The sequence below is a fragment of the Ovis aries genome, chromosome 7 (genome assembly GCF_016772045.2).
Source record: "Ovis aries strain OAR_USU_Benz2616 breed Rambouillet chromosome 7, ARS-UI_Ramb_v3.0, whole genome shotgun sequence".
In the NCBI taxonomy this organism is placed as follows: Eukaryota; Metazoa; Chordata; class Mammalia; order Artiodactyla; family Bovidae; genus Ovis; species Ovis aries.
Window position 1 is genome coordinate 48,409,574 of NC_056060.1, and position 144,179 is coordinate 48,553,752.

A 144,179-nucleotide genomic window follows, 5' to 3' on the forward strand; every position below is an offset into this window, starting at 1 on the left:
AGGCGCGCTGTTTCCCAAAGGCTTGAGCAAAATGCACTTTGTGAGGTCAACACCCTCGCCGCCCCCTACAGGCCTGCTGAGCACAACATCCACACCCATGGCTGCCTGAGGCCGCTGCCTGAGGCCTCTTGCTGAGCACCCTGCCCTTTCAACCCGGGCCACCCCTCAGGCTAGGCGTCATCTGGGTTCGCACCCACGTGCCGCTTATGCTCACCTGCACCTCCCCACCCATCTTGCCCGCAAAGGTTAGAAAGACAAATATTAAAATTACTTGCACAAAGGGAACTGCTAAAGAGATCTCAAATTAATATGCATGTAAAATTAATTAGTTGCATTTTATGACATCAAAATAAGTACCTGGGAAACAGAACACCTTCTGGGCATTGGGAACATATGCTAGAATTAGAGTTAATTGACTAATTACATAAATTAGGTATTAATTTTGCAATACATCAAGTATAAAAGATATCTCAATTAATTGTGCATAAATTACCAGGTGAAACCGGGCGGGGGTCCGGCCAGGATCCCGGTTCCCAACCTCTCTACCATTTAGGGCCGCAAAGCTGGGCGGCGTGGCAGGGGCCCAGGTCGAGACTGGCTGGCCGTGGAGGAAAGACCGAGTCTGCGCCGGGAGTCGCAGCCCGCGCAGGCTGATGACTCGGGGCAATCGTTAATGTGAAGGAAAATCCCCCACTCATTAAAATCAATTACATGCAGTTAGATTGATCAGCTTTTGTCAGAAAGGAGCGAGGCAAACCCTTTTACTACTAACTTCCCCTCCCCAGCAAGTCCCTATCCTGCCGCCTGTTTCTCCCCCATCTACCTTAGCTGGTTCTGTAGCAATCTCAGGCCCTCGCCGAGTGTGTCCCGCCATCCTGGTCCTGTTTCCCTCGCTGAGGAGGTCAATTTTTGGACTTTGGCTCTCCGCCACTTTCTATCGATCTGTTCTCTGGCTGGGCTGAACTGGACGCCAGGTTTCTCTTGGTGGTCCACATTCTCACAGGCTTACCACCACTCCTCACCCAGGAATACAACTTCAAGGAAAGATGCTAAGTGATTTGAATCTCTTCCATTTGGATGTGAGTGCAAATTAATCTCCCAGTTGTAAAATGTAGGTAAATAACCCACTCATTCTCCCAGAGGACCGGTCTGTCTGAGTGCCTAGCTTCCTCCCTCTCCCTGCAGGCCCCCCACTCCAGTGGTACATGTGACTTCTCTCCTCTTTCATGGTTGAAAGAACAGAATGGATACAGTATGTATGTTGAGTTTAATTTTCCTGGGGCTCCTTTCTCCAAGGGATGCTCCAAGGGACACACTATTAATTATCCCACAAAACCCACCAAATAGAATATTTGCCTTTAAAACAGGTTATTGTTGGGAAAATACTAATGATCTTGGCAGCAACTTTCCCCTATGTTCCCTACACATTTTAAGTAAACAAAAAAAAGGTGTCCTAAGGTAAAAGGGTTATTTGCAAAGTGGATAAAGTCATGCCCCTTCCTAACCTCAGTGAAATTGCAGCAAAACTCATATGCCTTCTTTACATAAATTACCCCTAATTATAACACAGTTTGATTCTGTTGATCTAATGGAATATTACTAATGGAGGGACAGATTTTTCAGCAACTTCTGAGCTGTCGTCTTGTGCCTGGTGGTTTAGGACAGTATCCAAAGTCATAGACCCAGCTCTATGCCCGCCCACCAAGATTCCCAAGTTGTAATCATTTTCTTCTTTTTGCCAAAGCAAACACAGTGAATGAAAGGAAATCCTGAGAAACCTTTTATTGCCTGATTATATATATCTTCATCAAGCTGCCTGTGTGACATTTGTTAGAATATAATCCTGACTGCTGACGGGCTAAAGAAACCAATGAATTCCTGAGTTTACAGAGACAAACATTCATCTTAATGTAGAGGTTTCCTGCGGTAGCCAGATGCTGAAGGTACTTGAGGGAGATGTTGACAAGTGGATAATTGTCAGCAGAACTAAAACAGACACTTTGTTTACAGTTGAGCATGATTAATTGAGAGTAAATAAAACAGCACTCTATAAAATCACTATCCAAGTTCAAAAAAAGCTGTATGTCTCTAGGAATAAAAGAAGTAGACTTATTGTACAAGAGCTAGTTTTGCCAGACCCTTGAAGCAGCAGCTGGCAGTGGTGTGGATCAGACATAGATTTATGCTTTATTGCCTTCCAGCTGGTCTGTTTGCTTTTTTAAAAAATCTTTTTTTGCCGAATTTATAGTGCTGGATTAGAAACATTTTCTCCCTGATTAGCTGAGTTTTAATTTTCTCTTATTAGAAGATTATTCTTCCCCTCTCCATTCTCTCTTTAAAAGGTAGGTAATAATTTAATGTGAAATAATTTTCAAAATGAGCCAGACGTGATAAACTCTGATGCTGTCAAACAAGGCTGTTAAATGCCATTTTGATACTTCAGTTTGCAAGAGAGCATTTCTATTCCCCATGGCTCTAATAAATTGCAGAGGCCAGACTCTAGTAAACATCTTAGGACTGTCCAACATAATAAATTTTAATGAAACAGGAAATAGGTCCTTTTTTCAAGGCACAATGTGACTTGTGTACACAAAGTATTTTGTTGGCCTCTATCCTGCTATACCACAGGGTGACCAGGTCAACACCCTTCTAACAGACTTTGCTAATCATGTTTGTGCAGATTAGTGCTGCATACATACCTGTCATTGACCTTGGATAGATACCTTGGATGGGTTGATTTATAATAATCTATAAGCAGACATTCTATACATTGTAATAAAATGCCCAGTGAAGTTCAAAACAATAAGCCTAAGGCAGTTAGAAATTGTTTTGGATTACTGACACGTCAATTAAATTCAGTGCCCTTGTCCTACTGTAAGGATGGATATAGAAACACAAGGCAGGTAAATAAGGTGCAAACCGGGACTCTGGACTGCTGGGAGAGAACTTTCTCTTGGGACTTCTTGCAGTTAAGAACTGTAGGAACTTCTGAGACAAAAACAGAAGCAGGATTTGTGGCATGAAAGGATAGACAAGAGAGAGAGAAAGCGGGAGGGGAGAGGGAAAGAGAAGACAAGAAGGAGGAGGGGCTAGAGGAAGAGGAAAAGAAAAAGAAAAGAGATGGAATCCTCTGTCTTCAAGTGAGCCTTCAACTTTTTGTGAATCAATACTTTCTCTTTTGTCTTAGGCCTGTCTGAGCTAAGTTCTGAAGGGGTCATGACCAATGTGTGCGTGTATGTATTAGTCGCTCATTTGTGTTGGGCTCTTTGGGACCCCATAGACTATAGCCTGCCAGGCTCCTCTGTTCGTGGAATTTGCCAGGCAAGAATACTGGGATTCTCCAGGTAAGATCCCTTTCTCCAGAGATTCTCCCAACCCAGGGATAGAACCCAGGTCTCTTGCATTGCAGGCAGACTGACCAATATACTTTTTTTTAAAAGTCATATTAATTTGATTTTTAAAATTGAAGTATGTTCAATATCTTATAATAACCTATAATGGAAAAGAATCTGAATATACATTTCCTCTTATCATGAGACCCACAGTAGCTTCCATGGTGAAAATCTTGCTTATTCCTTCTATTTCTTCTAAGAGGAGCAACTCACATTGGTCCTTTACTCATGAAGGGCCACTTGGATAGCTCTTGGGCCTTGGGTCCCTAGGAATTTCAATTCTTTCCTTGGTGGACACTATAGCTTTGGTAGTTGCACACTTAGAATACTTTTCAGGGCTTCTAGAGCCTACCAGTCTTAGGATGAGTACCTAAAGTAATGTTTCTATCAGCATATCCCTAAGCCTTTAAGAAATATTAGAGGTCCTTCCTTCCTCCTTTCCATCTTTCCATCTATTCATTCTTCTTTCCATAAGCATTTCTGAGGACTAATTCCATTGTAGGTCAGCTCTGATAAATTTACTTCACTATAAATATTTCTTTCTTTTTAAAAATTTTATTTATTTGGCTGTACTGGGTCTTAGCTGTGGCGCATGAGATCTTCAGCCTTCATCAGGGCCATGGAGGGTCTTCAGTTGCGGCATGTGGGATCTAGTTCCCTGACCAGGGGTCAAACATGGGCCCCCTGCATTGGGAGTGTGGAGTCTTAGCCACTGAACCACCAGGGGGGTCCCTTCACTGTAAAAACTTCAATTGATGAAAGAAGATACATACTTAAGATTAGGCACCAACTTCTGAGATTGGAATATTTTTCATGTTGTAAATTCTTCATGATTTTGAAGTCTTTTAAAAAATACATCCTTTCATTTGTCCCTCACAGTAACTTGTAGAGGAATGAAAACTATAAGTGAAAGTGGCTGATAGCCACTGAGTGCTTTGTATTAGGCCAGCAGTTCTGAAAGTGTAGTTCTGGGGCCCTAGAGTTCTCTGAGAGCCGTACGTGGGTTTCATGAGCTTCGGACAACCTTCACAGTAAAGCGAGATGTTACTTACCTTTCCTACTCTTGTCTTTTCACTAATGTACAGTGGAGTTTTTCAGAAGCACCATAACATGATTTTTGAAATGGATTGAATATAGAAACAGACATGAGAATACTCTTGTCTTCTTTTAAGCTAGACATTAAGCAGATTTGCAAAACATGTAAAACACTAGCAATCTTTTCATTTTGGGGGGGCGGGTTTAGAAAGAATGGCTATTTCAAAAATAAAATGCATTATTTATGCTATCATGTGATGACTTTATTATTATTAAGTGAATTAATAAATAAAGTAAAATTATTCCCAGTTTTTTTAGTTTTTGCTAACATTTTAAAAACTTAGGATAAATGCTTTACAATATTGCGTTGGCTCCCCAGATTTTAATTCTGTGTGTTTTCTTTAAAGATAATTTTATTTTTTATTTTTTTTAGTTTTTGGCTCTGCTGGATCTTCACTGCTGTGCGGGCTTTTCTCTAGTTGTGGAGAGCAGGGGCTACTCTATTGCAATGTGAGGGCTTCTCACTGCAGTGACTTCTCTTATGGAGCATGGACTCCAGGCACATGGGCTTAAGTAGCTGTGGCATGTGGGCTCACCCAGTTGTGGCTCGCAGGCTCTAGAGCACAGGCTCAGTAGTTATGCCACAGGGGCTTAGTTGCTTTGTGGCATGTGGGATCTTGCCTGATAAGGGGTTGAACCCGTGTCCAGGAAAGCCCCTTTAATTTTGAATGAAGTCAATGTTGTTGTTGTTCAACTGCTAAGTCATGTCTGACTCTTTGCAACCCCATGGACTGCTGCACTCCAGGGTTCCCTATCCCTCACTATCTCCTGGACTTTGCTCAAACTCAGGTCCATTGAGTCAGTGATGCTATTTAACCATTCATCCCCCACTGCCCTCTTCTTCTCCTGTGCTTAATCTCTCCTAGCATCAGGATCTTTTCCAGTGAGTCGGCTGTTTGTATTAAATGGCCGAAGTATTGGAATTTCAGCTTCAGCATCAGTCCTTCTGATGAATATTTAGGGTTGATTTCCTATAAAATTGACTGGTTTGATCTCCTTGCTGTCCAAGGGACTCAAGAGTCTTATCCAACACCATACTTCAAAAGCATCAATTCTTCAGTGCTCAGTCTTCTTTATGGTCCAACTCTCACATCCGTACATGATTACCAGAAAACCCATAACTGTGACTAGATGGACCCTTGTTCGCAAAGTGATATCTCTGCTTTTTAATGTGCTGCATAGGTTTGTCACAGCTTTTCTTCCAAGGAGCAAGCGTCTTTTAATTTTATAAAGTGAATATCTGTAGATGAGCTCTGACAGACAAATGCCTCAGGGGTGGGTTCTGCTTTCACCTTTTTGCAGAAATAAGGAAACAAAGGTTGGGAGAATGCTTAGGAAACCAAGAGGTTTCCCAGTGGTAGGTGTGATGGGAACTCAAGGCTCTCTGCTTCCAGAGTTTGAGATCTGACTTCTACTTTATAACTGAAATTGGAGTGTTCCTGTTCATTGTTGAAAATGCTAGGACCCAGAGAAGTTATACGATTTGCCTAAGCTCACCAGTCAGAGACAGAGCTAGAGCTTTAACAGATTCTTGCCACTGTAGCCATTCAGTATACCTTTTATGGTCTATTCAGTGATGTGCTAAGAAGCTGACTCTTGGTGGGGAAAAAATCTTCATTTGTAGTATTTGCCAATATCTATAGTACAAAGGCTCCCACCATGACTGATACAAGCCATGACTTGGTAATAGTTGGGATGAGATGAGCATACCCAGCTTTGGTGAACTGATAAAAGCTGGCTCAGGTATAACACCACCTTTGTCCTGTCTCCCATATCATTTTGCCCTTTTTCTTTGAAAGTATTTCCAGGTTACCTGGTGGCAACCATGAGGTGGTAATTCCCTGATCTTGAGTTCAAAAGACTTGGCTTAAAATCCCAATTCTGATACTTACCAGCAGAGTAAGCTTCAGCAAGTGACTTCATCTCTCAGACTCAGTTTCTGCTTGTAAAACAGGCCTACCTATTTCACTGTGTGTGTCTGTGTGAGTGAGCGAGCGCACGTGCATGCATCCATGTGTCTTGTACAAGAAATGCATTCATTTATATGAACTCACTTTGTGAAATGTAAAATGTTATCTAAGTGTAAGACATGGTGACTGAATTGACCTGTCCCTTGTTATCTGTGCCCAGTTTGTATTCCTCCTCTGGGACTTCATCACCAGGTTCTTTATCCCTGATCACAAATTGATGGTTTTCATCTTGTACTCCTATAATACTTTGTCCACACCTCCGTTTTGTCACTCATATATCAGCTTATAATTACTTTTAAGTCTGCCTGTCACCGAAAGAGTAGAATAGTTACATTTTCAGAATCTAGAGTAGTACTGGTCAATAGAAATATAATGTAAACCACATATGTAAGTTTGAATGTTCTAGTAGCCACATTTTAAAAAGCAAAAGGAAACAAGTAAACTTAATTCACTAATGTATTTTATTTTAACCTACTATAGCAAATATAAATTCTGTGTGAAATTAATATTATGTAAAAATTATTAACATAATATTCTACTTTTTTTACACTAAGTCTTTGGAATCCAGGTTGTATTTTACACTTAACAATGTATCTCAGTTTGACTAACCACATTCCTAGTGCTCAGGGACCACATGTGGCTAGTGGCTACTGTATTGGACAGCACACCTTAGTGTTAATCTCTTTGGGTTCAAATTCCAGTTTTGCGTTTACTAGCTGAGCAATTTACTTGACCTCTCTGTTCCTCAGTTTCTTTTTTTGTGAAAAGGAATTAACAATGCAACCTACATCATAGGGTTGTTGAAAGAATTAAATAAGTTAATACGTACAAGTAGCATTTAGTGTAAAATATGGACACTATAAATGTTAAAAATGATAGTTTTATTTTTAGACTGTAAGAGTTCTAAAGATAAAATTGCATTTTATTCATATCCTCATTTTCCCAAACCTAAAATTGTGGCTGACATATGGTTGACTGTCTGTTCTGGGCAGGTGAATGATAACTAGCTTCTCCATATGACATCAAAACTTCAAATGAAATTCTGGACATTGTAAGCAATGGCAACAGAGCATTATCTGTTGATGGTGGTGGTATTTGGGGGGAATATCATTTGCAGAAGTATGTAATAATAATCAACTTCTATATGATGTAATTATCATAAAATTCACCCATTTAAAAGTGTATAGTTCAGTGAACTTTGACAAATATGAGTCAATCAACAGATAGAATATCTCCAACACCTCCAGAATTTCCTTGTGCTTCTTTGCAGCCAGTTCTCTCTCCCAAGCCTTGGCAACCATTGATTTGCTTTCTGTTACTATAGCTTTGCCTTTTAAATTTTTTAATTTATTTTTGGCTGTGCTGGGTCTTCACTGCTGCACACAGTCTTTCTCTAGTTATGGAGAGCAGGGGCTACTCTTGTATTTGTGGTTCCCAGGCTCTAGAGCATGGTCTCAGTAGTTGTGGTGCCAGGCTTAGTTGCCCCAAGGCATGAGAGATCTTCCAGGACCAGGGATCCAACCCATGTCTTCTGAATTAACAGGTGGATTCTTTACCACTGAGCCATCAGGGGAGCCACCCTGCTTTGCCTTTTTAGAATTTCATATAAATAAAATCAGAAAATGTGGGGTCTTTGTATCTGGCTTCATTTGCTTCATTTAGTGGTTAAGGATCATCTGTGTTATTTCATGTATATGTAGTTCATTCATTTTTATTTCTGGGTCATATTTCATTGTACAGATATACTACAATTTTGCTTTCCATTCTTCTGTTAGTGAATATTTGAGTTGGTTCCAGTTTTTTGCCTTTATTTTAACAGGATCTTTCACAGAGTAGAAGTTTTTAATTTTAAAATCCACCTTACCAATTTTTCTTTCATGGATCATACTTTTGGTGTTGTGTCTTAAAAAGTCATCTGCTAAACCTAAGGTCACCTAGATTTTCTCCTGGGTTATCTTCTATAAGTTTTATAGCTTTTCATTTTACATAGGTTCATGAGCCATTTTGAATTAATTTTTGTGGAAGATGTAGTGTCTGTATCTAGACTGTTTTTTTTTTTTTTTTTTGGCACGTGGATGTCCAGTTGTTCTGGCATCATGTGTTGAAAAGACTATCCTGTCTGCATTCAATTGCCTTTGGAGAAGGCTCCATTGTCAGTGTTTATTTCTGGGCTTCCTTTTCCATTCCACATGTCTAGGTCACAGAACTCCCACATTGTTTTGATTACTATAGTTTTACAATAATCTTGAGGTTCAAGCCTTCAAATATCATTTTTCTTTTTCAAAATTGTTTTGGCTTATGTTTCCAAATAAATTTTTAGAATCAGTCTGTCAAAATCTACAATAATCTGCTAGGATTTTGAATGAGATTTTATTGAAATATCAGTTTCAGGGAGACTTAACATCCTAACAGTATTAAATTTTCCAATCTAGAAACATGGTATCTTGCTGTATTTTTTACATCTTCCTTAATTTTACTCAACAATATTTGGTAGCTTTCAGTGAACAGTGTCTTGCATATTTTAATAAATTTATTGCTAAGAAATTTTTGTTTTTTATTCTAAGTGATATTTAAATTTCCAATTATTTGTTGATAGTATATAAATAGACAATAATAGATCTATATTTACCATGTAATCTGCAATCTTGCTAAACTCATACATTATTTCTGGTTGCTTTTATATAGATTTCTTAGATTTTTCTATGTATACCATCATGTCATCTATGAATTAAGGCAGTTTTATTTCCTCCTTTCCAATCACTATGACTTTTATTTCATTTTCTTTCCTTATTGCACTGTCTAGGACCTCCAGTAAAATGTTGAAATGTGCGAGTGAACATCCTCATTTTGTTCTTAATCTTATGGGGAAAAGACTCAGTTTTTCATCATTAGGTATGGTACTTGTAGGTTTTTCATAGATGCTTTTTATGAAATTAAAGAAGTTCCCTTCTATTTCTAGTCTTCTGAGACTTTAAAAAAAATCATGAGTGGAGGGCTTCCCTGGTGGCTCAGTGGTAAAGAATCAGCCTGCCAATGAAGGCAACATGGGTTTGATCCCTTATCCGGGAGGATTCCATGTGCCTCAGAGCAAGTAAGCCTGTGTGGCACAACTATCGAGCCTGTGCTCTGGAACCTGGGAGCTGCAACTGCTGAGCCCACGTGCCCTGGAGCTGGTGCTCTGCAACAAGAGAAGCCACTACAATGAGCAGACTGCGCACTGCAGCTAGAGAGTAGCCTCCACTTGCTGTATGTAAATAAAGCCCGTGTGCTGTAACAGAGACCCATTGCAGCAAAATTAAATAAATAAATAAAAATTATTAAAAAAAAATCATGAATGGATAGCAAACTGTATCGAATTCTTTACCTCTATGATATGATCATGCAGTTTTCCTGTCAATAATATACTCACTAGATTCAATTGATGAAGGAATTTGTAGCTTTCTTATCTTTTTTTTTTTTGGCTTGAGGATCAGAGTAATGATGGTCTCATAAGATGATCTGGAATACAGTCCTTTCTCTTATATTTTAGGGAAGAGTCTGCATAGGATTAATATTATTTCTTCCTTAAATGCTTGATAGAATTCATCAGTGAAGCCATCTGGGTCTGGAGGTTTTGTGTGTGTGTGTGTGTGTGTGTGTGGACCAGTTGCTATCTAAAACTGAAGTGTCTTTATTGGATACCATACTATTGAGGTTAATCTATAAGGGGGCTTTGGTAGTTTGTGACTATAAAGCTAGTCATAATATTTCTCTGAGCAAACTCCAGGAGATGGTGAAGGACAGGGAAGCCTGGCATGCTGCAGTCTATGGGGTCTCAAAGAATTGGACACAACTGAGTGACTGAATAACAGCAAAAATATTTCCATATTATTTTAGTTTTCTCTCTATTTTTTCTTGATCAGTCTGGTTGATAGTTTCAAAGAATCAGCTTCTGGTTTCATTGATCTCTCTTGTCTCTCTGTTTTCTATTTCACTGATTTCTGCTCTGATTTCATTATTTCCTTCCTCCAGCTTCTAGTATATTTAATTCATTTAAAAATATTTTCTTTTTTTAATTGAAGATGAAAACATATTATTGAATTAAGACCCTCCCCCCGCCAATATAGGTGTTTAATGCTATCAGTATACTTTGAAGATGCTTTAGCTTCATCTGTAACCTTGATATATTTTCATTTTCATTCACTTCAAAATATTTTCACTTCCCTTGTGATTTCTTCTTTGATTCATGTGTTATTTAGAAGGGTGTTATTTAATTTTTAATTATTTGGGTATTTCCAGATTTAAAAACTGATTTCTAGTTTAGTTGTCAGAAACTATACTTTATGTGCTTTTAATCCTATTATATGTCTGATACTTTTTTTTTTTTTTTTTGGTCCATGCCGCACTGCTTATGAGATCTTAGCTCCCTAATTAGAGATTGAATCCCAGCTCTCAGCAGAGGAAGCACCAAGTCCTAACCACTGCACTGCGCCTGGAATTCCCTATATTTACTGAGACTTTTTAATAGCATGGTATATAATTTATTCTGGTGAATGTTCCAAGTACACTTGAAAAAAATGTTTATTCTGTTATTGAATGGAGTGTTCCATTAGTGTCCATTAGGTCAAGCTGACAGTGTGCTTCAAGTCTTCTGTATTCTTACTGTGGTTTTCTGTTTATTCATTCTATAAGCTATTGAGAGAGGAGTATTGGAGTCTCTAACTAAAATTGTGTATTTGTCTTTTTTTTCTTTGAGCATTTTTGTCTTTGGTTTCATGTATTTTGAATTTCTGTTTTACTTGCATGTATTGATATATTAGTAGTATTGTACATTCTTGATCAGTTAATCCTTTCATATATAAAACGTCCATTTTTATCCCTTGTTTGAAATCTATGTTATTTGATGTTAATATAGCCACATTAGCTTTATTCTGATTAGAATTTGTGTGGTATCTTTTTCCAACCTTTTGCTTTTTAAGCTCTTTGTGTCATTATACTTAAAGTAGATTTCTTGTAGACAGTATATAACTGTCTTACATTTTAATCTAATTTTACAATTGCTGCCTTTTAATTGGAGTATTTAGACCATTTATATTTATATTTATATGGCTGGGCAGAAAGTTACTGTCTTGCTCTTTGCTTTTTTGTTTGTGTTGTGTTTTTCTTTGTTCTATGTGTTCATTATTCCCTTTCTCCTTCTTTATTGTCTGCTTTTTGAATGTTTTTTTATGCTGTTCCCTTCTCCAGGGGATCTTCCCAAAGCAGGGCTTGAACCCAGGTCTCCTACATTGCAGGCGGATTCTTTACCAGTTGAGCCACAAGGGAAGCCCAAGAATACTGGAGTGGGTAGCCTATTCCTTTGCCAGCAGATCTTCCCAACCCAGGAACTGAACTGGGGTCTCCTGCATTGCAGGCAGATTCTTTACCAACTGAGCTATCAGGGAAGCCCTTTTATTGTCTTCTTTTTGAATGTTTTTATGATTCCATCTTATCTCTACTATTAGCTTACTGTCTATACTATTTCTTTATTTACATCTTTTTTGTGTATGCTTGCTTTTGAAATATAGGATTTCAATTTATCCAAGTATACTGGCAAGTATATTATTTCACATGTAAAATGAACGATATACTTCTATTTTCCTCCTCTTGTATTTTGTACTAATGTTATAATACATTTTATTTCTATATGTGCCCTGAATCCTGCAATGCATTGTTATTGTTTTTGCTTAAAACAGGCGATTATTGTCAAGGAGATTTAAAAATGAGAACAAACATCTTATGCTTACCTGAATATATACCTCATTACTCTTCACTACTTTGTGTCTATCTGGAATAATTTTCCTTCTTCTTGAAGAACTTCCTTTAACATTTGTTATATATAGTGCAGCTCTGATGGTGACAGATTCTCTCAATTCATTTTTGCCCAAGAAAATACTTATTTTAACTTAAATTTTAAGTGATGTTTTCAGTAGGTATAGAATTCTAGAGTATCAAGTTTTTTTTTCTTTAGTCTATTAAAATGTTTGTTCCATTGTCTTCTAATTTGCATGATTTCTTATTAAAAATCTATGATAGTTCTCATTTTTGTTCCTCTATGGATTCTTTTGTTTTCTTTCTGGTTGCTTTTAAGATTTCATCACTTGTTTCAGTAATTGGATGTTTGTGTGCTATGTTATGCTTTTATATGTGAGTGTTTATTCTGATTGGACTTCACTGAGCTCTTTGGATTTATGAGTTTATATTTTAGTCACATTTAGAAAAGTTTTCACCCTTATTCAGTGAATGCTTTTTTTTATTCCTGCCCCTGCTTCCTTCTGGAACTCTAGTTTTATATTTGTTAGGTTGTTTGATACTGTCTCACAGATCACTGATTTTTAGCAGTCATTTTTCCCCCCTTAGCCTCATTTTGGATTAATATATTTAAGTTCCTCATTATTTTTTCTGTAGTGTCTTGTGTACCATTAGTAATATATTAGTACCTTTTCATTTCTGATGTTATGTTTTTCATGTTTAGAAGTTTCATTTGAGGTGTTGTTTTTAGCTTTTATATTGTAATTAATCATTTCTATCCTCCCTGGATCTGTTTTTATTGAGGAATTTTTATTCTAATTATAGTTATTTTTTTAACGTAAGGTAATTTTTGTTAGGATGCCAGTCATTGCAAATTTTAAGTTGTTGAGTGCTGAAAGACATTTGAAAGACTATTAGACAGAATGAAGTTATTTGAATCAGTTTGGTCCTCCTTAGTCTTGATTTTAAGCCTTACCCCACTCCAGTACTCTTGCCTGGAAAATCCTATGGATGGAGGAGCCTGGTAGGCTCCAGTCCATGTGGTCGCTAAGAGTTGGGCACGACTGAGCGACTTCACTTTCACTTTTCACTTTCATGCATTGGAGAAGGAAATGGCAGCCCACTCCAGTGTTCTTGCCTGGAGAATCCCAGGGACGGGGGAGCCTGGTGGGCTGCCTTCTATGGGGTCACACAGAGTTGAACACGACTGAAGTGACTTAGCAGCAGCAGCAGCAACCATGTTTTGAGCTGTTGAACTACCTATGACTTCCTGGCCTGATTTTTGCTTCTAAACTGTCAAAATAATATAATTAAATATCTATACCAAGGGCTGAACTTTGAAAATTTTATTTCTAGTTTCATTTTATTTACAGTGTATTTAGTTTATGCCATGTTATAAGTGCATATCAGGGTTGTACATTACTTACAGGAATAACAGCAGAGTTGCCCCTTTTATGTAACAGTATATTTAACAATAAAAAGAAAATCATAATGTCATAATGCCTGTGATTCCTTTGGTGTTCTCCATTATCAATTAGAAAATAAACTAGAGTTTCTAATCCCCCAGTTCCTTGAGGACTTATTTAAAAAGCGACCTGAATTTTTACCTTCATGCAAAAACATTGCATTGTTTACAAGATGAATATTAAAATAATACAATTAGAATGAAAAGTGTTTTCCTTTGGGGTTCTCCTGAGAAAGAAAGTGAGACAGACAGACACCTTGGGATATAGCAGGGAACATTAATATCTGCAAAGCTGATTGATATTAATGCATTCTGCTAATCAAGTTTATTTTCTTTACTGACTGAAGTTAACACTGGTCCTTTAATTTGCAAATACTACAGTTCTGAAAATTATATTTCTGAGTTGATTGCTGGTGGTTATGCTACATGGTGTCATTGTAAACTCACTGCAAAATAGATTATTTACACTCACTCTAGAAGAGGAAATTATCCCCAGCATATCTTTCTTGCAAAATTAGTAGAAATGCTGGTTGTTATTAAACCTGATCAGCTGGTATCACAGCAGGGGTACTTGTGAAAAAAATTACTTAATATCTCTTTGTTTACAGTCTTCACTGAGGTGAATATATTTAATGTAATTATTCAACTGCTAACCATCTCCTGATGTTAACTATTGCTGTTTAAAGAAGTTGCATTCTTAACAAAACCTGTACCACACCAAAGGTTTTATTTTCCTTTTCCTAAGAATTATATGTTGTGTATATATCTAGAAAAGAAGTCTTAATGAAGAGGTTTTGTACTGATTAAGCCCGAAGGTGTTATTACACAGAGGAAGTTTGATTTTTCTTGCATCTTCAGAAAGGGTAGCATTGTGTAGAACTAAAAGAGGGGATTTCTTAATCAGCCATTGGTTTATAAGACAATATGGGAACAGTTCACTTTATGAGTGCCTCAATATCCCTTTTGAAGAAGCAATTAAACCTTAATGGGACCACTGTGGATTTAGTAAATAGATTGAAACAAACAGATAAAAATAGTAACTAATCTACAGAATTCTATTCTATTCTTCTTGGAGAAAAAAATTACTCCAAATCAGAAATGGGCAAAATATGTAAATATAATGTGCTTAGATATTCACATGATGCCTGTTGATTTCAAGGGGGGTCATGCAAATGTATATGAGTGGACTTTCATTTTGAGTCTCTTCAGTTGGCTCAACAATTTAGTTTTTTAGTTATATTTATGTTTCACTGTATCCTTCAAACAGCTCCCAGAATGAATGTATTTCATGTCTTGAATCATTAGACCAGCCTTAAAACTGCATTCTCTTTCTCTACATAAATATTCCTATGTAACTGGTTGGCTAAAAAGATCACTTGATCATCCAGGATACCTCTCATCCAAGGTGTGCTAATTTTTCTTAGCTCTGATATATGACTTCAAACTGGAAATGAATCTTTTAAAAAAATACATTGCTCCCCAAGCATCACTATAAGGAACAGAAAGTAGCTGGGTTGGCTATATTTTAGGGGTTTGGAAAAGCAGCTTAATGATATTCGTATTAGAAATGATAAACCTGTAGAGTTATAACTTCTTTCTCCAATATGTTATTAGGTTTAAGCTTCTTCAGCTCAACACTTTTTTTTTTTTAATTTATTTAGCTGTGCTGGACCTTCACTGAAGCATGTGAGCTTCTTAGTTTCAGCACGTGGGATCTAATTCCCTGACCAGGGATCAAATCTGGGCCCCCCTGCATTGGGAGCATGGAATCTTACCCACTGGACCACCAGGTAAGTCCCTCAACTCTTATTTTGATGGGAGAACGTGTGCTGTTTTCAGTTGCCAGAATTCTTCAATTAAACAAAATAATAATTAGAACAACTCACTATTATGTAATAATTTTTTAGTTACTCATATTATTATTCTTTGGGGATTGGAAGTGGTATATGTTTTTGTTCACACCCAATTCCTATACCCAGCACAATTTCCGACACATTGTGGGTGCTGAACAAGTATTTGTTGGGCAGGTAAACGTCAGCTTCCTCTGCCTCCTGTTGTTGCCATGCCCTTGTTATACCTGTGTAATCACATGAGCTCCAGGAGTCACACTATTGTGCCCAACAGTCTACCCTGAAAATATCATTTAAAGTCCAACCAGGAAAGAGGAAGCACTCTATTTAAATCAGAGGGAATTTACTGCAGGAACCTTTTTCACAGGTGCCAGAAGAAGCTTAAAAGGGGGATGGGGAAGGTAACCGAAAAGTTAGCAGCAGCAGGAATCCACACACCTAGACTGGAGGGATGAAAGGAGGAAGTGGTAATGTCTCAGCTCAGGGTCTGGGAATGCCTGATGGAACCAGAAACCACAAAAGATACTGACTTTAAGAGGGCAGAGCAACCATTGTTGGGGAGGCACCCGAGGCAGAGAAGGGAGAAATACTCTTGCTTCTCACTTCTTTGGGGCCTCTCATTCCTTAGTGGAAAACCCTGCAGAACACCAGCTGACCTGGGAGCCTAGGCTGCCCATACTCGCATCACCCCCATGACTCCAAAGCTTAGCAGGGAAGGGTGAGGAAAGAGTCTGAGAACAAAAAGGCCATGATGTGATCCTCTCCCAAGGGGAGTTGCTTTAGGGATAATGCCAGTTTTGTGCCTTCTATCTCCCATTTACATGTCCCTCTATGCTAAGTACTCTTTCTAGTTAACTTCTACCCCAGAGTAACTTCACAACACCTTTTCATCCTAAGAGACCCCTTTCTGGAGACACTGACAACTCAAGATTGAGCAGCTAGCCTATGTTTTATACTCTGCTTGCCCAGCCCAGTAGAGATGAATCCAGTCCAGTTGACCTTGCCTCAGAGCACATCCACCCGCCTCCCAGATCATATCAAGAGCCAGAGAGAAATCCACCCAGGTTGAGGGTGGAGAGAGCAATGTGACCTTGATGACGCAGGCCAATGTCCAAGACTTTAGTGATGTGATTAGGGCAGCCTCTGCATCACCACAATTCTAGGCTTATACTTTTCAATGAATTTTTCCTTTGGTCCCTCACAGTTATTTTATGATTCATAAGTGAGAATTTAAATTGTGTTGTAAAATAAGGACAAGATAAAATTAATTTATATTATTATTATCATCATTTATAACATCTTTTACTGAGCATCTGCTTTGATCTCTATAACTCCGTGACACTAAAGCAGAATGTCTTACCTTCAGCATTATTGACATTTTCCTTTCAGTATTCTTGCCTTGAGAACCCCATGAACAGTATGAAAAGTCAAAAAGATATGATACTGAAAGATGAACTCCCCAGGTTGGTAGGTGCCCAACAGGCTACTGGAGAAGACTGGAGATGGTAATGATGACCCTGTATGCGAGACAGCAAAAAAGACACAGATGTGTAGAGCAGACTTTTGGACTCTGAGGGAGAGGGAGAGGGTGAGATGATTTGGGAGAATGGCATTGAAACATGTATACTATCAGGTAAGAAACAAATCGCCAGTCTATGTTCAATGCAGGATACAGGATGCTTGGGGCTGGTGCATGGGGATGATCTAGAGAGATGATATGGGGTGGGAGGTGGGAGGGGGGTTCATGTTTGGGAACTCACGCACACTCGTGGCGGATTCATGTCAATGTATGGCAAAACCAATACAGTATTGTAAAGTAAAATAAAGTAAAAATAAAAATTTTTAAAAAAAAAGAAAAGAAATCACTCCAGAAAGATTAAAGAGACAGAGCCAAAGCGAAAACAAAACCCAGTGTGGATGTGACTAGAGATGGAAGTGAGGTCCGATGCTGTGAAGAACAATATTGCATAGGAAACTGGAATGTTAGGTCCTTGAATCAAGGTAAATAAGAAGTGGTCAAACAGGAGATGGCAAGAGTGAATGAACATCGACATTTTAGGAATTAGTGAACTAAAATGGACTGAAATGGGCGTATTTAATTCAGATGACCATTATATCTACTACTGTGGGGAAGAATCCCTTAAAAGAAATGGAGTAGCCCTCATAGTCAACAAAAGAGTCCGAAATGCAGTATTTGGATGCCATCTCAGAAACGACACAATGATCTCTGTTTGTTTCCAAGGCAAGCTATTCAATACCACAGTAATCCAAGTCTATGCCCCAACCAGTAATGCTGAAGAAGCTGAAGCTGAATGGTTCTATGAAGACCTACAAAACCTTCTAAAGTGAAGTGAGTGAAGTCGCTCAGTCGTGTCCGATTTTTTGCAACCCCATGGACAGTAGCCAACCAGACTCCTCCATCCATGGAATTTTCCAGGCAAGAATACTGGAGTGGGTTGCCATTTCCTTCTCCAAGGGATCTTCCCAACCCAGGGATCAAACCTGGGTCTCCCACATTGTAAGCAGACGCTTTACTGTCTGAACCACTAGGGAAGTTCAAACCTTCTAAAACTAACACCCAAAAAGATGTCTTTTTCATCATAGGGGACTGGAATGCAAAAGTAGGAAGTCAAGAGATACCTGGAGTAACAGGCAAGTTTCACCTTGGAGTACAAAATGAAGCAGGGCAAAGATTAACAGAGTTTTGCCAAGTGAACACACGGGTCATAGCAAACACCCTCCTCCAACAACACAAGAGACAACTCTATACATGGACAACACCAGATGGTCAATACCAAAATAGACTGATTATATTCTTTGCAGCCAAAGATGGAGAAGCTCTATACAGTCAGCAAAAACAAGACTGTTAGCTGACTGTGCTTGGATCATGAACTCCTTATTGCCAAATTCAGACTTCAATTAAAGAAAGTAGGGGAAACTACTAGACCATTCAGGTATGACCTGTATCAAATCCCTTACGATTACACAGTGGAAGTGACAAATAGATTCAAGAGATTAGATCTGACAGAGTGCCTGAAGAACTATGGACAGAGGTTCATGACATTGTACAGGAGGCAGTGATCAAGACCACCCCTGAGAGAAAGAATGCAAAAAGGCAAAATGGTTATCTGAGGAGGCCTTACAAATATCTGAGAAAAGAAGATAAGTTAAAGGCAAAGGAGAAAAAGAAAAATATACCAATCTTTCCTTAAAAGAAATGGAGTAGCCCTCATAGTCAACAAAGGAGTCTGAAATGCAGTATTTGGGTGCAATCTCAGAAACGACATAGTGATCTCTGTTCGTTTCCAAGGCAAGCTATTCAGTACCACAGTAGTCCAAGTCTGTTTTCATTCCAATCCCAAAGAAAGGCAATGCCAAAGAATGTTCAAACTACCACACAATTGTGCTCATTTCATATGCTAGCAAAGTAATGCTCAAAATTCTCCAAGACAGGCTTCAACAGTGCATGAACTATGAACTTCCAAAAGTTCAAGAAAAGGATTTAGAAAAGGCAGAGGAACCAGAGATTAAATTGCCGACATCTGTTGGATCATTGAAAAAGCAAGAGAATACCATAAAAACATCTACTTCTGCTTTATTGATTACACCAAAGCCTTTGACTGTGTACATGACAAGAAGCTGTGGAAAATTCTTAAACAGATGGGAATACTAGACCACCTTACCTGCCTTTTCAGAAATCTATGTGCAGGTCAGGAAGCAACAGTTACAACTGGACATGGAACAACAGACTTGTTCCAAATTGGGAAAGGAGTACATCAAGGCTGTATATTGTCACCCTGCTTGTTTAACTTATATGTAGAGGACATCATGTGAAATGCTGGGCTGGATGAAGCACAAGCTGGAATCAAGATTGCTGGGAGAAATATCAATAACCTCAGATATGCAGATGACACCACCCTTATGGCAGAAAGTGAAGAAGAACTAAAGAGCCTCTTGATGAAGTTGAAAGAGGAGAGTGAAAAAGCTGGCTTAAAACTCAGCATTCAAAAAGCAAAGATGGTGGCATCTAGTCCCATCACTTCATGGCAAATAGATAGGGAAACAAAGGAAACAGTGACAGACTTTATTTTTCAGAGCTCCAAAATCACTGCAGATGGTGACTGCAGCCATGAAATTAAAAGATACTTGCTTCTAGGAAAAAAAGTTATTACCAACCTAGACAGCATATTAAAAAGCAGAGACATTACTTTGCCAACAAACGTCTATCTAGTCAAAGCTATGGTTTTTCCAGTCATCACTTATGGATGTAAGAGTTGGACTATAAAGGAAGCTGTGTGCTGAAGAATTGATGCTTTTGAACTGTGGTGTTGGAGAAGACTCTTGAGAGTCCCTTGGACTGCAAGGAGATCAAACCCATCCATCCTAAAGGAGATCAGTCCTGAATGTTCATTGGAAGGACTGATGTTGAAGCTGAAACTCCAATACTTTGGCCACCTGATGCAACAGACTGACTCATTTGAAAAGACCTTGATGCTGGGAAAGATTGAAGGTAGGAGGAGAAGGGGACGACAAAGAATGAGATGGTTGGATGGCATCACCAGCTCAGTGGACAAGAGTTTGAGCAGGCTCTGGGAGCTGGACAAATGGACAGGAAAGCCTGGCGTGCTGCAGTCCATGGGGTTGCAAAGAGTGCGACACAAGTGAGCAACTGAACCGACTGATTTTTCCCATCGTTTATAACATCTTTCACTGAGCATCTGCTTTGAGCTCTGTGATAACTCCATGACACTAAAGCAGAATGTCTTACCCTCAGCTTTATGACATTTTGGGCTGGACTGTTCTTTGCTGTGGGGGTTGTCTTGTACTTCATAAAATTCTTAACATCCCTGCCTCTATCCACTAGAAACCATTAGCACTCCTTTCTCTCAAGTTGTGACAACTAAAAACATCTCCTGATATTGCCACATGTCCCCTGGGATGTGGAAATCATTCCTGATTAAAAATCTCTGTGTCAGGGGTGTACAATTGTTGTGATCCCATTTTACAGGTAAAGAAAATAAAAGAGATGTTAAGGGAACATTCCAGGTTTTCCATAATCTTATATTTTAAATTAAAAAATATGGTTTTTTTTTAAAAAATTTACTTATTTGCCTTACAAGGGATCTTTAGTTGTGGCATGCAAACTCTTAGTTGTAGCACATTGGATCTTGTTCCCTGCCCAGGGATGGAACCCAGGTGCCCAGCATTGGGAGTGTGGAGTCTTAGCCACTGGACCCCTGTAGAAGTTCCTTAAATTTTTATATAAACTTTAAGTCAAATATTAGTGGGAACTCTGAGTGAGTGAGTGAGTGAGTGAGTGAGTGAGTGAGTGAAGTCGCTTAGTTGTGTCCGAGTCTTTGCAACCCCATGGACTGTAGCCCACCAGGCTCCTCTGTCCATGGGATTTTCCAGGCAAGAATACTGGAGTGAGTTGCCATTTCCTTCTCCAGGAGATCTTCCCGACCCAGAGATTGAGCTTGTGTCTCCCACATTGTAGGCAGACACTTTACCGTCTGAGCCACCAGGGAAGTTGCTGATCTGGGACAAAGTTAAACTGGGATTCAAAAAGAAAAGGCACTAAGTATACAATTGTGAAATTCACATTCAGGCCCTAGAAACTGAAGAGAGAATCTTGAGTTTTGATAACTGAAAGGTTGTGGGATATTATCATAATAGTTATATGTTGTAACAAATTTAGAGTCAGGACTATTGGGGATAACCCTGGAATTTGCTTAGCAGGAAAAATAGCATGAGTGACTTTCCATCTGGCTTTAACTTAATGATTAAATTATTTAAATTTTTTCCTGCATTTAAAATCTTTGGTTTCTTCAAAATAAGGGCACCTTAATTTCCTTCGCCACATCTGTCTGCTCATTAATATACATGTTTTCCTCTTAATCAGCAGTTGGCTACCAGATGAAGTTTAGATAAATGGTTGTCAGCTTACCTTACAGTTCTTTTATGATAGATTTTGGATGGAAGAGTTACAGCAGATACTCCCAATAAGAAGAGGCTGCATTCCCTCTCTGTGGTTCATTGAATCCATATGGATCAGAACAGCTGGAAGGATGGATTTGCTACCTGAGGCCACCAGTTATGTTGCCAACCGTGACTCTCACTTGCTGACCCTTGTATAATGCATTGCAGTTGAAGGAATGTTGATCACTCCTTTCTAGTCTGTGATGAATGTGTTATTTAAAACTGATGTTCTTGTAAACCACTGGTGAGTTTCCATGTCTCACAGGTGTGAACAAGCCAGATAGTCAATAAATTGACTAAACTGTCCTGCGAACAAGCAGGTGGGAAGGTAACTTAGACCTGGTTTGGAAAGACTTCTAGAATAAAAATAGTTTCTGACTGTTATTGTTATAAACAGCATGCGTCCTTAGGGTCTGTGTTTTAAGATTACTTTATCTGAGTTGCTTGATCCCTAGGTCAGCTCCTGAGAGCACCTGCATTACCTAGAATGCTCATCTATGGCAAGCTGAGTTTGAGAGGACAAAGCTTTACTGATTTAGATGTACCTACTCAGTCTGGGGTGGTGGGTCCAGCTTCTTAAGAGGTGAATTTCTTTGATTGTGTAACACCCTGTGAGCCATCCATAGAGAGTTGTCTAGAAGCACTGTCATGGTTGATACCATTAAACTTTTATACATCATCTGCATAATTCTTCTGCCACTGAGTTTCTACTTCCCTAGCATCCTTCCTATTACAGCTTGACTTTCCAAGTAGCCCTGTCTCCAAGTAGGGTATAGGGCACACAAACCAATGGGAGTGCCTTAGTCATGTCCTAGTCAGTATATATGTCAGGCATATTTTTCATTATACAAATTCATAAATTGGCATCAAGCTGGAAAACTAATAAAATCAGTTAAGGAGCTTCCATATCCAGAAAGAGGTTGGATTTAGTCCTTGTATTCTAGCTATATTTATCTATGAAGTAAAATGAAGCACCAGAGTGGTTTTAGCATTTCACCAGACATTCTTTATTTAAAATATTTATTTATTTACGTGGCTGTGTCGAGTCTTGGGTGCAGGATCCCGGTTGCTTCACGCAGGATCTTTCATTGCGCTGCGTGAACTTTCTAGCTGTGGTGCGTGGGCTCCAGTGTAGTTTTAGTGCCCGGGCTTTAGTTGTTCCATGGCATGTGGGAACTTGGTTCTCTGACCTGCGTTAGAAGGTGAATTCCTAAGCACCGAACCACTAGGGAAGTTCCATCAGACATCCTTTAACATATTTTTCTCATAGTTGTATGGAGTTTTTTTCTCTCCAAGCAGCTGCTAAATTTCCTCTGGGCAGTAACCTTTTTTTTTTTTAACTATTTTTATATATACTGTAGTACATAGTACAGTGGTGGAAACATGCTTAACCTTCCCTTAAAACTTACTGCTTGTTTTCTGGCTCCCCTAACACTATTAATTCACCAAAGTAGAGAGATATTTGGTAAAGATGGGGAATAGTCTGCTACAAGTACACTGAAGTGCTACGGAATGATGAGTTAGTTGATTGCCAGAATTATACAGTGGTGTCACCTGTGGTAAATCAATAACTATGTAAGCCATGATGCCTTTTTCTAAAGGAGCATTTATTGTGTGTTCTATCTAGGTGTGTGCCTTAAAGAGCAAGGTAGAGGCTACTAATATATTGGACTTATATAAAGAAAGGAAAATTCTAAATGTATCAGGAGGGAGGGTAATTGAATAGACTGGAAATACATTTATGATCTGCACTTCTTTTGTGACATGTGACTACTACACTTCTTCACTAAACACAAAAGCTAAAACAGTGAAGAGCTCTGCAAAAAGGATTTTTTGGAATAATTCTGACCTAGATGCTAGAGTGGATATCACATGGCTTTAAAATATGGGGGTGGAGAAGGTTGTTTTAAATAGGATATTCCCAATTAAAAAAGAAATTACTGTTGGTTAAAATCTATATCTATCCCGTTTTTCTGGTTATTAATATAAGTTGATGATATTGAACTTGCTTTAAGTTGCTTTGAATCTGGGGGTGTTTATGTCCTTGCTTGACTTTGAAACACTGTTTTAGTCTTTCTGGCACCTCTGAGCTGTCTTAGACAAGGTGCTCACTGGTCTGCACTGCTGAAATTTCCAGGGTACTTCTTAGGTACACTCACTGTATCTTGCGGCTGTCTCTTAGGGCTGCTCCAACAAGTTTTCACAAACTCTGTGGCTTAAAGCAACAGAAATTGATTTCCTCACAGTTATGGAGGCCTGAAGTCTGCAGTCTGGGCTGAAGTCACTGTCTCAGTGGGGTAGCACTCCCTCCAGAGGCTCTAGAGGGGAATCTTTCCTTTGCCTGTCCCAGCTTCCTGTGGCTGCTGATTTTTTGGCTCATGAAACGTCTCCCTATTCTGCCTCCTTGGTCAAAGAGGCTCAAATCTCCCTCTGCTTCCCTCTTATAAGGATACATATAACTGCATTTAGAGCCCACCTGTATCATCCAGGATAATCTCCTTGTGCCAAGATCTTTAATCACATCAACAAAGGTTTTGTTTTGTTTTTAATTTTTATTTTTGCCATATAAGGAAACCCATAGGTTCCAGGGATTAGGATGTGGATATTGAGGATGGGGGCATTATTCAGCCTACTTGAGTTATTTAATTGATTAGTATATAGCACTTTAGTTTAATAGTCATTTTCCCTTAGTATTTATAAGATGTTTTCCCCATTGTTGTCAAACATCCCATGTTACGTATAAGAAGTCCAATGCCAGTTTAATTACCATTCTTTAGTAAGTAATCTTGCCCCAAACTCACTTGTATGTACTAGAAGCTTTAAGTGTTCTCATTCTATTGTCAAATGTCACAAATTTCTCCAGAAGTTATTTATACTATGAGTTCTTCCCATATTTCTAGAAAATATTTAGCATGTCCTTTCTATCTAACCACTTAAATCTTTCTTCACTTCAGGAAAATATTCTCTTTATTATTTGTTTCCCTCCATCTTTTCTGTTATCTCTATTTAGGACTCTTATTAGATAGATTTTGGGTCGCTCAAACTATTATCTGAGACTCTTAATTTTTCTTTAAACTTTTTATCCCTTTATTTTTGCTTTGCATTTTGCAAAAAAAAAAATCCTCAACTCAAGCTTCTAGCTTTATATATGGAACTTTAGTCATGTCATTTCTGATATTCATTACTTCTATTTGGATTACTTTCTATTTTGGTTCTTGTTTCAATTTCTAGGAACTCTGAATACTTTAAAAAAAAATAGTAGCCTGTTATAGTTTTATGGCTCTCTTTTCTTGAATCTAGCTGAAGATTTTAATTATGCTTTTTTAAAAAGTTCTCTACTTTTTACTGCATGAGTCTGTTTCCTCTCACTGAAATATTATCATAACGATAGGTTCAGTTCATTCTGTACTATTGTAAATTCATATGATGAGAACCTCTCTGTGTCTCCCATACTTAACTACATCAAGCTCAGGCCTTTTGGGAGGTGTGTTCAGCTTCAGGTGAATACAGTTGTTCAACTTCTGCAAAATACCATGAGCCTAAGATTACTCACAGAAAGAGTGTATTGAAATGGACAATTGCCAACTTACTGAGAGCTAATCTTTCCTGTTAGGTTGTTAGCCTTATGAAAAGTGATTGCATTTTATCCAGTGCTGTATCTGCAGCACTTAGCCCAGTTCTGGCCATAACTGTTGCTTAATCAATATTTATTAAATAAAAGAATGAACAGATATATGATATTTCAAGTTTGGCATAGATTATCACTTGACTTGTATTGAAGGTAGACTCTAAAGAAAACAAGGTCTTTGGGGAAGAACATCTTATTCCATACATCATCGTTTATTGCCTCATATATAGTTGGGTTGAAGTAAAAATATAGCCAGAACCCATCTTTTCTATTTTTTAATTTATTTAAAAAATGTTTAAAAGTTCATGTATAGTTGATTTATAATACTATGTTAATTTCTGCTGTCCAGCAAAGTGATTCAGTTATACATTTTCATACTTGTCCATTATGATTTACCATAGGATATTGAATATAGTTTCCTGTTAAAAAGTAGAACCTTGTTGTTTATCCACTCTATATATAATATTTCACAGAACCTATCTATGAGACAGAACCCATCTTACAGAGGGTTTCCTGAACACTTGAGAATGGCCACAATCAATAAAGAGTACTTTCCCTGACTATCCATTCTCCTCGCTGTAAGAAGGACAGGTTACTTGAATGCCCCTCATGCTCCCATGACTTTGTTGGAGCTGTTCCTTCTTCCACCAGGATCCTTTTCCTGCCCCATCCAGCCTTCCCTGACTACTTCAAACCCCATTGCTCTCTCCATTTTGCGCTTCTATAGGACTTGTATGTGTATCACACTATTTAGTACTTCAGTTTTATTGAATAAGTATTTATTGTCTCTGAACTTGGCTTTGAGCTAGGTTCCAAAGAGTATACAAAGATGAAAAAACTCACAGTCCTGTTTTCAAAGAACCTTCAGTCTGGTAGGGAATGTGGTATATAATAAGAAGCTGTACGAAAACTCAGTAGGACCAGAAGCATGGGAGTAGTAAAACAATATACATAGGAAGTTCAGGGTGAGGAGAAATGGTGCCTTCCTGGTGTGTGGCTTTGGCATTGGCCTTGGAAGTAGAATGGGTTTTTGTCAGAAGGTAATGGGGGAGGAAACGAGAAGATAGAAGAGATATGTATAAAATGCTCAATTAAACTGTAAAAGACAGAAAAAGAGTGGAATACAAAAGTAAGAACCAGGTGAAAGTGTTAGTTGCTCAATCACGTCCGACTGTTCTGTAACCCCATGGACTGTAGCCCACCAGGCTCCTCTGTCCATGGGATTTTTCAGGCAAGAATACTGGAGTGGGTTGCATTCCCTTCTCCAGGGGATCTTCCCAACCCAGGGATCAAACCTGGGTCTTCTGCATTGCAGGCTAATTCTTTACCAGCTAATCCACCAGGGAAGCCAAGAGTGAGGATAACAAATATGATAGCTATTAATCCAAGCATACCAGTAATCACTTGGAATATCAGATGTGTAAATGCACCAATTAAAACATAGGAATCATCAGAGTGAATCAAAAAGCAAGACCCAACTATATGTCATCTGTAAGAAACCCGCTTTCATCTAAGATTCTTAAAGACTTAAAAGTAAGTGGATAGGGAAATATACATGCATAGGGGGACTCTACTGTCAATATGTCAGCTCTTCTGAGCTTGATCTATAGACTCAGTACAATCCAGATCAAAATCCCAAGTGGTTTTGTGTATATTGACAAAGAGTTTATAAAACTTATATGGACAGGCAAAAATACCGAGAACAGTTGACACTGTATTTAAGGATAAGAGCAGTTAGAGGACCAATACACTTGACTTGTAGACTTAATATAAAGTTATAGTTGTTAAGGCAGTGTGGTACTAGTGAAAGAAGGGACAAGGAGATCAACGGAATGGAATCGACAGCCCGCAGAGAGACTCAGATGAATATAGTCAACTGTTCATTGACAAAGGAGCAAAGCCGACATAATGAAGAAACGGTAGGTTTTACAACAAATGGTGCTGAAACAATTAGACATCAAAGCAAAATTTAAAAAATCTGGACACAGACCTTACACCATTCAAGAAATTATATCAAAATTGATTATAGATCTAAATGTAAAATTATAAAACACCTATAGGATAACAGGGGAGAAAATTTCGATGACCTTGAGGTTGGTAATGACTTTTTAGATTAAACACCAAAGGCATTATCCGTGAAAGAAAAAAAATTATTAATAATCCTGAGACTTCCCATCCAGGAACATACTTTATCTCTCCTATTATTTAGTTCTTTTAAAATTTCTGTCAGCAGTGTTTTGTGGTTTTTGACAAACGGATCTCACGCATATTCATTAAATTTATCTCTTAGGTATTTAATGAATGTTTTGGTACCAGAGTAAATGGCATATTTTTTAAAATGTCAATTATCAATTGTTTATAGCTATTATATAGAAAGCAAGTAGTTTTTTTATATTGACCATAGATTCTGTGATCTTGATAAACTCAATTGTTAGTTCTCCTAACATTTTGTACTTCTAGTATTATGTGTGTAATGTTGCAAAACAAACTATCCCTAAACTTAAATGGCTTGAAATAACATTTATCATCTTAAAAGTTTTTTGAGCCAGGAGACTGGAGGTGGCTTAGCTGTATCCTCTGGCTCTGGGTCTCTCACAAGACTAAAATCAAGGTGTTGGCCAAGGCTGCCATCTTCTCAAGGCTCGGATGGAGTAGAATCTGCCTGTATAATGTTGAGCAGAAATGGTAAGAATAGACATCCTTGAGTTTTCACTGATCTTAAGGGTTAAGAATTCAGCTCATCACCATTAAGTGTAACATTAGCAGTAGAATTTTTTGAAGATCCCCTTTATCAGCTTAAGGTTTGATTAAACATGTCAGAAAGCTAAATACTAAGAGTAAGTTTTTTAAAAGTCATCTTTTATATGAAACTAAATAAAAGCTCAATCTTTTCTTCCTAAAGCCTATGAGGTCTGTTATGTTTAGGAACTGAAAAATTTCAGAGTTTAGAATGATAATTTAGTTCATGTACTATTTATTACTTAAAAACTCCTTGGGGACTGAGCAATACCTCGTAATCAAAGGCATAATTATTTCCATAGAAAATCATGAATGCTCACTCTGTGTGGGATAAATAGAATCTTTAATAGTCTCCTATTAGTTCAAGTCAGGTTTTCTCATTAAATGAGCTCCAATCACATCAAGTTTTGCTACCAAAGGAATACTGATAGTACTGTTCATAGTTCTTTTTCTTGGATTTTAGAATTTCAGAAAAGAGATTGAGGACATATAATAGATGGCAATAATAAATAGACTTCCCTGGTGGCTCAGCGGCAAAAGAATATGCCTGCCAGTGCAGGAGATGCAGGTTCAATTCATGAGTCGAGAAGATCCCCCAGAGAAGGAAATGGCAACCCACTCTAGTATTCTTACCTGGGAATCCCACGCACAGAGGGGCCTGGCGGGCTACAGTCCACAGTGTTGCAAAGAGTTGGACATGACTTAACAACAATAATAAATAGAGATAAGAGGGAAAGTTTAAATGGAAGTCAAAGCATGCTAAAAGCCTTGCCTTAGGAGAAGACATTGGTAGAAAAGTAATTCTAAAGCACCCAACATGAGAGGCAGAGTGACAGAGAAGTCTCAATTGAAATAGACATTTGTCTTAATTGACTGAAGTTGCGTTACTCTAACTTTCTAAATTTTCAAAAGCATATGACTCTGTGAACACATTGCTAAGGCCCCTCCCTAAACCTTGGGAAAAGGTTTGTACAAGAGAGAGGCCCTGAAGCTTAGACTTCATGAACTCATGGTAAATTTGAGAAGGAAACAACATTGCTAAAGTGACACTTCAGAGTCTGATTCTGTCTCCTCCATCAACAATTACCTATATCTTTCAGTAAAAACTCCCCATGTGAACTTTAGTTATTTATATAAAAATAAGACCACACTGTACATATGATTGTGCACCTGCTTTTCTCCATTCAAACTGTATTGAGCACAGTTTTCCCTCTATTTTATTTATAAGCTACCCAGAATTTCATCCTATGAAATATATTTATAATTTAAACTAACTTGTTTATAATAGTTTATTCTTACTGCAGTGAACATTTTTATAAATATGTCTGCACACATTATGTATTTCTGTAAGAGAAATACCTAGAAGAGATTGCTGTGTCAAAAAGAGCATCTGGTTAAAATTTTGATAGATTCCTCTAAATTGTCCTAAAGGTTTATATTCATACACTTTCTAATGAGAGTATGTGAATATGCCATTCTCCTTACTCCAAGCCCACACTGGGTACGATCATTCTACATCATCTTCAAATTTGATATGATATCAGCTATCAGATACAATATCTATAAGGAAGTATCATTGTTTTGATTTGGATTTATCATTTTCTAAAAGTAATTTTTATTGGACCATAGTTGCTTTATAATATTGTATTGGTTTTTGCTGTACAGCAAAGAGAATCAGTTGTATGTTTACATATATCCCCGTTTTTGGATTTCTGCTCCCATTTAGGTCACCACAAAGCATTTAGTAGAGTTCCCTGTGCTTTATAGTAGATTCTCACTGGTTATGTTTTATACATAGTGCCAATAGTATAGACACATCATTCCCAATCTCCCGATTCATCCCACCCACTTCCCTTCCCCCTTTGTATCCATACGTTTGTTCTCTATATCTGTGTCTGTTTCTGCTTTGCAAATAAGATCATCTGTACCATTTTTCTAGATTCCACATATAAGCATTAATACATGATATTTGCTTTTCTCTTTCTGACTTACTTCACTCTGTATGGCCGTCTCCAGGTCCAGCCACATCTCTGCAAATGGCACAATTCCATTAGTTTTTATAGTTGAATAATATTCTGTTATATATATGTACCACATCTTCTTTATTCACTCCTCTGTTGATGGCCATTTAGGTCCTGGCGATCTTAAATAGTGCTACAGTGAACATTGGGGTACGTGTATCTTTTTTAATTGAATTGTGGTTTTTCTCAGGGGTGGCATTGCTGGGTCGTATAGTGCATTTATCATTAATGAGACTGATCATATCTATTTGTATTAATAGTCTTTTCCTCTGCCATTGTCTGTTTTTTCTATATGTTTCATTTTGTTTGCCAAGCCTGATGTATTATTAATTGATTTGTAAAATTAATTATTGTTAACTTGTAAAAGACCTAGACCTTGTTACTGCTCTTAGTGTTTTTCCTTTGTCTTATATTTTGCAGCATTCCCCTCGGTTTGTCAGTTCCCTTTTGGTTTCAGATAGAGATGGTTAACATGTGTGTTTCAGGTGAAACAATTTAAGCCTTCATTTCCTCATGTGCTAAAAAGGAACATTATAGGTGTGATGTTAGTTTTGTGTGTCAACTTGACTGGTCATGGAGTCCAGGCATTTGGTCAAATATTATTCTGGGTGTATTTGTGAGAGTGTTCTTTTAGGAGAGATTAACATTTGTATGGGTGAACCAAGTCAAGCAGATTGCCCTTCCTAATGTAGGTGAAAGTGAAAGTGGCTCAGTCCTGTCGGACCCTTTGTGACCCCATGGACTATACAGTATATGGAATTCTCCAGGCCAGAATACTGGAGTGGGTTAGCAGTTCCTTTTCCAGAGGATCTTCCCAACCAAGGGATTGAACCCAGGTCTCCTTCCCTCATAGCTCAGTTGGTAAAGAATCTGCCTGCAATGCAGGAGACACTGGTTTGACTCCTGGGTTGAAAAGGGACAGGCTACCCACTCCAGTGTTCTTGAGCTTCCCTTGTGGCTCAGCTGGTAATGAATCTGCCTGCAATGAGGGAGACCTGGGTTCGATCCCTGGGTTGGGAAGATCCCCTGGAGAAAGGAAAGGCTACCCACTCCAGTATTCTGGCCTGGAGAATTCCATGGACTAAGTTTCTGGGGTTGCAGAGTCGACACGACTGAGCAACTTTCACCTTTTCTTTCACTTCACCTTCCTCACTGCAGGCAGATTATTTACCTGCTGAGCCACCAGGGAGGCCCAATGTATCTGGGCCTCATCCAATTCATTGAAGACTTGTTTAGAACAAAAAGGCTGACAAAGAGGGAATCCTCCTACCTGACTGATGGGCTGAAACATTGTTTTTTTTTCCCCTGACCTTTAGACTTTGACTGAAGCATCAGCTTTTCTTGGTTCTTAAACCTGCTGGCCTTTGGACTAGAACTCCCACCATTGGTGGTCTTGGTTCTCAGGCCTCTGGACTAGGACTAGAACTCCCCATCAATCTCCTGGGTCTGCAGCTTGCCTTCTGCAGATCTTGGAACTTCTTAGCCTCCATAGTTACTTGAACCAATTCCTTACAATAAATCCTTTTATTGTACACACATATGTTCCTCCCCTCCAACCCCATTGGCTTAGTTTCTCTGGAGAACCCTAATACGATCATCTACCTTACAGTACTATGGGGGAAGAGAGAAGGCAATATGCGTGAAGAGTTAGCTTAATTTCCTTTACATAGTAAGTACTGAATAAATATTATGTGTAGTTAACTTTATTTGAATTATTTTTGCCATTTGGAAGTTTCACAAAGTCACATATATCAATCCTTTCCTTTATGACTTTATGAAATTAAAAAAAAATTTTTTTCCTCTGATATGTGTCAATTGCCTCTACTTTTTGTGTTTAAGAAATAATCCATCTGGAAATTTATTTTTATGTATGTTTAATTTGGAATTTAATATTTTCCTTCAAGTGGATAGCACACTATTTACTTATTATGATCTATTCCTTCAGTGTTCTCTAAAAGCACCAATGTCAAAAAGTCCTTTAGGTTTTCAAGGGGAAAACATTTCTTTTCTCAAGATTAGAGATTGTATATTTTTAAATAAACAAAAGCATACTCCAAATAAGCTCTTTCATGTTTCTTGTCCTGACGACCCATAGGGAAAGAAAACATATTTTTCTTGTTCACACAATTGCCTATGTAAAATGCAAGAAGTTAAATCTGATTGGTGTCTTAAAAGCCATTTAGTAGTTAAACATAATCCAAGCAAACAAAGGCAGGAAAAGATATTGATTTTGTGTCACACAAATGTAGGTGAAACATCTAAGCCTTGAATAATGCTCCCAGGGCACTTTTCGATGTGATCAGGCAAAGCTGGAGAACACGTCGTATTTAATGATGTGAGAACTCGTTTCTCTACAAGGTCAATGGTATGTGCTTAACCTTTAGGCGCTTGGATGGCCAGCTGCCCCACTGGTTTATGGAGTGGAGGCCGACACGAGTGCGGATTTAGGGCAGTGATGACTTGATCTTGCCAGTGCTCCATACTCTTACCCAGACCCGGTGAACAAATCCATCTCAGTGGCTGTAGCCTGTACTTTTCTGAGCTGTCCATGCCTATCTCTCGTTTCTGACTTACCTCCTGAGATGAAAGGAACACAGCTGCCTTTGGAAAATAGGACTTCTCTCATCATTGTGAGGAAAAAAAAAAAGCTTTGTTTTGATTCAGCCTCTAAGGTCTTAAACAGCCTCCAAAAGGCAAAAACAATATCCACATGACTCTAGATCAACACTGCTTTTTATTTCTCATTTTGGCATAAGTTTTCACTTTCTGCATTTTCTGTTTTCCTAAGTTGTTCTTAAGAATGCCAATCCTTTGAGACTCTGCTAGGAAGGAAGGAGGGAAGGACATAAGGCGGGGAGATGTTAAGCTGGCTGAGGTTAGTCATGTTTAGGGCATAGGATACTGTCTTTTGGAGACTCACAGTACACATCAGCAATTAAAGTTCAGCCCCATCAGTTAAGAAATGTGCTTGATTTAAAATCTAGGATTTTTCGATTCATGTTTGAACCCACAACCTATGGTTTAAAAACATGTGACATCTATTCTCTTATTTGGTAAACGCTCGTATTTGGTATATTGCTTTGAAATTGTTTGTAAAACAGAACTTTATCAATGAGTATTCTTTTTAAAAATATTTATTTGTTTAGCTGCACTGGGTCTTGGCTGTGGCACTTGGGACCTTCAATCTTTGTTGTGGCAGGTGGGGTACCTAGTTGTGGCATGTGAACTCCTAGTTACAGTGGATGGGATCTAGTTCCCTGACCATGAGTTAGACCCAGGCCCCCTTGTGTTGCCAGCACAGAGTCTTAGCCACTGCACCATCAGAGAAGTCCCTGTTGAATATTATCATTAATTTCTATTATAAGCCAAGAGGTGACTTCTAATGGAAGGAACAAACCAACCATAAAACATCATCAAAATAGCAGGGAAGATTTCTAGTCTTCATATTAAAGCTCGATGTCCCACCTGTATCCTTATGCATCTAATGCTGTCCTGTGTATCTTTTGAAGAAGTTAGTCAGGCTAATGAAACATTCAACTCTGGAGCAGATGGGAACCTAGCCAAGGCATCTGAACAGCTCCTTCTTTCCCAGACAAGATCTAGAAAAGCTCAGAAGATAGGCAAAAAAGAGATGTGTAAGGACATCTGGACACTAAATCTACTTCCTTCAGTTCTCTCTGTTTTGTCCTTTTCTTTATGACAGCTTAATCCTCAAACTAGACTCCTCACAGTTAGGGGCCATCCCCATTCACAACAATGTTGGAGACACTTCTGAAAAGTGTGGAAAAACCACTTCCCCACCTCCTGAGTGGTCTAGTCTGTCTGAGATGAGACCTTTACATTTTCCCAGGCTGGTGTCCCCAGAAGAGTGACTGATGCCCAGAGGAGAAATTCATGAGCCCAAATCATCCACCTTCAAGAAGTGCAACTGTTTCAGAGAACAAAAGTCTTTTTAGTATCTACTGATATGATCATACTACTTTTCTTCTTTAATTTGTTGATGTCATGACTTACATTGAAAGACTTCCTGCTTCTAAATTATCCTTACATTTCCAGAGTAAACCCCATTTGGTCATAGAGCATTGTTTTCATATACTGCCAATTTCCCTTTGCCAGTACTTGATTTGTCTTTGAATTTAAATTCCTGAGTGAGATCAGGCTAGAGTTTCCTATTTTTATAACATTTTGTAACATTTCTGTCAGCTTTGGGAATTAAAGTTGTGTTGGAATCAATATGAATTAGGACACTTTCCAACTTTTTATTATGGTCTGAGTTATTTTGAATTATAAAGGAATTATCTGTGTTCCTTCAAAATGAGATAGAACTCAGCTGTGAAACTCTTTAGTTCTGGTTCTTTTAAAATAGATTCACAGTCATTTTTACATCTTCTATAACTGGTGGCTTTCCAGGTTGCTCAAACAGTAAAAAAAAATCTGCCTGCCATGTAGAAGATCTGGGCTCAATCCCTGGTTGGGAAGAGCCCCTGGAGAAGGAAATGGCAACCCACTCTAGTATTCTTGCCTAGAGAATCCCATGGATGGAGGAGCCTAGTGGGCTACATACAGTCCATGGGGTTGCAAAGAGTTGGATACCACTGAGCAACTAACATGCACACACATGATGACTAGTCTATTCAAGTTTTGTCCTGTTTTGTAATTTCTTTTACAAAGTTTAAAAAATAACTTTATTGAGGTATAATTTACACATCACAAAATTCAACTGCTTTTAGTAATGTATAGTTTCAGAGTGTACAATTCTGTAATGTTTAGTAATATAGATCAATTTAAATCACGTGTATTTTTCTGAAAGATATCCATCTCCTCCAGGTTTTTACTTCCAGAGAATTGCTCATAATATTTTCTTATAATTACACACCTCTGGAAATGTTGGCTTTCAAATGAACATGCCACTAGGAGAGAAAAGAGAAGGAAATGGTGATGATACCTGAGGCAGTCAATAAACGAGGGGGGCCATATTTACTGAAAGAGCTGAGCAATTTTTAAGCCAGGACCTGTAAAGTGCAATTTTTTTACATTCCTGATTGGAAGTGTTTTCTGGCTGGTAAGAGAGCTTAAGCACTCAGGTTCCTTGGATCAGAGCTGAGACTGAGAAGTTTCAGACCAGGAAGCCAAAGCCACAATATCTGGCACTTTCTGTTTCTTAGTGGTTTTTTAATTGGCCACTTCCTTCAGTTTAAAATTTTTATAATAATACCAGTGTGTTTTACTACTTTATAGGGGGAAATTTCACTGTAGGTGTAACCATTTATCAAACACTCTTTAACACCAAGAATCCACTAAATTGAAACTTCCACCTTAAAATCAAACTTGTATATAAAATGTGTAATATCACTAAATTGTAGAATAATTATTCACGTGGGTATGTTGCATACAATGTAGGATGAACCAAAGCAAATATGAATTTATGCCTTATTTTGAAAATCAATTTTATTGACATAAATTTACAGAGTAAAATTCATCCTTTCCAGTTATAGAGTTTAATGAGTTTTTGTAAATATGTTTAGTTTTGTTACCACCATCATAATCAAAATATAGAATATTTTTATCATCTCCAAATTTTTCCTCATACCTCTTTCTAGTCATTCCTTTTCCCAACTCACAGTCCCTGGCAATCACTAATATGATTTCTGTCTCTTGAGTTTGGCCTTTTCAAGATTACTATATAAATAGAATCATATATTATTAAAATACAGATTTAAATACTTAATTTAGGTTTTCATTTGGAATTTGAAAACTTTATGTGCACCTTAAACTTTAAGAGTTTAAAACTGGAGGCACTGAATCATATATTTAGTTTTTAAGAACATAAAAGTACCTTCTAAATTATTGGTTATTAAAAGTATATATTTTCTAAATTATTGGTTTTCAAAAATTTATTCTTAGAGTTGTCTCATCTGAGATTCAGCCACATTATCTGAATTTAGAGAGATTGAATTTAGAGAGAATAATCTCAGAAAATCAGTATGGTTGATATCCTCAAGAAAAAAAACAAAACCTTGGAGGTCAATCCTAAAGAAAATCTTGATGGATTGCTTTTATCTGATTTAGAAAAACAATTTTGGAAAGAAAATAAAAGATTCTGATGAAAAAACAAATAGAAACATATAGTATCTTTTGTGCCCTGCATCAGCAGTATTCCTGAGATTCGTTTATGTCATTGCGTGCATCAGTTCTTTCCTTTTCATCACTGAATACTATGCTGTGGTTTGGAGATACCACATTTCCTTATCCATTCACCTTTTAAAAGATATTTAAGGTGTTTCCAGCCTGTGGCAACTATGTATAAAGCTGCTTTAAACAGGGTTTTGTGTGCATATGTGTTTGCGTTTCTCTTGGGCAGATACCAAGGAGTGGGATGGCTGGGTTGTGTGCTAAATGTGTGTTTAACTTTATGAAAAACAACCAACCAATATTCTAAGTGACTGACTTAGCATTTTGCATTTCCACCAGTTCTGTAAGAGAGTTGGAATTTCTCCATGTCCTCACCAACCCCTTATAGTTTCAGGCTTGTTAATGCTTGTCCACTCTGGCATGTATGTAGTAGTATCTCATTGTGTCTTAATTTGCATTTTCTAATGATTCATGTCTTTGTCATCACATCTTGTCTTTTGTGAAGTAACTGTTCAGATTTTTGCCTATTAAAAAACTGACTTGTTTTCTTATTATTGAGTTCTAAGTGTTCTTTATATATTCTGGCTAAAATCTCTTATCAGATATTTGTCTTGCAAATATTTTTCCCAGTCTGTAACTTGTCATTTTATCTTCATAACTGAGTCTTTAGAAGAACAAAGTTTTTAATTTTGATAAAGCATAATTTATCAATCTTTTACCCTATCTTTGGTTTGTCCTTCTTGTGTTCTAACTAAGAAATCTTTACCTAAACTAAGGTCATACTGTTCTTCTAGAAGTTTTATAGTTTTAGATTTTACATGCATGTGTATGAGTCATCTCAGGTTTATTTTATATACAATAAGAAGAAAAGATCAAGGTTCAATTTATGTTATTCAGTTGCATTGTTCTAGCACTGTTGTCAGAAAAACTTGCACCATTGAATTACTGTGGCTTCTTTGTTGATTATCAATTACCATATTTCTTTTGGTCTATTTCTAGAGTTTCTATTCTATTCCATTCATCTACATGTCTATGCATGCTAAGTCGCTTCACTTGTGTCCAGATTCATTGTGACCTTGTGGGCTGTAGACCACCAGGCTCCGCTGTCCATGGGATTCTGTGGGCCAGAATACCAGGATGGGTTGCCATTTCCTCCTCTCTGGGATCTTCTCCACCCAGGGATCGAACCTGCATCTTATGTCTCTTGCATTGGCGGGAGGGTTCTTTAACCACTAGCGCCACCTGGTAAGCCCTGCTTCGTGTCTATACCTATGTCAATACTACATCACCTTCATCATTGTAGTTTTAGGGTGAGTTCTGAGATCAATTAATGCAAGTATTCCAATTTTGTTCTTTTCAAATTGTTTTGAGTATTCCAAATCCTCTATTTTTCCATATAAATTTTAGAATCAGCTTGTCAGTTTCTACCAAGAAGCCTGCTGATACTTTGACTTGGATTTCGTGGATTATAAGGATCAATTTGGAGAGAATTAAGAGCTTAGCAATATTGAGTCATCCAATTTATGAACACACTACAGCTCTATTTAGGCATTTCTTCATTTCTCTTATTGCTATTTAGTAGTTCCAACATGCAGCTCTTGCACTTATATTGTGAGATTTATCCCTGTTTATTTTTAATGCTACTATAAATAGTATTAAAATTTTTTAAAATTTCTAATTGTTCATTGTTAGTGTATAGAAATAGTTGATATTTGAATATTGACTTGTCTCCTGTGATCTTACTAAGCTTACTTATTCTAGTAGTTTTTTTAGTAGTATCCCAATGCTTTTTTGAATGAGCTTATATCAAAATGCAGTTGTGATCTTGGAAGTGAGGGCTATTTATTTTTTGTCTGATACATGTGGGCAACTGATTATAGAGTGACAGAAGATTTTTGTAAGCCCTACAATGTGTGTATGGATTTTAAAGCTGACTATAAAATTCCTGGAGATCAAGAAGGGAGTGGACTTCAGTCAGTAGCCTGCAGAGAGGGATGGTGGGGGGAAGAATTTGGGGAACTTCCAGGAAAGATTTAAGACCCACTGATATGTCCTGATTGTCGGTTTGGGACCATATGCCTTATACCAGTGTTTTATAAACTGAGTTCTGGGATGGTCACGTTCTTCTCCTTCTCAGTAAAAATTCCATGATCAAATAAGTTCAGGGAAAACATCATACTGTATCCTCCTCTTGGAATTTTACAGTGTCTGTTAGCATATTAAAGGCCATGAGAAAACCTAGAATAAAGATCCATGTTTACACAGCTTTGTTTAATCCAACATTTCCCAAACTCATTTGACCACGGTACCCTTGTTTAGTATAAACCTTCCTAATAATCCAAAAGCTCTTTAGCTCATGCTCTGCAAAATACACTCAGGAAAATGCTGCCATGAATAATTCTATGATCTCTTTCTCACCTTCAGTATGAGAACAATATTCACATAAGGCTATTAAGTGAGAAGTAGCTGATTGCTACAAAATGCTCTGAGCAATAGAATGTACTTAGAATTCTGTAATAGAGAGAGGTTTATGTTTTTGATGTGTTCATTTCCTTCTGTTTTGACTTAGAAATGATGGGCAAATATTCTCCCAACATTTGGTATGGAATTAAGCCAAGAGAATGATTCTCCCCCACACTACAGTATTGTTTGGTCTTTTCTCATGTTCTCCTTTGCTTGTACTTCTGTCTTTCTTATTTTGCTCTGATTTGTTGTAACACTGAGCCATCAAACTGTAAAAAAGGTTTTCTTCATGAGGCATTCTGCCACCTGCTTATGTGCTTTGTGTAGTGATCAGAGCAATAGGAGAAAAATAGATACTGTACATCTTTCAGAGAAAATTATTTTCTAATGATTGACAGCCTGCAATTAAACCAGCAATAAAATAAACAACATTTGAAGTTTTTAATGTGAAGCAGCTTGTATTATAATTCATCATATTTGAGACAACAAATCCTGATATCAGGATTTACCTAGATCCTTGATGTGAAGTTGTAGTTTTTAAGGAAAGTGCAGCTGGAAACCTGCTCCAAATTGCCTGCCTTTGTAATTAAAAGTATAAATGTTTCAAGTCGAATTCATCCTATTAGTAAGATTTTAGGAAACAAAAAGTTAATTTATTCACATTCGATATGGTCTGTAAATGCCACCATTATATGCCTTCCACTGGCCTTTGATTAGCTATGGATTAATAAAACTTTTATACCTTCTTTGTCAGCCTCATTTTGAACTCTGTTTTTGCATACTGTTACTATTAAATAAATGAATTAGTGTCCAGAAATGTGTCATGCATATTACCTAGCAGCAGGAAGCATAATACAGTGGTCAGCTCCCCAGGAGTGTTATAAATCCTAATGCGCTCGGTAACCTGCTCACGAGGACCTATTAAAAGCATGGTGATTTAGTGGAGCTGTATTTGTGCTTAACAATGGAATTTTAGTTAATTCAAAACAATGTAAATCATCTCCAATTACAGTATTTGAATATTCACACTTGCTTTACAAGTACACCTACGGTTGCTAAGTTTAAAAAAAAAAAAAACACACAAAATCCAGTTTTTTAAAAAAAGCATTGTTACTCCACTCTTGCCTGGAGTAACATTCAGGCAGGTTTTAGTAGCTTATGTTAAAAGTAGCCAACCCTGGAGAACAGTGTTTATCCGGCACAGCTTACTATCTCGCAGCCACAGCAGTTTAGGGCTTCCAAAAACATGGCAAGCAAGGGAAGCAGCGGGAGCAGGGGGCGATGCTGTTGTACCTGAAAAGCTCAGGTGAGCGCTATAATTGTGCTGGTGAGATGCTGTCGCTGCCTGTGTTCCCGGAGGCAGCTGAGGGCTTTTGTGTTGCTGCTGTTATCAAAGTCATTTCAGAGCCGTGTCAGTAGATTCTTGATACTAGAAGTGCTGCTGCGTCCCTGTGGGTACAGCACAGACCAGAGAGGATCCTCAGGTTTGAAACAGGCTCTTTTATGCTCAAGGTCTCAGAGAGCCTTTCTGGGAAATGATGATTAGTTGTCCAGCTGGCAGCAACCGTTTTCAGCGTTACAGGCCCTTGGCGCTCTGTCAGAATCAGCTTGGACTTCTGCATCAGAGAGAGGACCAGCCCACTCGCCCTCCTTTCCACGGTCTTTCCCAAGAGGTGACAGGAGGGGAATTAATGAGGAACAGGGTGAACTTTATTGAAGGAGTTTATTCTGTGTCTTGTGGATCTAGCCATTTAGGGACAAAGCACAACTTTTCTGGACTTCCAAAGAAATTCGGGATGAATTTAGTGCTTCCGTTTGGTGGACAACAAAACCTGAAATGAATTCTGTTAGAGACATTTTTTCATAGTTTGCCAGTGGGCACAGTCCATTTTGTAAACTATTGTCATTATTTGCAATTTCACCATCAGTTTTAGTCAGTGATAGGGAGGATTAGTTTTGCCATCAGCAAGCCTGGATTCAAAACTTGGTTCTGTCTCTTATAAGCTGGATGCCCTTGGGTGAGTTGCATCCCCTCCCTGAACCTCAATTTATCCATCCCAGGATATAGATTCTGTGCAGATGTGTTGCTTCAGGTGTAGAGTGTAGATTAAAAGAAGAGATGTACATAAAATACTCACAGGATAGTTACTGCTGTTTTTATTGCGGATTCATAAGGTATGTGATTGTGTTGTGGAAACATGGGCTGCATTAGAGGTATATGTCTGAGCAAGGTGTCTCTTGCCTTGATTTCATGTAACAATCATAATTTTCTCTTGACTTTGTTTATTTCCTCCCTTCATCCATTCATCTGTCCATCTAGCCATCCAAATGTCCATCTCCCACCCATCCAACCAGCAATACATATGTTAAGGTTAAAAAAAAAAAAAAAAAACAACTTGAAAGACTACCAAACAGGAAGTCTCTTCTCACCTCTGTTTCTCAGATCCTCTTCTTTTATCTGCAGAAATGACTACAGTTACTAACTTCCTCTTTGTCCTTCCAAAGGTATTGCCCATACAGGCACATAGAGCATACTCCAGAAGCTGCAACATCCAGAGAGTTAGCAATATATCTTGTGAGCTTTCCATATTAGTACATCTCATCTGCCCCCATTTTCCGTAATATTGGATGGTGTTTTGTACTGTGGGTGTATCTTTTCTAAGCTTTTTAAAAATATATACTTTATTTATTTACTCATGGCTGCACTGGGTCTTTGTTGCTGTGCCCAGCTTTCTCTAGTTGCTCCTCAGCATGTGAGATCTTCCTAGACCGTGGATTGAACCCATGTCCCCTGCATTGGCAGGCGGATTCTTAACCACTGGACCACCAGGGAAGTCCTTTTAGATGTATCTTAATTTATTTAGACAGTCCTCTGTGATGGGCTCATCGGCTGCTTTTAATCCTTAGCATTTACATACAGTGCTGCAGAGAATTTCCTTCTGTGCACATGTCTGCAAACACAAGTGAATATGGCTGCATATTCTTACAGCAATAGGATCAGTTCCTGGAGGTGGATTTTCTGAGTCTGATTTTTGTAGAAGTTGCAAAATTGCCCTAAAAAACTGTACAAATCTACCCACCCTCCAATAATATGAGAATGCTAGTTTCCCCACACCCTTGCTGTTTGTGTTGACTTTTAATGTAATTTAAAACCTCAATAGTATTTTAAAGCTTTGTGCAATAGTCTGACTGTGTTAATTTGCATCTTTATGAATTATTGGCTCTGTCCAGAACCTATACATCTACACAATAAAGTGCAGGAATCAAATGTTAAATAAGTAGTAACAAACAGAACCATATACTTTTAAAAATAAAGGAAGCTTTGGAGTGGTTTGATCCAGCAGAAGAAAACCAGGACTTTTGGTGCTCAAGTGACTTCTTTAAAGTCACACATTTAATGGCATTTATGGCAGGTGGAGGGGGGGCTTGGTTCCCCTAATTCAGGCCCATTCCTCTTTTTTATCATGTCACACTGTTCCCAATGTGTGAATATCCTTATGCAGCATGGACCAGACTGCTCCCCGACATGTGTAATACTAATCCTGGTCTCATTCAGAAGCAGCTGTGATGAAATGGGAAGAATGCTGAATTCAAAGTCCATGACCAATATTTTATGGCTGAGTAATATTCCCTTATATATATAGGTACCACATCTTCTTTATCCATTCATCTGTTGATAGACATTTCCTTGCTTCCAAGTCCTGGCTATTGTAAATAGCCAATGAACATGTACTGCAATGAACATTGGGTACGTGTGTCTTTTAGAATTGTGGTTTTCTCAGGGTATGTGCCCAGTAGTGGGGTTGCTGGGTCATATAGTAGATGACCTCCTCATATAGAAGAGGAGAAGGAGGCTCAAGAGGGAGGGGATTTATGTATAGTTATGCCTGATTTGGTCAAAGCTATGGTTTTTCCAGTAGTCATGTATGGATGTGAAGAAGGCTGAGTGCCAAAGAATTGATGCTTTCAAACTGTGGTGCTGGAGAAGACTCTTGAGAGTCCCTTGGACAGCAAGGAGATCAAACCAGTCAATCCTAAAGGAAATTAACCCTGAATATTCATTGGAAGGACTAATGCTGAAGCTGAAGTTCCATTACTTAGGCTACCTGATGCAAAGAGCTGACTCACTGGGAAAAGAACCTTATGCTAGGAAAGATTGAGGGCAAGGGGAGAAGGGGGTGACAGAGGATGGGATGGTTGGATGGCATCACTAACTCAATGACATTAGTTGGAGCAAACTCAGGGAGATAGTGAAGGACAGAAGCCTGGCAAAGAGTCGGACTTGACTAAGTGACTGACCAACAGCTATAACCATGGCTGATCTGTGTTTCTGTACAGCAGAAACCAACACAGCATTGTAAAAATTAAGAAACAAAACAAAAAAAGTCCATGACCTAGGTTCAGATCCAGCTTTGTCATGTACTGATTGTGTCTTTGGACAAGTTTCCTAACCTTTCAGGGTATCAGGATTCTCATCCATAGAACAGTGGTGGTGCTGTCTATTCCATGATACCTGTAGAGAGTGCTTTGCTGAGTGTCCTGGCAAAAATAGATGTTCACTTTTTATTTTCTAACTGTTAATTTGCATAAGTAATTAGTAACATTTTCATATTCCATTAGAATGATTGCCAAACCATTGCTTATACTTTTGGGTTTTTTCATTCTAAAACGATATTTCATCAGTTCAGTTCAGTTGCTCAGTTGTGTCCGACTGTTTGTGACCCCATGAACCACAGCACTCTAGGCCTCCCTGTCCATCACAAACTCCCGGAGTCCACCCAAACCCATGTCCATTGAGTCAGTGTTGCCATCCAATTATCTCACGCTCTGTCGTCCCCTTCTCCTCCTGCCCTCTATCTTTCCCAACATCAGGATCTTTTCAAATGAGTCAGCTCTTCACATCAGGTAGCCAAAGTATTGGAGTTTCAGCTTCAACATCAGTTCTTCCAATGAACACCCAGGACTGATCTCCCTTAGGATGGAGTGGTTGGATCTCCTTGCAGTCCAAGGAACTCTGAAGAGTCTTCTCCAACACCACAGTTCAAAAGCATCAATTCTTCAGTGCTCAGCTTTCTTTATAGTCCAACTCTCACATCCATACATGACCATTGGAAAAACTGTAGCCTTGACTAGACACACCTTTGTTGGCAAAGTAATGTCTCTGCTTTTTAATATGCTGTCTAGGTGGGTAATACTTTCCTTCCAAGGAGTAAGCAAGCGTCTTTTAATTTCACTGATGCAGTCACCATCTGCAGTGATTTTGGAGCCCCCCAAAATAAAGTCTGACACCTGTTTCCACTGTTTCCCCATCTATTTGCCATGAAGTGATGAGACCGGATGCCATGATCTTAGTTTTCTGAATGGTGAGCTTTAAGCCAACTTTTTCACTCTCTTTCACTTTCATCAAGAGGCTCTTTAGTTCTTCTTCACTTTCTGCCATAAGGGTGGTGTCATCTGCATGTCTGAGGTTATAGATATTTTTCCCGGCAATCTTGATTCCAGCTTGTGCTTCCTCCAGCCCAGCGTTTCTCATGATGTACTCTGCATAGAAGTTAAATAAGCAGGGTGACAATATACAGCCTTGACATACTCCTTTTCCTGTTTGGAACCAGTTTGTTGGTCCATGTCCAGTTCTAACTGTTGCTTCCTGACCTGCATATAGGTTTCTCAAGAGGCAGGTCAGGTGGTCTGATATTTCCATCTCTTGAAGAATTTTCCAGTTTATTGTGATTCGCACAGTCAACGGCTTTGGCCTAGTCAACAAAGCAGAAATAGATGTTTTTCTGGAACTCTCTTGCTTTTTCGATGATCCAGAGGATGTTGGCAATTTGATCTCTGGTTCCTCTGCCTTTTCTAAAACCAGCTTGAACATCTGGAAGTTCATGGTTCACATACTGCCAAAGCCTGGCTTGGAGAATTTTGAGCACTACTTTACTAGCATGTGAGATGAGTGCAATTGTGCGGTAGTTTGAGCATTCTTTAGCGTTGCCTTTCTTTGGGACTGGAATGAAAACTGACCTTTTCCAGTCCTGTGGCCACTGCTGGGTTTTCCAAACTTGCTGGCATATTGAGTGCAGCACTTTGACAGCATCATCTTTCAGGATTTGAAATAGTTCAACTGGAATTCAAGGCTATATCATGTATTTAAAGCATATATTTTTAAAAATTTTATTTTATTTTTAATTGGAGGATAATTACTGCACAATATTGCAGTGCTTTCTGCCACACATCAACATGCATCAGCCTCCTGTACCCATATGTCACCTCCCTTCCACCTCCCTCTCCATCCCACCCCTTAGGTTGTCACAGAGGACTGGGTTTGGTTCCCTGTGTCATACAGGAATCTATTTTACATATGGTAGTGTATAAGCCCCAGAGTGGGATTGCTGAATCCTGTGGTAACTCTATTTTTAGTGTCTTTAAAAATTTTTTTATTGAAATATATTTGATTTATAATATTGTGTTAATTTCTGCTGTATAGTACAATGACTCAGTTATACATGTACTTTTTCACATTCTTTTCCATTATGGTTTATCACAGTATGTTGAATATAGTTCCCCATGATAGATGAGGAAACAGTGGAAACAGTGTCAGACTTTATTTTGGGGGCTCCAAAATCACTGCAGATGGTGATTGCAGCCATGAAATTAAAAGACGCTTACTCCTTGGAAGAAAAGTTATGACCAACCAAGATAGCATATTCAAAAGCAGAGACATTACCTTGCCGTCTAAGGTCCGTCTAGTCAAGGCTATGGTTTTTCCAGTGGTCATGTATGGATGTGAGAGTTGGACTGTGAAGAAGGCTGAGTGCCAACGAACTGATGCTTTTGAACTGTGGTGTTGGAGAAGACTCTTGAGAGTCCCTTGGACTGCAAGGAGATCCAACCAATCCATTCTGAAGGAGATCAGCCCTGGGATTTCTTTGGAAGGAATGATGCTAAAGCTGAAACTCCAATACTTTGGCCACCTCATGCGACGAGTTGATTCATTGGAAAAGACTCTGATGCTGGGAGGGATTGGGGGCAGGAGGAGAAGGGGACAACAGGATGAGATGGCTAGATGCCATCACTGACTCGATGAACGTGAATCTGAGTGAACTCCGGGAATTGGTGATGGACAGGGAGGCCTGGCATGCTGCGATTCATGGGGTCACAAAGAGTCGGACACGACTGAGCGACTGAACTGATATACAGTAGGACTTTATTGTTTATCCATCCATAAATACTAGTTTGTATCTCCTGATCCCAAATCCTAAATCCTTCCCTACCCTCCCCACTTCCCCCTTGGCAACAAGAATTCTGTTCTTTATGTCTGTGAGTCTGTTTCTGTTTCATAGTTATGTTAATTTGTGTCCTAGTTTAGATTCCACATATAAGTGATATCATATGGTATTTATCTTTCTCTGTCTAACGCAGTTCTCTTAGTATGATAATCTCTAGGTCCATCCATGTTGCTGCAAATGGCATTATTTCATTCTGTTTTATGGCTGAGTAATATTCCTCTGTGTGTGTGTGTGTGTGTGTGTGTGTCTACTACATCTTCTTTATCCACTCATCTGTTGATGGATACTAAGGTTGTTTCCTATATCTTGGCTTTTGTAAATAGTGCTGCTATGAACATTAGGGTACATGTATCTTTTTGAATTCTCATCTTTTCTGGATACATTCCCTGGAGTGAGATTGCTGGATCACATGGTAACTCTATTTTTAGCTTTTGAAATAACTTCCATAATGTTTTCCATAGTGGCTCTACCTATTTACTTTACCGGTAACAGTGTAAGAGGGTTTGTTCCCTTTTCTCTTGATGCTCTCCATTTATTTGTAGAATTTTTGATGATGGCCATTCTGACAGGGGACTTCCCAAGTGGCGCCACTGGTAAAGAACCTGTCTGCTGATACAGGAGATGTAAGAAATGCAGGTTTGATCCCTGTGTTGGGAAGATCCCCTGGAGGAGAGCGTAGCAGCTCTCTCCAGTATTCTTGCCTGGAGAATCTCATGGACAGAGGATCCTGGTGGGCTATAGTCCATAGGGTTCCAAAGAGTCAGACCTAACTGAAGCAACTTAGTATGCACATATTCTGATTGGTGTAAGGTGATACCTCATTGTAGTTTTGACTTTCATTTCTCTAGTAATTAGCAGTGTTGAGCATCTTTTCATGTGCCTATTGGTCATCTGTATGTCTTTTTTGGAGAAATGTTTATTTATGTCTTCTGCTCATGTTTTGATGGGATGTTTGCTTTTATGATATTGAGCTGTGTGAGCTGCCTATATATTTTGGAAATTAGTCCCTTGTTTGTTGCATTGTTTGCAATAATTTCTCCCATTCTGTAGGCTGTTTTTTCATTTTGTTTATGGTTTCCTTTGCTGTGCAAAAGCTTTTAAGTTTAATTAGGTCCCATTTGTATATTTTTATTTTTTTCCCATTACTCTGCTGCTGCTGCTGCTAAGTCGCTTCAGTTGTGTCCAACTCCGTGTGACCCCATAGACAGCAGCCCACCAGGCTCCCCCGTCCCTGGGATTCTCCAGGCAAGAACACTAGAGTGGGTTGCCATTTCCTTCTCCAGTGCATGAAAGTGAAAAGTGAAAGTGAAGTCGCTCAGTCGTGTCTGACTCTTGGTGACCCCATGGACTGCAGCCTACCAGGCTCCTCCATCCATGGGATTTTCCAGGCAAGAGTACTGGAGTGGGGTACCATTGCCTTCTCCGCCCATTACTCTAGATGTATCCATAAACATATTGCTGTGATTTATGTCAGAATGTTCTGCCTATGTTTTCCTTTGGGCATTTTATAGTATTCTGTCTTACATTTAGGTCTTTAATGAATTTTGAGTTTATTTTTGTATATGATGTTATTAGAGAATGTTCTAATTTTTTCTCCATGTCTAGTTCCCTCGGCACCCCTTACTGAATAAACTGTCTGTTGTCCATTGTGTATTCCTGCCTCCTACTCTGTAGGTTAATTAACCAAATGTATGGGTTCATTTCTGGGCTTTCTATCCTGTTGCAGTGATCTATGTGTCTGCTTTTGTGTCAGTACCATACTCTTCTGATTATTGTAGCTTTGTAGGATAGTCTGAAGTCAGATAGTGTGATTCCTCTGGTTCCGTTCTTCTTTCTCAATATTGTTTTGACTCTTTGGGGGTCTTTTGGGTTTCCATACAAATTTTAAAATTATTTGTTTTGATTTTGTGAAAATGCCACTGGTAATTTGATAGAGATTGCATTGAATCTGTAGAATGCCTTGGGTATATAATCATTTTAACAATATCAATTCTTCCAATCCAAGAACATGGTATATCTTTCCCTCTGTGTCATTGTTTATTTCTTCCATCAGTGCCTAAGAGTTTCCCAAGTAGGTCTTTAGCCTCCTTAGGTAGATCTATTCCTAGGTATTTTATTCTTTTTGATGTAATGGTAAATGGTATTGTTTCCTTAATTTCTGTTTCTTATATTTTGTTGTTTGTATATAGGAATGCAATAGGTTTCTGTATATTTGTATCCTGAAGCTTTACCAAATTCAGTGATGAGCTCTAGTAATTTTCTGGTGACATCTTTAAGATTGTCTATTTATAGTGTGTACATAGAAAACAGTCAGTAAACAATGACAGCTTTATATCTTCCTTTCCATTGTAAATAAACTTTACTTCAATTTAAAAAAAAAAACGAAACGCAGTCCATGACAGAAAAACAATCTGGATTCTTCAGGGTGGGCTCCAAGGCCACTCACTCACTCTCCTGGCCTCCATCCCTTCTTTGATTTTATCTTCCTTACTCTTTCATTCACTTGGTTCCAGACTCACTTGCCTTTCTTTAGTTCATTGAACTTGGCAAGTCCTTCTCTCCTCACGGTCTTTGCAGATGCTGCTTCTTAATATTGAATCTCCTGCCCTGTGGCCCAGCTCATTCCTATTGATGTTTTGGATGTCACTGAATATGTCTCTTGTTCAGAGACCTTCCCTGAACCTCCATTTAAAATGAAGATTCCCCTTATACCTTTTTTATAGACTCCTATAATAGCCTTTACAGTTGCCATGATAATTTATTATTATATACTTTTTACACAATCTTTGTACCAGGTTGTAAGTCCCCTGAGGACAGGGATTGTGTCTATCTTACTCATTGCTTCATCCCCAGAAGCACACTGCCTAGTATATAGTAGAACTCAAGTATTCATTGATCAGATAAATGAATGAATATTTTATTTCTTTGTTGCTTCTCTCTGGGATTAAAAAGAATTTTCACAAATATGGAAAGTAGAGGAAAGATGTTTCCAGCAATTTTTCTCCCAAATTTTCTTCTCAGTGGGCTCCACTTATCTTAAAGAGAGACTTGCCACTGTGTGTTATCTCTGATTGACAAATTTCCTTTGAAAACTCCCACGTTCCCATCTACTTGTCTACACCAGTGCTTTTTTCAAGGCCCACCCAATCCTACTTTCCTGCTGCCTAGTAACTTACTATATTCTTTTTTTGAACTCTGTGGCACTTATGACCTAACTCAAATGGTGAATAATGTTTATAAAGCTCACCCCAAGACAATGATGTAGCATAAAGGACCAGCTAACCCAAAGTCTTTTAGAGGTAATATATGATCCCTAAGCAATACTCCTTTAAAAGATTTTATTATTGTTTAATATACTGAGCAATATTTATTCAACATGTGGTATATACTAGGAACCATGCTCTACAAAGAGATACACCAGTGAGCCAAAACTGACAGAGCTCCTGCCTTCATGATGTTCATGGTCCAGCATTACTTGAACAATTGAAAAAAGGCAGTTTTCATTTTGCCATGGCCCACTGACACCTCCCAAGACTTACTGTGGAACCTGTACCAGACCAGGAAGACATTACATATGACCTTTATAAGGCCATGAAATATTCTAACAAGTTCTTCCAAGAATATCAGCAGTTATGCCATGTAGCTTTCTAGGCTTCTGTGCTCCAAATGCTGTTAGGAATATTAACCACTGGCAGCTGTTGCTTGTTCACCATCCCATGTCCCTTGGTTTGTCTGGTTTCAGCACAACTGTGACAGACTGTTTCATACACCACTGAAGGCTCTGTAGAGTTTCTGCTCAGTGTTCTTGAATGAGCAGAAGGCCACTCAGTCACACCCAAGTGCAATCCAAAGTGTGTGCACGTGTGTGTTGGGGGATCAGAGGTTAGTACTCTGGAAGGTACCTCTCTGTTAGTGTGGGTCACCTGTCAGGGGGTAAATGTCTCAGCCTCCCATTTCAGATGGTACATCTCTGACGTGTTCTTGTATGTACCTCTGAGCCTCTCCAGGGGCATGGAGCCCAGTTGCCTCACCAGTTCAGGACATGGACACACCCACTCTCTTCTCTATTCCCTGCCTCTCCTCTCAGACTCCCTGCACTCAAGTCCTTTTCCCAGGGTTTTCTTTAAAGGACACATCCCAAAACTTTGGATTGCCCTCACATAGAGAAAACTCAGCAAAAATAAATAAATTTATGATAGTTAATTGCTTCATTATTATTTCTTCTGTTAGAAGTGAGGTAATATTTCTTCTGTTAGAAATGAAAAAATCAACTCAGCCAGATTTTTTGCACATCTTTTCGGTTCTGGGGAAACTAAGATATATAAGATAAATGTGATAATTATGATACTAAGTGAAGTGAGTCAGACCGACATATATGATATCACTTATATGCAGAATCTAAAAAAAATGATACAGATGAACTCATTTAGAAAATAGACTCACAGAGTTAGAGAAGAACTTGTGGTTACCAGGACGGAAGGGTGGGGAGGAGGGATAGATTGGGATCTTGGGGCTGACATGTACACACTGCTCTATATAGAATAAAGCTACAGGGAATTCTCCTCAATATTCTGTAATAATACTAACAGGGGAAAGAACTTGAAAAAGAATAGATACATGTAGAACTGAATCACTCTGCTGTACACCAGAAATTAACAAAACATTTGTTAGTCAACTATGTTCCAATATTAAGTAAAAATCAAGAAATAAGGTAAATGTAGTGCCTGCTCTGAAGGAACATACCATCTATCAGAAGAATCATTTTACAGAACAAAAAGTTTGGTTAAGGACCTTCATTATTCCCCTTCTCCAACCTACATGCACCTCTAAAGGAATACGTGACCTTATATGTTGTTCAGTCACTCAGTCGTGTCCAGCTCTTTGTGACCCCATGAACTGCAGCATGCCAGGCTTCCTTGTCCTTCACTATCTCCCAGAGCTTGCTCAAATTCATGTCCATTTAGTCAGTGATACCATCCAACTATCTCATCTTCTGTCATCCCCTGTCTCCTCCTGCCCTCAGTCTTTCCCAGCATCAGGGGCTTTTCCAATGATTCTGCTCTTCAAATCAGGTGGCCAAAGTATTGGAGCTTCAGGTTCAGCATCAGTCCTTCAAATGAATATTCAAGGTTGATTTCCTTTAGGATTTGATCTTGCAGTTCACGGGACTCTCAGGAGACTTCTCCAACACCAAGTTCAAAAGCATCAATTCTTCAGCACTCAGCCTTCTTTATGGTCCAACTCTCACATCCATATATGACCACTGGAAAAACCATAGTTTTGACTATATAGGCCTTTATAGGCAAAGTAATGTCTCTGCTTTTTAATATGCTATCTAGGTTTGTCAGAGCTTTTCTTCCAAGGAGTAAGCATCTTTTAATTTCATGACAATAGTCACTGTCCACAGTGATTTTGGAGCCCAAGAAGATAAAGTCAGTCACTGTTTCCATTGTTTTCCCATCTATTTGCCATGAAGTGATGGGACTGGATGCCATGATCTTAGTTTTTTCAATGTTTAGTTTTAAGCTAGCTTTTTTGCTCATCTTTCACCTTCATCAAGAGGTTCTTTAGTTCCTCTTTGCTTTCTGCCATAAGGGTGGTATCATTTGCAAATCTGAGATTATTGATATTTCTCCTGGCAATCTTGATTCCAGCTTGAGCTTCATCCAGTCTGGCATTTTCCATGATGTACTCTGCAAGTAATTTAAATAAGCAGGGTGAAAATATATAGCCCTTGACATACTCCTTTCCCAATTTGGAACCAGTTCATTGTTCCATGTCCGGTTCTAACTGTTGCTTCTTGACCTGCATACAGGTTTCTGAGGAGGCAGGTATATATGACTCCATATATAACTGTACAAATTGTACCTGATACAAAATTTGGCGTGGCTCCCTTTGCTGTAGCCTAGATTCTCGATGATACAAGTGACAGAAACTCAACCCAAGGTAGCTTGAGGCAAAAGGCAACGTATTGGCTGGAGTAGCTGGGAAGTAAAGAGGTATACTGGCTTCAGGCCTGGCTGTGTCTTGAATCTCAATGATGCTGTCAGGGTTTTGTCTCTCTTTTGATTCTTCTGGGTTGGCTTTACTATCAGGTCCCTTGGAATGAGATAAAAAAATGACTCCCTACAGGTCTTAGCTTGTGTGTGTGTGCGCAATTGCTAAGTTGTGTCCAACTCCTTGTGACCTCATGGAGGATAGCCTGCCAGGCTCCTCCGTCCATGGGATCTTTCAGACAAGAATACTGGAGCAGATTGCCATGCCCTCCTCCAAGAGATCTTCCCAGCCTCAGATTGAACCCACATCTCTAACCTTTCCTGCATTGGCAGACAGATTCTTTACCACTGAGCCCCTGGGAAGTCCTAGGTCTTGGCTTACCCAGTGCTTTTATCTCATAACCCAACAAAGAAGACCCCTTCTCTTTCCCAAGGTCCATATTAAAAAGTCTCTTGGAGAATATCATTATTGCTTGGATTATGTACATAGCCCTGAAACAGTCATGGTGGCTGAGGGGATGGGGAACCCTGGCAGGACTGAGTCACATGCTCATCACTGTCTGGGAACAGGTGGTAAACCTCCCCCCAGAGAAACAGCAGCTCTAGTACTAGGAGCAAAATAGCCACAGCAGGCTGGGACACTAAAGCTGAGCATAGTTCTTTAGAGATCCCCAGACTAGGATGAATATTTTCTTCTAGGAGTAGGGTAGTGGATATCCCTGAGCAAGGTGAGATTCTTGGCTGGAGAGCAGATGTTCATTTGGATTTACCAAAATCAAGAAGGAGACTGCCTCAATGACATAGTTTCTGGAGCTCTGGTTGTTGTTTCTATGGATGCCCAGCTTAGCTGGGTCTTGCACCCCCATCTGACTGGTGGGCACTTCAAGGGTGAATGGGATGTCCAAGTTTTTCTTAATAAGGTCATCAATGGCTGTAACCACTGGAGAAACTCTCCAGCTGAGGAGGGCAGAAGAGGGAGCAGTAAGATCTTTATTCTTGGGCTTGTTTTGGAGAACAGGAAATGCTCTCTCCTATCTTCTATTGAGTCAGGGGCAAGAGCAGCTTTCCAAACCCTATAAAATGTTGAGACATAGAGGGAAGAACTGGGAGTTTGTGCCTTGTATCAGCTGCTAGAAGAGCAGCTGCCAGAAGCTTGTGCCAAGGCTGTCTGCATATAGTCTGTGCATCTTCATTCTGGATGCTGCTGGTTGGGGAACTTCAGAGCTTTGACAGCCTAGCAGTGGGTTGGCTGCTGCAGGAGGCTGATTTCCCCACTGGCCCATCTCATAGCAATACACGTGCATTCTCAACTCCAGATGGGACAAGCTGACGTCTCTCTTTGATCCTTGCCATGTCCATATTTGGATTGGTGGCACCCATAACACCTGGTCCATATTCATTTTCGGACCAGAGCCTATTCCATGATCGGTAAGCAGTGATGTGTATTCTGTCAGTCTTGCACTGGCCTTTTTCCCTCATGCCGATTCTGTTGGTAGCTCTCCCAGCTGTATGTGATTACACATCCTCCTGGTGATCCCAGATTTCAAGGCATCACTAGTTGAATCCTATAGTTTGAACCTTTCTTTCTCCACCTTCCTCTCTCCCTTAGCTTATAATTAGCCATTTTTCTTTTTAATTTTGAAGTCCATTTATTTGAAATTCATCAGTGAGTTAGTCCTATGGGAGTTACTCTCAATTACAAACTGAAGACTAATTGTCCCATGATCATTGTTGCTCTAAGATGCTCCCATCACAATTGCTTCCTAAATTAACTCTCACCTCTTATGTAACACTAAGTTAAGGATTTAACATGAGCGGTGATTTATAGTAGGAAACGCAGCAGTTGGTTAACTATAGTCACTATATATTTTTTAAGTTATTTTTTCTTTGCATTTGAATTCTGGGTTACTTTTAAAATCTAGAAGTAAAACTTGTTCAACAGAGACAGCATAGATTTTGCTTTTATTGTGAACAGTTTCATACAAAATTAAAAATTTTCATTATTATTGCCAGTCTTATTCCAAAAAAGTTTCTGAAAAATTTAAATCACCCATCTCACCCCCTGCCAACACCATGTTTAATATTGTCTTAATGTGTTTTCTTATTCAGTCAGTCTCTTTATTTGAGTAGAGGGTTGAGAAGGACAGATTTGACTATTGATCAGAGTGGGTTGATGATCTCTTGTATTTTGAGCTTGTGTCCAGCCTCTGTAACTGACAATAAGGTGACAAGCAGTAAGACGGAGAGAGCTAATTGTGCCACAAGAGGCTGTGAGGCGGTGGCTGGAATGAAGAGGCCATGGTTAAACAAAGAGGAGCTGTTAAAGCAAATGACATAGCGAATGGTGGGCCAAGGATTGGTCCCCTTCCACACGTTATCTTCAGGATGCTTCCAACAAGGAGCTATAGAGGTGCTTCTACAAGTCTGACCCAAACTTGAGTTGAAATTTGAACTTTGAGTGAAGAATATACTTTCTTTCTTCTAGCAAAATATGGCCATATGAATTTTAAGTGTAAATTAATAACCTAAAGCCTTTAGAATCCTGTGGACAGGGGAGCCTGGTGGGCTGCTGTCCATAGGGTCACTCAGAGTCGGACACGACTGAAGCGACTTAGCAGTAGCAGCAGCAAAGCCTTTTTAAAAAAGGTTTTTTGGGTCCTTAGCCACATGATGTAAGAAGCATCCAGTTGGCATCCCCCAAAGGATGGCTGGGACCAAGCTCACTTGGCTGCTGCAGGCACATACCCTCTGGTTACAGCACAGGCACCATCTCAAGACAGACTGGCCTTAAAAACAGTTATCAGATGCCAAGGGAAAACCAAAAGCAAATGGACTAAAGAAATGCAAGAGACGTCAATGCATCTGACTTCTCAGGTACAGGTTTTAGGTCTGACAAAAGCTGCATCTTAGCCAAACCCCCACCCCAGGCTCCCTCCCTTGGGGCCTCACTGGCACCGGGACAAGATGGGCATCATCTTGTCCTGTCATTGCAGGACCTCCTGGGGATTCTGGCCTCTTCTTTGCTGAACTCCAAAGACTTCACTTCAACATTTCAGCTCACTTGGTCCCAAATATTCCTCTGAAGGACTCTTCTCATCCACAGGCAATTGGAGCTCTGTAATGACAGGCAAATAAAGGTCTTATGTTCCCAGCTCAGATGCGTACCTGTGGGTACCTCCCTGAGAATTTTGACTCAAGTTGGATTCCTTCCTTGGAGAAAATTAATTCAGAGGTAGAAATGGAAGCATTATTTTCCTGGGCTGCCAGCACACCCAGAGCCAATCCTAGCCCTGAAACAGATATGACTATTATAACAAATAATAAACAGAACTTCTCCTATCTGTCTGCTGACCGCCTTCGGCATTACTGGAAAATGTGCTTGCCCATTTAATTGCAAAACAAAATTTTATTTCTCTATTGTAATCACCACTCTTTGGGTATAGATTATTTGGAAAATATAGAAAAGTAGAAAGAAGTGGGGAAATTTTCACTTAGAGAAATTTGACACCTAGAGCGAAATACTGTTAACATTTTGGTACACTGATTTGCAGTGTTTTTCCTCTAATATAGTAGCCATTGCATATCTTATGTAATTTTAACATTGTAGTATATATATTTCCTCTTATTAATATAAATTTGTGAATATATTTAATATAACTATGTTATATTTATATAATATAATAATTAGCACACACTAATGATTGATACTATATATAGCACTACTTATATAAATCTATACATATATTTACAAATAGAAGTGTATAAATGTGTTTAATATATTTACAAATATATTTAGTGACTGAATAATTCACTGGATAGACAATATTTACTTAACCAGAAAGAGTCAAAATAAAGAAATTCATTTTCAGTTTTCCCTGTTATTACAAATGCTGTAAGTAACACCTCTGTGCATAGACATTTTTAGGTATTATGTTTCTTTATGCTGTGTTCCCAGCAGGAGAATAATTGGGTCAAAGGTTATAAACCTTTTCAGAGCTTTTGTTGATCATTGTCAAAGTTTCCTTCCCTTTTTCAAGGGACATTGTTTTGTGACAGTCTCAAGGACTCTTATTGACTCAAGGGAAAGGATATACCCCTCAGCTGATTTTTCAAAAAAAAAAATAGAATTAAAGTTTTTTTACATAATAGACAACCCTCATGCAAAAGTACAGCCTGCTTCATTCATTCCTGAAGGTAAATTAACATCCAACCAGTCTACCAACGACATGCTTGTGTGATTTCAAGATTCCCCCAGTTATCTTCCAAATGTTAGAAACAGTGATTTAAAAAATTTCTCAGTATACGTTAATAATACTTGTTTTGTTAACTCTCCGACATAATTGGAGAATAGGCCTTTTCTTAAGCAATCTTTTGATATGCATATAAAATATATACACAACAGATTCAAACTCAGTGAAAAGGCTTACCATTTGTCTTATTGGAATATCATTGCTTTACAATGTTGCATCAGTTTCTGGTTATACAACATTATGAATTACATATCTTGGATGAAGCAGTTTAATTTCTCCCTTTTCAACACACACACAATTTTAATTTACATTTCCTTTAGACAGGATGGGTGATGTCACCTGCTGTTACTAAAGACACAAAGGTTCTCCCCTTTGTAATGTTATACACTGATGAATGGAGGCATGGGAATTTGCTAACAAACGACTATACCTGGGCATGGCACTCTTTCCCCCTCCTTCCGCCTCCCAGATGGACATTTCTTGCCTATCCAAAGCCATCTGAATTCCCAGTTCAAGAATCTTTGTTAGACGGCCAGTTTGTTCCCAAGAGTACTGAAACAGTTATACAAAGAGACATATTCCATGTGTGGCGGCATCCTGCCAGTCTGATACTGCAAACATTGCTTTTGAGAATGCTTGCCAGTGGGCCAGCCAAGGCACAGCAGGCTGCAGGAGCAGGGGACTGTGGTTTAATACATATTCACAATGTGTCCTAATCTCCTGTGAGGAATTCTGAGTGCCCACTGGATAGTATGTGTCCCTGTTAATAGCAGGGTGGGCAACTCCAAGGGAAACAAACATACTAAAATACTGTAATCAAATTCCTAGGGCATGGTTTCCCTAGCTCAGCAATTAGAGATTTCCCTTTGGAAATGTTATCCACACGAAAGTCCTCAAATCAAAAATACTGTGCTAGATGAGGAAGTGGTTACAGATAGATCTCTAGTCATTCCAGAAGTGTATTTATGTAGTGTGTGTGTGTGTCCATATTTTTGTGCACACTCACATGCACCACACATTAAATGTAAAACCCCAGCATATGAATGAGACAGGAAGATAGAGCAATGCTGTGCCCGCCTGTCTGTGCATGAAGAAATGGTCCATTCCAAGGTTAGACTTCTCTGAAGGCTCTTTTAGCTTGGGTCCTGATCATATGCGTAAATAGGCTTTTCACCAAGTGGATGACTAATTCATTCATCTTGATTGATAATTAGAACCGACAAAGAACAGATCAACACAAATCACAAGGGCAAAAACATCTGGGACTCAGTTTAATGAGAATTCCCCCAAACCTCTTTAGTGATAATTGCATTGCAAGCACCAAATAGCTTTCACAGTTGTTTTTGCAAATGATACAAATTAGCACCCAAAATCTGAAAAGTGTACTGACTGGAAAAACGTTGGGGAATTTAGCAGGGCCCTCAGTAACTTGGCCAAATATATGTATTAACCTGGATACACTCTGGCAAATAAATTTGGGGCTTCTTGCTGCAAAATGTTAAGACTCCCAAATCCTACTGCTGTTTGCACTTGGAACTCCCAGGTGGGCAAGTTCATCTATGAGGCAGTTTTCTCCTTTCCTCACAGAAGCCTTTACCAATCTCACACAAATACCTTGAGAATTTTAAAATTTCTGAGATGCTCAAAATCTGCCGTTTAAATCTTTTTCCTTGTTAGAAAATGTAGATACTACACAAACAATTTGAAGGTTTTATGGGTACTTCGTTACCTTATAAGTCAAGGAAATCTGTAGTAAGTTGTAACAATTACATATCTTATTGGGGCTAAACAATGAGAAGAGATTTTTCAAATCTCTTGTTTTGGTTTATTTTCTTCTTTCACCTCTTGTTTTGGTTTACTTTCTTCTTCCAGCACTTCTATGTGAACCCAGCAAAAATCCAAGAGTAGGTGCTCATTGTGCAAATTCTGCCAGGGGAAGTTTCAGACAAATTCATTATGCCAAGCTGGAGTAGGAAGGTTTCTTTAAACAACAACAACAAAAAGTTGTCATCAAATGTGGAGTGATGAAAGAACGATGCCTTTCTCACTGCATAGACTGTTCCATCTCTCTTTTTGCTTAGCCCTGTCTCCTTTTTCAAGACTTTACTGGCAGCCACATACCAGGAAGGCTGGGTGTTCCAACATGAACCACATTTGCTTATACTACTCTTTAGCACTCAGCCCCAGAGAAGGCAATGGCATCCCACTCCAGTACTCTTGCCTGGAAAATCCCATGGATGGAGTAGCCTGGTGGGCTGCAGTCCATGGGGTCGCTAAGAGTTGGACATGACTGAGCGACTTCACTTTCACTTTTCAGTTTCATGCATTGGAGAAGGAAATGGCAACCCACTCTAGTGTTCTTGCCTGGAGAATCCCAGGGACGGGGGAGCCTGGTGGGCTGCCGTCTATGGGGTCACACAGAGTCAGACATGACTGAAGCGACTTAGCAGCAGCAGCAGCACTCAGCCCATTTTAACTCTACTTTTTCCTTTGTGCCTCCTATGCTTAAGAGATGCTCAATAACGTGTGTGTTAACGCAGCAGTCCCCAAGCTTTTTGGCACCAAGGACTGATTCTGTGAAAGACAATTTTTCCATGGAAGGAGAGGGGATGGTTTCGGGATGATTCGCATAAGGTGCACACAGCCTAGATTCGTCATAGGCGCAATTCACCACAGTAGGGTTTCCACTCCTGTGAGAATCTATTGCTGCCCCTGATGTGACAGGAGGTGGAGCTGAGTGGCAATGCCAGGGATAGGGAGCTGGGGAGTGGCTGTTTATACAGATGAAGCTCTGCTCACTTGCCTGCCGCTCACCTCCTGCTGTGCAGCCCGGTTCCTAACAAGCCATGACTGGTACTAGTCCATAGCCTGGGGGTTAGGGACCCCTATGTTAACAGAACCCCACCTTTTTGAGTCTCTATCCTTTGTACAAAGCATTTCCACATGCATTTTTCCCATGTAGAAAAGCTCCCAGGTCATCAAGGTGGGAGGATTTGATGAAGCAATGGGAACATTCACTTGCTGTGAATCCACTGAACAGAAAAAATGTTGCAGCTCAGAGAGATTGAATGACCTCCCCCAAAGTCATGCACCCACTAAGATGCAGTTAGAACTTCCAAGGAAGCTTCGATGGCTACTGGAATGATAGAGATTAAATCAGAATCATTTAAAAACAAAAACAAGGCTCTTCCTGTCTCTTGGAAGTTTCCAGCTGTATTAATGGAAGGATTTGAGATGAATGCATTTTAGGCTCCTCATCTTTTACCTCTGGGGAATTTGTAGAAAATTAAGCTCCTATTGAAACATAGTAATCAAGCCCCACTGGTGATGGTTCCAACCGCCTTGTCAGGAATAGTGAGAAATGAGTACTAAATACCCACAGTGTATATCTGCAAAACCTTCCAAGAGACTTAGGGACTCAGAGTCATTTTACAGAAGAATAGGAGCAGACAAATTACGTTGTAATTTTCAATCAATCCCCTTTCCCACAATCATAGTAATTTGCTTCAAGTGAAACCGAGTTAAAGTAAAAATAATTTAGAACAATATTCAACAGGGAAAATGTCATTTAAAGGGAGTATGAATATTAAAGATAGCTGGAATGGGAGGGAGAGTTTCCCTGGTGGCTCAGATGGTAAAGAATCCGCCTGCAATGCGGGAGACCTGAGCTCAATCCCTGGGTTGGGAAGATCTCCTGGAGGAGGGCGTGGCAACCCACTTCAGTATTCTTGCCTGGAGAATTTCCACGGACAGAGGACCTGGCCAGCTGCAGTCCATGGGGTCACAAACTGAGCAACTAAGCACAGTCCTGATTCTGCCCTAAAGACTCTTGAGAAGGCAGTTAGGACCTCACATTTGTAGCGAAGTCTCTGGCTCTTTTTCTTCTTCTTCAATACCTACTGAACCCCATATCTAATTCCTTGTTGGTCTAATGTCTTTGGATCTAGTATATGAAGTGACTTCTATAAGCAGGGAACAGCCATTTTGAAATTGATATGAAATTGTAAATGACAGGTTATGAAATGGACTTTAAAGTGGCTTTGTTGGAAATAATATCTGTACTAACTGTCCCATAATAACAGAATAGGGATGGGAAGACTCTGGCCACATCCAGCTGCCACTTGATTGTGTGCAGCCTGTGAATTAAGCATTGTCAGAACCTTAAGTGATTGAAAAAAATCAAGAGTATTTCATGAAATCCAAATGTTAGCAGCCATAAAGAGTTTTAGAATACAATAAAAATCCCAAACTAGATGAAAGCATTCCTTGGGCAGTATGAAGCCCTATAGACCTGATAAATGGATACTTTACAGATAAATTCAACATTTTGTTTGGGACAACAAAGGACCACACCCTTTTTCTAAGCTGGTAGACTTTTTTTTTTTTAATGTTAATTCAGTTATTCACAGGCTACTTCCTTGCTCCTACTCCTAGCCCCTGTCTCAGCATTCATTGCACTGTAAAAAATTGTGACTAGCTGGCCCAGTTTGGGTATTTAACCATATTGTTGTCTTTTCCCTTCACAATTTGATAACTTATTTGTAGCACCACTTTCCTAACACAGTTTTTAATCCAAGTGAAACATTCCGACTAATGGAATCCCAAAATACTCAAATAATAATTACATTAAAATATATATATCAAGCAAAGGTGTGGAAAATTCCGAAGAGATGCCATTAATAGTGGCTCAGTAGTGAGAAGCAATCTGGGTAAATACAGTCTACAAAAAATTACCTTCCCACCTAGTTTCTCTCTCATTTAAAATATAACAGGGGGATTTTTTTTTCTTTTTTTTTTTTGGCTTTGAAAATTTTTTTGGCCATGCTGTGCAGCACATTGTGGGATCTTAGTTCCCTGACCAGAGATGGAGCCCATAACCCCCTGCACTGGGAGCATGGAGTCTTAACCACTGAATTGCCAGAAAAATCCCCAAGGAGAAATCTTAAATAGAAAGACTGTCTTATTCAACTGGGAATCTACTGAATTTAGCACTTAGAATGAATTTATTTGGGGGCTTTTAAAGGGAATTTTTATCTTGTCAAATTCAGTGTGTTAAAAAACTAGTAAAAAGTGAAGAAATAATTTGCATCACACAGTGTGTGCTACATCTTCAGAATTCCATGTTGTGAATATAAGTAGACATGTTTGCTTTAAAGAGTCAATTACTGTATTCAAATTTGTTTCAAGAAAGGTTTAAAATATCCCTTAATGGGCAAGGCTTGAAATATTAAAAATAACATGAAACTAAAATATGGGCAACTGTCAATATTAGGGTTATTTGAGCCAGCTCATTTAAAAAGGGAAATGACAAATAATTCCTTTTATAATCATCTTCAAAACATAACCACTGTATGGTGTTAGAATTGGTTGAGAAGAAGCAGGGAAGGGGGGGCGGGGTGTCTCTTAGTTTGGTCAATTTTGTGATTACAACAGCACATTTCCAAAACATTCCCTAGAACCTTCACAGGCCTTTCTCTTGAAAACTTAAAACTGCTGTATTTCATGACAAAATCCTATATGTATGGGTTTTTATTATTAACTCTAGGTTTGAATTAGAATTCCCTATCTTACAGCTTGGAGCTAAACTCTGTTTACAAAACAGTATTTACACTTGACTAATTTTGCAGATCAAACTAATTAAATCAATTAAACTGGTGATTAACCAAATGAAGGCTGATTGCAAAAATTAGTGGGTTTATTTTGGAGGACTGGAAGTAAGCTAATTACTGCAGTGATTACTTGAACCTGGAGTACTCTAAATGTGGTATAAATTGAAACCTCATAGTGAATTAGACTGGGAATTCATTACAGTTTAAAGCACTGTTAATACTATTCAGTCTGTTCCTCCTTGGGGAAAATTTCCTCTTTCTGTGTTTCGTATATGATAAACAATCACTTGGGTTATGTGCTTTTTGTGGTGGAATCCAGTAAAATGGGGGACACTGAAGAAAAGGTATTTACTTTAGAATGATATTCAGCAGTGCCTTTCAAACGTGAACGGCCATTCGAATCACTTGAGGATATTCTGCAAGGAGGATTATGATTCAATATATTGGGGGTGCAGGTGGGGGTTGAAAAAGTAACATGGGGGCATGAAGTGGGAGATGTGAGTTTATGTGCCTGTATGTAGATGGGTAGATGAATATACATAACATCTAAGGATTTGCCTATCAAGTTCCCAGGTGATGTTGATGCTGCAGCTTCTTGGACCACACTTTGAAACAATAAGTGCATACATTGAAATGGACATATGAACTGTCAGGCTTAGATTTGATGCTTCAGGATGCTATATGGACCAAGCTATCATTGTCTTCCTTGTTGATGACAACTGTCCCAGTCTTTCTGGACATGCCTGAGCATCATCTGACTTCAGGAATGGCCACTCCTGATGGGCCCTCATCGAGTGGTCTTTCTCATGGTCTTCTCATGCCAGCTTGCTGGTAACAGTGTTTATGCGCATGCATAACACACTCTACTAATTGGTTTTTAAAGCATAGCATTTTAACAAAATGTGAACACAGCTGAGTGTGTGGTCTACATCTTGCTGATTTAAGTATCACTGAGCTTTCAGTTCTCTGTTTTACCTTAGTTTTAGGTTTATGAGATGATATTTACAATAATAAAAGAAAGACTTGAGTTCTTTTAAAGAAGCAGTTAAATCTAAGAGAGAGATGTTGGTTTTATACAAAATTTAAAAGGAAGCAAGCAGCTTCCTTTTGCAGCCCAACTGGAGGATAGGCATATCTTTGTTTTCAGTGTTGCATCTACTTTTGATATTGAGGGGAAAAGTTAATTTTCTCAGTTAATCAATGAACCTGTCTTGACATTTGGTTTCCTGCACGTTGTAGTTCATAGCAAGAAACACCTTATCTCTATAGGAAACCGCACAACCTTTAGCGATGACTGTTATTCATTGCCACTTGATAAGGAGTGTCCCCTGTGTGCCAGGAGCTAGAGAGTGCAAACTTGAATAAATTAAGACCACAAATGGTGTTTTAATAAGGACAGAGCTCTCTGAAAGGGAAGGCACTTCTGAAGAGTTTCCATCTGGTGAAAGAACAACAGTTAAATGACTATAAGAAACAGTTCTATGTTAGGAATAGATTGTTCAGGGCTTTGATAAATTGCCCCAGTGTTAATCAGAAACACTTTTGGTTGCAGCTCTTGTTGAAATGCCTCTTAGATTTTTTTTTGTATTACAGTCTTGTGGAAATACTTGATATTTTTCCTGATGCTTGAGATATGTGCAACCTGCCTACTTCTTACTCCCATTGTGAACTAGCATCTCATCTTGGAACCTGTGGGTGGAGATGAAGAAGGTGTAGGAGATTGAACTGAATCTTTATAGATCCCAGGGAAAAAAGGAAAATGAAAGTGTTAGTCACTCAGTTGTGTCCAATTCTTTACAACCCCATGGTCTGTAGGCCTCCAATCTCCTCTGTCCGTGGGATTCTCCAGGCAGGAATACTGGAGTGGGTAGCCGTTCCCTTCTCCAGGGGATCTTCCTGACCCAGGGATCGAAGCAAGATCTTATGCATTGCAGGTAAAGATGGCTCTTTACCATCTGAGTCACTAGGGAAGCCTGTAGATCTCAGGGACATGGCTTTAAACTCTAAACACTCACTTGATATAAGCTTATCTGAGTGGCTTCTTTCTTGTAAAACTTAAGTGTAGTAAACAAAAATTATAGGCCAAAATTTTTCATTGAGTAAGGTTTTTATGATGGCAAACTTTGTAGATTTTGTCAAGTTGAATTAAATGTTAATTGAATTAATTGAAGATGTTTGGTATAAAAATAGAAGGGTTTTCTTGTCTTATTAAACAAAGATGATCAGAATATTTCCATTAGTTACCAATTGATAGTCTAAAGAAATACTAATTATGGGAGATGGTAAAAGCAAATAATCAGCAGAGAGACTGTGAAGGTGACACTTGCCTCAGTGAACTTCGTGCATGTTTGGATGTTATCTGCTGACCTGGAGTGGATCTAGCTCTGGGTAAAAGATGACAGTAACTGAAACAATTCAATACACGCTGGTATCTAGGTGTGTCTGTACATAGTCTGCTACATATGCATGGGAATTCTGATATCTGTTACAGGACTGGGAAGTAAGCTCATTATTTTACAATAAATGTCAGTCTGTTTAGGCTGTTATAACAAAATGTCAGAGACCGAGTGATTTTACAAAAACTATGCCTTAGTTTCTCACAATTCTGAAAGCTGGAAAACCCAGATTTAGGCACCAGCAGACCCTATGTGTGGTGAGAGCCCCCTTGCTCCTTGATGGCTGCCTTGTTTTGTTGTAACTTCACATATTGGAAGGGGCAAGGGCTTTCTCATCCCACTTTGCTTGGGATGAGAAGCAAGGCAAGGGCTTTCTCATCCCACTAATCCCATTTGTGAGGGCTCTGCTTTCCTGACATAATCTCCTCCCAAAGGCCCCACCTCCTAATACCGTCACCTTGAGGGTTTGGATTTCAACACATGAGATTGGAGGTGAGGACACAGCAAAAAAGTCTAATTAGTTGCCTAGAGGTCAGACTACACACACATCTGTCCGGAGCATCCATTCCCTGTAGGAAAAGCTAAGAGAGTCTTGCTTATGAGGAGCTGCTGATGTCAAAGAGAACTTCTCAGTGCTCTGAGTGCTGAGTAGGAGGTACTCTTACCTCACCAAGGAGGGCTTCCCTCTGCCTTCCATGGATGGGCACTGTCCCTCCAGGAGTCTTCTTTTTAAAATGTCCTATGGTTTTCCTAATCCCCTCTCTATATCCTTCTTCCTCCTAACAGAATGCTATGATATTGATTTGGTATGACTTATGGAATTATATGGAGTTGGAAATGGCAACCCATTCCAGTGTTCTTGCCTGGAGAATCCCGTGGACAGAGGAGCGCAGACCATGGGGTTGTAAAGAATTGGATACAACTGAGTGACTAACACTTTCACTTTCCTTTTTTTCCCACTTTCCTATAGTCCACAGGGTCATGAAGAGTCAGATGGGACTGAGCGACCGAGTGTATAGAATTATGACCCCATCTCTGGTCCAGCTTTAAGAAATGCATCCCAGATACCTTGACTGAATTTTGGAACTTCCTAAACCCAGGCTCCTTGTTAGCTGCCACAGCTAGTCACACATTATGTATAGACAAGCCCTTGGAGAAGCAGTTTCCTATTTGTCATCTCTGTGTGTGATCCCACAAGTAAAAGTACTTTTAATGATTCACGTGTGAAGTCAGGGGGTGGAGAACTTTTCCCAGTGCAGTTTACTTATTTAAGTATTTTTGGCTACGCTGGGTCTTCGTTGCTGCTCGGCTTTTCTCTGGATGCGGTGCGCCAGCTTCTCACTGCGGTGGCTTCTCTTGCTGCAGAGCAAAGGCTCTAGGTGTGCAGGCTTCTGCAGTTGCAGCATGTGGGCTCAATGGTTGTGGCTCTCCAATTCTAGAGCGCAGGCTCGGTAGTTTTGATACTCAGTCCTAGTCACTTTGTGGCATGTGGAATCTTCCTGGGCCAGGGATCTAACTCACGTCCCCTGCATTAGCAGGTGGATTCTTAACCGCTGGACCACCAGGGAAGTCCTTCCTAGTGTAATTTCATCTCCCCTTTTCTATCGCTTATTAAAAGGGCATCCCTTCAGGTATTGGAATTACAGATTTCTCTGCATACGTCTAACAGACGTTGTGGCATGAGAAGCGTCCAGTTGTGGAGATGTGATTCCCATGTCATTTTACAGAGTGTGTCTTTGCTTTGTGGAGTTACTCACCAATGTCCATTTGTCTCGTCTTTCTTGCAGACATAAACTCAAGTTTATTTAGGTGTCTGCTTCTCAGGGAATGTGACTACAGTTCAAGGATAAACCCTGTTTAAGCTAACCCAAGATTTGTAATGTCATTTCCATTCCCAGTGATTAGTTGAAAGGAAGGCATGTGGCTGAGTTCTAGCCACTACAAACCTAGTGGAAATCTGCTTTGGGCTTTCAGAAATGATGCCTTGTCTTACAAAGAGACATGAGGAAGAACTGGCCCACTTCTTCCTGCAGAAATGATCCTGTATCTGCTGGCCCACGAAGGGAGCCAATATGAGGGCAAAGCTGACATGTTGCTATTAGCAGAGGGAAAAGATGGAGAGGAGCCATTTCTTCATTACAACCCCGAGCTGCTGGTGGAGCTACTCCACTCAGAACTTCCTCATCAGTAAAGCATTTCCTCTTTTATTAAGCCATTTGAGGTAAGATCTCTGTTGCTACTGCTGTTGCTAAGTCGCTTCAGTCTTATCCGACTCTGTGCAACCCCATAGATGACAGCCCACTAGGCTCCTCTGTCCCTGGGATTCTCCAGGCAAGAATACTGGAGAAGGATCTCTGTTAGGTTTAGCTAAAAGCAACACAAAATTTTGTCTCTTTCTGTGTTTGTACTGGATGAGCATTGGAACTTTTATCTTTCCTACTGATTCCATTTCTCTTTCTCAGACAACTAAATGACTTCAGTAAATGAATCCAAGACTTTGTAGATACACAGAACCATACCAGAATTCTCTTAGAGTCAGCCAAGATGATCCTTCGCCAAGATGCATGTGGGCATGCTCAGTCATGTCCTACTCTTTGAGACCCTAGGGACTGTAGCCCACTGGGCTCCTCTGTCCATGGGATTTTCCAGACAAGAATATTGGAGTGTTGAAAAATCTTTCCCCCAAAGCTTCTTATTGACTCAATTCCTGGGAAAACTTTTCCCATGAAAGCTGAGTGGACTGAGCCACAGATACCATGTCAGTCCTCTGCTGCAAAAATTTCAGGTGAAGGATAAATTTATCTCAGCTAGTTACAGACTGTCACCTTTACTGCCCCAGTTTGGAGTTATTTAATAACAAGCCTACTTAAGATTTCAATCAAGTTACTTTTCCATATCTGTGAATTTTTGCTGGGGGCGGCATTCAAAATGTTAAGCCAACTTGCATCTGATTATATGATTATTTCAAAAAGTAAACACTCAGGTATTGAGTCATTAGTATAGGATATTAACGCAAAACAGGTAAATAACACAATGTAAATTGGAGAGAAATGGGTATATCCATAGATTAAAATACAAGGAGACTTGTAATTTATTAATGAACTGTATAGTAACCTACAGTGGAAGTATTTAACATTAAAGAATGAAGTCTCCTTTAACCTGGCAGTTGGAGGGATGCTCTTCTGAATATTCTTTGGGGATCTGATTTACATAGGATAATCAATGCATTGGCCCAACTTGTAGTGAAAGGGATTAATTTACATTTTAATATTGTATGGTGTCAAGTGTGAAAAGAAGTAAAGAGAAATCCTCTTTCTTTGGGACCTTGAGGAATTCTGACATGAGCTTTTGAAAGATTTCACGTAACAGCTTTCCCATAGACACGTTTGTCAAACAGTCTTGAACACCTGATAAGAGAGAGGCATCAGGCATCCTGTAAGATGCTGGGGAGTTTGTGAAAATGAGTCAGACTTAGATTCTGTTCCCAAGAGGAGCTTTGGTAAGACATTAACTTAAGACAGTGACAGAGAAAAAGAAAAGTGACTCTAAGATTTGGTATCTGGAGAACAATGAGGAGAGTGATGCTGCAAGGAAAATGGAAAAACAAGGAGGGGATTCTGTTAAATGAACTTAGATTTCAGGATGTCTCAGCCGTGGTAGAAAAGGTGTGTAGAGATGTTTCACATAACTGGATATTATCACTCCACTGGAATTCCCAATTCTATGCAGTACTTTGATTCCATTTACTTTAACACATTTTCTCTGCATTAATAACTGGGCCATCCTTAACAGGCGATGCCACCTCGACTCGATGGACATGAGTTTGAGTAAGTTCCAGGAGTTGGTGATGGACAGGGAAGCCTGGCATACTGCAGCCCATGGAATCACAAGAGAGTCAGACACGACTGAGCGACTGAACTGAGCTGAACTGAACTGATCCTTAACAGGCAAGCCTTTTAGTTTGGAAAGTCCTTGTGATTACATGCTAATAACATCTTATAAGTGTGGAGGGGGAACTTTTCAAATCAAAACTGGAAAGGAAACACTCAGCAGATCATTTTGCTTGACGTTTGTCAGGGCCAGTCCTGAACACGACATTGGGAAGTGCAGCCCAGAAGGAAGAGCACAGTCTGGGGAAGCAGAAGGGGTGAGTTCCGTTTCCGACAGTGACCCCTGAACGGGTCATTTTCTTCACTCCATGTTTCTCCTCTGTAAAGGTAGATTTAGCGAGTTAACGCCAAAGACTCTTTCCATGATTTCTGTAATATCTTAGGGTATTGTTCACACCATAGTTCTATATTGCCCTTCCCACTCACCTCCTCATATGTATTTAGGCACTCAGTCGTGTCCAACTCTTTGCAGTCCCATGGTCTGTGGACCACCAGGCTCCTCTGTACATGAGGATTCTCCAGGCAAGAATACTGGAGTGGGTTGCCATGCCCTCCTCCAGGGGATCTTCCCAACCCAGGGATAAAACCCAAGTATCCCACATTGTATTGGACTCTTTACTATCTGAGCCACCTGGGAAGCCTCCTCAGAGGCGTTCAATAAAAATCTGTACAACTGTTTAGTGTCCTAAAGCATAGTCATTATTTCCACATTTATTCCTTTCTGAACCCCAGCTGGTTGCACTATTGAGGAAATTTGGGTACATAAAGATTTAGTGGCTGGTACCCCAATTTCCTCATCGATAATGAGGTGTATATCAAAGCCAGGACATGTGCCAGCAGAACCCAGGGCCCCTCTGTCCCCCGTTACCTCGCTCCCTCACACACATGCCAGCAGAACCCAGGGCCCCTCTGTCTCCCGTTACCTAGCTCCCTCACACACATGCACAAACTCCGCACCACAGCCACCCCACAGGCTTTAGGCTCATGTTGGCCCACTTGAGTGGCCCTTTTGTGGAGGAGGGGAGGGGAGGTTGCTCAGTGAGCAGCTTGCAGGATCTTAGTCCCCAGTCAGGGATTGAACCCAGGCCCACAACACTGACAGCACTGAGTCCAAGCCACTGGACCTCCAGGAAACTCCCTTGAGTGGACTTTAATAGGGGGCACTTATAAAGATATTACTAGACTTTTAGATTACAAATAGAAAGCTTTTTAAAAAACTATTTATTTTGAAGTAATTTTCTGTCTACAGAAAAGTTGCAAAGATATACCCAGCTTTCCCTAATGTTAACATCTTACATAACCATGGTTCATTTGTCAAAACTAAGAAAGTAACATTAGCACAGTGTTATGAACTAGTCTACAGACTTGGTTTGGATTTTACTGGTTTGAAATCTTAATGAGCAAATTATTCTCATAGTGAAGCAGCCACAGGCTTGACAAGAGAGGGAGGTCTGATGAGAAAATCAGTGGCCAATTCCAAATAGTGAGGTGTGTAAACTACACACCAAATAGCAGACCTAAGACACTTTTTGGATCCTGTCTTTTATGGACAAGATACAATCACCAGCCATCATTTTTTTAAGCGCAACCCTTTCCTGGAAGATATTGCAGTATTATTCAAAATGTGCCAAAGTGGGCAGGAGATCCCAAGAGTAATTGTGAGTTATGAGGTCATGGGGACCTCATTGCAAACTATTTGCAAAACTTAATTGGGGTAATAAATAAACTAAGCATGTAAATTAGATTGAAGCCTACAGTGTGAATTAGATGGCGGCCATTAGCTTGTATAGTCAAAATGCCTTCTTCCTGTTCGGAATATTTGCTGAGTTGAACTATTAATCGAGGAAGCATTAAATTCAAATATCTTAAAATTTCACAATGAAAATAACTTGGAAATAAAACCATTTAATGAGGTCCTTTCTGGACAAGATATGAACTCTATTTTTTTATAAGTAGATATTTTGGCCCTTTTCAAATAGAAGATGGTCTGGCATTCATATTTGAGTCCACTTGCCTCTCTCCCGCATCCCAGGGTGTGGATTCATCTTAATCAGGGTTCTTCAAAGCGAATGCAGAAGAAGAAAAAGAAAGCTCAAAAGGAAAGAAATAGGAAGCCACTTGAAATTGTTGGAAACAAACAGATCTGTAGGCTGAAATGGGACTGTCCCTCTCTTTTTTAAGCCAGGTGGTTAAAAATAACTTCACATCTGATATTCCTTTCTCACATATCTGAAGAATGAATAAAGGGGCCTTTTGCAGGTAAATATAAATATAAAAAAGAAGAGACACCAAAGCGCCCAAACACTGCATATAATCATCCAGCCCAAGTCAAGCCTTGCAGCAGCTTTTTTTTTCCTTCAAGCAGTTGATTGAATGAATACAAATGCCTCTCTGTTGTCACTTGGGATGCCACTTGATATATCCCATTTTCTAGACTCTAATTATTCCATTTGTAGACATGAATGCCATTTAGATGTGAGCTAATTCAGCATGGTAACTCAATTAGATTTGTACCGACTTGGATTTATGAAACATCAATGGGTTCTTGGTGAGACCAATGGGACTGCAGGCGATTCATCCCGAAGTCTCACCGACACAGCCTCTCAGGAGCTCAATTAAACACGCCAGCCACAAGGATGTTTTTTAGCTGGAATGTCTCACAATTAAAATAAAAGAGATTTCTGTGTTCCTTGGCACGCATGGCCCAGCAGAACAGAAAGACCTGTGATAACGCAGGCTGAAATTTTCCTTTAGGTTGTATATTATCCACATGAAAGGAGGCTGTTTTGCTCTGCTGGGCTTCAGAGCACCTGCATGGCTGCACTCTGCATGTATGGCCTCAGTGGTTGACCCATGTGGCAAAGATCGTAGAGTTTCATCACGCCTCACATTCAAGGGCACTCGATAAATGTTGGTTGAACTAAATTGCTAAGTTCGTCATAGAGCCTGTATGTGCATCTTGGTTCTGAGAGGCAGACACCAAATACCAAACTAGATTTGAAAAAAACATGTAAAATTGCAAAGTAATAAAAAATGATGCTGTCTATAGTTTTAACATGAGATGTGGCCCATGGTCAGAAGATGGGGGTGAAGGTTGGAAACCAGGACTATCCCCTTGTAAAAAATATTCTTTTTAGTGAAATGATTGTACTGTATGATTCAGGTTTAGGAATTCAGGCAAGCCCCTGCGTGTCACCTGCCTGTGCCTGGCAGAGATTTGCCATGCAGTGTCCTCTTCACCAAGAAATGTTTCATGATTAAAGGCTTTTACCAGTTCTAAACGCAGGGCCCGGCACAGAGGGCGACCTTGGAAATATTGTGTGAATTAATGAAATAATGTAATAGATGTGAACTCATTTCGTCAATGATGTAGAACTTCAGTAATGTCTGTTGTCATTTTCCTAAATCAAATCATGGACAAGAGAGACAATTTCATTTGTTTTTCCAAGACCTGGATGAAGGAAACATCATGGGGAAAGAATTTCCATTTTGTTGTGTCTTCCCCTCTCAATTTAATACCCTGATGTTTATTTCCACTGTGAGATTATTAGAATAGTAGTAGTAGTAACAGTAGTAGTAGTACTTAGTTAAGTAGTGTAAATCACATTTGCTCGCATGTCATAAATTTCAAAATGCATATCCTATGACGTTTCATCCTGATAACACTCATGCAGAATAGGCATTATTACCCATTTTATAGCTGACAAAACTGGTCAAAAGAGGTTGTTTGAATTACCTAAGGCCACATAGCTCAATCCCAGTGAAACTGGTATTGCAACCTATCTCTTCCTATTAAATCTTTCTCCTGTGGGATCGCAGAAAGAGCATGGGTTACATGAGAAAAATGTTACTGTTTTACTTTCTTGTTCTGTCATTTTGAATCTTCTAAGCAGTGATAGAAAGATACATTTTGCCTCATCACATGATGAATCTGAGTGGCATTCTTGAATTTGATTTGGGTAAAGTTTCCAAAATGTGATCCTGAAAACTAATCCTTGAGCGTGTCTGATGGTACTGGCATAGCAAGGCATGTGGGATTGTAGCTCCTCGACCAGAGATCGAACCTGCACCGCCTGCGTCGGAAGGTGAAGTCTTAACCACTCTACCTCTAGGCAAGTCCCGGGGAAATTTATTGAAAATACTGATTTCAGGGCCTTTCCCTACCTGAAAGATTCTGATTCCACATTCTCAGGTATTACTCAGAAATCTGTCCTTGTTGCAAGTACCAGGTACCTGTGGTCCTAATACCATATTTTGAAAAACAAGAGCAATGGGACAAAGACATTGCTAGCAGTTCTCGACCTTTGCTGGTATCAAAATTGTCTACCAAATCAGCATTTTCAGGGATGTGGCTGGCAAAGTACATGTTGACATTGGGTGTTTCTGATGTCCCCTTAAGCAGTGTTTCTCAGTCTTTACTGTATAGATGAATCAGGGATTTTCTTAAGCCCCAGGTTCTGATTTGGCAGGGTTAAGGTAGGGCCTGAAATTCTGCAAGTCCAGCACAGTCTCCGGTGCCACTGCTGCTTCTGGTCACTTTCAGCAGCGAGACACTGAAGGCTGAGAACCACCTGGGTATTCAGTTTGCATATTTTAAGACTGTGCCCTTCCGCATGCACAGCAAGCATGAAAGGACCTTCTGTTTCTAATAGGATTTGTGTGTGCTAATATTTCTCATTTTGTCCTGGGCTATGCAGAGTTCATCTTCAAAAGGCTCAGAGAGAACACAGTCTAGTTCCTAAAGATTGGCACACACATCTTCACATTTTCCACCTAACTAAACTTCCAGGCTTTGGGTCTTATTTAGACTCTGAAAAAACAAAGGAAAGTGATCAGGATCCTTTAGAGAGCTCACCCTTAGGGTGACCAACTGTCCTGATTTGCCCAGAACTGTCCTGGTTCAAGCACTGGAAGTATGACCCTAGCAGCCATACTTTCTGGAGGAAAAAAGACTTGTAACACCAATAGCTTTAACAAAAGTTCACAAGTACAGGTAGGAAACCAGCTAATTCAGCCTGAGGGCTCAGGAAAAGACAGGTTAGAGGAGGCCTCTTGGAGGCTTCACCGGGTTGGGGGCTGAAGATGAAAGCGGAGGGGGCATTGAAAGGCCAGGGAAAAAGGATGTGCGGAAGTACAGAGAAATGCAGGGAGGCGAAAGACCCTAGCTTCTCAGAGCCCTCATCTGTTCTGAATGCAATCCTGTTTTAATTCAATATGGTGATGAAAAATTCTTCCTCCTGCGTAAAGCTCTTTGGGGAGAGAAGAAAGCCCCATCCTGCAGCTATAAGAACATTCTTCTTTTCTCATAGCCAATTCTTTTGTTATTTTAGAAATGAATAATTTTCATGATTCGTTCATGGATGTTTTTCTCTGGCCATATTTCTTGGCCTGGTTTTGGTTTATTCACGCATTCAGCAAGTATTTCTCCTATACTTTCTATGTACCAGAACAGTTCTAAGCACATCCAGTGTATCAGCAAGCAAACACCCCTGCCCTCAGGGAATATACATTCTAGAACAGAAAATAGACAATAAGCAGTAAGAATTTTAAAAGTAAATTATGTCTGCTGGCAGGTCAAAAAGATACCAGCAGGTAGAAATAATTAAGAGTATAACTTTGTACAAGCGGTCAGGAAAAACCTTTCTGATTCAATGATGTTGAGCAGAGGGCTGAAGGAAGTGAATGACCATCCAGGTGTCTGGGGGAGGATGTTTTATGCTGAAGAAATTGCAGTGCAAAGGTCCTGCAGGCACTTGACATTTGCAAGGACCAATAAGGAGACGAATGGATTCAGAGTAGAGTAAACGAGGCAGCTGAGTGCAGGAGGAAGAGAGGTTGAGAGGTGGATACATGGGGACTAGATAAGGAGTGACACTGAGTGAGATGGGAGCCCTTTTGGAGGTGATCTGGGCAGAGGAGGAACATGAACTAAAATATTTTTAAAGCATCACTTTGCTTCTAGTGAGAAGTGACTGTAGGGTAAGTGTACAAGTAGGCAGATTGGGGATGAAGCTACCCTAGGCAAGAGATGATGATGAGTCTGTCAAAAGTGGACTCAGGGCAGTGGTAAGGTGGGGCTCTCTGTGTCTACTGATTCCCCTCACAGTCACTCCCTTCAGTGGTCCAGGGAACTTTTCCAACTACCTGTGTGGTCTAGGCGGATCTCTCCACCCACTTGGCTCCTCCCTTGCATCATTTATAAAATGATGCCAGACAGTAATATCTGCCCAACCACACTCATAAGGTACTTTTGAGAATTAAATGCTATCACAGCATAGAACAGGGCAGAAACACAGACAAGTCAGAACCCACCAGTGAGATGGCTTATCTGCCAGGGCAGAAAAGATGGGCTTCTGTCTTATCACTGCTCCAGATAATTCATGAAGGGGGGATGCTGAATGAAAAGGTAAAACCTCAAATCACAGATCGAGAGGAGACTGGTCAAACCCCATTTCTCTTAGATCAGGTCATAAGATGCAGCGATAAAGGTGGCTTTCCCAGACAACTCAGTAAGGTCAGAATACTAGTTCTGAGTCTTCTTCTCCCAAGCTGCCCATTCAAATGTGGTGACAAATGTCCCTATCTTGAAAGTGAATCAATGCACAATGACTCTCAAAGGAGAAGGAAGAGCAGGGCCTCAGCTACGAGGCTACAGCAGCTTTCAAGAACATCATCCCATTAGATCCTCCCAAACTTTCCATGAGGTTTTGAATTCCCCTCTTTTACAAGTAAGGAAACAGAGACTCAGAAAGATAAGCCCAGTTACCCTAAGTCACATGGCCAGCAAGTGCCAGGAAAGAATTCCAGCTCTTCTAGGTCCTAAACCGGTACTCGTTCCCCTGCATTTAATGAAAACCTCTGGAGAAGGCAGGATTGGTTTAATTTAGGGAGGTGTTATCTCAATTTTTCCAATTACTCTTCCCGAATCCCTGCAGCAAGGGATTCAAAGGAACGCTTTTGATTTGTGAGTGTTGTCTAGTGCTTATTAAAATTTCTGAGCTTTTACATTGGAAGTTTCAACAGGCTTACTGGCAGACTTTTGAAGTGTTGAGTGTAAATTTTAAATCTAAAAAACACTGTCAAGCCAACTGTGCTGACATATTTTGAGAAAGTGGTTGGAAGAGTTACGTAAGTGGGTGCTTTACAGAGAGACACACGCTGAGGCTCACACACTACAGTTTTCTGAGCTTTAAGAGGAAAGAGCCCGCGAGCATGAGATCAGGAAGGTGCTGAAACTGGTGCAGGATCATAGGCAGAGCTGCAGTTGATGAGCACCTAGGAGTCTAGTATTGCTGTTCACATGGGATATGTGACATGTTGCTTGGTGTTAACTTTTAATTGATGTATTTTTTTTAATGTATTCTTTTGAATCAAGAGCTAGAGGGAGGTTTTAAGAGGCAAAAGCTTCTATCTGAACACAAAACACAGGGTAAAGTCTCCAAAGCTTGGGATATCAGCGTATTCTCTGGAGCTAATTAAGCATGGCTGAGTTTGATGGAGACTGAATGGGCCAGGTGAGCAAAGGTTCCTTCCACTCCTGATTTCCCCTGAAGCACAGAGGCCTGGGAGCTGTTGGCTTTCCTATACCAAAGCCCTTGGCAGGATGTTGGTACCATGGACCCAGAGCTCTGGTCCTCTCCAGCCCCCACCATGGCCATGTCATCACCACTGACATGAGCTTTCACACTGCTTCTGATTTGATCCCTGAGTCCGTGGGATGAAAATCCCATCATGACTACAACTGAAGTCTTCCCAATCCCCTCTCCCTAGAGACTGGCCCATCTCACCAACCCCATTTCTGGTCCTTCAGATCTCACCAGGTCCCTCCACACTGCCACTTTCTGGTGGTACAGAGTCCACTCCGTACCTAGACTCTGGAGGAGTATAATGCCCTGCCTGGACTGTGCTAGCCCTTTGCAGTGTGAGGGCTGACTACAACCTAAATGAGGTTATCCCCTTCACTCATGGCAAATAGATGGGGAAACAATGGAAACAAAGAGACTTTACTCTTGAGGGCTCCAAAATCACTGCAGATGGTGACTGCAGCCATGAAATTAAAAGACACTTACTCCTTAGAAGAAAGGCTATGACCAACCTAGACAGCGTATTAAGACATTACTTTGCCAACAAAGGTCCATCTAGTCAAGGCTATGGTTTTTCCAGTGGTCATGTATGGATGTGAGAGTTGGACTATAAAGAAAGCTGAAGTGCCAAAGAATTGATGTTTTTGAACTGTGGTGTTGGAGAAGACTCTTGAGAGTCCCTTGGACAGCAAGGAGATCCAACTAGTCCATCCTGAAGGAAATCAGTCCTGAATATTCATTGGAGGGATTGATGCTGAAGCCAAAACTTCAATACTTTGGTCACCTGATGTGAAAAACTGACTCACTGGAAAAGACCCTGATGCTGGGAAAGACTGAAGGCAGGAGGAGAAGGGGATGACAGAGGATGAGATGGTTGGATGGCATCCCAGACTCGATGGACATGAGTTGGAGCAAGTTCTGGAGTTGGTGATGGACAGGGAAGCCTGGCGTGCTGGGATCCATGGGGTTGCAAAGAGTCAGACATGACTGAGCAACTGAACTGATCCCCTTCACTCACCCATCCTTCCATTAAGTTCCATTACTGAGTTCCATCCTTCCATTACTGAGGTTCCATTAAGGCTCATCGCTTAAGCTGTGTTAATTAAGGCAGTCAAGGATATTGTTAGTAATTATGATAGTTGCCATTTATTGGATGAAGATTTTATAGCTAGATCTGGATTTCACCCCTATTCTGATATTTACTAGGTCTATGACCTTAGACAAGTTAAACTTTACCTTTATGATTCTTATTTTCTCATGTATAAAATAGAGGTCATGAGGTGTGCTGTGCTTTAGTCACACAGTCATGTCTGACTCTTTGCGACCCTATGGACTGTAGGCCACCAGGTTCCTCAGTCCGTGGGGATTCTCCAGGCAAGAGTACTGGAGTGGGTTGCCATGCCCTCCTCCAACGGATCTTCCCAACCCAGGGATCAAATCCGGGTCTCCCGCATTGCTGGCACATTCTTTATTGTCTGAGCCACCAGGGAAACCCAGAGGTCATAATAGTGCTTACCTTATTCTTAATGTATTGAGTGGCTACATGCATGAGTTACAGTTTAGTTTTAAGTAAGATAGGGCACACAAAGTACTTTGCAAAATACCCAGTACCGAAGCACTCAGTTAATGCTGGCTGTGACTCTGTGGTCGGAGTATGTACAGTCATGAACTACCCAATAGTAGTATGTGCTGAGTGCTCTTCCAGGGGCTTTATGTCCATTGTGTTATTAATTCTGAAAACAAAGGGAAATGTGCAAGGAAAGCAACATCAGACCCATTTTACAGATGCAGAAGCTGAAACTTAGAGCTTCTAAGTAATGTCTCAAAGTTACATACTTGGGAAATAGGTAAATGGCTGGAATTTGAGCCCTGGTGAGTTGGATTCCAAGTCTGAGCTCTTTTGTCTTGAAGGTGTGAATGGCAATGAAGCTCTTGAATGACAGCTCATTGTAACAATAGAAGGGTTGGTGGTCATGTCCTCTATGATTAATTGCCTCATAAGTGGAACAGATTGTGAGTGTTGCAAACAATAAATACTCCAGGAGTACGGAGGAAGAGATGATTGTTGAGGCAGGCTTATTAACAAAAAGCTTTATGAGGAAAATTTTCATTTAGTTTCTTTAACCTTTTTTTCCTGCTTATCAAGCAATACATGTGCACTATATAAAACTTCAAAGACTTATTTCACTCCCAGCTTGATTTCACTGTCCTACTTTTTTCTTTATTTCTAACTCTTTTCACTACCCCATATATCGACAGCATAACTGAACAGTTACAAATTTTCAGTAAAATCATCTGGTAATGTCTACTGGGATTACAGCAGCACACACCCTTTGACCCAGCAATGCTACTTCTGAGACTGTTTTTTAGAAATACAACACCATTATGTGAAGATATATATGTAAGCATGGACATAGTTCTTGTAGTGTTGCTTACAGTCACCAAACAAATTAGCAACTAGACAAATGGCTTTAGTCTGTCAATAAGGGGATACTTGATAAACTATGACTTATTAATGCTAGAGACCTTAGTGTGGCTATTCTAAAGGCTGGATTTGATTTTTCTATAATGACTTGAATAAAACTGGCTTAGAATCTTAACAGTTTAGATTTGGGAGCCAAATCTACTTAAACAGATGATAATAAGAAGTAAAAGTTTATGTTTACATTTGATCAGAAAAAGACATTTGCTGAATTGGGAAATTGGAACTGACTATATATACTACCATGTATAAAACAGAAACTAATGAAAACCTCCTCTATAGCACAGGGAACTCAGTGCTTTGTGGTAATAAATGGGAATGAAATCTAAGAAAGATAGGATATACGCATATGTATAACTGATTCATTTTACTGTACAGCAGAAACTAATGCAACATTATAAAGCAACTATATTCTAATAAAAACTTTTAACGAAAGGCATTTGCACAAGCATAGACTGGCGACACATGACTTATCAGCATGTTGTCTGACATGGATTCAGGGGCTTTGAACATTACGAACTGAATAGAACCCGACAGTATCAGGGAAAGAAAGCCTAGCGGTCTCTTGGGCAGATCTAGAGCATTTAGAAGAGAAGGAAATAATTCTGTTCTTCTCTAGGCTGACTACATCTAGAGAATCACATTCACTTTAAAACAAGTACATTCACCAAGGCAGTAAGGTTGACATTATGTCATTGGAGAAATATCTGAAAAAACTAGTTTTTTCTCCTAAAGGAGAGCAGACTCAGAGGACTCACTGTAATTGTCTCCAAATTTCATGCTACGTAAATCATTAGACCTTTTCTCTGGAGCCTCAAAACTAAAACCAGGTTCTGTGGATGGAGTCCAGTAGGAGCTGGGGGTTAGCTCAATGTAAGGAAGATATTTTTCACTATCAGAGTTGATCAAAAGTAGTAAAATTACTTGTCCTGAAGATTCCAGTCTTCTGTTTCATCTTTACTGGGGTTGAAGGAACTTGATGGGAATAGTGAGAAAGGAGTCAGGGGTTTGATGGGAGCAGTGTGGTGCCTAATATCACATCCAAACCCATCTACAACCCTAGTCAGAGAATTTCCAAGCTTGTCATCTCATCCTGAAATCTGGTTTTCAGTTGTGAGGGATTTGGAGAGGCAGTGTAAAACCATGCTGTAAACTCCAGCTGTGGAGTGGGACAGACCCAGGCCAAGACCCTGCCTCCCTTCCTTACCTCTGTGTCTGACTCTGGCAAATGACTCACCTCTCCCAATCTGTTTGTAGACCTGTAAACTGAGATAACTACTCTTTGGGGAAGAAAGCAATACTCTTTCTATTTTACAGATCCACAAACAGATTTGGAGAGGTTGGTAATTTTTTATCGTATGTACACATGATTGCTGTTTCAGTTGCTAAGTCACGTCTAACTCTTTTTGCGACCCCTTGGACTGTAGCCTGCCAGGCTCCTCTGTCCATGGGATTTCCCAGGCAAGAATACTGGAGTGAGTTGCCATTTCCTTCTCCAGGGGATCTTTCTGACCCAGGGATTGAACCCCGGTTTCTTGCATCTCCTGCATTGGCAGGTGGATTCTTTACCACTGAGCTGCCTGGGAGCCCATATACACATGGTAGCACACAGTGACTTTTCAATAGGTATTTAAGTTAAATTATATGGATTATTCTTGTCTTTCTTATTATCTAGAGTCATTTTTTAAATAATTTTCTAAAAAAGTTTTTAAAAATGTTTGGCCATGCTGAACAGTATGTGGGATCTTAGTTCCCTGACCAGGGATCAAACCCATACCCCTGCTGTGGAAGCATGGAGTCTTAACCACAGGATTACCAGAAAAGTCCCCTGTAGATTCATTTTTAATAGAGGAAAGCAAGAGGATTTTCTGATTAATCTTTGAAAGAACTATACATTTCTCTGATTTAGAATATCATATTTCCTAAGATTTCTAAAGTTCATAAATACCATATTAGTCAGTTCACTTAAGTATATTTGGTTGTTTTCCAGGTAAATCTATGCCAGAAAAAAACAAAACCAAACCCTGAATCTGGAGTCATTGAATCCAAATCCAAGAGGCCTGGCTGTCATGTCTTGAGCAGGTAACTCTATAGAGTCTCAGTCTCCTTCATAAAGTAAGAAGAAACACTTGTATACCACCTCATTCATGCATACACTTGTATGGAAGAATAAATAGTAGAACACAGGTAGAAGTGTTTTTCTAATTATAAAATACTTGTCAATTAGGAACTAGTATTGTTGTCATGACGTATAAAATGGGCAAAGAATATGATTTCCCTGGCCCCAAAATCTCAGACTCCCAAAGGCAGGACCATTCTGAAAATATATCCTAAACCTTTTAGGGTACAGGAGTCTGTTTGCAAAAGAAAAGGAGATACCGTTCCCTATAAAGGTCAGCCTTGTCAGCGCCCCGGAAAATCTTTTGTAACCATGATTTACCTTTCCAGGTAGAAGAAGTAGAAAAGGTAAAGAAGCAAGAAGTAGGAAATGCTTTGAGTGTGACAAAGTGTTTGCCCAATGCCTTTCTTAAGCGTATCTTTTCCTATTTATGTATTTGCTTGCTTAGTTAGTTCTAACAAATTGAACATTCTTAGTCGCTAATTATGAAAGCAGAGAGGGGTGCACTTGAAAAAGGAGGGCTGGGTCACAGCAGACTAAAAACAGGCTTAAGGATTCAAAAACCTTTAGCACTGGATGGGATTGATGAGCTTCTCTGGTGGTGCTGGTGGGAAACAAATCTGCCTACAATGGAGGAGACCTGGGTTTGATGCCTGGGTTGGGAAGATCCCCTGGAGAAGGAAATGGCAACCCGCTCCAGAATTCTTGCCTGAAGGATTCCATGTACAGGGGGACCTGCTTACACCAAAGGGAACAATCCAGTAAAGATGTAAAATAACTGGCCCATAGCTGTATGATTGGAGGAACAGCACTAACAGTGCTCCCCTAAGGTTTGTGCTTTGGGGTTTTGTTTTGATTTTCTAAGAAGAAAGCAAAGAGGAGAAAGAAGGGGGAAAGGAAAGAATAAATCGTTTAACTGAAAGGAAAGCATTTCTGTTCCTCATCCCTTACAGAAGAACCTGGAACATTCATGAATATGTTTGAGAAATGCTTGATTTTTAATAGAGGATAAAGCTTTTTTCCTAAGAAAATCAAACATCAACATCATCTTCACTTTTTAGACTCTGTTCTAAAGGGGGATAAATAGTAAAAAGTTTTTAAAGTTTCATGCTATAAAATATTTTTTACAATTCCATTCCCAACAGTGGAGAGTTGGAACAACACAAGTGTGCAACCAATTAGAGGATATTTGAGTAAACCGTGACTTAGTCTATCAAACATATAACCGCTGCAAGTGGTATTACTGAGATGATGAATAAGATCAGCAAATGCTTTTGTCATAGTGAAGCAAGAAGCAGGACAACACTGTGTGGACGGCATTGATCAAAGAGAGGATTCAGAGTAGGAACCGACTGTATCGGAGGAAGGAAAGAGATCGAAGTAGGTCAGTAGATATAAAATGAATGAAGTTAAGGAATCTATAAAAAGGTGTGCATTTCCATAGCACTTTATGGAGAGACAAACAAATCAAGGAGAGGTGGGCAAAGTTGGAATAATTTGTGCACTTTTGGCTCCGGGAGTGAGGAGGCCAAGAACATCATGGCAGGTTGCAAAGTAGGGTTCTGGCTTCAATATCAGCTATACTGGGGCTGATGAACTGGGATTAACATGTACACACTGTAAAACCGGTAACTAATGAGAACCTACTGTATAGCCCAGGGTGGTCTACTTAGTGCTCTGTGGTGACCTAAATAGGAAATCCAAAAAATGAGAGGATATATGTATACGTATAGCTGATTTGCTTTGCTATGCGGTAGATACTAACACAACATTATAAGGCAACTATACTCAATAAAAATTAATTTTAAAAAATATCAGCTACACTGAGCACTCCCTTTGCCCAGTGGCTTTGACAATGAGGCGCCTTCCTTATGATAAGAAATTCCATGTGTAAATGTGAGAGGAATGTGAGAGGCACAGCCGTCAATATCTTGACAGACAATTTCTAACTGTGAAAAGAAGGTATCCGTATGTGCCAGGAGACTGCAGAGTTTTTTTTTCTCCCTTGGTTTTGTTGCACTCAATCCAATGTTTTTCCCTCCACACAGTCACTGGGACACACTGAGAGAATTGTTGCCTGGAAGGCATGTTCTATACAAGCTACCGCCCATGTTAGCTGGCTGGGATTGAAGCAAGCAGGCCAGAAACCAGAAGTCAACAGTTACTGTGTATATTCACAGTATTATCATCAAAAACATGTATACATGGGGAAAAGTCAGAAAACAAATACACTCTGATACCAAAAGCAATTGCTTTTGGATGATGTAAATAGGGATGAAATATTTTTTCCTTCTTTTGACACAGCTGAGAGTTTTCCATATTTCCTTTAGTGAATGCAACTATTGTAATTTATACAATGTTAAGAATAACAAACACAAGACTAGAGAGCGGCACCATTTGGTGGAGAAAATTTTCCTTCATTTTTAGTTTTAATTTTTTCCTCATTATTAAAGTGATATATGCTTATTGTAGAAAATTCCTGGTACTAATATCACCTCTAGCTTCATTTCACTATACTTATATGTTAATTTTTCCTGGAATCAGTCAAAAATCCTCTTTAGGAACAGAAGGGATATCATTTCCTCAATCTCCCATTCTTTTCTTTTTAGTTATTTTATTGGATTTTAAAAATAATATCAAGGTGAATAAAGAAAATAACAATTTTCCCCACTCACAGATATTCAGTGTTAACATATAATTTGTATCCTACCACTCTTTCTCTGTTCTCACACAAGAATATAGTGTTTTTCCAATTTGAAAATGATACTACACTAAAAGTATTATTCTCTTAGCAATACCTGTTCAAGAGATGAGGCACAGAGATGAAGTAATGTGTTTATGGTCACACAGCTAACGAGGGGAAGAGCTAGGATTTGAACCGAGGAAGGTGACTCTGGATCTGAGCTTTCTTTTTTTGGCAGCTCCGTGGCTTGCAGGATCTGAGTTCCCCAACCAGGGCTCAAAAAGGTGCTCCCTGCAATAGAAGTGTGAAGTCCTAACCACCAGGAAATGCCTGGATCTGAGCTCTTAACCTCTGCACATGACTGTCTTTGACAGAAGAGAAAGCGGCAGAGAACTGATCTAAGGGAGCTGGTCAATGATTCTGGGACAAGAGGATGAAAAGCAGCATGCTAGCCTGAGGTGATTTTCCCTCTTCATTCTGAACTCCAGCACTTCTTCCTGACTTCAGATATCCTCTCTGTGAAGACTTTTCTCGCCGTGAAAAGGTGCAGCACTGGACCGCGGGCTCCGTATCTCCTATGTTGGCCGTATCATAAACGCTCAGGAGACGGTGGTGGTCGGTCAGCTGCTTTGGGAGTGTATCATCTACCTGTCCGTTCCTAGCAAGCATCCATGCATCTTGAGTTAAAATCATTACTTGTTGTTTACAGCTTCTGGTTCTTGGAATAATGAGGAAAGATGTCAACATTGTAGCCTACAAACACTCTTGGATTCAGGCTCAACATCATGACAGATAATTTTATAACCATGGAAAAAAATGTACATATGTGCCAACTGACTTGAGACATTTAGTGGTTCTTTTAATTAAAACTCAGGAATTTTAAATTTGTTACTGCATAACCACTGATGATGTCAATGAAGGTTTCATTGATCCTAACTTGTAGGAAATTGCTGTTTATAATGTACACATCACTCTCTTCCTCACCTTTTCCCACCTTCATTCCACTTTCACACATCTGCTTGTATCTTATTACCATGGCCTCTTAAAAAGAGAAAAAGAAGAAAGAAACATTTTGTCCATTAATTACTGTGTTACTATCAGATGTATATTGAAATTCTGATGTTCATGTCTATGAAATAATCATGGAATTGCTGTATGTCACATGAATTCAATTTTGAGTCCACAAATATCTGAGCAGTGCCAAGCGTGCCCTGCAGTATACAAGGAACTGGGGATACAAATTCTGTACATAGTCCTTCTCTTATAGGAAAAGGGAAAATAGATTACCTGTAGCCCAGAGGGCAAACTGTAATAGAAGGATGGGCACACTATGGAGGAAGCACAGAAAAAATCGTGACAAGAGAAGAAATGTAAAGGAAGCCTTTATGGAAGAAGTAGTTGTTTATTTGGGTTTTGAAGTATGAATAGGAGTTTGACAGGTGGTTGAGTAGAAAAAGAAAGTCACTCAAGTCAAAGGGAACCACATTTGCAAAAGCACAGAGGTAAGAAACTGTATCTATGTCTGCCATTTACTGATCATGGACTATGTGGACAGATGAAGAAAGGGTACAAATAAGAATGGATTGGATTCATGATTTTAAGATTTTAGTTTATTTACACCTACTTCAGTATTCTTGCCTGGAGAATCCCATGGACAGAGAAGCCTGGCAGGCTATGGTCCATAGGGTTGCAAAGAGTTGAACATGACTGAAGCGACTTAGCACTATACTTGCTATGTACCAGATATTGTTGTTTTACAAATAATTTTCTAATCCTCATGACACTTTAGACAAACCACTGGACTGCAGAGTTGAAATAAAGCCTCACCTTGAAAACCTAGATGATTGATCAAGGAAAAAAAAAGATAAATGTGGTATTATAGAAACAGACTCAAGAACGTTGAAATCCATATGTAAATCTCCTCCAGCAATAAGTCCTTGTGCCTCACAAGGAGATCAGGCTTGATCCTGAGCTAGAGAAAAGGGATTGGTATGTGCAGTTACAGTGTGCCTGGACCTTTTCACACGGATGTCCTGTAACCCTCAACATCATCCCATGAGGCACACAGTGGCCTCGCCATCTACACGTGAGGCTTGGAGAGGTCAAACAAGTTATCCACGTCACACAGCAAGTAGAGTGAGGGGGCTGGAATTTATCCAACTCAGAATCTGTATCTTCATCACATATCTCCCTAGAAAAGGGCCAGAGAGAGCCAGACACCAGGAACTTGCGTCAAGCTGCCCCGCCCTGGTATGGCTACAGGTAAAGTAGCTGTGCGTGGTGATTTCTTGGACAATCTGCTAAGGAGTGTGGAGAAAACAGGTGGGAGAAAAGGCTTTCTCTTTGGGGTACTTGGCATTTAAGATAGGTATCTGATGATGCTCATTAAATACTTATTGAAGCCATGTGTCCTTCCTTCTTTTCCCATCATAACATGGGCCTGTCACTGGAGACAATTTATGACATACTACCTCTCCCCCCTTCCCCCAAACAAGCCCTGAGAGATACCAGGGGAACTGAAATTAAGCCATTCTAGAAAAATAGGGATGCGTGGTCATCAGACTCTTAATAGTTGTCATTTTACAGGACTGAAGCTCAAGAACATTGGAATCCATATCCACCAGGTAGGTTTTTATTTTCATTTTTTTTCTTAGAGTTCCATTTATTGTACCTTTGTGATTAAACAGCTCAAACATACATAATATTTTCCCCTCACAGTTCCACCTCCCCTTTCCATATCCTCCTCTTCCACTTCAACCCTTCTCTTCCTGCTAACTCACCTCTCTAGTACTGCCCTCTCTGTCTTTGTTACAGAAAAAAACAGAACTGGTACATTAACTCACACAAAGGTTTTGGTGACCAGAGCTGACTTTATATCTGCCAATCCCTTTCAAGGTATATAGTCTCATTTTTAAAAAAGAAAAGGAAAAAGGAGTCCTTGAGACAGTGTTCTTTATCTCAGAGGAGTGACTCCAATGGCAAACTTTCTGACAGTCTTCCTTGGGAGGACGAGCAAGGATAAGGATCACTGGCATTTTGCGATAGTCTCTCCTGAGCTTGGCGCAGAGTTAAGCACTTGCCTATGTGACTAATTCTCACAGCAACCTGCCGAGGTGACATGAGCATCCCCATTCAGAAAAGGAAAGCACGGTTCAGACAGGCGATGTTATTCAAGCTGCTCACTAAGGCCAAGGGAGACGAGAACCTAGGTGCGTCTGGTTTCCAAGTTCGAACCCTCTCTGGCACTCTGGTCACATCCCTGCAAGGATATGATGGGGTCTTTCTGGTCAGCAAGGCCTCCTTGGTATCGGATGGTTCCCTCCATCTTCTAGACCTGGGACAGATATAGCTTGCACACAGCAACGAATTGAAAAACAGGCAGGACTCTGCATGTTCCTCCAGAACAGAACAAGAACCCCAGAGTTTAACCCATGAACCTGGTTGCTTCTGTGCCTTCACTTTGCCCAGTCTGGAGGTCTTACTGCCATTCAGGTACATAGAAAGTTTCCTGAAATGAATGCATTAAAAAGCAAGACCAGTGACCCAGACCCTACTGTAACATCTTTACACTGACCTGTGCCTGTAAATTATTTCACGGCAAGTAGTCTTTCCCAATTGCCTTCAGGTGTTAGTTTAAGTGAGTAGATTAAAAAAGAAAAGTTGAAAAGATTTTTAAGATTTAGTAAAATGGAGCAATTGATACACACCAAGTCCAGCAATGATGCCCTACAAACCTGTCAGTTTGTAGTAAAGTGACAGGAGTAGCTGAGGGAAATCCTTGCCCCACAGTTGATGGCCACAGACTTGGTCCACTTTGATGAATCACCTAGTTTGAATTATTAGACAAACTAAATGTTTGCCCTGGCCCAGAATTTCCAAAGGCACCTGCAGGATAAAATGATCCCTTTCCTACGAGTATTTAATTTTATAATACACATAATGGTCTCATGAAGCTTCTTGTTCTGAATTTATCAGAGCTTTAAACAAATGTCATGATCTGTTTAAATTTAATGATTAATGTTATCCAGTTAAATATTGTTGATCTTTTCCTGTCATAGCTAAACTTGCCTACAGATGGGGACTTTCTCGTTAGAAATGCAGATGCCTAAATACTGCTTTGAAAACAGAAGAGGGAAAAAGTATGTCTACAATAAATATTGCAGCCAATTAGGTCTCATCATAGTAATTTCTCTGGCTTTGTAATGTTTGTTTACTGAATTTTGTAGGGAAATTGTTGCCATTTCTGATCTCCAGACTCATAAAACCTCCATCCTTATGTTTTCTTGCAATGGGAAGTTATAACAAGAAACATTTTCTTCCTTATCAGATCACATCTCAGTTATGAGTTAGACATTTGCCGATCCAGACCCAAACAGTAAATCTGTACACATTCAAAGAAAACTCTCATACGTTTCCTAAAAACCCACACATTAATATTGCTTACTTTTCAGCGGGGGTAAATGGGGGTCTTAGAGACCTCCTCAGAACAGGCTGGAGTTAAATAATATTGCATGTTTTTCATTTTACTGTGATAAATGCAAAGCTATTAAATAACCTTTTAAAGAGTTGGTGTAATTATCTGTAAACAGTAATGTTACAAAAAAAAAAAAAAAGGTCAAGTTGTCCTGCCATTAGATGTTTATGGATATAAACTGGATTTATGTTTCCATAAAACAGGCACCGACTAACTAGATTAATTCTCCACAAACTAAACCAACTGTAGTAATATTTAGACACAATAAAATGATACCAATTAAAACAATTTTATTTTTTGTGTCATATTGATTAACAGCACACTAAAATTAACCAGAGACCTTAAACTCCGAATGGTTGGCAAAAGTCATCCACAGCTCAATATTATTACCAACAAGAAGAGCAGTTAAGTGAGATGGCTGTGCAATAGTATGAATATTTAATTAATAATTAGTCATGTAATTTCTCCTCAGGAGTTATTATCCCTCAAACTGGTTTGTGAATTTAATTATTAGCAGCCTTTTTGTTTCCATGTCCCCTCATTACTGTCAGGATTGATGTAACATAAACTTCATTAAAAATTAAAGCAAGAGTCTTAATTACAAGGCTACCCTGACTGAAGTTAGAATTAGCCAAGTCAGTGATGTGCAAATGAGTGCATTATTTAAGAAACATGCTGGAAGTAGTTATGCTAATGTGGGAGGTTCGCAGTAGCAGACCTTTTCACTTGCAGTTGCATATTCATTAAATGCACTATGCAAATTTAATGTAGCAGTCTTAGTAATGCGTTGTTAATTTATTCAGATTTATTGAGTACGACTTGTAAAAAAAAAAAGTACAAATTTAATTACTCTATCTAGTAGGGATGGTATTAGGAGATAGCAGAGGTTTAAAATGTGTTGGTCTGGATTACTGCAGTTTGATGGAAGACGTGGTATCAGAGGACACAGTTTTGATAACTGGGCTTGAAAGAATATTTGATTTACTTATGGAATGATCTAAGAAATCACTAAAATGGCACATGTTCCTTCCCAATAGGAAAGTAAAAAAGTCTCGGTTGTATTAACTTAAGAGCTAAAGCAGTGCTGAGTCCACAGCCTAATGGTCGTAATGACTCTACAGAGACCAGTAAAGGTTATGGATGGAGATCCGTGTGAAGCAAACTGTCTTTGTGGAAAGTTCATTGGTGGTTGGCTGCACCTCCGCGGTGCACCCGATGAAACCACAGGAATCCTGGCATCCTCTGCAGCAGAAATGCCCTGGCACCCAGCACGTCAGTACTACCTTTTCAGGTGGGTTGACACCTGGGCTCCACTTTCAAGAGATTCCAAGCCCAGGCCCCAGGGAAGAAAGCACGTCCTTTCAAAGAGATACATAACTCCTGCTGGCACCAGTCATCATGGCGTCCACACTTAACTGATGGATGTGCTGGGACTCCTCTTCACACATCTGTGCTCGCCTAATTCTCTGGAAAACACTGCAGTGAAAGTTTTCTCATCCTCATTTTATAGTTTCCAGTCTCAGCCTTGGTTTCCCTATCTGTAAAATGGTGGGGAGGGAGGTGGGAGGAGACACATGTATACCTATGGCTGATTCATACTGATGTAAAGCAGAAACCATCACAATATTGTAAAGTAATTTTCCTCCAATTAAAATAAATTAAATTTTTTTTTAATGAGGATGAGAAAACTTTCACTGGTTTGGCATCCCTTGAAAGTGGAAGAGCTGGGATTCTAACCTAGACCCATGTTGCTCCCAAGCCTAACTGCACGGCTTTCCCTTTTGCCTTCACTGTCCTCCCCTTCCTCCTGACTTCCTCCCTCTCTTCTCCCTCTGTCCCTCGCCTTTGCTTCTCCTCCCACTCTTCTGTCCTCCCTTAATAAATATCTTTCTTTTCACTCTTAGATAGATGGATAGATAGCTAATAGATACACAGATAGACATAGATAAATGTAGGTGTGTAGATATAATTTAAAACCTGAAAATAACTGGACTATTTCTCTAAAATGCTACAAACAGGCAAGTTAAATTGGAACATAACTGTTAAAGTTCAACAAAGCATCCCCTGACAACCGTGTTAAGAACAAACTGAGAATCCTCTCTTCAACTCAAGTTTAGAGACCACTACGCCCAATACTACTAGCAGCTTGGTTGGCTTAGAACTCCCCACCCATCTTTTAACATTTTTAACAGTTTCTTGGCCTTTATAATAACAAAAATTGAGTCTGGTACCTTTTTAATACTATTAATATTTTATCTTTGTTAGAAGGCTTCTGCTTCAGACTGGTAAATCTTTTGGAGAAAAATCAATACACACTTTACTGAGCTCCAGTAATGAACAGGCCAAGTGATTCCTAACCATGGGGAGGGCCTAGTTCTCAGCACAAAGATGGAATACCATCTTTGGAGGTGTTCCAAGCTCTCTGATATATTCAAACAGTCTGACCTGTACCTACTGATCGTCTCCTGACAGAGAAGAAGCTAAGCACATCACCTTAAGGTAGGTGCATGAATTGATCACAAGGTGAAAGTTAGTGTCTAAAGAAAGATCTTTCTGAATAATTCATTAGTAAGGATCCAAAAAATTAGATAGCAAAGCAAATGTTCTGGCTCTTATCTATGAATCTTTTCATCTATGTCCCACATCTGAAGGCAAATCAGTCAGATCCCAGCCACCCACTTCCTGGCTGCTGTCCATTGCTCTGTTTAATACATTCCATTCTGCCTTGGTTCATGCTAAACTTGTGTGTGTGTGTGTGTGTGTGTGTGTATGTGTGTGTGTGTGGTTCTGTCACTGAACTGCAAACTTCTGGGAATCAAGGACTAATCTCATTTGTCTTTGGTTAGTGGCAGTAGTGTGCTGGTAGATGCTAAAAACAAGCTCCCTAAAAAAAAAATGAATAAGCCCTGATTGGTAGCATTTGTCAGTTTCCTTGGTAGATGCTCTCACCATGTTGATTTCAATCTATCTACGTGATGTCTCTAAATGCAAAGTCAGGAAGAGAGAAGCAGTTGCACACCATAATATAGGACATCTACCACCACCCAGACACGATAGGTGTCAGTAAACTCAAGAGCGTGTTGTTGTTGCTCAGTCCCTAAGTCATGTCTGACTCTTTGAGACCTCATGTACTGTAGCACACGAGGCTCCTCTGTCCTTCATTGTCTCCAAAGTTTGCTCATGTCATGCCCATTGAGTCAGTGATGCTGTCTAACCATCTCATCCTTTGCCACCTCTTCCCCTTTTGCCTTCAATCTTTCCCCACATGAGGGTCTTTTCCAATGAGTTGGCTCTTCATATTAGGTAGCCAACGTATTGGAGATTCAGCTTCATCAGTCCTTCCAATGAATATTCAGGGTTGGTTTCCTTTAGGATTGACTGGTTTGATCTCCTTGCTGTCCAAGGGACTGTCAAGAGGTCTTCTCCAGCACCACAGTTTATTTGATGCTCAGCTTTCTTATGGGCTTCCCTGGTAGTTCAGCTGGTAAAGAATCCACCTGCAAGGCAGGAGAACCCAGTTCAATTTCTGGGTCAGGAAGATCCCCTGGAAAAGGGAAACATCACCCATTCCAGTATTCTTAGGCTGCCCTTGTGGCTCAGATGGTAAAGAATCCACTGCAATGCAGGAGATCTAGGTTCGATCCCTAGGTTGGGAAGATCTCTTGGAGGAGGACATGGCAGCCCATTCCAGTATTCTTGCCTGGAGAATCCCATGGACAGAGGAGCTACAGTCCACGGGGTTACAAAGAGTCAGTCATGACTGAGCAACTAAGCACAGCACAGCATGTCTTTGTGGATTAACTCTCACATCCATATGAGACTCCTGAAAAAATTATAGCTTTGACAATATAGACTTTTGGTGGTCAAGTGGTATCTCTGCTTTTTAATACAGTGTCTAGGTTTGTCACAGCTTTCTTTCCAAGGAGCAAGCGTCTTAATTTCATGGCTGCAGTCACTGTCCTCAGTGCTTTTGGAGTCCAAGAAAAGAGAATCTGTCACTGCTTCTACTTTTCCCCTTCTATTTGCAATAAAGTGATGGGACCAGATGCCATCATCTTAGTTTTTTGAATACTGAGTTTCAAGCCAGCTTTTTCATTCTCCTCTTTCACCCTCATCAAGAAGCTCTTATAGTTCCTCTTTACTTTTTGCCACTAGAGGGATATCACCTGCGTATCTGAGGTTATTGATATTTCTCCCGGAAATCTTGATTCCAGCTTGTGACTCATCCAGCTTGGCATTTTGCCTGATGTACACTGCATAGAAGTTAAATGAGCAGGGTGACAACATACAGTCTTGTTTTATTCCTTTTGCAGTTTTGAACCAGTCAGTTGTTCCATGTTCAGTTCAAACTATTGCTTCTTGACCTAGATGTTCTTCTGGGATTCCTTTGCTTTCTCCATGATCCAATGGATATTGGCAATTTGATCTCTTGTTCCTCTACATCTTCAAACTCCAGCTTGTACATCTGGAAGTGCTCAGTTCAGGTACTGTTGAAGCCTAGCTTGAAGGATTTGGAGCATAACCTTACTAGCATGTGATATGAGTGAGTTCTACGGCAGTTTGAACATTCTTTAGGCATTGCCCTTTTTTTCAAATTTGAATAAAAGCTGACCTTTTCTGGTCCTGTGGCCACTGCTGAGTTTTCCAAATTTTCTAATATATTGAATGCAGCACTTTAACAGCATCATCTTTAAGGATTTTAAGTAGTTTAGCTGGAATTCTGTCACCTCTACTAGCTTTGTTCATAGTAATGCTTCCTAAAACCTATCATGAGTGTAGATAACACAAAAATACCATAGAATAAACAGGAAGTCATGTCTTTTGTACATTTATACTTTTGCTTTTGATCACTTTCTCAGTGATCAATGCAAAGAAATAGAGGAAAACAATAGAATGGGAAAGACTAGAGAAAGACTGTGAAAAGAGAAGCGAAAAGCAAAGGAGAAAAGGAAAGATATAAGCATCTGAATGCAGAGTTCCAAAAGACTAGCAAGGAGAGATAAGAAAGCCTTCCTCAGTGATCAATGCAAAGAAATAGAGGAAAACAACAGAATGGAAAAGACTAGAGATCACTTCAAGAAAATCAGATACCAAGGGGACATTTTATGCAAAGATGGGCTCGATAAAGGACAGAAATCGTCTGGACCTAACAGAAGCAGAAGATATTAAGAAGAAGTGGCAAGAATACACAGAAGAAATATCATGACCCGGATAATCACGATGGTGTGATCACTCACCTAGAGCCAGACATCCTGGAATGTGAAGTCAAGTGGGCCTTAGAAAGCATCACTACGAACAAAGCTAGTAGAGATGATGGAATTCCAGTGGAGCTGTTTCAAATCCTGAAAGATGATGCACTCAATATGCCAGCAAATTTGGAAAACTCAGCAGTGGCCACAGGACTAGAAAAGGTCAGTTTTCATTCCAGTCCCAAAGAAAGGCAATGCCAAAGAATGTTCAAACTACCACACAATTGCACTCATCTCACATGCTAGTAAAGTAATGCTCAAAATTCTCCAAGCCAGGCTTCAGCAATATGTGAACTGTGAACTTCCAGATGTTCAAGCTGGTTTTAGAAAAGGCAGAGGAACCAGAGATCAAATTGCCAATATCCGCTGGATCATGGAAAAAGCAAGAGAGTTCTGAAAAAAACATCTATTTCTGCTTTATTGACTATGCCAAAGCCCTTGACTGTGTGGATCACAATAAACTGTGGAAAATTCTGAGAGAGATGGGAATACCAGACCACCTGACCTGCCTCTTGAGAAACCTGTATGCAGGTCAGGAAGCAGCAGTTAGAACTGGACATGAAACAATGGACTGGTTCCAAATAGGAAAAGGAGCGCATCAAGGCTGTATATTGTCACCCTGCTTATTTAACTTATATGCAGAGTATATCATGAGAAACGCTGGGCTGGAAGAAGCACAAGCTGGAATCAAGATTGCCAGAAGAAATATCAATAAGCTCAGATATGCAGATGACACCACCCTTATGGCAGAAAGTGAAGAGGAACGAAAGAGCCTCTTGATGAAAGTGAAGGAGGATAATGAAAAAGTTGGCTTAAAACTCAACATTCAGAAAACTAAGATCATGGCATCTGGTCCCCTCACTTCATGGGAAATAGATTGGGAAACAGTGGAAACAGTGACAGACTTTATTTTGAGGGGCTCTAAAATACTGCAGATAGTGACTGCAACCATGAAATTAAAAGACGCTTGCTCCTTGGAAGAAAAGTTATGACCCAACCTAGGCAACTTGTTAAAAAGCAGAGACATTACTCTGCCAACATAGGTCCATCTAGTCATAGCTATGGTTTTTCCAGTAGTCATGTATGGATGTGAGAGTTGGACTACAAAGAAAGCTGAGCGCAGAAGAATTGATGCTTTTGAATGGTGGTGTTGGAGAAGACTCCTGAGAGTCCCTAGGACTGCAAGGAGATCCAACCAGTCCATCCTAAAGGAAATCAGTCCTGAACATTCATTGGAAGGACTGATGCTGAAGCTGAAACTCTGATACTTTGGCCACCTGATGTGAAGAACTGACTCATTTGAAAAGACCCTGATGCTGGGAAAGATTGAAGGTGGGAGGAGAAGGGGATGACAGAGGATGAGATGGTTGGATGGCATCACTGACTCAATGGAGATGAGTCTGAGTAAGCTCTGGGATTTGGTGATGGACAGAGAGGCCTGGCATGCTGCAGTCCATGGGGTTGCAAAGAGTCAGACACGACTGAGTGACTGAACTGAACATTTGCTTTTAATGTAACTTATTTAATTGCACATTTATGTGATTTTTTTATAATGTCTAGGTCCAACAATCAGCTCACAAAACTCTAAAATTCATTTAATTGGCCCCAGGTCACCAAGTGGGTACTATGAAGAAAAACATTTGCTGCTAAAAGCACCACTACAACCAAAAGTGAAATATCTGCTGGATCTGTTTCTCCCACTAAAGTGGTGCTTTTCTTCTATTTCTATGGAGGGAGGGAACCTCACCCCAAAAGAAGAATCCAAGTTGGCTCCTGCTAAGAAAGCATCTGTAATTTTACAACATCTACTAGCATTTTGGAGAAGGAAATGGCAACCCACTCCAGTGTTCTTGCCTGGAGAATCCCAGGGACGGGGGATCCTGGTGGGCTGCTGTCTATGGGGTCTCACAGAGTCAGACACGACTGAAGTGACTTAGCAGCACTAGCATTTTGCTGCAAAAGGTGGGCACCTATCAAGTTTCTTTTAATGATGGCAGAGATGTGGGCACATCTATGCTCGGATATATGGACAATCAAGTGGAGGGAATCCATGATAAGTTATTTAATATCCAGAAAATAATGGGTTGTTCTGACATCACGTTCACCAGGTGCATTGTTCAGTGCTGGGACCCAGAGATAATGCAGACTGGAAGTCCTCTGGTAAACGGATCAAGACTAGATTCCCTTCAGAAGGCCTAGTTAAGAAGTCTGGACAGGGACTTCCCTGGGAGTCCAGTGATTACAAATCCACCTTCTAATGCAGGGGTGAGGGTTCCACCCCTGGTCAGGGAACTAAGATCCCACATGCCAGGGGAGGAAGGGGCAACTAAGCCTGCATGCCACAACTAGAGAAGCCTGTGTGCCACAATTACTGAGTTCTCTTGTCTCAACGAATACCTAGCACAGTCAAAAAAGAGAAAGAATAGTCTCGACAAGAGAAGGGGAAAGGTTGAGGCGAAGGCCTGGTTCTGAGCCTACAAAGAGCTTGGTTTGCTCACTGAACAGAAAGAAGTCCAGTGGTTGATGCGCAGTTGCAGTGGCGTGGGAAGGGAGTGTGAGATGAAGCTGGTGGTGTTGGCAGGAGCCACGAGATGCAGTACCTGTGGTCTGTGTTGAGGATGTGAAACAATTGGAAGTAACTTTCGAGGTACTCTGAGGTTATCCCTCATGATAACTAACACTGTGTGATCTTGCCTGTTTGGCAGTAAACTTCTGAAGGACAAAACCAAAGGTCTAGTACAGGGTCTAGTCCATCTTAGAGACAAAAGGAAGTGAATGGATGGATACATGTCTGCCCTCATCCCCGTTACAGGTTAAGGTCTGGGGTTCAGGCTTGAACTGACTTAGAGGAGGCACTTCTGACTGAGCCAAACCTGAGAGCTGCTGGAGGGGCTCATGCCCCAGGACTTCCTCAGTCTCGATGATGAGGGACCAGCCCAGCCATGAAGAGACGCTTTCTCCTGGATCTTTGCTCCTCGGGACCTCTGGGAGCTCTTTACGATCAGTGGATTTGACCCAAGTCCTCATAGGAGCATGTGTCACTGTGCCAGGTTCAGGTGGGTCCTGCACTGCAACAGTGAGCCCTGTTGCCCAGGTGGAAGTGGGTGCCCCAGCTTGGAGCTCAAGGTGCCCTTCCGTGCTTCACCTGTCCCCACAAGTGTGTGTGGTATGGTTTCAGGAGCGGCTTAGGGCTCCAGTGCCCTTCTCTACGACTTGGCTCTTGCACCTACTGCTGAAGGCTGAAACTGCACCTTTGAGAACTAAGCATGCTGGATCCTCTGGAAGGTAAATCCCCTAAGTAGGAGAAATAAGAAAGGAGGAATACTTCACATTTATTGATCCCTGCCTCTGTGACAGGCACTATGCCACATGTTTTATATGCTTTATTTCATCTGTTCTTCAGAACAACACCATGAAACAGATGCTTTTGTTATTCCTATTGGACAGAAAAGAACCTTGAAGTATCAAAAAGTCAAATGACTCATCTGAAAACTGTAAAGTTGGTAAGTGATCGAGCAAGTGTTTTGGATGTAAAGCCCATGTATTCAAAGCCAGGTCTGTCTGACATTGTGCTGCCATTTAATTTTGGCCCTGAAAGAGGGAATAAGAGGACCCTTTTATTCAGCATTCCCAAATTTCCCCGAGGAAGCGAACCACGTGGGGGTGCTTGTTAGTCATGGTGCTTTCTAGGTCTATTCTGTGGGGTTTAGGAATGCTTGAGCCTGGGGTGGGGTCCTGGAGTTTGTATTTAACGAGGTGATTGTTTCCAAGGAAGTTTGGGAAACACCAGTGGGCAGGAATGACCTGTGTGCAGTTTGCTCAAGACTGAAGCCTATAAAGATATTGGCCCATATACCTATCTCTCCACAAATGGAGAACTGGCTTTAATCTACCTGGAAACATTAAGTAAACATGAATCCAGGAAATCAATTTATTTATTGAAGTCATGTTGTTGTGGTGGTTTAGTCGCTAAGTCGTGTCCAACTCTTTGTGACCCCATGGACTGCAGCACACCAGCCTTCCCTGTCCCTCACTATCTTCCAGAGCTTGTTTAAACGCATGTCCATTGAGTCAGTGATGCCATCCAACCATCTCATCCTCTGTTGCCCCCTTCTCCTCCCCTCAGTTTCCCAGCATCAGGGTCTTTTCCAATGAGTCAGCTCTTTGCATCAGGTGGCCAAAGTATTGAGCGTCAGCTTTAGCATCAGTCCTTCCAATAAATATTTAGGGTTGATTTCCTTTAGGGTTGACTGGCTTGATCTCTCTGCTGTCCAAGGGACTCTCGAGTCTTCTCCAGCACCACAGTTTGAAAGCTTTAATTCATCAGCACTCAACCTTCTTTATGGTCCAACTCTCACATCCATACATGACTACTGGAAAAACATTTTAGCTTTGATTATATGAATCTTTGTCAGCAAAGTGATGTCTCTGCTTTTTAATATGCTGTCTGGGGTTGTCATAGCTTTTCTTCCAAGTAGCAAGCATCTTTTAAATTTAAGGCTGCAGTCACTGTCTACAATGATTTTGGAGCCCAAGAAAATAAAATCTGTCACTGAAGGTGAAATCCGTCACTGAGGAGAGTGAAAAGCTGGCTTAAAACTCAGCATTAAAAAAACTAAGATCATGACATCTGGTCCCATCACTTCATGGCAAATAGATGGGGGGAAAATGACAGTGACAGACTTTATTTTCTTTATTGAAGTCATATGTGCACTCAGAAGTTGGGAGAGAAAACGATCATTAGGAGACAAATCACTGGAAAGTAGTGTAGCAGGAATATCTGGGGGCAGATGGCCTACAAAGCAGCTAACACATTGGTCTCAGATGGGTTCTTCCCAGTTCCTGAGCCTTGGCTTTCCCATCTGTAAAATGGTGAGAATAGTATCACCATGATGAAAGTGTGAAGATTCAGTGAGAGCTGGCCTGGAACAACACATTGGCGAGTGTCAGTTCTGGCCCCACATTGCCCAGGTTCATGTCTCAGGCATGCACTTCCTCTCTCTGTGTACCTTTGCCTAAGTTGCTTAACTTCTCTCTACCTCAATTTCCTCTTGTGTAAATGGGAATAGAAATAGAACCTACTCACAGAAGTGTTGTAAAGACTTACTGAAAGTACTTAGCGCAGTACTAGGTGAAACGCAGGTATCCTGATAACATCCTCCAGATTTTTGTCAAGTCTCTTGACACATGGTAGGTCTTAATGGATATGGTTTTCCTTGAACCTCAGTGCCAGGTTGAGCACATGATCTTTCTACCCATTGACTCTTTTCCAAAGTGCGAAGTGTACTTGGCTTTTCAGTAATGATTTTAGAGGGAAAAAAGCAGAGGCCACCCAGTGGCTCAGCAGGAAAGACTCTGCCTACAGTGAAAAAGGTGCAGGACACATGGGTTCAATCCCAGGGTCAGGAAGATTCCCTGGAAAAGGGAAGAAGTATTCTTGCCTGGAGAATCCCAATGCAAAGAATTGGACATGACTGAAGTGACTGAGCACGCACCCAAAGAGAATTGTTTCAACTGTTGACTCATTTTACCCTTAAGGCTGAAGTAGAAGGAATGTCCACCCCTCCAGATGAAGCTGGTGAAACTGACACCCCTAGTTGTCATCACTGTGGAGGAAGTCACTCCTCTTCTCTGAGCTTACCTCCACTTATGAAAGATTCTTTCCACCTCTCAACTCCTATGAGTCAATGAAAATAGTCCTTGAACCTAACCTTCAAATATTGATTGCTTTGCTGGAAGTTCAGGGACTGGGGAGAAATCACCAGTGAGGATGGGTCATTGCAATTTTCACCTCCTGTCAAGTAATCTTTTTCTTTAAGATCCCTCAGTCATACAGATTTTCAGATACCCAACTTTGCTTAGCTTGTCATCCTGAAATGATAGTCTTAATCATAAATTCTAATTGGAATGGGATCCCCCTCAATTTATTCCTAATGCTTCAGAAAAGCAGAACTGTTTCTAGGAATACATTGAGATGGATTCTATTCCAATTAACAGTTTGACTCAGTTAAAATGTTGTTAACCCACTGCTGTCCTCTGATAACCATCTAATTCATAGGTGGCAAGTTGCTGGCCATGCCAGAGCTAACAAGGAGATTATATCTACCTAAATGTGATCAGCACTTTGAGTGGGTGGACTCCGTTCTGGCTTCTCCACCCCAGTACTGCTCTCATCTTAGCAGTTTGAAGGCACTGTCAGTCAGCTTGCTTTAAGCTGTGATTGAATTGGGCTACTTTCTGAAAATTAGAAGTATAATGTTTTCATCTGATTTAGACAAATTCACTACTATCAGTCAGGATTCTAGAGAAAGAGAACCAGTGGGATGTATATATACTTAGAGGGTGATTTATTTTTAAAAATTGACTCATGCAGTTAGTTTATCTGCTATCTGCTAATTCGCTTCAGTCGTGTCTAACTCTGTGCAACCCCATAGATGGAAGCCCACCAGGCTCCCCCGTCTCCGGGATTCTCCAGGCAAGAACACTGGAGTGGGTTGCCATTTCCTTCTCCAATGCCTGAAAGTGAAACGTGATAGGGAAGCTGCTCAGTTGTGTCCGACTCTTAGCAACCCCATGGACTGCAGCCTACCAGGCTCCTCCATCCATGGGATTTTCCAGGCAAGAGTACTGGAGTGGGGTGCCATTGCCTTCTCTGCATGCAATTTATAGACGCCGGCAAATCTAAAATGCATAATTTAGGCCAGCAGGTTGGAAACGCAGACAGGAGTTCTATGTTATAACCTTGAGGCAGAATTCCTTCTTCTCCAGGAAACCTCAGTTTTTGCTGTTAGAGTCTTCACTTGATTGGATGAGGCCCACCCACATTATGGAGGGTAATCCCCTTTACTTAAAGCCAATTGATTGTAAAGTTAATGATAACTACAAAATACCTTCATGGCAGCATAGAGACTACTTTTATTGTAGCCAGTCAAGTTGACATACAAAAATGAACCATCTTAGGGTCCATGAATTACATTTACAAGCCCCCAGAATAACGTGGAGACAGGTGTAAAGAAAGACAGCAGACACAAGGCGTTGTGCCTCAGGATCACCCAGCGTGGCCCAACACAGAGGGCTCAGTTTTTATGTTGTATAGAACTTTCCACGCCACACACTTCACCTCATGTCTCCAGGTATGTTTTCCTAAGGTGGGAGTCAGGATGCTTTGTTGGGCAAAAGCAGGGCCACTTCTCTTTGATGGTCCAGTAATGTAAGGTTCTTAGTCATTCCTAAGCTCACAGATGCTAAAGGAAGGAAGAGTAGACACCAGCTCCACATTTCTATAAACTAGTAGGTAAATATTCATGATTGAATACCCAGCCTGACAGGCACACTTGGGAGATTCCAACCAAAACAGAGCTTCAGAATTTTCATTTCCACTGGGCAAACAGGAAAATGAGATGATGCGAAATTGATGTGTGTGGAAAGCACAGTGATTGGGCATTTACATCTATTTAATTAAGGAACACGTTGTAACCTCTATTTACTTCTGTTTAATTAAGGGATTGCTCATTTCAGAGGAGACATCATGCTGGGCCTTCTACTACTTTTGTGATTCAAAGCTCAACTAAGAATATATGGGAATTAGTTTGGTGATCTTAGCTCAGTCCCTAATGGCAAGAGCTTCCTATTACAAAGCCAATAAACTACACTGCCAGACTTGCAAAAAGTGAGTCAGGGGGCTTATCAAGAAAATGATCTCTTCAAAACACAGGAGGTCATTCGTGAGAATGTATGTTATTCTAGAATAATTCTCATAAAGAAAAAATTAGAACCACAGTGGATTTCATATTTGAGTAGAAAAAGAAAGAGCCAGAAAAATTATTAGAGATATAAGGCTTCTAACTTATATGAACTTTATTTAGTATATTTTAAAATTAGCTATTTTTAATAAATTCGCTAGATCATCTTATTAAATAAATTTGCTGTATAATTAATAAATTAGGGCATTTAAAATTTAGGGTGATTTATAATGTGTTAGTTTCAGGTATACAGAGAAGTTTTGTGTGTGTGTGTATATATATGTATGTATATATATTCTTTCTCAGATTCTTTTCCCTGGTAACTTATTATAAAATATTGAGTATAGTTTTCTGTGTTATACAGTAGGTCTCTGTTGTTTATTTTCTATATATTAGTGTGTATATGTTGACACCAAACTCCTAATTTATCCTCCCCCCCTTTCCCCTTTTCTAACTATAAGTATGTATTCTATGTCTGTGACTCTATTTCTGTTTTGCACATAAGTTTGTTTATATATATTTTTAGATTCTACATATAAGCAATATCATAATGATATTTGTCTTTCTCTGTTTGACTTACTTCAGTTAGTATGAGAAACTCTAGATCCATCCATGTTGCTGTAAATTGTATTATTTCATTACTTTTTATGACTGAGTAACATCCCACTGTGAGCACTTCCCCAGTGGCTCAGTGGGTAAACAATCCACCTGCAATGCAGGAGACGCAGGAGATGCAGGTTCGATCCCTGGACTGGGAAGATCCCCTGGAGGAGAAAATGGCAACCCACTCCAGTATTCTTGCCTGGAAAATCCCATTGCGTAAGTGTGTGTATATCTATCTATCTATATACATATATGTATATGTGCTTTGCTTAGTCGCTCAGTCATGTCCAACTCTTTGTGACCCCATGGACTGCAGCTCGCCAGGCTCCTCTGCCCATGGGGATTCTCCAGGCCAGAATACTGAAATGGGTTGCCATGCCCTCCTCCAGGGGATCTTCCCAACCAGGGACTGAACCCAGGTCTTCCGCATTGTAGGTGGATTCTTTACTGTCTGAGACACCATTGTAGGTGGATTCTTTACATATGGGCTTCCTATAGATACATATACACACCGCAGTCTCTGCTGATGGACATTTATGTTGCTTCCATGTCTTGGCTGTTGTAAATAGGACTGCTGTGAACCTAGGGGTGCATGTGTCTTTTCAAATCATGATTTCTTCTGGATGTATATATTCCCAGAAGTGGGATTGCTGGATCATATGGTAACTCTATTTTTAGTTTTTGAAGGAACATCCACACTGTTCTCCATAGTGGCTGCACCGTTTACATTCCCATCAACAGTGTAGAATGGTTCCTTTTTCTCTACACCTTCTCCAGCATTTATTATTTGTAAACAAATTTATTTAGTATATTGACAAAACAGTTGTTCCTACCTGGGCAGACTGGAAAGAGTTAGAAGGAGAACAGAAAGTGAGGGGATATGTTTTTCTATATACATGATATTTCACATCTTACTCAGGTGTTGATTATATTTTTCTCCTTGAAGGAGATATTTCAAAACTAAGGTGATTCATTCTTTCATCTGACATTTTATCATCCTTTTTCCTTTGCTACAGGAAATGCCCCTAGAGTAACTCTATGCTTTTTAAGTTCTGTGAGTCACAGTTAATTTTAAGCACAAGAGGAGAATGGAAGAAGAGCTATTCTAGAAAGAATTAGAAGAAATGGCCAGTAATTCCAACAGTGTGGAATGGGGAGAGAAATGTTTGAAATCTACACCCAGATTTCCAGCCCCTGATCATCCAGCTAGCTCCTTTGTCCCTATTGACATCACCATTTAATGTATACCTGCATGTGCTGTATACCTAGTTGTTCAGTCAAGTCTGACTCTTTGCAACCCCATGGACTATAGCCCACCAGGCTCCTCGGTTCATGAGGATTCTCCAGGCGAGAATACTGGAGTGGGCTGCCATGCCCTCCTCCAAGGGATCTTCCCAACCCAGGAATCAAACCCAGGTCTCCCTCATTGCAGGAAGATTCTTTACTGTCTGAGCCACCAGGGAAGCCCAAGAATACTGGAGTGGATAACCTATCCCTTCTCCAGGGGAACTTCCTGACCCAGGAATCGAACAAGGATCTCCTGCATTGCAGGTGGATTCTTTGCTGGCTGAGGTAGCAGGGAAGCCCATAAACCTGCATAGTAGCTGCCTAATGAGACAAAATATCAGCTACGTACCAGCCTCCTTAGTGTCCTCCCTCCATCACCAGGGAGAAAAGGGACTCTTAGAGACAATGCTCTCCACTCTTAAGTGGAAACAGAGAATGGAATGACACCAGGCGATGAAATTCTGCCTTGACTCCTCTAGAGCAAGGGCCACACCCTGCACCCATGTGGCAACCACCCAGCACCTCTCCAGTTCATTAGAATATCATGAGTGCTGAACTAATATAGAAAGGATGAGTGGAGGCTCTACTCCTGTCAAGTTGCTTTGTTTTTTCTTGAATTCACTGTGCATTCCTCTGACACTCCCTGGAATGCCCTCCTTTTCTCTTATATCCCTGTAGCCAACCGTAGTATTTTGTCAAGGCCTGGAACAAGTCCCTCCAATTCCATGACGTTTTTCAGACTTACTCGGCCTTAGCAAGAAATCCTGCCTCTAAAGACCTGCCTCCCCTGATGAATGATTGCCTGGTTGGTAAGGAGCATATCGGAGAAGGCAATGGCCCCCAACTCCAGCACTCTTGCCTGGAAAATCCCATGGATGGAGGAGCCTGGTAGGCTGCAGTCCATGGGGTCACTAAGAGTTGGACACAACTGAGCCACTTCACTTTCACTTTTCACTTTCATGCATTGGAGAAGGAAATGGCAACCCACTCCAGTGTTTTTGCCTGGAGAATCCCAGGGACGGGGGAGCCTGGTGGGCTGCCGTCTATGGGGTAGCACAGAGTCAGACATGACTGAAGCGACTTAGCAGCAGCAGCAGCAATGAGCATATGGTGCTTAGCAGTTTTTTGTTTTTATCTATGTCCTGTCTTCTCAACCAGATTCTGACTTTGTATGTGACCTGTTTCCAGATAATACTCCACTCCGCACACCCTAACCAGTGCACAACACCCCACCACCCCGGCATGATGCCTCCATATATCATGGGCTCTCAGTTGGTTAGTGTCTGTAGTTGGTAATGGATTTGATGGCTCTCTGACAAGCTGCACCGTAAGCTCCTCAAGGAAAAGAGTCAAACCTGTCTTGTTCAATATTGGATTCCTCATAGCTACCTATTATGGGAGCTGTTCAAAGGAAATATTTTTTTTATTAATCCAGATGTTTTACAAAGAATGTTACAGGAATAATTGAATAAATTTATGTTTGGAATGTAGTGCTAAATCTAAAATCATATGTTGAATGCACATTAGTTACTGGTTACCTTGGCATTTGAGGAAATACTTTCTTTTCCCTAAAGAAGGACTGAATTTAAGTGAATACTTAGTGTCTCAAAACTTCTGACTAAGGTCGTAATTCAACGAACTTTTTGGGGGGAGGTTCCCTCATGGTTCAGCGGTTAGGACTCCATGTTTCTACTGCCAGAGGCCTGGGTGTGATGCCGGGTTGGGAAACTAATATCCTGGAAGACACTTAGTGGGGCACCCCACCCCCACCCTCCCCCCCACCACCAAAGGAGCAGTTTTTTGATGTGTACCTACTACCTCAAGATACTAGGCTAGACAAGGCAGGAAGGAAGAGGTGACTGAGACTTGTCCTTACCCTAGAAGAAGTTTAAGTCTAGCCACAGAGTTTGTCAAGGAAGCCAGCAAATGTTATGAGATAGAATTGTAACACATCGTAAGGAACAAGCAAAGAAATGTGAGAGGAAAAAAAAAAAAACCACACAAAGTTAGAAAGATCAGGGAAGATTTGACAGATGTGGTGACCATTGGGAAGGTGGAGTTCCGGTGCACAGAAATAAAGGAGAAAGGCATTCCAGACAAAGGGGGAAAACACAGTATGTGCGTGAAGGGTATGAAAGGTTATGACATGCTCAGAAAAGAGCAAGTGGTTCAGGGAGCATGGCGGAAAGAAATGCTGGAATTGAAATGGGATACTTAGGCTGTGGTCAAGTTATAAAGAGTCTTGCTTGCCATGGTCAGGTGACTGGAGAATATCTTGCAGGCAAGGGAGACACTTACGGATACCAAAATATTCTGCTCCCATCAAAACTCTTAGCTCTCCTATCCTCAGCTGAAAAAATGCTAGTGCTATTCTGTTTGCAGAAGTGGGTATTTACTCATGAGTCTAAATCACAGGGTGAATTCTTTTTCTTTTAAGACCTTGACACTACTTGTTTACATTTTACTTTATCTTTCAATTTGACCATGCCACTTAGCCTGTGGGATCTCAGTTCCTCAACCAGGGATAGAACTCATGGCCACTGCATCAGAAACTCAGTCTTAACCACTGGACCACCAGGGAATTTCAAGGGTGAATTCTTAATCAGCATTCAACCCTGTCCTATCTGTAGCTTTAAGGGTTTCAAACTGTGTTCAGTGGAATCTTGGAGTTCTACAGAAGTTTGCCTGGATTCCATGGGAGTATTTTTTTGAATGGTATAAGTCTCTAGCTCTTTTTGTGAAGACACAGATTTCTTTTCTGTTTATAGTTTAGGGTAGTGAGAGACTGTTGTTTTTAATTTTAACTCCTTTCTAATCAGCTGCCATTGACAGTGGTGTACAGTCAGTCACTGGTTACTGTATGCTGCTGTAGTGAGGTTATAGTCATGAGGAAAATAAAGAGGTTTAAGTCTGTTATGGACTTCCTAGAGCCTCGTAAGAAATTACAGTGGAACAGAGTCCACCAATTAGACCTTTTAGTCTTAGGCAGTGTTGCAGAAACTGTCAGCTGTTCACCTAAATCCATTCTTCCCTTCTTCCATGATATCATAATAATAGTCAATCTTAGCTACACTACATTTCCCAGCCTCCCTTGCACTTAGGTTGGTCATGTGACATTCTTCTTGCCAATAAGATGTGAACTGGATGCCATTTCTCTATCTAGGCTTTAGGTAAGCATCCTCCAAGTTCTCTTTCCCTACCTCTCTAGCTGAAACCTGGACATGGTTTAGACCCATTTTCATGCAGATAATGACAGTCCTTGACTTTGCTTAACAGCTAAACTATTATTATTTGGTCCTGTTTGATTGCTTTTCCTTTCTTTCTGCATCTTCTCACTTCTCTGATTGAATATATTCTTTAATTAAGGTTTTTCTACAGACAAAAGGCCATCAGAGGATAGGTTGTGGGGGGTGGGGAGTGCTGTTCTGGGAAGGCCTCATAGGGTCTGGCTTGGTTTCATTTCTTCAGACAAGCTGGATGTTATCATACCACCTTATCTTTACTCAAACTTGTCTCTCTGCCTGATATGCCCTTCCAGTTCCCCTCTCTTTTCCATAATGATAGTCTGCTCATCTCTAAAGCCCAGCTCAAGGGTGACCACTTATAAGAAGATGCCCCTGGTCTTATCCCCTTTCCTGCCCCCCTCTATCCCCCTCGCACTAGGTGTGAAGTGCTGGGGGATCATCTTTCATAGCATATTTCGGTTAGTTGTTGTTCCATGCTAGGTTGAACATGAACTACCTGGGCAAGGACAAGGTCTTATTTGTCTCCATCCTTTGTTTTTGGTCCACACCTGACATGGAGCAAGCTGCCTATAAATAGTTGTTGAATTAAGTGAATGCCTTTTCCCAGGTCTGACATCCTCCCTGTCCCCAAGGGAATGGAGCCAGTTGGGTGAGGGGAGGGGTGGCCCTGATGGCAGCCCCCTCTGTGTAATTATCCCCTTACAGTGAATAATGGGGCTTCAGCTCTGAGTCTGATTGTTTGATGAAGATGAAACTATTTAATCAGGTTTGGTTGCTCATCTCATCATCTTGCTGCATCACACCCTTTCTGACGAGTTCATTAACTGGAAGAAAAATTGATGACCTCGTTAGTTCTGCACATTGGTTCACTTAGGACAAATTGGAGCTTTAGAATGTCGCTCAACTCTGACCCATGGTGGGACAGGGTATCACGCTCAGGAATGTTTAGATATACTGTGCCCTTGGTGCCTTTGTGTCATGGGTTTCCCAGGAAATTTCTGTTTGAAATAGTGTCTTTTCCTATGTAAACTTAGGTTTCCTCTCATCCTGCTCAGTGAGAGAGTTACCACTCTCTCATAGTACCCAGGGTAAGCTCACCTTCTCTCCATCCCCACCTTGAATTTTTTCCTCTCTGCCACCCAGGGACATCTTACCATCCTCCAAGCCTAGTTTACTTCCTCCGCCCGCCCCCACCCCAATGCAGGAAACATTCACTGTATCTCAAGGTCCTAACTCGGGTGAATCTGGAAGCAGAACATGTTGGGATCTCAGGCAAAGTGTTACTGACCAGGGTTCTTGGCCTCCTTGATCAATAGAAATTGACTAGAGGTCAGACAAGAAATCTAGGCAAGGCTCCACTGGGCCCCTGCTGCAACAGGGGGAGCAAGAACCAACTACATGTTCCCTTGCTTGCTCACTCTCTGAGGGGTGGTGGTTTAGTCACTAAATCGTGTCCAACTCTTACGACCCATGGACTATAGCCCCCCAGTCTCCTTCAGTCCATAAGATTTTCCAGGCAATAAATCTTGAGTGGGTTGCCATTTCCTTCTCCAGGGGATCTTCTCCAACCCAGGAATCGAACCCGGGTCTCTTGCACTGCAGGCAGATTCTTTACCAACTGAGCTACCAGGGAAGCCCAAAGCTCTGAGGGGGCAGTGAGCTTATTTCTTATATGGGGTGACAGCAGGGATGTGGTCGGGGCTTGGGCCGGAAGGGTGGGAAGGGCGGCTTAGGTGTTTTGACTGCCCCTCTGGTGGCGTTGAGTGCAGGGGGTATGCTCAGTACTCTGCTTTTGCTCCCGACACCCAGTTTTGCTCTCAGCTCTTCAGAAGCAGCAGTTGGCTTTTTGATCTCTGTAGAGCTTTTGGGTCCAGAGTTTGCCCCAAGTACCTACACACTCATTTATTTTTAGTCCCCTATTGTTTCTTTGTATTTTGTTGCTGAAGGAGAGATGTGTACGGATACAAACATTGCAGCACTGCAACAAAGGATCCCAGGTCCCAGCCTGTCTCGAAAGGACCAGGAGAGGAGGACTAAATCAGGGCCACAGCCGAGACCTGGAGAAACGCACATGGAAAGGGGGTGTGCTGGTGGCTGCACACCTAGACGAGGATGTGAGACACTGAGTCTGCAAGAGCGCAAGGTGCGCCTGGTTCTCATTGCTGTCTAGGGCACCCATTTTAGCAAGTAGAGCAGAGTGGCTAGAGTAACCAGAGTGGTGGGTGTTCCTGAGAGTCAGGGGCAGGTTAAAGGATTGAGATGCAAGTGAGTGCTACTCTCTATCATCCTCAAATGTCCTCTTTTCCCCCTCTAACTTCACCCAATTTGCCTGACAAACTCCTATTCAGTTTTCAAAAGCCAGCTTTTTCTAGAAAGCCTTTCCTGTCGTCCTGTCTGATGTTGTTGGCCACTCCTGTCTCTCTTAGCTCCCCACTTGGAACACATTTTTAAAGCTGCATGTGTCATGGTGTTGTGATTATATATTGAAAGTAGGTTTATTTCACTTTGCAAGACCTCTTGAGAGAACAGATTTTCTCCTATATTCTGGAGCCTGGCATGGGCCCAGTGAAGCCTCAAACTCCTGTGGAAGCTCACTTTTCTGATGGAATGATGTATAATGAAGGAAACTGAAGCTGAAGGCCAGTCTGATAGCCTGGACTGGTGCTGTATTTTTTAAATTAACTTATTTGTTTGGCTGTGCTGGGTCCTAGTTGTAGCACATGGGATCTTTAGTTGCAGCATGTGGGATCCAATTCCTTGACCAGAGATTGAATCCGGGCCCCCTGAATTGGGAGCACGGAGTCTTAGCCACTGGACCACTATGGAAGTCCCCCTATATCTTTTCAAAATGTTGACTGGGGTTAAATATTTTTTTTCCACTGGTTGTTGATGCTTTTTCAGCGTGTCTTTCCACTGAGTGACTCTGTTTATACCGGGTGACCTATGCAGTAGCTTATTCTTTTTCATGTTTTCCATTTAAAATCACGGCTATAGCTTCATGTACTGCAGCGCACAGACAAGTGGTTTGTTGCTAGGCTAAACTCAGACATCTGTTCAAGGCCAGCCTAGCGCAGGTGTCCTAGGGTCCTGCTTGTCTGGGGCAGAATGTCAGATTTGTTCATAAGAAGGAAAACCCCTCTCCTACTAAAGGAAATAAAGCAGCCAGTGCAGGGAGGTCTCCCAGACAGTCTCTGGGACAGCTCTGGGGACACGCCTGTTGAAAGGAGTTATTCACATGCCACCCTTGCATGTGGCTGCTTGTTTCTATCCCTTTCAGTGTCCCAATGTCTGAATGCCTGGATGGAGGCTACCTCTGTATATTGGCGCATCTTGGTTTGAGAATCTCTCCTGGATCCAAAAGGAGAGTCTCACAGTAGAAGAGTTACGTCTTCTGGAGGTTGTGTTCAATAAAGATTAACCTGTAAGAAAAACTGGAAACTTCTCTACTTGCAAAGGGAAGCTCATTTAGAAGCCACAACTTTAGAAGTAAATAAAAAGAAAGGAGCCGGGACCAAGAGGAAGTAGACTAAGACCATCTAGGAGGACAGGGGCTTGGCAAAATCTAGGATGAATCTAGAGGACATAACAGGTAACAGAAATGGTTTCCCTTTGCAAAGTGCTCTTTGCAGACGCAGCCCTGTACATCAACTGTCCAGTGAGTTCCCAAGGCGGGAGCTGAATCTAGTTCAAACTGCATTCCTTCCTATTCCTCATTACACTCAGTACAAATCAGGTGTCTGGCAGACATCCGGCAGATGAATACATTTGGTCCTTCTTGCTGGTGAAGGAAACAGAGGCTTGTTGTAGATAACCGATGGGCCCAGGATCCAACACATTGCAAATGATGAAAGTGGAACTCAAATCTAGGACTTTGGTCTCCTGGAAAAGTGATCTTTCCATGATTCCATAAAGAAACGTGAACTATCCTTAAAGATCAAGGAGTGGAGGAGAATGTGATGGTGCTGGGAAGGGGGAGCAATTGTAATGGATACTGTCTTGACAAGATGTCCTTTAACTTCATGTCACCCCTTACATGGTCCACTTAGAACTTGAATTGTAAACTTTTACAGTAGGCACCTTGTTGTCTTTCTGTGGGGAGGGGCATCCTAAAATATACGTAAAGTGAAGGTGGGAGCTTAGATTCATTGAAAGAAATCTGCCATCCACCCTCCTCTGGGCTTGTTACAAAGATGCCTCTTCAACACTTAGTGCCAAAGAGTGACATCTGGTTGCATAGCTTTCCAGGGATTTCAAGGACTTTGTTCAGAGCCAATTAAACCCACCTGTTCTATCTCCCCCACAGGAACTGGGACAGACAAAAAGGGTTAAGGTGCTTTTCTAAAGCACTGCTTCCCCAGCGCTTATCAAATGCTCCCCCTCACCTCTTCCCTGACTACCTCTATTAATGTTAAGCAGGCAGCAATGGCTTGATGTTGACTGAGAGGACTCAGGATTCCGTTTTTGACAAGCTGACAAGTAGAGGAAATTCATATATTATATGCCTGGAAGCAAGAGCTTTTTCTCTAATTTGTTATACTGGTTCTTATCCATAGCTTTGTCTTTTTTTGTTCTCTTTTTCTGAAGCATACCTATGTTCCAGGACCAAGGTAAGCGGCCTGAAGCACCTTTCCATCTTGCTTGGGCAGCAGTGTTTTTAATGAGCCACTCTCTTGGAGCAAGCACTGTGCGTTGCTGGGTGTCCTGACCTCATCTCCCTTCTGCCCTCTCGAATGTTCATTCTCATGCCCTGAAGAGTCTGCACCGTGGACAGGTGCTTTTGATAGAGCACAAACCCCCTGCTGTGATGCACTGTGTTGTCTGCCACCCTGAGCATCCGCTTCCTGAAAGCAACCTTGAGAATTTAGCTGTCGCGGTGTCTCCCTCTAGGCTGTTTTGTGACCTAGCCTGTCACCAGAGAGGATTTGGGACCATAAAAGCTGTTGCTCCTAGAGGGTAGTGAGTTGTTGCTCTACAGTAGAGGTTTAAACTGAACTGTCAAAACTTCCTGAGACCCTCCTAAGGAAAAATAGAGTGGTGGTCACTGTGAGGAGTTATGTGGACTGGAACTAGCACTGGAGGCAGAAAGCCACCGAGATCAGAGGCTGCCGCAGGAGCCAGGTGCTTTCCCAGAGCCCCAGTCTGATTGGTTTGGTTAATTGCGCTTGTCTCCATGACATCTCATGGAGATGCCCATAGATGGATCACTCTTGTATCCTGTCCCCATCTCTTCTCCAGTCAGTGGCTACCACTGGGCATGGAAGAGCCCAGCACTGCCTCTCTGTTCAGGGAGCTGAGGACCAGGCATTCCTTCAGCACATGATGATAAGCAGGAAAGACACCCTGGATGTCATGATGAGAACAGACAGTGAGGAGAGGAGTGGGGCTGATAAAGATGGCAACTTTGTTTGCCAGTGGAAACCATATAAGATCTGAAACTTGAGTGAACACAGCTGGCTCATAATTTAATTCTTTCTGCTGCCACCATATAGCTATGGAATGCCCCCTCTCTCTTTCACATGTCCATTTTTGATGCTTGCTAACCCCTTCAAGGCTAACTTTTCTGATCATTTAAACTAAATCTTATATGAGTACTAACTGGGTGAGGAATCACCCCTCCCCACCCCAACTTTCAGTCCATGTGTTGAAATAGACTTGGTTCCATTCTCATTTCCAACTGGATACTTTCAACCTCTTAGATATGGTGATTGGTTCAAAACTGGTCACATGGCCCAAGCCTGACCATTAAGAAACTGCTTTGCTACTTTTGTCTTCCTTACATTTAGAGAAAGAGAGTCTGTCTCTGAAATTGTGGACTCTAAGGTCCACAGAGAGACTTCCTTGGTGGTCCAGTGGTTAAGACTTTGCCTTCCAATGCAGGGGCTGCAGGTTTGATCCCTGGTTAGGTGATTAAGATCCCACATGCCACTTGGTCAAAAAAATAAAACATTTAAAAAAAACCCAAAAAAACAGAAGCAATATTGGAACAAATTTAATAAAGACTTTAAAAATGGTCCACGACAAGAAAAATCCACTCACCAATTTTGTGCCTAAAGTCAGTTTCAATGAATTTCTGCCATTTGCAACTATAAGAGTTCTGACCGATGCAACAGTATTACCAGGGGCAGAGACTGGGGGCCAGAAGGAAGAGATTTGTCTTCTGCTCAGTCCCTTCTTCAGAGGAGGCAATGGCACCCCACTCCAGGACCCTTGCCTGGAAAATCCCATGGATGGAGGAGCCTGGTAGGCTGCAGTCCATGGGGTCTCTAAGAGTCGGACATGACTGAGCGACTTCACTTTCACTTTTCACTTTCCTGCATTGGAGAAGGAAATGGCAACCCACTCCAGTGTTCTTGCCTGGAGAGTCCCAGGGATGGGGGAGCCTGTGGGCTGCCATCTATGGGGTCGCACAGAGTCGGACACGACTGAGCGACTTAGCAGCAGCAGCAGCAGTCCCTTCTTAGAAGAGGAATCTGTGATTCCACAGGCCCACTGGAAATCTCAGTCCTGGGGAATGAGTTCTAGGATTAGCATCTGGGAAGCAGGGGCTCAGGAAACCCTTCTCCTTGCCAGGTTCGGGGGTTAAGTCCGAGGCACTGTCCAGTCTCCTCGAGACGAGTCCACTCTTCAAATGCACCACTGTGGCTTCTCTGTGTTTAGGCTCTGAGAGCCCCGGCCCCACTGTCTCATACTGGCCTGTGCCCTACCCTGTCACTGGTATGATGAGGTGCCTCTGGGCTGTGCTCCATGCAGAAGTGTCTTTGTCCTCAGAGTGGACTGCAGGCAGTTAGTATTAAGTGAGGGAGAAACATTGCCTCTTCTCTCCTTTTCTTTGGACATCTCAGTTTTCCTGGTCTTAGGAACGGTGAGATCTAGTGAGGGTGGGAGGCAAGGGATGAAGCCAAAGGGACTCCTAGGCTAGCTCGACATCCAGGTCGTGATTCTGCTGTCTTCTTCCCATCCTCATAAGTCCTTCTTACCTGCCCTACTCTGCTCCTCAATATGTCACCAGTGCAGCTGCCTTCATGCCCAGGATGCCGCCAGCATCTGGGCCAGGACACCACTTTCTGATGCTCCCAAGACAGGGGATGGGGTTGCTCCTCTCCCAACTCTGTGCTGTTCTTTGTCTCCCAGGTCCCCACAGAGACTCAGAGCCTCTAACCGGCCAGGGAGGAGCACCTTCCACGACTGGCCCTGCCTCTCCCCTGTAGGGCTGAAAGCCAGACCCAGGGGAGTGGGGATGGGTAGCACACCATCACCCTAAAAGCCCATCTTTCTCCTTGATGTATGCTAACCCATGTACACAAACAGCTGCCATGTAAATAAACAGCCAAAGTCCAACTCTCAGGCTGGAATTAGGTAGCCCAGCCTGCTCCATCTTTCCAAGAAAATCCTAACCCCAAGAAGCCTAGGAGGTCCAAGAAAGTACTTACTTTTTAGTAAGTATAGAATCTGCTTTCCAGATATTCAAGTTCCTTCGTAAGAAAGTTGCTTATTGTTCACTTATTAGCAAAGGGGTCTTTTCTACATGGAGGCAAGTTTTCTTTTAGAGTGGTGAGCTAATTTCTCTCTCCACTAAACAATGATTCCCTGCTTGTGCTCTTGCTATTGCTTACAGACACTATTAACATCCCACAGGAAGTGGTGTTTGCACAGTGCTCCTTGATTAACGAATCCCCGGGGATGAACCTTCTTTACAGGATGTTAGGGCTGTGCTGGAAAACCCTCCATAAATCATGCAGCTGGCCTACCCGTGCTGGCAGCCACGTGCCAGCATCCCTCGGCACACAGCTCTGTTTGGCACAGCCGTGCTGAAGGTAAGGACACAAGAGTTGTTAGTCTGCAAAGCTGTTCCCTGTTTCATTTCTGTGTCTTTCCTCTCCCCTTGGTTGGAAGGATGTTCACTCTCATTCCTCTTTCTTTCTTCCTCTTCTCTATTCTCACTCCTCCCTCTTTCCCCTAATCATTTGGTCCCCATTGCATTCCTTACAAACAGTGAAAAATAAACCTATTTACACTGAAGATTTAATTAAGCCAAACGTTTGCATTTTAAACTGTCCCATACAAAAATAGGATTCTCTTACTTCTGCTAAAGGAATCCCAGACACCAGGTCAGTTTCAGCAGGGAGACAGAAAGATGTGGAAGGAATTGAGTCCCTTGAATAAACACGAAGTCTAGTCAGCTGGCTGTGAATGCAGATCATAAAAATGTAAACCTTTGCCGCAGTCAGTAGGTGGGACCAGGAGGGCTGGCTCAAGGCCTCTTCCCTTCTGAACTTTGTTCCTTGTCCAGTGGAGGAAATTCAACCCCAGCAACAGGTTTTGTGGGGCTTGGTGCTTATACAATCTGAGGTATAGGGTGGGAGGTCTTACCAAAAATACAAAATTACAGATACAAAACTGGATATGAATGTGTGTATTTAATTAGAATGATAATAGAAAGCAGAATAAATGATAAAATGCTATATAAGCATCACAAAATGATATACAGAAAAATAACATTAATTAGGCCCAATATTATCTGCTTGGCATATTTCTATAACATTTAAAAAATATTTCCCCCCCAATATTTTCTAGCTACAAATACTTCGATTGTCTTCTCAAATGACAGTTTTTCAATATTTTCTATAGAGAAAAATCAAAGATTTCCTTTAATATGGTTGACCAAAAAAAAAAAAAAGTCACTTGTTTGACCAACTGGGAAATCTTTTTTTTTTTCAGCTTCATGTATTGGTGTTAATCATGTCAAATGCATTTTTAGGATTTTTTTAAAATTTTATTTTTACTTTATTTTACTTTACAGTACTGTATTGGTTTTGCCATACATTGACATGAATCCACCAGGGGTGTATACAAGCTCCCAATCTGATGACCCTGTATGCGAGACAGCAAAAGAGACACAGATGTATAGAACGGACTTTTGGACTCTGAGGGAGAGGGAGAGGGTGGGATGATTCGGGAGAATGGCATTGAAACATGTATACTATCATGTAAGAAATGAAGTGCCAGTCTATGTTCGATACAGGATACGGGATTCAGGATTGGGAGGATTGGTTTTAAATTAGGGGAAAACCTCACTCAGTTTCTTTCATCTGAGACATGTGAACCTTTAGAACATTTCAAGTGTTCTTGAGCAAGGACTAATCTTAAATACTTTTCGAAATGATCAATTTATCATGCATTAACCATTTAATTGTCAAAGTGCTCAGTATGGGCACACGGTATATTAATTTTGTATTATCTTCATTCATGTTGTATTTTGTAGAGAGGCATGACATATTTAACTTGATTCAATATTTTCTGTGAAAATGCGTAAAGCGTATAACTTAGAAGCACCAGCTTTGTAGTATTGCCAGCGGTTTCTGCCTTTAACACAAGAACCCTTATATATGCCAAGTCAGGAAATTCTTACCAAAATTTTAGAACATATAAAGTGACTTGTCCCCAGAATTAACTGAGTTTATTGCTGACAGGAAATGCAGCCCCTGTTCTGAGAGGATGATGAGAACTAGATCCTATTCTTAGAATTTTTCACATAAGATGATTGATTTGAAGAATGTTCCAGAGGACTGCTTTCTGGCTGTATACATTTCAGAATGCATTTCTCCTCCCTTACCCGTATATGCCTGTATCGGGTGGCAGAGGACACATTCGCAAGGCTCTAGCGTCTCTTGCCCTGCATCTTGTAAGCCAGAAGTGTATAGGTGCATCCCTGGAGGACATAACTGTAGCAGGACTATAGGCAATACTGGTATACCTGTACATGGAAGAGACCTTGAACTACCTAAAAATAATCCACCAAACCCAATCAAAATGGATCCTCAATTCAACTTCCCCTTAGCTAGATCCCCAAGAAGCTCATGACCGCTTGATGCCACATGACAATGAAGGTCAGTAAGAAAGAAGAGAAATCAGGTTAGGAAGAGTGTCTTAAAGCACTTGTTAATCAACTGCAGCCAAGTTAGCTTACTTGTGCAAATTTTACAAACACATATGACCAAGTGAACAAATTTCAAGAGCCTCTCACAGGATCTTAGAAGGGCTTTTGTAAGACAGGGATTTGCTGTGCTGTGCTTAATCATTCAGTCTTGTCCAACTCTTTGTGACCCCATGGACCATAGCCCACCAGGCTCCTCTGTCCATGGGATTCTCCAGGCAAGAATACTGGAGTGGGTTGCTATGCCCTCCTCCAGGGGATCTTCCCAACTCAGGGATCAAACCCAGGTCTCCCACATTGCAGGTGGATTCTTTACCGTCTGAACCAGCAGGTAAGGCAGGGTCCTGAAACTTAATTACTGTGAACTTCGCAGATAATCTGTTCTGCTTATGAATTGCAAGATATGAGTAAACCAGTGAGTCTCCTTCACCACCCACTTTTCTTGATGTGGAAAGACCTGCTCTAACGTAAGTCTGACAGCCGCTTCCTCTAGACTGCCTGTCTGGACCTGAACATTCTCTACTGCTCTCAGCCTTCTTAGCCCAGGCACCCTGACTTCAACTCAGCACTGTTTTCCTTTCCACTCTGGTATTCCTCTAAGAATATCAGGTATAATTTTTATTGTGCTGCTTGCTTTTGTTTTCATGGGTCATCTGTGACTTTTTTTACAGAGCAAACACCATTGTATATATGCCTGTATTCTCGTGTGTATTCTGCCTATATTAATTCTGATTCTCAGTTGGAACTTCTAAACTACAGCTTCCCCAGAATACCTCTTCTCTGCTTTATGGCTACATCATTCTGCTGGGGTTTGGAAGAGCTCTTGGCCCCGATGCTACAGACCTCTGCTTTGCTGGTACCCTGTAGGGTGGTTGTCTGGTTTTGTTTTACTCTGTCTCTGATTGGATGATTGGTGCAGTGACCTCATCAGGACTCTTTCGGCTGCAAAGGGTAGACTTCTCAACTCAACACAGCTTAAACAAAATGAAGGGGAAATTTTTTGGTTCATGTAACTGGTTTGTCCAAGATTAGTTCTGATTTCAACCACAGTCGAATCCAAGGGCATATACAAAGTGGTCTTCTTTCTCTTTATCTCTTCATCTCTTGCTGTACTTCTCTCTGTGTTGACTTTTTTCTCTTCTGCTGTAGATGGGCAGTGAGGTACCTGGCTGCTAGCAGCTCCAGGCTTATATTATCATAGCTTATGATGTAAGAGACAAGACATAGTGTTTCTTTCATGGTATATACTGTTCAATCCCATGAAACGACTCTTACTGACTCTGCCTTGGTCACATGCCCTTCTCTTGCACTAATCATTGTATACCAGATATGGGGAACAAAGTCCTCCCGCAGGGCTTGGGCACCACAGTTGGCACCTGCTCTTCAAATCTCATCATTGGAGTGGGGAGAGTTCCTCAAATGGACAAAGAGGCATCCTAAGTAAATTGGACATGTATTCCTTCAGTTCAGTTCAGTTCAGTCACTCAGTCGTGTCTGACTCTTTGCGACCCCATGAATCGCAGCATGCCAGGCCTCCCTGTCCATCACCATCTCCCAGAGTTCACTCAAACTCATGTCCATCGAGTTGGTGATGCCATCCAGCCATCTCATCCTCTGTCGTCCCCTTCTCCTCCTGCCCCCAATCCCTCCCAGCATCAGAGTCTTTTCCAGTGAGTCAGCTCTTCGCATGAGGTGGCCAAAGTACTGGAGTTTCAGCTTTAGCATCATTCCTTCCAAAGAACACCCAGGACTGATCTCCTTTAGTGTGGACTGGTTGGATCTCCTTGCAGTCCAAGGGACTCTCAAGAGTCTTCTCCAACACCACAGTTCAAAAGCATCAGTTCTTTGGTGCTCAGCTTTCTTCACAGTCCAACTCTCACATCCATACATGACTACTGGAAAAACCATAACCTTGACTAGACAGACCTCTGTTGGCAAAGTAATGTCTCTGCTTTTGAATATGCTAGATTGGTCATAACTTTCCTTCCAAGGAGTAAGCATCTTTTAATTTCATGGCTGCAATCACCATCTGCAGTGATTTTGGAGCCCCCCAAAATAAAGTCTGACACTGTTTCCACTGTTTCCCCATCTATTTCCCATGAAGTGATGGGACCAGATGCCATGATCTTTGTTTTCTGAATGTTGAGCTTTAAGCCAACTTTTTCCACTCTCCTCTTTCACTTTCATCAAGAGGCTTTTTAGTTCCTCTTTACTTTCTGCCATAAGGGTGCACATAGGTAAAGCTGAATATTATTGAGAAATGGAAATATTTTTCAATTAAATTGACACGGCCTCTTCCTTACTTCCCTAAAGTTGCAGTTTTATTCTTTCAGTGTGAAAGTCACTTAAGATTAGCCGTGCATATGGCATCTTTGATATCCTATTATTCTCTTATGCTTCAACTAGGTCTGTGTTGTATATCAGTTTTCCAGGAAGCAGATTCTGAGATTTATGTGCAGAATGGAGAGTGGAGGGGGAAGGATTGGTCAAAGGGAAACTGAACTGCAACATAGTTGAAACAAGGTTTGGGGAGTTTTGGAACTCAGATGGCCTTTCAGAGTTGTCCAAAGTGAGGTCAGAGAGGTCCAGACTTTGTATCCTCCTCTGAGCAGCCAGCCGCGGAAGGGAGGCTGTGCCCAGCGGCTGGTCTGTGACTGAAGGCAGGACCTGGAGAAGACTCAGATGTGAGCCATCAGTATCCAGGCCTCCCAGCAGCTGGCAGAGTGAAGGGGAATGTGAGTGGTACCCTACCCCATCCACTTGAGTGGATTCTAATATTTAATTCTAATAAAATTAGAATTCTAATTATAATTCTAATATTTCTAATATTAATTATAATATTTAAATATTAAATGCCAAGTGTGGGACCCATATACCCTTGTACATGTTATCACTTGATATTTTTCTCTATAATCAGAATTTGAGTCATTTGCTTTAAACTATGTTTTAAACTGTTCTTTCCAATGTGAAACATTCTTTACTATTTAAGCCTGATTTAATCCAAATTCTGATGTGCTCTTTGGAATCACTATAAACATGACTTGAAGATACAGAACAGACTTATGCTGAGGGCTGTGGCCATGTGGTGGAAATGGAACCCCTGCTGGTCCGAGGAAGAGCTCACTGCCTGGTAACGCCTCTAATCTTAGGCTCTTTCAGACCAGGGATACCAAGACACTGCACTGGAGACACCACCACCTTTGCGCTCTTGCCTCCCAGATGTCCAAATCCCCAAAAGCCTAGCACCCCGGTCAGTTAGAGTTGGCAGGTGTGATAAATCCTACTTAGCATCATCTGAATCAGTTTGGATAGCAGTAACAGAATGTCATAGACTGGGTGGCTTAAACAGTAAACGTTTATTTCTCACAGTTCTGGAGGCTGGACATGTGAGATCAGGGCGACAACATAAGGGCCCCCTTCCTGGTTTACAGATGGCTGCTTTCTTGTGTCTTCACGTGGAGGGAAGGGAGGGGTTGAGGGAGCAAGAGAGGGGTGAGAGAGAGCACCAGTCCCAAGGGGGCTCAACCACCATAACCTCATCCAAACCCACCCTGTTACCCCTCAAAGGCCCCATCTTCAAACACTACCACATTGGAAACTCAGGCTTCAATGCATGAATCTGGGGGACACACACATTCAGTGCATAGCAGCACCCCTGGTTTAAATCTTAGGCTATCTGTATATACAATTCATCTTTCTTAACCTCTTCAGCTACATCTCCTAGTTTTAGACCTCATTTGTTAATTATGCCCATATTCCCACTTTTAGAATAAGATTTTGAACCCACTCCTATAGGTTCAATCCCAGGATTTGCTTAAACTGCAGGCCTACATGGACATGCAGGAAGGATCACCCCTTATCTAGGGGGATTTCTCTATCAAAGTGTCTCATTGGCCACATAACTACCCATTTGAGTTGAGCTGTAAATGGGTTTAAAGCAGAACATACAAATGGCACCCCAATGGGTGCCAGATGGGGTAGGAAGCTGAATTTTGTCTCAGCTTTTAAAAGGTTGAACCAATATTCAAAAATCTGCAGATTTTGCCCACAATAAAAATCCAGATTTCCCTTCTGAGTAAAATAACAACAACAGCTCAGATGATCCAGCATTGGAAGCATGTCAGCATTTCTACATGTCAACACTTGGCTCAAAGCTGGGAATATCACCATGGGTCCCACCACTCACTTCACATCTGCCTCCTCCTCTCATTTGTGTTCCCTGCCTGCATTCTGTAGCTGATACCCATGGATGTTAGCACTGGTACTTATCATCCAGTGCAATTACTGACAGTAAAAAAGACCCAAAGGCATGATGCAGCTGGGACTGAGGCGAAGAAGAAAATCAAACCCAGAGTTTTCAATAACCTCTCATTTCCTGATTCAGAGAAATTAGATTCTCCTCTTTTGTTGCCTTTACAGAACAAATGACATTTCACCTGTAGAATACATTGTTGTTTTTGGACAGAGACGATCCAGAATAAATTGATGGCAACCTCTGCAACTTCATCTGTTGCTGAGGGGGAAACTCATAAAAGCTTGGAAAACTATGTGGCCTGTCCTTTACTCTCGGGTCCTGGCTGCCGCCAAGTGAGAATGTAAGATACCCAATCATAGAGAAGAGTCTTTTGTTTAACACAGGAAACAACATTCCCATTTCCCCTGCCTTAAAAACTATTTCCTCCACAGAGAGGCATGCCTTTGGAAACTCATGGCAGTCTGTCCCAGGTAGACCTTTCCTTATTTCAAGGCTGACAGAGGATGATGAGAACACAAAAGGCAAGGAATAAAAGATTAATTACCTCAGACTGATGGATGAATGGGTTTTCATGGTAAAATATGAGAATAATTACTTGGTTTACACTCAGCCCTACCAATTCTAGAAACTAAAATACCTTCATCCGTATCTCCTAGTTTAAGAATGCTTTCAAATAATCTATAATGGTTTCCTGCCTTAAAAAAAAAAAGGTTTAAACTTGAGAAGCGTGTTTTGTTGTGGTGGGGGCATGTCTTCTTTGCACAGCTGGGAATGGAGAGGCTGATTCATTTACAGACTTCATTATTCTGAGTACTCCGTTCAGAGGTTGCTTCCATCTCGCTCCCCCACCCTCCACCCCATGCCTTCCCTTGGCACATTACTTCCTGTAACATATACATTTTTTAATGTAATGGGTGCATTAGTCTATTATAGCTTTTCCATAGCTAGAATGGGCCAGAGTGGTGATGAATGGTTTATCAGGAAAGCAGCTCAAGGGTAGGACTTCGTAGATATTGCGACAGCACCTTAATCAGGAAATCCAGAGGACCGTTGCTGATGGGAGGGAAGAGGGAAGGACATTTGGATCACCAGAGAATTTCTTCCCCTGGGTCTCCTGACTCAGAAACATTAAAAAATCTAATGCAGCTTTATTCTCCATCCTCCTTTAAGCCTTAAACTTCTGCCTTTTGGGCATGGACTGTAATAGACTAGGGCTTTAGGACCAGTCTCTCTGAGAAGCAGCCGGTGTTCAAGAAGGGCCCTTGACACCATTCTGACTTAATGCTAGACACATCTGCAGCTACTTGGACAAAATTGACATTGTCTGGAGTGCAAAGCAATCGCCTAGCGCAGCATTAGGGAGCATTTACTCTTGAGCCGTGCTACCAGACAGCAAATCTTGACCTTTAGGAGTTCAGAGATTAGATTTCGTTGCTGCAGGCGTTGAAGATATTGTTAGGAATTTGTTGCTATTCAAAGCAGATTTCAGGGGTTACCTATGGGTTTAATTCATCGCATCAATCATTTTTTGGAAGGTTCTTTTAAAGCCAAGATAGCTTCAAATAAAAACTAGGATTACTTTTACATTGATTGTCAGTAGTTGGTGAGGAGCAAAGGGGGAACACTCTTGAGATGCTGTTAAAGTTTTTGTATTTGTTCCTTGGCTGGCATTCGTTCTGTGCTATTGGAGAGAAAAGGCAGGTTTCTTCAATAGGCATTTGAGGCCATTGCAGCAAATGTGAGGAAGGATTTGACTACCCTCTGGGTGTAAATTTCTCAAGCCCTTTAACACATTCAGTGCACAGATCTCCCACAGGTTATCTCAAAGTGCAGTGTTTAAAACAAGACCTGTTTAAGCCAACAGGAGTTAAATGGCTTATTTCACTGAGCTAACTCATATAGCTACCTCGTCTCCTCCCCGATCTGTGTGTGGGTGTGTATCTCTATGTGCACACGTGGACTGTGCTCTCTGTGTGTACATGTGCGTACGTGGCCTGTCTTACCTGGAGGTTAGTTTCCCACCTCCCTCAGCCCTCATAATGCAAGAGGTGTAGAGAAAAGATTTCTGAGGGTCTCTGGAAAAGGAGTACCATGTAGCAGCTGGACTCAAGCCACGTGCTTCCATTCTTTCAGATGACTTTCATCTGATTTGTATTGATTTTTATTTACCATGCAATTCCTGTTAAGCTCCTTCACTCAGCTCCCAATCCATCGTCGATTAAACACCTCAAGGAGACTTGATCTTCACAGCCTCTTTCCACCTCTCCAAATTTGCTTCTTATTTCTTAAAGAAGGAGTTTGTACTGGATAATCCTATAGCACTGGTTTTATTGCAACTAGCAGGTGACAAGGATCACTTTTTAAGACAGAGACAATAGCAGCAAAAGAAAAAAATCTAGAGCCTAAGAAGGGAGGGGTCACTCTCATGGCAGGATAGTGGAGACCTGAGACATCAGTGGAAATTACATGCAGGTCAGCCTGTTCCGTTAAGAAGTCAGAATAGAGGACTTCCCTAGCAGTCCAGTGGTTAAGACTTCACCTTTCGGTGCAGGGGGTGGTGGGTGGATTCGATCCCTGGTCAGGGAGCTAAAATCCCACATGCCTCACAGCAAAAAGGCCAAAACAGAAGCAATATTATAACAAATTTAATAAAGACTTTTAAAATGACCCTCATCAAAAAAAAATTCTTTAAAAGAAAAAGGATAAAAGAAAAATACAGGAAATGTATCTTAAACTGTCACCATTTAAAAGTTCCATTGCTGGAAAGAGGAAGTTTTATTATCAAGATAATTCATGGGTCTTTGAAGCAAGTTGTTGCTTGACTGTGCTGAAGACATGAGGCTCTTTTATGGCAGGTGTGTTTCAGGTGGGCCACGCATCTTGTTGTTGATGTTCAACATTGTGTCGTTGTGGCCCTCTGCACAACTTTGATAGGACAATGAAGAGGAACCCAACGCTTTCCTCCTCCATTCAAGGGAAGGATGCAGTTGCCAAGCCTTTCTCCCTATCATTTGCAGAAGATTTCAGCGTATCAGGCATAGCACTCCATGAGGGAAGCGCTGCTACCCCTGAGACAGAGAAGAAAACCAAGGATCACAAGGTTAAATAACACAACCAAAGCACATGACTGGGATTTAGACTTGCTCAACCTCTTGAAAGGTTCTTGCTGGCACCACCAGACCAACTAGGGCGTCCCACGTGGATGAGTAAACTGAGGCACGTGCACTAAATGTCTTGAACAAGTTGTCAAGGATGACCCGAATCAATGTTCTGTTCTCAGTCCACTGGCCTTCTACTAAACCATGCTTTCACTGTTCTGTATAGATTGCATGTGTATTAAGGGCCACTGTGAATTCATAATTTGCCAAGTATAAATACGTGTACATAAATGTGCATTATAAAGAGTGGTTACATTTTTTATTGGAGTATAGTTGCTTTACACTGCTGTGTTAGTGTCTACTGTACAGCAAAGTGACTCAGCCATACGTACACATACATCCCCTCTTTTTGGATTTCCTTCCCATTTAGGTCACCACAGAGCACTGAGTAGAGTTCCCCATGCTATACAGTAGGTTCTCATTAGTTACCTATTTGATACATAGTATCAATGGTCTATACATGTCAATCCCAATCTCCCAATTCATCCCACCCATCTTTCCCATACATTTGTGCTCTACATCTGTTTGTCTGTTTCTGCTTTGCAAATAATCTCATAAAGAGTCATTACGAATATGGAAATACATCCATAGGTACTGTATAAAACATGGCTGCACATTTCTACCAGGCTTCAAAATCAACCTGGCATAATCATTGAGTCACCTCAGTGCAAACTGTCTGTAGACAGCGGAGTTTCAGGGCATGCAGGGGGGTGATGTACTTTCAGCTAACACTGAGGTAGGGGTTGAGTTTCTTAGAATCCATGCATTAGGATGTGGTAGAAGTATAGCCATACAATTGCTCAAAGAATGATTAAAAGAGGGTAATTGGGCCAAACATTATGCTCTGGACTTGAGAAGTTAGTGAGCTTGCCACTTTAGACTTGCTTGAGTTTATTTATTTAAAAAAAAATTTTCTTGTAAAGACATCTTTTTTTTGCAAAAAACTGAACAAATATCAATAAGCAAAAAATACAATAAAATTCACCTGTGGTTCTACCAAGTAAAGATAACAAATGCAAACACACCAGGCTATGTCCTCTTCTGTGTAAACCTATATTGTTTATGAAAGGATCATAATTTATGTTCTATTTTGTAACCAGCTTATTTCACTTAAAAACATTGGGACTGTCTTTTCATGTCATTAAATATTCTATTGACACATCATTTTCTCTGGCTGCGTGATAACTTATTGAATGGGAGTATCGTGGCTTATGTTTAAGAACTTTCCTCGTGTTTCTGTTGAAGGTCCCCGAACAACAGCCCGATAAATGGAGATCTTTAAATACTACCCAAAACAATGTCCTCAGACCTCTCTTCTCTTCAGCTACTATTAAATAGTAGGTGAAAGCAACAAGCCACATCCCTTGAGGTCCTAATACCATATGGGATAACATATGAGGATGTGTGGAGAACCTTGGAAATAAGCCTTGGTCTGCAGTCAGTGCTTTATTACCAGTAAATCCCTAGTCATGCAATTAACAGCCCTCAGGGTATACAGTGTTTATGGTTCCAGAGTGCATTTAAATGTCTGCACTGGGTGCTGAATCATTGTCATCCTCCTGGCAGAAGTGAGGAGACTGAGCCCCAAGAAGCTGCAGTGAGTGACCAAACATCACCCTACCAGTGAGTTGCAAAGACAGATTCTGAACCCAGACTTTTAGATTCTTAGTTCACTAGAACGGTAATGTTGTGCTGCGTGGAGGAAGGAAGGAGGGAAAGAAGGGAGGGAGAGAAGAGAGGGAGGAAGAAATAAAGAAGGGAGGGAGAGGAAGAGGGAAGGAGAGAAGGGAAGTGGGGAGGAAAGCTTTTTAAAAAGACTATAAAAATAGGCATCTGTGGTCCTTGCTCTGTGGGGCAGGCAGGGAGGGCAGGATGCAGCCCCAGCCCCTGCCCCTCCTGTGTGCACCTGTCTCCTTTTCCACAAAGACAATGAGAAGCAGAGATGGCAGCTTTCTCAGGCACCGGCTTCAGACTCAGAGGTCTCAAAATACAAAGCCATTTGTTGCTGCGCTCTTGCAGTCACCGCATGATCGACCACAGGTGTTCATGGTTCTCTCCCCTCGCCTCCCGCCACGCCTCCCTGTCCCGTGCTCGCCCTGTAGATGGAGGAGGAGGAGAGCATTCACAGCAGACACCTGGCTGGGTAACACCTGAAGGGGCCGTGGGCCCGAGGAAGCGGGTGGACCCGAGAACTGTCTTAACCTGTCTGAGATGCTGGCCACACGAGAGTCTAGTCCTGAGCTCCGAGGCCTGATAAGGTGAGACACGGTGGGTGAAAGGCAAGGGCAGTGGTGGCTACTCATCCTCAGCAGGACTTTTCTCGCAGCGGATGGCATCAGTCCCTTGGCTCCCGTGGGGTACAGACTTGGGAAGAGCACCATCTTCGGAGTTTCTCCAGGTTTATATTTCACTCTGACTCAACAGCTGTGGGCTGTGAGTCACCCAGCATGTCCGGGTCCCAGTTTCCTGGACCATAGATCGGAGGGGAAATCAAGGTAAGTACCTGTTGTTACAGGGATGTGAATTCATGTAAATACAGTGTATGCATGTGCTTAAAATATCAGACATATATCAGAGACTCCCTAAAGTTGCGCCTGTGTTCCCTGCATCTGGAGGGTACGTTAGAATGGGGATTAAAACCACATGGGTGGGCTGTTAATCTGAAAGGTTTTGTTTGATCTGAGAGTCTCTGATTTTGTGAGTTGATGAAACTGTGGGGTTTCTTTTGTTGGGGTGGGGGCACTAGGGGAGACATGGTGATAAGATAAACAGCTCCAAGGGAAAAGCCGTACTTTGAATAACGGTTTATGGAATTCTCACTGGCTTGTGAAGGGAGTAGGCTATGATTCTCTAAAATGGTGACTACAGGTTGGCTGGGGAGGCCTTACCAAACTCTTGGGAATCTCCTCAGTGTCTCCAAAAGAGCCCAGATAAATACACGGTCTAAGCACAGATTGTTGGCTACGGAAATTCAATTCCAACACAACCTGCACACCCCAGTCGCTAAGCCCCTCCCATGTAGAAAATGGGGAGCCACCTTGCCATGTAACTTGGTGATCTTGGTCAGTGTGAAGGGAAAGATAAAAACAGATTTTATTCTAGTCTTGCCGGCAGAAAAAGATTCTTTGGTTGAGAGTCAGGTATGAAGAAGCTGCAGTCCGTTTTTATGAAGCCTGTATACTATTCCATTCATGCCCATAGTCAGCTCACATCTCCACATTCTAATAGGTTCTTAGAACATATTGTGTGGGGTACCATGAGGAGAATCCAGGGATTTGCATCCTTTCCATGAACTATTGATCCGAGAACAAGGGTCGGCCATCTTTGCAAAACGGTCAACTATCAAACTACTTTTATTTGACATTAGATTTATTCTTTCATCCATTTAGTTAATCAGCATATATTTATTGAGATGCTTGGTAAGCCATGGAAATAAAATATTGATTCACAGAGTCCCTGCCCTTTAGGAGTTTGGAGTCTCGTTATGTTTAATTGGTTCATAGTGCTGTTCAGTTCAGTTGCTCAGTTGTGTCTGACTCTTTGTGACCCCATGGACTGCAGCAACCCAGACCTCCCTGTCCATCACCAACTCCCGGAGCTTCCTCAAACTCATGTCCATTGAGTCGGTGATGCCATCCAACCATCTCATCTTCTGTTGTCCCCTTCTCCTCCTGCCTTCAGTCTTTCCCAGCATCAGAGTCTTTTTCAATGAGTCGGTTCTTTGCATCAGGTGGCCAAAGTATTGGAATTTTGGCTTCAGCATCTGTCCTTCCAGTGAGTATTCAGGACAGATTTCCTTTAGGATGGACTGTCCAAGGGACTTTCAAGAGTCTTCTCCAACACCATAATTCAAAATTCAAAAACATCAATTCTTCAGTGCTCAAGCTTTCTTTTTCTTTCTCATATCCATACATGACTACTGGAAAAACCATAGCTTTGACTAGACAGAACTTTGTTGGCAAAGTAAACTCTCTGCTTTTTAATATGCTAGGTTGGTCATAACTTTCCTTCCAAGGAGCAAGCATCTTTTAATTTCATGGCTGGAGTCACCATCTGTAGTGATTTTGGAGCCCCTCAAAATAAAGTCAGCCACTGTTTCCACTGTTTCCCCATCTATTTACCATAAAGTGATGGGACCAGATGCCATGATCTTAGTTCTGAATGTTGAGTTTTAAGCCAACTTTTTCACTCTCCTCCAACTTTTTCACTTTCATCAAGAAGCTCTTTAGTTCTTCTCTTTCTGCCAGTAAGTGTGATGTCATCTGCATATCTGAGGTTATTGATATTTCTCCTGGCAATCTTGATTCCAGCTTGTGCTTCATCCAGCCCAGCATTTCTCATGATGTACTCTGCATATAAGTTAAATAAGCAGGGGGATAATATACAGCTTTGATGTACTCACTTCCCAATTTGGAACCAGTCTGTAGAGCTGTATAGGGCTACTATATCCTTCTATTTCCCTACCTGTTCATTCTATTAATTTTTGAGAGTTTGATATTGAAACTCCAACTAAAAATCTTTACTTAAAAATAATTATATAGTGGAACTGTATGTAACTTTGTTCTGTATTTTCCACGTCTATAAATGTGTTATCATATTTTTATAATTTAAAAACAACAACAAAAAAAGAGTTGCCCTGAAACTCAGGGCCATAGGGTATGGTCTGCCCAGCCATGGTGGGCTGTCACAACGTTGTCACCAGGCTGAGGGGAAAGTCTGGCTCTCCTGGCCATAGTGTTGTAACATCCTGGATCTCTGCTGACCCAGGGTCCCTCTGCAGAGGCAGGAAGGTGGGACTGCACACCTATTGCATCAGAGGGAGAGAAGAACAGGTGTAAATCCTTTGCAAGTCTTCATAAACGTCTACAAGGTAGTTCTGAAATAAACAAGTTCAGTAAATGACACAGAACCTATGAATGAATTAGACTTGCCCTGTTCCTTTCTGTTTCCTATGTTTGTGTGGAAGCTTTTAAGGGTGTATTTTCCAGCCTTTATCCTTAGTTAAAACAATTTGGCTTCCTTCTTCCTCTCCCCACTCTATCCTGAATAATATTTTCCATTTAAAATTTCCATTTTTATCCTGTAATCTTTCAGTATCTTACTCTCATCTAAGCTCAGTAGTGTCAGTACAAAAAATTCCAATCTAACCCCAAGCTTGGTCTTCAACTTCAGAGTCTCACTTGGGAGAGACTGTCATAGCCTTGGGATAAGACACGGAAAAAGAAGGAAAGAGTGCAGTGTGTTGACCACAATAGCCACAACCCAGGTCCCTATTCCAGAAATCCCGAGAGTCTGACTAAACACGATTTTTCTGAAGTTTTGTAGAAAACTCCCTGGCCAGCAAAACCAGGCCTGAACTGACATGAATCTATTTATAGTTTTGTATTTATCCTACTTAGCATGAATATTCATACAGTTCATTAAAGAAAAATTAATGTGTTTAATTATGAGATGGTGCTGCACACCCTGTTGGGGTGTTATGTAATTTATGGAAAATGCCTCATATTAATTTTCTAAAATTAAAAAAATTCTGAATTCATAAACATATTGGTCTCATGGATTTCTTTTAAAGTTGTGGAACTATATTTTTTTTTCCAGTTTTTATGATCTTTATCTTTCATAGAGACAATTTTTCTGTAATTTTCTTGAGAGTACAAAGTAGAAGCTTTCATAAAAGTCCTTTTACTTTTGAACCACATATACTTTCTCCCACAACACCCCAAGTTAGCTTTTATTTCATGTGTACTATGCTTAGCACCTTGGGTTTTTTAATTTTAAAAATGTTCTATGTATTTTCATATATATGTATATTTAGCAGCTTTATTGAGGCATGATTTACAGATCATGGAATTCACTTGTTTTGAGCCTGCAGTTCACTGACTTCTAGTAAATTACAGATTGTGTGACCATCATCACAATCTAACTGTAAACCATTTCTACCACCCCCAAAAGAAATCTGTTGTCCATTTGTCATCAGACCCCTTTACAACCCCAGAGATAATCATGAATCTACTCTGTTTCTATTTTTGAGACCACCCTACATGGTAGCCATGGTGCACACAGTCTTCCTGGGGAAACCGAGGCTTGAATAACTAGTAAAGGATTAAGCTGGAATTTGATGCAGGTCCTCCTGACTCCAAAGTTCATGAGCTTTCCAAGGTCAGTTGGGGGTGTCAAATGTGGCCTCTCACTGGACAGGATCAAAGATGATGGTAGCCCAGGCATGGATGTTGGAGAGAGAGGAGTGACCCCAGGGGTTTGTGAACTGGATGACCTTTCAGCTCCTGAGACTTCTGTGTCTCCAAGAGTCTGAAAATCCATAAAATGCCTCCAACTAAGCCAGGGACTTACTTTAATGAATAGATAAGAATGATGTGTGATGAACAGACTAATTGCATATAAAAGGAGCGCTTCTGAAGTGCGCAATGTGTTCCCTTAAGCACTTTAAACACCCCCCAGAGATGATGTTTGCAGCCACAATTTGCATTATCAATGAAGAGGCAGTTTGCCGAGCAAAGGGGAGCATCTGCTTTGCTCTCATTCACATCAGCGCACATTCCAACATATTGATGTCCAAATTAATGAAAACTTGGATAGATTTATTCTCCTAGCTTTTTAAATTTTAAGTTGATACTTCTGATGTAAATGTTCTGGTGTGCTGGTATCACAGCTACATAAGAGTGGTTAATAGGATGAAATACCCTGTACTATTATTGAGGAAACATCTATTATGTGTTTATGTTTATTATTATTATTACTAGCTTCCTCTCTGTCCATTAAGAGAAATCAGAGTCTGCCAAGTTGGCTCACCCTCCTCTTGGCGGGTGGTACCCCTTTCTGTTACACAGACTGTTACTTGCTCCTCACATCCTCTCAAATTTTAGGGACCATGTCTTCTTTCTGTATCCTCAGTCCAAGCAAAACTCAGGCCTAGTAAGACTTGGGATCCAGCATTTATCCCTTGGTGTGGTATTTAGGTCACTAAAATCCCCAAATAGAGATTCCAGGTTCCAGGGGTTTTAAACCCTGTGGCAGTTTTGGAGTAAAAAATAATTTGATCCCTGATAAAGATAGTTCAGGCCACAAATAAGAGTTTTGGAACTCCCTGGGTGCTTCTGAAACTTTATTACATATTGTTAAAAGATGAACTGAAGCATATTAAAAAATTTCCAGAATTTATTTGGGTAAAAATTGATTTGAATTGGGCAGTATCCAATCTAGCAGATAGACTTTTATAGGCAGAAGAGAGCAGGAACAAGAAAGTTATACTAGGCGAAAAAGTAGGTTGATTATTGAAAAGTCACTTTCCTTTAGGGAATGGCAGGGGTCTGTAGATTGCCTAACAAGTGTTGATCAGGTGATTCCTGATTGACTCATTGAAGACGTTTCTGGGAGAACTGAAACTATATTCATTTTTGGTGTGGTGACATGGGGCTTAACATAAGAACTCCATTTGGGGCCTATTATCTTGTTTTTGACAATCTCCCTTTTGATCAGCCTCTCAGCCTAAATGAGAGATGTGATTGAAATATAAGGCATTAGTGCTATTCCCAGCTTCTGCTCTAAACTTCTTGGTGTTTCTGCTGATGCTTTGTGTGATAGTCACAGATCACGGTGTTGGGTTTATGTTCTCTAAATCAGTCATTCTCTTCATTCCTTTTCTGACATTCTAGTCTTAGGGAGATCCTTTGCTTGGTGGTTAGCACCTGTGAAGATGCACTTGAAGGTTTTGAGAGAATACAGCACAGCAGGGCGACTACTATGATTATTATAAGCAGGGTAATCCCCATTGTCTAGAATGTACTTTGGAGCCATGGTCCTCGTGACTCAAACCGATCAGGGTCACGTAAGTCGACGAAGGATTCCTGCTGAAGGAGTCATTTTCCTAAGCCAGCTGGCTTGGTTAGTGATCTTCTGTATCTGAGCCTCAACTTCTCCCAAAGTGTCAATCCAAGTGCCACAAATGGTTTTGGTCAGAGCACAAATACCTCTTTGCTCGGCTGAAAGATAACCAGGGGCTACCGTGGTGCCAAGAACACCTGTCTCCAGAGAGCTGAGGGAGTTTTGTTGGTCAACTATTCCTTAAGCAGCCGATTTGGCAGTATCTTCAAAAGTTAAGGAGACAATCCTAACCATAGCTTCATTTACACTAACTTCCAGCCAGGGCAGTAGAGATCTATCAGAGAAGGCTTTATTTAAGAACCCAAATAGAGTTCTTATGTTGAGCCGCATGTCACCAAACCAAGAATGAATTAAAGTCATTTAGAGGTTCATTTTGAATCATGAATGCCTCCCAATAATTCCCACTGGAGTAGTAGCTCAGGACTGGAAAGGTGACTGCGTCGGAGGCCAGAAAAATGGAAGATTCTGTAGGCTGCACAGGTGGTTTTATTCAGGTTCCCTTTACCTTGTGTCCCTTTCTTTGTATAGAGCCTGGATGCCAGGTCTCCTGGGCTTAATACTGTTGTTATTTTAATTTGGTCTCACCTCATGAACATATGGGATCTTAGTTCACTCACCAGGGATTGAACCCGTGTCCCTTGCAGTGGAAGCACAGAGTCTTAACCACTGGTCTACCGGGGAAGTCTGGGCTTGGAATTGTTATCTAAGAGAAGGAAATGGACCCACAGGCTGAGGGAGTCTGACACAATACAGAGCTGAACTTGTTGCAGAGAAACTGAGGTATTTGAAATTAGAGGGAAGTTTGTGATGGACCAACCTATAAGGATCACCAGCATCATGACAAACCCAGCAGTTGTTCAGAGGTCGCATTACTCACTCTTGCAATGGCCTGAAATAGGCAAACAATGGGCTTATCTTTCCAGGCCAGAGAGAGAGAAAAACTGACCAAAAGAATCATGAAGAGCTTCATGGTATGAGAATTAGGAAAAGGATGATCAGAGAGGGACAGAGGATGGAAAGAAATGTCCTTGATCCAACATCTCAGGAGAAAGCAGTCTGCATCAGTGTCAGTTAATTCTCTTCCTAACCAATTTGATGATGAGATCTTCTGTATTTGCATAGGACCAGATGTCGAGTGAAGTCTTCTTCATTTGTGAAATACACACCCAAGTTTCAACACCTTGATCTTACAGCTGTGTCAGTGGTCAAGGGTACTGGATAGGGTCCTTTCCATGAATCTCACTTTTGCAAAAATGTCAAAATGAAGAAATAACTGTCTGTAAATTACAAAAGACTTTTAAACAGGCCCATGATTAAAGATTTCTTGAGAGTTCATTACAATGGAATTGATAAGGAAATTTGGTTATTTCTGTGACATAAAACATTTTTGGATAATAACTGGAATTTTGACTGACCCTATCATACCTGGACATGTTAGATTTTTTTTTACATTTTGTACAGTTCCTAAAATATATTACTAACATATATCCATACAAACATAACCTAAGAAGGTTTATTTGACAATGCTTCCCATGTAATGTAACATACCAAATAAACCTAATTATTAATAGTTTAATATCTCTCTTTTACAAAAAGAGAGAGATCATTTTGAGATTTCCCAGGGACCCTCTGGGAAATCTCAAAGTTCAATTGAGATCAAAAAGACTTAGTTTAGAATTTGATTTTGAGACTATGTCAAATGTTTTGAACATTTGATTAAATAATATCACATCATTATGAAATAATAGTTATTTCACCAAAGTGATAGCAGAAGATGTTAAAGGCAAATAGGAAGGTTACATAGTTGTGAACAAAATCTAAGAGTTAAGTATTGAGAAGATGAGATTTTCTTAAGTAACCAAAAACCTAATAAAGACAATCTCAGGTGGCGGTAGTGGTAAAGAACCCACCTGCCAATGCAGGAGATGTAAAAGATGGGGGTACGATCCCTGATTGGGGAAGATCCCTGGAGAAGCACATGGCAATCAATTCCAATATTCCTGCCTGAAGAATCCCATGGAAAGAGGAGCCTGGTGGGCTACAGTCCATAGGGACTATAGCCGGACACAACTGAAGAGTTGTAACACAACTGAAATGACTTAACACAATAAAGATAAATGAAAAGTAGTCAATTATTTTGGTATGACACAACATCTTTGCTGTCCAGGCAGATTAATTAACAGGTAAAGAAAAACCTTTGGTTACAATTCTGTGTTAAAAGCAGACCAATAATCTAAGAAAGCTTTGTCCTTTTAACAGAAAACCAAATTCTAATCTTGCCTCAGGTTACTGTTGACATTAAAACTCATTCTTGAAAAATGTACATAAATCCATTCTAATCTTAATCAACTTGACCACACATAAAATGTCTTTCCCAAGATTCTTCCTCCACCCACTTCTACAACTTTTTCATATCCATTCAGATTTTGTCCTAAGACGTTTAACTCTTTGTGAAACAAGCAATAAGCAGTCATTTTATTTTCCTTACTTATTTTTCATACACAGTTGTTTCACCCTTAATATTTCTAAGTAGCCTTGATTGCCGGAATTAATTAGAATTTTTAGCCATTAGAACCCTTAATTTGTAGTGAAAACTAAGAAGTAAGCAATTGTGTACTGTGTTACACTGGCATTCTGTAGCTTGGCAAATTTATAAATGTATTTCATAATACCTAGAAGTATATTTTTCTTCATAAGTTTCCAATATGCCCCAAAATATGTTTACTAATAAATGCAAACAGTGTTAGGTCCTCTGTTAAGGGAAGCCAAAAGTAGATACACTTATATTCAGTGATTAATGTCTCAGTATTTTATCTTATTTGGAAATGATCTAGATATTTAATGATTTTCCATTATTTAACTTGTCTGGGTATAAGTTTAAGGTTGTAAGTTACCAAAAAGATTTTGGAAACTATTTTTGAATAAACGTACCATAGAGCATAATTATGGTTGAAAACTTCATTTATAAGCCTTTCTCCTACTTACATCTACTTAATTCAGTTCTTAACAATTATGTTTAGTCATGAAAATTTCATGAGGCATTAAACAGCTAACCATCATCTTAAATTATCTTTCTTGCTGACAAATTACATAATAGATAACATGGGTTTATTTGATTTTCAGTAAACCTAGATAGAATAAAAGTATTATTTAATGCTGATAACTCTAGGACATGTGTATTTTAATTAAACCAACAAATTTAAACTATCTTTTACTTACTAAAGATTATCCTAGATTACATGAACTTGGAAACATTTCAGTTAGTGTCTATTTCTCAGTGTTTACTTGATTTATATCTATGCTTGTTTGTCTTTAAGCCAAGTAAATAGAGCTCATTACAAATTAATTTTGGCAATACCATCAGAGGTAGGAAAAAAACACACACACATTGCATACACATCAACATATGTAAACATACAGGCAGATGCAAAGAAGGATCTTAGAGCTTTGTTTTTAAATTTTAGCCATGAAACATAATGCAAAACTCATGTGCGTGTGTGTATGCCCAGCTGTGTCCAACTTTTTGTGACCCCATGGACTGTAGCCCAGCAGGCTCTCCTCTGCCCATAGAATTCTCCAGGCAATACTGGAGTGGGTTGCCTTCTCCAAAGGATCTTCCTAACCCAGGGATGGAACCCACAACTCCTGCCTTGGCAGGTGGATTCTTAACCCCTGAGCCACCTGGGAAGCTCTAATGCAAAACTCACTAGTTTATAAAGAACTGTTGGATCCAAATTGTTTTTCTGGTGGATGGTATAAAGTAAGCTTAATCACTCACATGGCTTAAACTTTTTATTAAAATCTGAGGAAGAGATTTTAGGGGTTTTCATAGGCTGTTTTCAAAATAGACTTTCCTTTTGTCCTCTGCTTCTGATAAGAATTACTTCGGTTTCTGGAGAAGACCAGGAAGAATATTTACATCTCAAAAGGTGCAGAGGAAGAATGCAAGTTCTACACAGAGGGACTTTTGTTCTCTGACCCCAGGTCTTTTAAAATAACCGCAAGTCTTCTGAGATGATACAAGAGGATCTGGGATTGGTAAAAAGGATAGGTGGGCTTTGAGTTGTTTCTAGCGCCACATTTCTGTTCCTATAAAGACCTGATTTGCAAGACAGTACAGATGTTTGCAATTCCTTAAAAAAATTTGGTTGCTAACTTATGGTTGCCAGTGGAGAAGGACCTGGGGAAGGGATAGTTAGGGAATTTGGGATTGACACGTATACACTGCTATATTTAAAATGGATAACCAACAAGGACCTACTGTATAGCACAAGGAATTCTTCTCAATGTTATGTGTCAGCCTAGATGGGAAGGGAGTTTTGGAGAGAATGGATACATGTGTATGTTTGGCTGAGTCTCTTTGTTGTCCACCTGAAACTGTCACAACATTGTTAATCTGCTATACTCCAATATAAAATAAAAAGAGAAAATCGGGTTGCAAGCTGAATGTTATCAAGGTGTCCACCCACTCATCCAACTATATCATCTTCAGTTTGCTTCTTTATATCAGAGAGAAATAAAAAGATTTCTATGTTCTAGATTTAGAGATTTTCAGAACGGGAAATAAAAAGATTTCTATGTTCTAGATTTAGAGATTTTCAGAACGTTTTAGTAAATTCTTACACATAAAGCTTCAGAATGTTTTTATTTCCCTCTGGGTGTGGTTTCACTTTAGGTAGGGAAGAAGGTCTCAAAAAGGTTCTTTGCAGGCTCTGAATATTATCTTCCACTTTGGCCAACTTTTGACCATAGACTTAAAAGAAATTATTTTTTAAGTATATTTTCAGGTTTCAACTGGTACAAATAGTAAATATTCCCGGCAATATTAATAACCCCATGCACGAAAGAGGGGTCCCCACAATTGGTGGGGATATACTCAGAAAGATACTATCCTTCTGAGCTGGTGCTTCCCTGGTGGCTCAGCAGTAAAGAATCTGCCTGCCGATGCAGGAGATGTGGGTTCCATCCCTGGTTCAGGAAGATCCCCTAGAGAAGGGGATGAGAACCCACTCCTGTATTCTTGCCTGGAAAATCCCATGGACAGAGAAGCCTGGCAAGCTGCATGCAGTCCATGGGGTCGCAGACATTTGGACACAAAAGTGCACAGAGATGGTGATTAAATCTCTATTCACTTTGGTTTCAAAACATCACTGAGATTTTTCTGTGTGGGATCCTCTTGCAAGTTAGTAGTAAATAATGTCTTTATACAGAATTTTGTCATTTATAACAGGGCTTCCCTGATAGCTCAGGTGGTAAAGAATCCTTCTGAGCTACTCCCCAAAATAAGCAAGAGTTCCCCTGAGAGCTGCCAACAGTCAGCCAGACCCCAGGTGCTCATGGAGTGCAACCTACATTTCTGTCTAGCTACATCTATCTGCAAATGGGGAGCCACCCACATTTCTGTCTTGTCATATTTTTGGGTCTCCTGACCTGACAATTGCCAAGCCAAGTTCTCAGGGCACAGAACAAGACAAAAAATAAGGCAGTAGCTGTCCTGGGAGAGAAAGGTACCAGTGGGTACCCTGTGCATATCCATGAGTCACAATTTAAATACCTTGTTGTTTAGTCGTGTCCGACTCTTCTGCAACGCTATGGACTGTAGCCTGCCAGTCTCCTTTATCCATGGGATTTTCCAAGCAAGAATACTGGATTGGGTGGCAATTTCCTTCTCCAGAGCGTCTTCCCAATCCAGGGATCAAACCTGCATCTCCTACGTTGCAGGTGGATCCTTTACCTCTGAGCCACCAGGGCAGCCCTTCTTATAAATGTTTTTCCTGCCAATCTGAGTTTGGAAAGAAAGAATGTAAAATTTTACCTTCCCCTCTCTACCAGTCACTACAGATAGTGATCTGGGACAGCTGACTCTGATAAGAATTCTCACCCTCTATGGCAGCTGCCAGGTTTCCCAGGATACTGTCTGCAGATCTGGAGAGAGTGGATGTCCTAGCAGGTCTCATCCTGGTCACCAGAAACTAGAGAGGAGGAAAATAAATTTTCCTCTACTCTTTATAGTGAGGGCTTGGTTGAGATGCCTGTTGCTTTAGGGCACCTCCTAACTAGATAAGCTTATCTAGTTTAAAAGTTCTCCACTGTGGCCCCTGTAGTTCAAGATTATCTTTGGAAAGTTCAACCTGATCGTTCAATCTTAAAACAAAATTTTATTCCCCCAAGGCCTCATGCTGAACCCAATCCAGCTTAAGTTAGACCCAGGCTGACCCTGGAGTTGGTCCAATATTCAAGTCAAACTGTCTGGCTCCAGCTGCTTTCCAGACGCAGTCTAGAAAAAGAAATGCTCAAAAAGTTCATAGCACGAAAGCTGTGGATCTGGGATCCAGGAGAGGGACTTACCCACATCTCTAGAAGCAGTGAGCCTGAGGGGCTCACATGTGCCTACGCCTGGTTGCTTGTTTCACTTGGGATTGGTCTGGGCTCTCCTCTAGTCCCTCTTCTGACACCAGAGCTGTTAAAAAGTAAACTGAGGTATATTTTAAAAATTGAGTTTATTTAAACAAAAATTGATTCAAATCAGACAGCATCCAATGTAGCAGAAAGAAAGGAGCTCTAGGGAGGTGTAGAAAATGAATGACTTTTATAAGGGAGTGGGGACAAGGAAGTTCCCTAGAGGAAGGCATGAATACACTCCAGTATTCTTGCCTGGAGAATCCCATGGACAGAGGAGCCTGGCTGGCTACAGTCCATGGAGTTTCCAAGAATAAGACAGGACCAAAATGACTTCACACCTTTGTACACGAGTCTGTCAAGCAGATTACCTAACTAGTGTTGATCAGGGAATTCTTGCTTGACTATTTAAGATACCATTTCTGAGAGCTGAAACTGTAATTAAGTCTCAGTTTGGTGCCATAGGGCTTAGCAACTCCATTTTGGGCCTGTTGCCTTGTTTTTAACAATATTTTATAATTAACATCTGTATGTATTTTAACTGGTAAAGAGCTTTAATCCATTTTCTGTCATTTAATCGACATGATGACCCTATGAAGATGGTATTACTGTCAGTTGTTTTTAATTAACTTGATAAATTATTGATGTTGTTAATGGTTAGTAAGTGAGACAAGGTATATAATGGGCTTCCCCTGTGGCTCAGATGGTAAAGAATCTGCCTGCAATGCAGGAGACCTGGGTTCGATCCCTGCATCAGGAAGATTCCCTGGAGAAAGGAATGGTTAACCCCTACAGGCTTCTCCCCCTTCCCCCCCACCCCCCTCCCCAGGCTTCTTGCCTGGAGAATTCCATGGACAGAGGAGTCTGGCAGGCTATAGTCCACGGGGTCACAAAAAGTCGGACACAACTGACTAACACACAAGGTGTGTGATATACTTAGTACTGAGCTTTCTGGCTTAGAGAATATAAGCAATAAGTTAGCTATTATTGTGATTTTTAAAAAATCTTCACCCTCACTTTTAGACACAAGGAAGATAAGGTCCAGAGCTATTAACCACATCATTGAGCAGAGACCTATGAAAACATCTTTTGTTACCAGGACGTTATTGACTGGAGACATTTCAATATTCACTTACATAACAAATTGTCAGCCACAGGAGTTAATTTCTGAAAAAAATCCCCTGGTCAGTAATGTGTTGCCCAGGTTCACATAGCTGGTGAGAGTGGGCTGGGGATTGAAATGTCTCATCAATTTTTTGAGACACACCCTCTATAACAGCTTAAATAGACTGATCTTGCCCAAGGTCAAGAGTGCCCACTCTGGTGCTTACCAAACTATGCCACTGCCAATGAAATTGCAGAATCAACAGCCTGAGCTTAAATCTTGGATTTCATCAAAAATTTCTCAGACCATGGAATTCTCTACCTTGTCCTGGTCTAGAGAGGTCACAACTTCCCTTCCACAAATAGCAGCAAAATGGTTTTATTTGGATTTAGAAAATTATACACTTGAGCTACTTTCCTAGGAGCATTTTTCTGCTACAATTAATTTCTTGTAAGGTAGTGCCCAGTTGGAGAGATACATTAAAATATTAACAGCCAACTGGTGATACAGGATTTTCCCGAATATTCTCTCACATCTGTGAGCTCATTATAATTAGTTTCCTTCTCTTCTCAACACAGCACTACGAGAAGTCCCTGTATCTGCATGTTTACATAAGCAAGAAAGTGCATTCAAATGCTTCCATATGAAGCATATTTTCATGTGAGAGCGCTCATCTTGCTAGATGGTAAGGAGTTATCTGAAGATGTACTTGGGGGTGCCTGAGCCCACATGGTTAAAAGCACCAGATTATGCTTAACTTTCAATTTCCTCATTTGCAAGCGGATGATTTCAGTAATAAAATGCAGCTAGAACTGGTCTGTGACTGAATCAGTATCCTGAGAGACAAGGTGGTAATGAGGTGAAAAGGAAAGAGGTGGGGGAAAAGGATGGATCATGGGAAATGTGTTCACTCTGAAAATAAAATGGTCCACTAGAGAATCCTGTAATAGGTCTCTCCTTGGTGGTTGGAATGGGACTCTTGTTAAGGGTTTGCTTAATACTGGCCAGTGTCTTTTATTACTCTTTTAAACTAGTTTGTCTATTTGCTAACCTTTAAAATCCCTTTGACCTCTTGCCCACTTCCCTGATCATTGGTTTTGAAGCTGTACATATTTTAACATAGAATTTGTGATGATTGTTTTCCAAGAAATAATGTTAGATGAACACTACATGCTGCAAAAATGGACAAGGTATTTCTTCACCAAATGCATGGTGGCAACCATTAGCTATGTCTATTACACTTCAAGGGCTGCCCTAACTGAGGCCCTTCCCACCTTATCAGGTCTGACAGGTGTATCATCTAGACTGGAAGTTGCAAAGCAAAGGGCCAAGACTAAATCAGGCTTACAAACATGATTTTTTTTTTTTTTTTGCTCAGACAATTGAAAAAAAATTTTAATGGTTGCCAACTTTAAATCTGCAGTATTCGCATGAAAAGTTTCTGACATTTTTGGAAAAATGAAAAGCTCTGCACACTGAGCACATTGCCCGTAGTGACCTGAGATACCGGTTATATACCTCTGGGCTGTTTTCTCCAGGTACTGGTCATATAGAAGGGGCTATTCTCTCCAGGCCATTCTGGTCCCCACTTCTTCCTAATGTCTCAGGAAAGCTTGGCCCAAAGCCTGCCTTGGCTCAAAAGCTAGGCATTTGAGATTATAATCCTAGAAGATTGATGAATGGCTGCCAGCTCCTCCCTTAAAATAAAAAACCAGACACCAAACATTACCATGTCTCAGTATTTACTACAGGAACCCACAATGATGTGTTGATATTTAGGAGTAACTATATGTGGTCAGCTCACATTTGGACCTGTGTGTATTTGTTTCTGGGTAGGCTATCTCTCCACTGTCTCCTGCCCCCAACCCCAGCAAGTCCTAGAGAGAGCGGAACACAGGCTCTGATGTGAGACAGACCCACCTTTGGATTCTGGTTGTGCCCTTCGCTAATCACATGATTTGGGGCAAGTCATGTACCCTGTCCCAGTATCCCCCTCTATAAAACGAGAATGCTGTGAGTGTAAAATGAACAAATGCTTGTTTGCACAAAATTGACCCACTTTAACACCAAACACATGTTCCCTGCTTCCATCCTCTGTCTTCAGGCCAATAACTAGATTGAGTTGGCAAGCTCTTTCACTGAGCTGACAGCCAAATGGGTCACCGTGGTTGATGTAAAACCCCTAGAGACCTCCATGTAGAACAGTGATGTGAAATGGGACCCCATTTAATACAGAAAGCCGCTTCTGGAGCAGCCTGGGTATCCTGAAAAGTAGGGTGATCCCCAGTCAGCAGAAGCTCTCAAGGGTGCGTCTTCTCTCCAGATGGACATGTGCTTTGTCAGCTTGTTGCTGAACTACAGCTACTTTAAAGGAAAGGATGGAGGCTGTGAATTTGAGATCAGATTTCAGAGCAGAGCCCACAGGCGTCCATTATGTGTGAACACAGCATGAGAAATAACAATAGGGAGTGAGATATGCTAAAAGTGTTATACATGAATTTACATTCAATAAAAAACCCTCCCAGCTATAATTATCACATTTTTGCTAATATTGAGATTCTAGATGTCATACTTAATATTTGAGTAAACTAATTAAAGAATGCTTTTTCCCCTAACCTTGACAAACAATCTTTTTTATTGAAAGTTCTCAAATGCTTTTTGGGGGGTAGGGGGGCAAAAACTGGTGAATCTACAAGACTAGCACTTAGGAATAGAACCCCAGCAGCATCTCACCCTTTTGCTTTTCCTGCCCCACTTCCACCTCCTCCAGTCCCAGTTCTGGTTTGTGTTCTTTTGTTGAGGGCACTTTTTCAGACAGTGTTAATGCGTCTTTTTTATGTACCTGCCAATAGTTCTAAGTGGAATTGCCTCTTAAGATTTCCTCTTAGGCTGTGACACGTTCAGACTCAAATTGTTGTGCTCAGTAGGGCCATTGTCACATTATAACAGAGAAAATGCTTCATCGTGTGTTATAGAACAAGATGGAATCTTCACTAAGGAGCTCAGGGATCAAAGCCGAGGGAAAAGATTAATTCTTATGCATCAAGTCATTATATAGAGAGAAGGAGACATTAAGATTGCCAGAGAGGAGATTTTCTCATCTAATAGCAATACAGAGACTGTGTTGGGAGGGCCGTTGGCTCTGTTCTCAGATTTGTTTTTTTACCTTTAAAGTGCTCAGATCTAGGTCATAAGCTTGTTTACACATATTTCGGGTTTTGTAAAGGGCCTTCTTAAAAAAAAAGATACCACTCGCCTAGGATTTAGGTCCATCTAAAAATAAGAAAATTGTTTTTATTCCATAAAAATTCATAGTTATGTTTTATTGGAAATTGAAGACAGAATAGAAAAGACAAAAGAATTATTTTTTAAACTGTAATCCTAATCCAGCAATTCTGGCAGCATGTTTCCTTTCCATCTTTAAAATTAAACGATGCTACTCTTTAAGGTGCTTGCAAACATATGTCTCTGATACTATGTCGTGTTTCTTTTGTTCACCTAATACTATGTTAATACTATAGGGCTTTCCTGTTGGCTCAATGGTACAGAATTAGCCTGCCAGTGCAGAAGACCAGGGTTAAATCCCTGGATCTGGAAGATCCCCTGGAGAAGGAAATGGCAACCCACTCCAGTATTCTTGCCTGGGAAATTCCATGGACAGAGGAGCCTGGTGGGCTACAGTCCATGGGGTTCCAAGAGAGTCAGACACGACTTAGTGACTAAACAACAACAACATACATAATATGTTATGTGATTATAATATGTGATTATTATGTAATATACTATGTGATTTTCCACATCCTAACATAGATTCTCTGAAGCACATGTGCCCAGTTTATTAAGTTCCTCTGTTATTAGATATTTGAGTAGCTTCCTTTTTTTCCCCCTACTCTAAAAAAAATATTTGCACACCAGGATTTTACTGTATTTTGATTTATATTCTTAGATTTCCCAAAGTGGAATGTTTAGATCAAAGATTATAAATATTAAGATTTTGATTCAAACTGCAAAACTGCTTTCTAAAAGAATTATACCAATGGAATTTTTTTTCACCACATCAGATGCAATTTTAGTCAATTTGTACCTTTTGAACCTTGAGATTCTCATTTTCATATTTTGCTTAAATTTTTGATAAATCACTGAGCATCATATATAGCAGCAGTATAATTGCCCTCAAGAAATAAACACTGTAACATTTAATGACAAAACATTAGTGTGACAGAGTGTTTAAGAGCAGCAGAGTGATGAAGAGGGTAGATTAGGGGGTCAAGCTGCCTGAGCTCAAAGTAGGGCTCTATCACTTTCCACTAAGTGATCTCAGATCGGAATTTCTCATCCTCGGCATTATTGAGATTTGGGCAGGTAGTTTTTTGCTGTGAGGAGTTATCCTGTGCATTGTAACACGCAATTTTTAGTAGCATCCCTGGCCTCTACCACCCTCTCCCCAGTGTGACAACCAAAATGTCTCCCAATGCTGCCAAATGACCACTTGGGGGTCAGCGCTTCCCCCTCTTTGGCAAATCACCAAATCTCTCAGTGCTCAGTTTCTGTACATATGGGGATAACAATAATGCTTACCTCTAGGAATTGACAGGAACATTAAGCAGATTTATCCCTGTCAAGCATAGAGAAGAGGGGATGCCATGTGCTAAGCGCTTGGTCAGTATCCGCTATTGTCAATGTTGAATTCTTAACACTGCTCTTAAACAAAATGCTTGTTCATTTTTTAGTGTAAAAATGATTGTATCATTTGAGAAATTTAGGAGGGTATCAGAAGCTGATAAGACTCCTATAACCGTAGCTGGGATTCCCAGGTGGCTCAGTGGTAAAGAATACACCTGCTAATGCAGAAGAGTAGGTTCAATTCCTGGTCAGGAAGATCCCCTGGAGGAGAGGGCATGGCAACCCACTCCAGTATTCCTGCCTGGAGAATTCCATGGACAGAGAAGCCTGGTGGGCTATGGTCCATGGGGTTGCAAAGAGTCAGACATAACTTAGTGACCAAACCACAACATAACCTAGTAGCCAGGGACAACCCCATTAATACTGAGGTATTTTTTTTTCTTATGTACCCAAAAAAGTTACTAGAACATTATAATTGCTCAATAAATGTGTTGGGTGAATATGAAAGAGATGAGATTATACATACCATGTACAAAATTTTATATCTGATTTTTCTCTCTTACCACTGCATTGTAGCTTTTTGCCTCTGTGTTTGAAAATTCTTTGAGAAAATGCTTAATACTTGTATAATATCAACTCTATGACTGCTCTCTTATTTAATGAATCATTATATAATTTTTGGCATGTACATGATGTTTTTTATAAATAATATTTTTTAACTTATGAAAAATTTCAAACATATGTAAAAGTTGAAAGAATAGTACACATATACCCATACCTTAAATGTTTTTTAAACATAGTGTTATATTTTCTCTTTTTATTTGTGTGTGTGTATGTCTGCATGGATGTAGACATGTATATTGAGTATTTTTATTGTTTTGTGGCACCATTTAAAAGTAAATTGCAAACATCATAACATTTCACTCTTCAAGAGTTTACCATGCCTCTTCCAAGAATAAAGGCATTCCTCTGCATAACCATAGGATACTGAGCTTGTCTGATTGTTCCCTTGTAGTTTCAACAAGTTCCCTTTAACTTGTTCCTCTGCTGCTGCTGCGGCTAAGTCACTTCAGTCGTGTCCGACTCTGTGTGACCCCAGAGACGGCAGCCCACCAGGCCCCCTTCGTCCCTGGGATTCTCCAGGCAAGAACACTGGAGTGGGTTGCCATTTCCTTCTCCAATGCATGAAAGTAAAAAGTGAAAGTGAAGTCACTCAGTCTAGCCTCTGGATTTCCTATAAACTGAAGTTATGTCTGAAGTCTTAATTAGATTTAAATAAACAATTTGGCAAGGACACTTCATGAGTAACTGCAGCATCAGGAGGATATAACAGAAGGTTGTCCCATGACCACTCATGTGAAGTTTTGTTACTCAGTTCAGGTGATGACCGCTAGATTCCTTTACTTAGG

At 40.6% G+C, this 144,179-nt stretch overlaps 1 long non-coding RNA gene across 1 annotated transcript; it reads left to right on the forward strand.

The window, feature by feature from the left end:
- Positions 1-15,215: 15,215 nt before the first annotated feature.
- On the forward strand, positions 15,216-96,016 carry LOC105610560 (uncharacterized). The gene is made up of 8 exons (XR_001434923.4): positions 15,216-15,481; positions 67,830-68,184; positions 79,983-80,074; positions 83,033-88,559; positions 89,534-89,767; positions 95,330-95,573; positions 95,696-95,802; positions 95,921-96,016. It is a non-coding gene; the product is annotated as an uncharacterized LOC105610560 (long non-coding RNA).
- Positions 96,017-144,179: the final 48,163 nt, after the last annotated feature.